Source organism: Lingula anatina, chromosome 3 (genome assembly GCF_051362555.1).
Source record: "Lingula anatina isolate TDL-2025a chromosome 3, LinAna3.0, whole genome shotgun sequence".
Classification (NCBI taxonomy): domain Eukaryota; kingdom Metazoa; phylum Brachiopoda; class Lingulata; order Lingulida; family Lingulidae; genus Lingula; species Lingula anatina.
In genome coordinates this window covers 15,745,045-15,887,228 of record NC_141769.1, presented here as the reverse complement: position 1 = coordinate 15,887,228, position 142,184 = coordinate 15,745,045, and the positions used below count along the sequence as shown (strand labels likewise).

General features: G+C 35.7%; 13 protein-coding genes and 2 non-coding genes across 26 annotated transcripts; 10 read left to right on the top strand and 5 right to left on the bottom strand.

The window, feature by feature from the left end:
- The first annotated feature begins 10,100 nt into the window (after positions 1-10,100).
- On the top strand, positions 10,101-20,179 carry LOC106151477 (major facilitator superfamily domain-containing protein 6). Of its 4 annotated transcripts, none has more exons than XM_087007906.1 (5): positions 10,101-10,948; positions 11,561-11,642; positions 16,112-17,581; positions 17,922-18,128; positions 18,582-20,179. In XM_087007906.1, exons 2-5 carry the CDS (start codon positions 11,570-11,572, stop codon positions 18,659-18,661), a joined length of 1,830 nt encoding a protein of 609 aa, XP_086864032.1. In that variant the 5' UTR covers positions 10,101-10,948; positions 11,561-11,569; the 3' UTR covers positions 18,662-20,179. The 4 variants fall into 4 exon arrangements, with proteins under 4 accessions (XP_086864032.1, XP_086864031.1, XP_013380200.2 ...); XM_087007905.1 differs by having other exon boundaries at positions 11,541-11,642; XM_013524746.2 differs by lacking the exon at positions 10,101-10,948 and adding an exon at positions 10,964-11,332.
- A 135-nt stretch (positions 20,180-20,314) lies between these two features.
- Positions 20,315-28,364, bottom strand: LOC106151418 (asparaginyl-tRNA synthetase). Its single transcript, XM_013524672.2, has 13 exons — positions 28,173-28,364; positions 27,278-27,387; positions 26,614-26,731; positions 26,264-26,404; positions 25,624-25,704; positions 24,882-25,015; positions 24,453-24,585; positions 24,061-24,162; positions 23,616-23,653; positions 23,255-23,321; positions 22,102-22,233; positions 21,544-21,668; positions 20,315-21,281 (listed from the first exon to the last, which is right to left on the bottom strand). Exons 1-13 carry the CDS (start codon positions 28,317-28,319, stop codon positions 21,137-21,139), a joined length of 1,473 nt encoding a protein of 490 aa, XP_013380126.1. The 5' UTR covers positions 28,320-28,364; the 3' UTR covers positions 20,315-21,136.
- A 125-nt stretch (positions 28,365-28,489) lies between these two features.
- LOC106151500 (ragulator complex protein LAMTOR1-like) lies at positions 28,490-36,666 on the top strand. 4 transcript variants are annotated; one of them, XM_013524794.2, is made up of 7 exons: positions 28,490-28,647; positions 29,870-29,946; positions 31,198-31,227; positions 33,540-33,626; positions 34,115-34,192; positions 34,560-34,686; positions 35,022-36,666. In XM_013524794.2, the coding sequence occupies exons 1-7, from the start codon at positions 28,606-28,608 to the stop codon at positions 35,112-35,114; spliced, it is 534 nt and encodes a 177-aa protein (XP_013380248.2). In that variant the 5' UTR covers positions 28,490-28,605; the 3' UTR covers positions 35,115-36,666. The 4 variants fall into 4 exon arrangements, with proteins under 4 accessions (XP_013380248.2, XP_013380249.2, XP_013380250.1 ...); XM_013524795.2 differs by lacking the exon at positions 29,870-29,946 and adding an exon at positions 29,519-29,592 and having other exon boundaries at positions 28,491-28,647; XM_013524796.2 differs by lacking the exon at positions 31,198-31,227 and having other exon boundaries at positions 28,491-28,647.
- A 569-nt stretch (positions 36,667-37,235) lies between these two features.
- On the bottom strand, positions 37,236-40,382 carry LOC106151417 (protein Dr1). The gene is made up of 4 exons (XM_013524671.3): positions 40,200-40,382; positions 39,281-39,683; positions 38,760-38,923; positions 37,236-38,286 (listed from the first exon to the last, which is right to left on the bottom strand). Exons 2-4 carry the CDS (start codon positions 39,522-39,524, stop codon positions 38,122-38,124), a joined length of 573 nt encoding a protein of 190 aa, XP_013380125.2. The 5' UTR covers positions 39,525-39,683; positions 40,200-40,382; the 3' UTR covers positions 37,236-38,121.
- A 113-nt stretch (positions 40,383-40,495) lies between these two features.
- Positions 40,496-50,504, top strand: LOC106151497 (uncharacterized). 2 transcript variants are annotated; one of them, XM_013524791.2, is made up of 5 exons: positions 40,496-40,675; positions 41,145-42,069; positions 42,273-42,921; positions 44,039-44,293; positions 46,947-50,504. In XM_013524791.2, exons 2-5 carry the CDS (start codon positions 41,152-41,154, stop codon positions 48,248-48,250), a joined length of 3,126 nt encoding a protein of 1,041 aa, XP_013380245.2. In that variant the 5' UTR covers positions 40,496-40,675; positions 41,145-41,151; the 3' UTR covers positions 48,251-50,504. The 2 variants fall into 2 exon arrangements, with proteins under 2 accessions (XP_013380245.2, XP_013380244.2); XM_013524790.2 differs by having other exon boundaries at positions 40,497-40,675; positions 46,944-50,504.
- Positions 50,505-52,330: 1,826 nt separating this feature from the next.
- On the top strand, positions 52,331-55,241 carry LOC106151421 (uncharacterized). The gene is made up of 2 exons (XM_013524674.2): positions 52,331-52,823; positions 53,842-55,241. The coding sequence occupies exons 1-2, from the start codon at positions 52,710-52,712 to the stop codon at positions 55,087-55,089; spliced, it is 1,362 nt and encodes a 453-aa protein (XP_013380128.2). The 5' UTR covers positions 52,331-52,709; the 3' UTR covers positions 55,090-55,241.
- A 13,340-nt stretch (positions 55,242-68,581) lies between these two features.
- Positions 68,582-80,371, bottom strand: LOC106151480 (uncharacterized). Of its 3 annotated transcripts, none has more exons than XM_013524749.2 (2): positions 79,703-80,371; positions 68,582-70,783 (listed from the first exon to the last, which is right to left on the bottom strand). In XM_013524749.2, the coding sequence occupies exons 1-2, from the start codon at positions 79,713-79,715 to the stop codon at positions 69,270-69,272; spliced, it is 1,527 nt and encodes a 508-aa protein (XP_013380203.2). In that variant the 5' UTR covers positions 79,716-80,371; the 3' UTR covers positions 68,582-69,269. The 3 variants fall into 3 exon arrangements, with proteins under 3 accessions (XP_013380203.2, XP_013380205.2, XP_013380204.2); XM_013524751.2 differs by lacking the exon at positions 79,703-80,371 and adding an exon at positions 73,116-73,425; XM_013524750.2 differs by lacking the exon at positions 79,703-80,371 and adding an exon at positions 72,974-73,062.
- Positions 80,372-87,971: 7,600 nt separating this feature from the next.
- On the top strand, positions 87,972-92,853 carry LOC106151478 (uncharacterized). The gene is made up of 9 exons (XM_013524747.2): positions 87,972-88,085; positions 88,447-88,528; positions 89,102-89,183; positions 89,341-89,451; positions 89,934-90,028; positions 90,194-90,284; positions 90,640-90,769; positions 91,295-91,446; positions 92,234-92,853. Exons 1-9 carry the CDS (start codon positions 88,076-88,078, stop codon positions 92,366-92,368), a joined length of 888 nt encoding a protein of 295 aa, XP_013380201.2. The 5' UTR covers positions 87,972-88,075; the 3' UTR covers positions 92,369-92,853.
- Positions 92,854-96,079: 3,226 nt separating this feature from the next.
- Positions 96,080-106,542, top strand: LOC106176073 (argininosuccinate synthase). Of its 3 annotated transcripts, XM_087007567.1 has the most exons (16): positions 96,082-96,328; positions 97,244-97,268; positions 100,073-100,211; positions 100,537-100,605; positions 101,065-101,189; positions 101,517-101,637; positions 101,996-102,070; positions 102,243-102,313; positions 102,612-102,733; positions 103,211-103,295; positions 103,987-104,051; positions 104,333-104,406; positions 104,920-104,977; positions 105,169-105,325; positions 105,650-105,715; positions 106,087-106,542. In XM_087007567.1, exons 3-16 carry the CDS (start codon positions 100,107-100,109, stop codon positions 106,160-106,162), a joined length of 1,269 nt encoding a protein of 422 aa, XP_086863693.1. In that variant the 5' UTR covers positions 96,082-96,328; positions 97,244-97,268; positions 100,073-100,106; the 3' UTR covers positions 106,163-106,542. The 3 variants fall into 3 exon arrangements, with proteins under 3 accessions (XP_086863694.1, XP_086863693.1, XP_013413746.2); XM_013558292.2 differs by lacking the exon at positions 97,244-97,268 and having other exon boundaries at positions 96,083-96,328; XM_087007568.1 differs by lacking the exons at positions 97,244-97,268; positions 106,087-106,542 and having other exon boundaries at positions 96,080-96,328; positions 105,650-105,719.
- A 668-nt stretch (positions 106,543-107,210) lies between these two features.
- Positions 107,211-108,854, bottom strand: LOC106176074 (bublin coiled-coil protein-like). The gene is made up of 3 exons (XM_013558295.3): positions 108,691-108,854; positions 108,374-108,521; positions 107,211-108,049 (listed from the first exon to the last, which is right to left on the bottom strand). Exons 2-3 carry the CDS (start codon positions 108,468-108,470, stop codon positions 107,775-107,777), a joined length of 372 nt encoding a protein of 123 aa, XP_013413749.2. The 5' UTR covers positions 108,471-108,521; positions 108,691-108,854; the 3' UTR covers positions 107,211-107,774.
- Positions 108,680-114,520, top strand: LOC106151493 (spliceosome RNA helicase DDX39B). The gene is made up of 10 exons (XM_013524784.3): positions 108,680-108,773; positions 109,216-109,447; positions 109,734-109,861; positions 110,095-110,371; positions 110,579-110,697; positions 111,972-112,103; positions 112,575-112,684; positions 112,937-113,081; positions 113,602-113,749; positions 113,969-114,520. Exons 2-10 carry the CDS (start codon positions 109,243-109,245, stop codon positions 113,980-113,982), a joined length of 1,278 nt encoding a protein of 425 aa, XP_013380238.1. The 5' UTR covers positions 108,680-108,773; positions 109,216-109,242; the 3' UTR covers positions 113,983-114,520.
- Positions 112,402-112,480, top strand: LOC112042128 (small nucleolar RNA Z195/SNORD33/SNORD32 family). The gene has a single exon (XR_002886432.1). It is a non-coding gene; the product is annotated as a small nucleolar RNA Z195/SNORD33/SNORD32 family (small nucleolar RNA).
- On the top strand, positions 113,391-113,469 carry LOC112042129 (small nucleolar RNA Z195/SNORD33/SNORD32 family). Its single transcript, XR_002886433.1, has one exon. It is a non-coding gene; the product is annotated as a small nucleolar RNA Z195/SNORD33/SNORD32 family (small nucleolar RNA).
- Positions 114,521-114,727: 207 nt separating the features above from the next.
- LOC106176066 (prostaglandin E synthase 2) lies at positions 114,728-120,782 on the bottom strand. The gene is made up of 6 exons (XM_013558282.2): positions 120,437-120,782; positions 118,081-118,314; positions 117,344-117,558; positions 116,933-117,145; positions 116,122-116,236; positions 114,728-115,479 (listed from the first exon to the last, which is right to left on the bottom strand). Exons 1-6 carry the CDS (start codon positions 120,749-120,751, stop codon positions 115,336-115,338), a joined length of 1,236 nt encoding a protein of 411 aa, XP_013413736.2. The 5' UTR covers positions 120,752-120,782; the 3' UTR covers positions 114,728-115,335.
- Positions 120,783-120,985: 203 nt separating this feature from the next.
- Positions 120,986-141,915, top strand: LOC106176079 (valine--tRNA ligase). The gene is made up of 28 exons (XM_013558300.2): positions 120,986-121,146; positions 121,997-122,151; positions 122,298-122,376; positions 122,582-122,682; positions 122,907-123,034; positions 127,966-128,130; positions 128,438-128,519; positions 128,927-129,046; positions 129,684-129,792; positions 130,557-130,736; positions 130,911-131,035; positions 131,221-131,324; positions 131,614-131,695; positions 135,633-135,709; positions 135,936-136,026; positions 136,194-136,299; positions 136,712-136,782; positions 137,120-137,245; positions 137,591-137,695; positions 137,986-138,054; positions 138,275-138,353; positions 138,668-138,795; positions 139,004-139,159; positions 139,460-139,666; positions 139,992-140,103; positions 140,500-140,672; positions 141,017-141,166; positions 141,486-141,915. The coding sequence occupies exons 2-28, from the start codon at positions 122,002-122,004 to the stop codon at positions 141,552-141,554; spliced, it is 3,144 nt and encodes a 1,047-aa protein (XP_013413754.2). The 5' UTR covers positions 120,986-121,146; positions 121,997-122,001; the 3' UTR covers positions 141,555-141,915.
- Positions 141,916-142,184: the final 269 nt, after the last annotated feature.

Sequence of the window (142,184 nt, the reverse complement as noted above, 5' to 3'; positions counted from 1 at the left end):
GAACAGTTCGATTTGTTTGTTACAAATAGATTTTAATCTGTAAAGAATAATATAATTCTCCAAAAATTGGTGTATTCATGATACCAAAATGAAAAAAAATCCATATGATATTCATTTTCATTAATCACAAATATTGCCGAAAGTTTAGCGTAATTTTGAACCTATTTGAATAAACGTGTATTTGTAACTTGAAACAATAAAAATCTGAGTTCAATATTTGATACAGTTATATGCTACGATTATGCATGAGAACGTAAAACATTAGCGAAATAGTTGTTAAAATTCTTATAAAGTCAGCCCAGGAGTATATATTCTTACTTAACATAGCAAATTTTGATAAATACTTTTATAAATTGGGGGTGATGTTATTCATTCCAATTAAAACCTTTGAGTATTAATTGGAGACTTTTCAGACACAAACCTTGAGATTTGACAGTCCAAGATAAAAGTTGGAACACTTCCATTCCTTTCCTTTCATTCCTGCAGTCCAATTTACATGTACGCACCTTGCTTGGAATGTTATGCGGAGCAGCGGTATTTATGACGTCTAAAAAGCATTGGTATTGGTTGGCTAATTCCTCCTATTGAAGTTCGAAAACAAATTTCAAGGCGTGTCTTCCTTCTGTCAATTTGTGGGTTTTTTAGTATAAATACCAGTCGTACACATGCATAAGAGTAGCTAAGAAAGTCCACAGGCATGAAAGTGAAAAAGGACCTGTTAGAGTAAACTCGAGTGGGTGAAGAATCATCTTTTTCATAGATGTTGACGATTTCATATCATATTTATTGAATAGAACACCATGCTCTGCGTTTGCCTGTTTCTGTTACTTTTACGTGGATCTTCTTCTGCGCTGAAAAAAGACTCAAACAAGTTAGATGTACAATCAATGCTGCTGTCATCGGATAAGGAAAAACTCAAAGAACTGATCACCGAGCAAGATGCTAGTCAAAATGCATCTGAGCTAGCATTGGGACCCAACTGTAAAAGACGCCTCGACATTTGGCAAGCCATGAGGTTGCAACGAACCAAAACACAGGAAGATGGAGTCAGTGAATTTTCGAACAGCCCAGCACATGTCGGGAGACATTTGTTAAATGCTGATTACACCACATCGACAGCCCGCCTTTACAACACTAATTTCACAGACATTAAAAAGGATTTCTTCGACTTAGCTGGGACGATCGCCAACATTTCGAACTTACAACTTCCCAAGCCAAACACCCCTGCTTGCCTTATGAACGAAATAATTCACCGGTTCGTCACAGTGCATTGCTCGTGTGGCAAATTATGTGAATTGTTTGAAGATTGTTGCTGGCCACAAAGTCAATGTGACTTCATTGACATGAGACCTGACGCTGATGTTAACGTGACAATGGACCAAGTGAGCTGCGTACGTCGTCCGCTGAAGCTACCAGATGAAAACACGGATCATTTCTGGTTTGTGACGTCATGTCCAAGTCACTGGCCAGATGACATAACAAGAGAAAAATGCGAAAGAGATGAGAATGTTACGGAAGATTTCACATTGCGGGCTACCCCAGTTTACGCTAAAAATGTTCAATTGACGTTCAAGAACGTCTACTGCGCAAGGTGCCACAATATTACACAATATGAAGCTTGGAAACCGGCAATAAATTGCGGAACAGACAGCTCGGACTATATCCTTAATTCATCAACAGCCGAGGAGGTGATAACAAAAGCGCTGAGGATCCCAGATTGCTACATTTATTTTTCTGCGCCAAGACTGGCAGCGTCGCATCCTTGCGGTACACACGGGCACAGATGGGCTACATGCCCAACCAGTAATCGTAGCACGTCGGTGGAATGGTGGGAAACAGGAATACCCTATGAAAATTTGCGACTATTGTGCACTGAAGGCCCGAGCAACTTAGCGGTGTCGTTAGGTGTCAAATATAAGAATTACTTTTGCCTGTCATGTAATTCGCCATTGTTTTACAATGCAGCGAACATTTGTCCCAAACAACGTAAGTAAATTTATCTGTCTTTTAGTGCATTACATAACTGCATTAATAGCATTAAAGTTTTATGGGTGAACAATTAATTTTCAAGACCTTAAAGTAAATATAATTCAACGAATGTAACTCAATGACGTGGTAATTCTTGGTACCAATTGGTACCTGCTTATACTTTCAATCTATGAGAATAACTATAAAAACGACGGGAAGTACACTTTTTTCAAGATAGATTGTGTTGATATTTTAGCAGATGTATTCAGTTTTGCCTTCGACCCATTTTCCTTTGTGTCCATTATCAATGTGGACGATGCCTTCGCCAGAGAGGAGGCTTCTTACCTCTGTCAGCAAACGGAAAACTCAAGTGAAGGTTCGAAGGTAGGTTTTATTTTTATATCCGTGTCTTAAAATCAAAAGGAAAAAAGGGAAATTCTTGGTCCAGCTCTCTTTCTTTTGCGTGGATTAGTGCAGTATTTACACGTACGTAAATCTACTATCTTGACTATTTGAAATTCCACTGAAATCTAAAAGAACAATTTGCAGTAGCATGTAATTTAAAATTAGACCTCTGTTGACCACAGATGAAACTCAGGCAATTCAGTTCTTATTTGAGAATGATTATGAACGGCAATTATATACAGTTATTGAAATACACGTGTGTGTGTAATTATACATTACAGCATTATTACATATGTATCAAACCCCTTATTGTTTTCAACTATTTAATTTTCTATTGTTAAAGTGTGTATATATATATATATATATATATATATATATATATATATATATATATATATATATATATATATATATATATTGCAGGATGGATTTTTTTTCTAAATACGATTAAGTTCTCTCATCAATTAGTGATGTCAATACTTGTGAAATGGTGCTAAGTAAGCTACCCCCTCCCCAACACACGCATTTTAGTATTTCTTGAATCGGTATAGGTGAATTAATTACTTTTTCAATAGTAAATGGGTGAGAAAAGTATCATCAAGGCGGATCCAGGGGAGACTTCGTGTCCATAAACCTGAGCCCTTGCCTCTACTCTAACTTAACAGACAAGCGTAATTTGCACCAAGAGCATAGTTCAAAGGCTTTTTTATCTTTCTGAACTGGAAATCTATTGGGTGTGACCTGAGTGACTCTTTTCTGGGACAGACATTCGAGTTTAACCATTTTATGAAACCAGTGTGACATGACAGAGAGTCCCCCATTATAGAGAGTCCGGTTCCCATTTGCACATGTAAGCCTTACCCTAGATTTTAACCCACTTACGTCAGGCTCACCCTTACCTGTGGAATTAAATAGAGGGTGTACTCTATGTTATATGTACACGTGCCCGGACCCTCTATATATAAGGAATCAAGGATACGAATAAATTAGACTTTTCTCTCCATTTTATTAAAAAAAATGCCCTACGGCCGTTTCGGCCCTGAGGCCTCGTCAGGGGCGAAAACAAAACAAAATACTATGTATTCGTATCCTTGATTTTATATACCAGCTCCCCACGGGCTGCCACCATAGGTGGAGCACTTTTTCATGGTGTATTGACTTCATTCTCCGATATATATATATATACGTTTTTTTTTTTTACAGGAAAGCTGCAATCTTCAAACATTTAACTGTCTTCGTGGTGTCGAAAGCGACAGATGTCGCTCGAGGCCAGAACTGTTCCAGAACATGATGGGCGTGCAACTATACTTGTATATCTATTTCACATTCACCGACTATCAAAGTGTAACTGGAAAGATATCAGAGCACTCGTTTTGTGTCCCAAGGGTACGTGCATTTTTCAGACTTCTTCAAACAAACGTGCACTTGCGGGGCAAGATAGTTGTTTTTAATATGAATTGCGAGCTAGCTTTTCATTTGTCCGATGTGTCAATTATGGGACTGTTGCTCAAGATGTCATTTACGCCAAAAGGAGTGCACACCACCTATGATTCCGTCATCTCTGCTGCCAGGGCATTTCGAGAGGATGTTTCTCATTATTTGCTTACACCTGAATTCCAAACCATAATCAATGGTAGCCAACTAACACCAAAGGTTATAAGTAATGCCCATGCCCTTCAAATGGTCGACTTTACGTCTGACTTGAAAAGTCTCTTTCTTTTCTTTAATTCCAATGAAGCAGTGAAACAATTGCCATGTTTGTTAGTTAAAATTCTGTTGAACAGCAGTATTTCGGTACATTTCAGAGAAAATGTATATTTGTTTCAACATGCTAGAACTATCACTAAGGTACAGGCAAGTGAAGTTACAATTTTGAAGGACGCAGCTTTCGTTTGCTCGCACTTAATTAAGGATTTTTTGTCAGATTACTCCAAAGGTGTGGTCCACGAAAGTAGGCCTGCAAAAAATCACACTCTCCTTAGCTCTTTCTCACGGGAAATGATGCGCCGATGGGCCATGCCAATATCTACCCTGTGTATGTATTTGGGCAACATTGGCATACACGGATATTTGAGATGGTACAAAAACATTGCAAGTAGAGTCATCTTACACCAGTTTGTGACTTGCTTTTTATTTCAACTTTTCCTGTTTGTACAAGAAATGATGAGCAACACAAATAGTTCGTCAGAATTAACGTACATTACAATGTCCGCTCACTTCTTTTGGCTGATAAGTTTTTGTTGGCTACCAGTTATGTCCTACCATGCTTATCACAATGTCGTGTCTCGTCTGCTGTTGACGCACAACACAAAGCGACACCTATCGATATGTACCGCGATCAGTTATGCATTTGCACTTTTGATAGTTTCACTTGGCTTTCTTTTTGAAATAAGAGAACAACCATTCATTAGTGTTTCATATAGCCAAGGCACATGCTTCTTTACAGATTTGAATGGCTATATGCTCCTTATGGCCTGCCCTGCTATTGTAGCTGTCTTTCTTAATGTAGTGATGTTTTTGCGGTTGGTGCGTGTACTGCGTGATGAGAGGTGTGCCGCGTCCGCTCACAGAAGTTATATGGATAGCTGTAGATTAGCATCTGTGAGTGCAGTCTGTTCTTTAGCTCAGGCATTTGGTGTAGCTTTGGTGGGTCTGTCAATTTACAGCCAGACTAATGACTACTGCATGCTGATGTTAGGATGCAACTGCATTCAAGGGGTCGCTTTGATCGTGGTCAGTCTTGTCTTCAGGAATGACGTTCAAGTTATTCCTAAAGGACGCAACAGCACCACTAGCGCTGAACCTGACAACGAATAGAGAAAAAAAAGGGTCATTTGAAGACATGCAACGAACGCTACTCCTTTCAATTTTATAAAAACCTGGGTATATCATTACCTTGCAACCTTTTCAACCATGCATATATAGGCTACTCGCCGAGCAACAAGTGCCACCCCTAATGCAATGCGTCAGGTGATATAGAAAATCATGTCATGAATCAATGTTCTTTTTTCAACTTTTAAATGAAATCGCTTTTGTTTGCAGATTTATCCATCAGTTATCCATTTCCGAGAATAGGCTATTCCATATATTCTTAATGAGGTTCTAATCTAGGGAATGAGCTGGCACATTGGGGAGGGGTGTCTGGATCTGGTTTTCACATAATCTGGCTATCCGTGGAGTATCTTTTTCATACTAAAACATAAATGGGTGGTTGTGGTCCCGAAAACATTCTCGACGGAATTCCTTAAGTTTCCTTTCCATTACTTGGATGCAAGGCTCTGCCTTAAGGTTCCCGTTGACCACTTCCAGCTCACCTTCACCATAGTAGCCAATGCATCAAATACATAACGACGCAGAAAATTGGAAATATACTTCTTACCAGCTGATCTCCAAACCCTTACGCGTCCATAAATTCTGGCAACGCTTAACCCGCTTTCATCTGAGAACATTATCAATGCTCATTTATTGGCTGGTGTCCATGCCAGAGTTCCAGTTGTACACCATCTACCTCGACTGGCAACGATCGCTGGTCTCCTAACAGAAACCCTTCCAAAGTAAAAAGAAAAATTGAGCATCCCTCCTCTGACAGTAAACTCAGATATATGGTGTGTCCTGTTTTTGTTAAAAGTCAAGTTCTCTAATGTCATGAAACGTTTTTCACGAGGAAGGCGTATTAACATTCTCTCCTCTCTGGCTGTGGTTTCCTTCAATCTACCTCACAAAGGCAATTTCGTCCATGTGCTCTGAAACAACCCAACCTGCTGGCAATACCGTAGGTCAAAACTGCCTCCTATGTCGACCTGCTTGGCAAAGAACGTATTCCTCTCACTTAGGAGCCGAATTTAAAGAATAATAGGTGGTGGAGCATTCCAATGGTTTCGCTAGGTAGGTCAATGTTATGCTATTTACACCCCCAATTTCCAATTTAAACGTTGATCGGTTTCCTAGCTGTTATGAAATACCAAAAAATTTAAACTATAGGTACCCTTGTAACAATGTACATAATTGCGGTAGGGTTGAAACTTTTTGCTAGGGGAGTATGTGTATATCTAAAACCGTTGAAAAAATAAATTCATTTTGAGTTTTAAGTCATTATTATTAGAACTTATCTCAACAGTTTAGGTACAATATGCCTGTCTGGTAATAGAAAAATTGATGTAATTTCCAGGAAATTTGAAGTTTGTTGTATACTGGTAGTGGTCCAGGGTGTCTTTTGATTGTGGCGTAAACTCCTTTTAGTATAAACTTTCTTTATTTAAATGATCTTATGGTTAATTTTGTGTCTCTTTTATCTTATATTACGTTTTTTATAGTTTAGTTTATTTATGATTGTAGGTCTTAGGATTTGCATAAGGTACATTTGTAAGAAGTACGTTTGTGTAACGCTTTTCAAAGAAATTAATTATTGTCATGATTAATAATATTATAATTAAACATGTGTACAGCACACTGACACCAGCGATTAAATATGTCTGATTCACTAAAACACAATATTATCCAAACGTAACTATATCATGTGTCAATTACCGAGGGGCTCTTTGTTATTAACGTGTAGTGATTGTTATGTTCAAGTCGTATTTAGTGTTAATAAGGTATACCTGTATTTTTCTTATGTCTCTTTAAGGAATATTCATATAATTGAGGGGACTGACAGGAACCCACTCTAGCTGGCATTACGATGTGCAGTCCCCGGTGCTATACCCTTGGTACTATTTTGAAAACATTTGCTTTTGAACACTGTTTGACATATGATAATAGAACGATTGATTAGATTTTGTGTTGTTTATCTTGTACAAATGACATTATTCACAAAAATGATAAGACAAATTAAATGAATTACATGATAAGAAGTCTAGATGAAAGTACTTTTAAGTTTTTGAGTTAAAAATTCATTGATGATTGAGGTGACTATGGCATTGTCATTATGTTCTTTTATTGAATAAATCATATTTCATTGTGTATACATAATGCTGATCTTTTGTCTGGGAACTTAACATTAGTTGCATTAAAAAATCCCTTGTCTGCGAACGTTGCATATACTCACATTGCAAGTGTTTGTGAACCTCTCGTGAGCATAAAACCCCCTTGAAACTACAACCTCCTTTCTGCGACCATGAAATTTGGCATCGCTGTGGTCTTAATAAGGAGGCACGAGTATTGATTTTGTATCAGAACGAATGCGCAATGATCGACCAGTTGTCGGTACGTAAAGTATTATAATTTTTAACTCTCAAATGGGGCCGTACTGCTGGACGCAGAAAGGACGCCGTCCAGTGTAAAGGGGGTATAAGGAGACCGTTATTGATCCGTTAACTGGCACTAAATTTTCAACTTTTAAAAATACATTGCTACCAGGGTGGTAGATATTATAGGCAAATTTTCCACAAGCCACAGAGAATGACCGTCTGTTTATCTAAAGACATATCTGTGAATATCTTGTGAAAAGTCAATCTGTGGCCCTGGTAGAGGGTACCCTGAACATACTCCCGCAGTATACGCAAAAAGAGAAAGGCTAGCGGTGTTGTTGCGCACAAGGCAAAAAAAGGGTGACCAACAACATGTAAACCACATCATTTTTACCGCAATTAATCGCTTTTTACATGCAATCAATCTATACCATTTGGAAAATTCAATAACATCATCTGTGCGGACTAGTCGAAAATAAATGAGCCTTCCTTCTAACTGATCTAATTAGAACCCTATTAAAGCTATCAAATGTTATCACTTCGGTTTTATTGATGGATTTGCGGCGAACCCGTTTCCATTATATGTCTATCATAAATAAATAACTATCACAAAGGTCGAATGCAACTTTCTCTTATTTATTTACTAACGGATTTATTTATTCACTTATCTATTAGTTTTCTATTTATAAGTTTGGAGTGTCATTTGTGCGAATTTTAATATGCATACATATAGGGCCACTTAGTACTCGTACTTTGTTTCCCATTAATCGTTGTTCACCATGCGTAATTTAAAATGCGACTGCTGAGCATTAGGTGAAATAAATCAACGTATTGTTAATATAAAGTTTTTTTATTTTTACTTAAAAATGAATGGACCTCTTGCAACCATTTATATTTTACCGCATTTCAAATCATTTGTTTACACTCATATATACATATATATGAAGGACAATAGATAAGTGACTTTCCTGGATATAAACGTCATTTTTGAATTCCAGCTAGTTGTCACTGCTCGATATAACCGTTCCCTTAGTGTTGTAATTATACGGACCAAGATTATACAAATTAAGGGTATGCAAGGGTATGCAAGGAATGGCGGAGTTAACCCAAGGCTGTATCTGTCACCCACCAAGAAAACCCAACAAAACGAAATATTTTATTATTTCCCAGCAAAGAAACCGGAGTTTTTTGTTCTCAGCTCAGCATCTTTCGATTAATCAATAACTAAATACTGAATAACGCTGTTTCAAAGACGGTTATTAATTATACATGTAAGAATCATCTGCATTTTGCCTTTTTTTTTCTTCAAATGGAGAAGTGCAATTTAAGGAAACGCAAATAATATGCAAAATTAAAAAAAATTAATAATATACAGGGCTGCGATGCAAAATACCGCGCTATTTTGTAGTCTTATTAAGTGAAAACTAATTTATGGAAAGGCAGATGTTTAAAAAGCTGGCCAGTCATTTAAAACTAAACTATCAGACTGAAAATGAAATGAAACGTTGTTCATTACCCGACTGCAGGAATGGCTCAAGCAATGATTCGTGGGTAGGAGAGAATTGCTGTTTTCCAAGAAAAATCATTTTAGCGGGTATAATCCGTTGCAGAATGCTTTTAAGCGGAATGAATGAATACAACATATACTACTTGTTATATTGATCAATATGTATACGAGTTCTCCAGTTAGCACTAAACAGCCCTAAATAAGTGACTGGTAGTTTGGTTTTTCTAAGAGACATGACCGGTATGCATTATTTACTGCACTCGTATCTACAAAAACTTTCACTTTTCCATGTTTGGGATCGGCTACGATGGGAGAGACCCAGGCTGTTGGGCCTGTAACTTTCTCAATGACACCCTGGTCCTCAGCCTTTTTTAATCTGCTCCTCCATGTGTTGCCTACAGGAAACATATGTAACACTGCCCGCACGAAAACGCAGTAGATGCTCCAGCGCAGTAGACTACTGCAATCATACTGCAAATATGCCTCAAATCTGCTTCGCATTGGGAGCTAATTAGCATATTTGGAACATGCTTCTATCATGCTGCTAATCTACTGCATTAATGCTCCTCCTCTGTACAACCCTATGTAATTTTTGAAGTAGAATTGCAGTAGGGTATACTGCATTTCTACTGCAAATATGCTCCACACCACTACTGCGTTAATGCTTCTTTGCTACTTCGATACTACTGCATTTTCGTGCGGGTGTGCCCCGGTGGTTAAGTTGCCGTCGATGTGACCTTTTTATCTCACCTGCTTCAAGTAACCAAGGCCGAGAAACGTATTGTTAGCGATCACCGTGCGTTCTTTGAGCGTCCAACGACGTCCTGGGCTCCGTATCTCGAAAGGTTCGCTATGTTGCGCACGTGTGTTAGTGTCTCGATTCCATAACCGATTCTATTTCGAGATACGGGGCCATGAAATCGAGACGCACGCGCGCAAGTGTCTCGATTCCATGGCCCCGTATCTCGAAATAGAATCGGTTATGGAATCGAGACACTAACGCACGTGCGCAACATAGCGATCCTTTCGAGATACGGGGCCCTGGCCAGTTTCATGGTCGCACAAAGGACGCAGAAAGGACGCCGTCCAGTGTAAATGGTGAATTTGGCATTGTCAGGTCTAATGCTCGCCGCGAGCATTCCGGGCAAAAAAGTTTGATTTCCTTACAAACACTAACTTTCATAACACAAGCCATAGTATGTCATGGAGAAAATGGGTTTGGCCATGTAAATTACATGGCCAATTAGCATACTCATTATGCTGTTAACAATGCAAAGACCCAATTGGGACGTGGGCCTGTTAGGAAGCGGACTAGATTGATACCTGGCCTGTGACATATACAAAACTTGCAGTATGATGCTAGCGTACGATCAGTGCTATGAGAAGTTGACCCGACATTAAGAGCGCACCTAGCATATGTATATGAAATTCTGGATATGTACATGTAATGACGATGTATATTATACATATAATTTTGATGATATTTATCTATGTAATTTTTTATTGTTGCTATTACTTTATTTCTGCACATTTTCACCAGCTCAGTCTGGCGTAGTCAGTATGAAGAAAGTATATGTACCGGTACTACAGAGACACCGTTTAAGAGGAGGGTAGGGGCAGGGTAGTTACATGACACCAAACGAGCCGATTGGGTGTTTTCCCACAGGGGGCTATACTTTAAGTATATGTAAAGTATAGCCCCCTGTGTATTTAGAGGCCCGTGATAACAGAGGGTATATACAACCGACGCATATGCTGTTTTCACCCTTCTTTTGTTGTAACACGACGCACGTTGCCAATCAGGTCATAGGGCAACCTAACCACAGCTACTGCAGCTACTGGTATATTCTTGTGACAAATACGTAGGCTGCTAAAAAACCAGGTAGGTGATACACGTAATACGAATGGCGTGACGATTCTTTTTTGTACATCTTTAATATATTGCTGTGCATTGTGAAGACCGGTATATATGCACAGCATGCATTTCACGTCATGTGGTAGATCTTTTCTATTTATATCACCATTTAATACTAGTACGTTGGAGACTATGGCTGCGTTCTCATTGAGAGAATATGTACAAAATTGTTGTCGGAAATAAATAGGTCGCGCATTATATTTGGTTAAAGCAGACACTATGGAGTCAACCTTAGAATATAAATGTGTTTACTATACAAGGCAAGGAGACAAGGATGATATGGCCTGGTTAACTGCTAGCTGCTGCCATTAACTTTATGACTGAGAGCCATACAATACAAATGTAAACAAGGTGACGGTTGAAAGTGACTTTCATGTATTTTTTATTTATGTTTCATCTTGTCTTATGCCTAAATGTGCCTACATGTATAGCTCCACTATCATAATTAAATTTTCTGCTATATGTAGACTGTTTATTTTATCTGTGCCTTTGTATTGTGTTTAGAGTGAGACATGCACTGCAAATTGATCCAGTAAAGAATATATATCTCCTTTTTCAGTCATTTATTTTTTACTTTAGTGATTCACAATGAAGTGTAGGCCGGTGAAAATCAACACTCCGCTCCTACCATGCAAGTTATATTACTTCTTTTTCTTGGCTGGTAAGTTAAACACATACATTCAGAGGCGGATTCAGAGATATTTTCTGACAGTCTTCCCAATTATCTTTGTTGATCCATTCTTCATTTTTGACCGTCTTCCGGCAGGAAAATTAGATACTCGTCAATGTAAACTTGACAATCTGACCGTCTTCCGCAAGACCCAGTAAACGGCCTAAATCCGCACCTTAGGGTCATTTCTCTATGGACATAACGTACTCGTTGGATTCGTCACATTTGTTGCCTCCGCCACGAATGTAATTATAACTTTTCGGCTCTGTTTGCTGTTTGTCGGTTAATGAAATTATGGATTTTGGCGGTGATTAACTTATTAAATATTGAAAAAAAGGAATAATTTAAAATAATGATATTCAGCTAATTAATTAGTGGATGACTGAATAATTAGTAATAATGAGAAATCTGAAATCCCTGAGTGCTTTCTTAGTTGTACGTGATAAGATTTTAAACATGTTTTATATCACCGTTTATATCAGACTCAAAAGCTTTTCATTTCCCATATTCAAATGAGAAAAGGATCTCACATAAATTCGACCAATTTTTTCTCTGTTATTTATCATAAACCATCTTTATTATCCTCTGAAGATATAATGTTGCATAGTCTACCAAACATGGACTTGAGACTCCAGCTGAAAAATAAGAAAAAAATACAAACTCATGCTAGGTCGATACTACTGCACATACATTGTACTTGTGAGAATGGCATTGGCTATTTTTTCTGCCAAATTTGAATCCGAAGGCTTGCACTGGGTCACTATCTCGTTAGGTCAAAACATTTCAGATAATTATTAACAAGGCAGCAAAGCTGTCAAATGTACAGACAAAAAACAGAAAATAAAGATGCAAAAAAGGTCATTTTGTCAATTTTGATGCAATAATAAATAATGCTTATAATAGCACTGTCAGTCAACAATGAATTTTAATCTTGCACAACGGGTAACATGGTCAATAACAGGAGCAGACCCAGAGATATTTTCTGACAGTATTACAAAGTATCTATGTTGATCCATCCTCCATTTTGATGGTCTTCCAACAGAAAAAAATAGATACCAGTCAATATAAACTTAATAACCTGACTGTCTTCCGGAAGACCCAGAAGATGGTCTCAATCCACCCCTTCAATAAGATTACAGTTTCAGGACCATGAGAGTTCAAATTCACATTATGAAAGTCTCAATATTTGAAAAATGATGACAGTGCATAAAATAATATTACATAATGTTTAAAGACATAAAAAACAATACAACTGCTTATGTAGAAATACAGAAAATGTGCAGAGCCCCAGGCAGATGAGAGTTAAAAGTCACAAATGCAAGTGTTTGAGAAAAAATTATAAAGGAAAACAACAAAACTAGAAAAGCACTTTGAGAGTGCAGACCTCTGCCAAGGCAGCAATTGTTGATTATTATTGATAATTGATTGATTATTGATCCGGACCACCACCAAAAATTAATCATTGTCCTCTTTGGCCCACTTCCGACATTTCCTGAAAATTTCTGCAAAATTGGTCCATAACTTTTTGTGTTATGTGGATGACAGACAAACAGGGGTGAAAATATAACCCCCTTGGCAGAGCTTGAGGTAAATACAATTCCAATGAAGATGCTATTCAAACTTTTAATCTTCCAGTTTGATATATATATATATATATATAACTTATTTGCAATATTAAACAAAATTTACCTGCATAATTATCACTGCTTCCTTATTATTAATCTAGCAGAGAGCTTTACCTTTGGGAGTTTACAGGGAAATATCAACAAGTGTGCTTTACGTAATCTCATTTAATGGCCTATTAAAGCAAATGACTTTATAACTCTGAAATTAATCTAGTGATACCCAAGGGTAATTTACAGACTGACCCACTCAAAGGTCTTCAGGCCCATAAGTCACACCTTAAGAAAAGCACAAAACCATAATGCCCAAAATAGGAGACTACCAATCCTGATGCAATAATACATTATGTTTAACTGCACAGTCAACATCAACTTATGCACAACAGGTAACACAGACGAAAGTAAAAGCATAAGGCTCCAGGCCCATCAGAGTTCAAGTTTATACTTAGAAAGTGCCAGAATGAGAAAAATGAAAATTTCACAAAAAATGCATAAATACAATAAACATGATAATCCAATAGAGCTGGTTTTCTCATGAGCTGAAGGCCAATCCTAAAAATCGTACTTGTAAGTTTAAAATTATAATAAGTAGCACAGTTTTCTTTTCATAATGTTTGCAGTAGCAGTGCAAAAAGATTGTTGTCAATTTTGATGTAACATTACATAATAAATTAGAGAATAATTATCACCAATTTTTGTTTATTGACTATAAATAGGATGGACATGTAGAAGATATGATTACCATTTGGCTTCATGTCCATGGGAGCTCTGAGTCCCACAATGAATATGCCAAAAAGATAATGAAGATTACACTAAAATGTATAACTTCCAGAAAAAGAAGCCAATTAGACTGCTTTTCTAACTCAGGCTGCATTTTAGTCCTGTGTTTCTTTTTTGAAAGTTTGACAGTCATAAGTAACACGGTTTTCCCATAATGGTCATCAAGGCAGCAGCACCAAAAATTGTGTTTTCTTCTATTTTGATGCAACATTACATAATGCTTAACAGCATACTGACCATCGATTTTTAATAATAAAATATAAGTGTCATGGATTTTCACAAAATGTGACTAGCATGGGTCTTCAAGCCCGTGGAGGTTCTAAGTCACACCTTGGAAATGCCAATATGTGAAAAATTAAATTTTCACAAAAAACTGTTTAATTGCCAGAAAAATTTACCAAACAGACTGCATTGCCTACTGAAGCTGTATTTTAGTCCCATGTTTCTTTCCTGTAAGTTTGAGAACAGTAAGTGACATGATTTTCCTTAAATGGTCATCATGGGAGCAGTGCCCAAAATAGGGGTTTCTTCAAATTTTGATGCAATATTACATAATGTTTTACAGCATAATGACCATCAATTTTTAATTATAAAATATTAGTATCATGGTTATTCAGAAAATGTAACTAGCAAAAGTCTTCAGGCCCATGGAACTTCAAAGTCACATATTGAAAATGCCAAAATGTAAACAAGACAGCACTGTTCTGAAATGGGTTTATTTCCAGTTTTAACACTTTTTTAACATAAAACAAAATAAACAGTTTACTGCCATTTTTATATGACCAATGAAGAAAATTGATGAGATGGGAAAAGTATCAATAGAACAGTGTTAAATGTCCACCTTCCTCCATTCTGAGATTCTGAACATAGTGGATGAATGCATCTGACAAACTGCAATGATATGAGTTTATTTCCATTTTTGACACTTTATTACACAATACATGATAACAAGTTTACCATCATTTTTACAAAATCAACTAACAATGTTGTAAAGATGCAGGAAATGTCAAACAAACACTTTTACGTATCTTATTAGTTCAATAATGAGACTGTTAACATGCCTAAGAATTGAATGTGAGGAAATGTGAAAAAACAGCATAACTTCTAAAATAATGGACTGATTATGCTGATTTTCAAACTCAACCTGCGTTTTAGTAAGATTGGCAACTCCTGTGAGTATAATGACAATTGGCCAATCTGTTTTTCTTATATTGTGTTATCAGTGTTGCATATATACTGAAAAAAGTGAAAAAACAGCATAAATTCCCTATAAGTGACCCGATCGTGCTGATTTTCGAACTTGACCTGCGTATTATGAATATTTATCAGTTCTGTAAGTTTCAAGCCAAAAGGTAAAATGGTTTTCCACTTATCGTGTTATCGGTGCTGCATATATGCTGAAAAAATAGAAAAAATAGCCTAAATTCACTAAAAATGACCCAATCACGCTGATTTTCAAACTTGACCTGCGTATTAAGTATATTCATCAGTTCTGTAAGTTTCAAGCCAAAAAGTAAAATGGTTTTCCACTTATCGTGTTATCGGTGCTGCATATATGCTGAAAAAAGTGAAAAAACAGCATAAATTCCCTATAAGTGACCCGATCATGCTGATTTTCGAACTCGACCTGCGTATTATGAATATTCATCAGTTCTGTAAGTTTCAAACAAAAAGAAAAAACAGTTTTTTACTTATCGTGTTATCGGTAAAAGTGCACGGCGACGGCGACGACAGCAACGACGGCGACAGCGACGACAGACGCAGATGACGGCTATATGTACAGACACATCTGTGTCTGTACATAAAAAGAGCAAATAATCATCGTTAAAACAGGAGGTTTGTATGTAGAATTATTACTCTTATCTGCAGCATTTAAAACAAAAAGAAGAATAGAACACACTGACGTAATTATTAATGGCATAATTAGGCTACTCTATATTTTACTGTGATATTTATTTCTATAAATCTGAATTTGAATTGATATTTGTAAAACCATTTCTGTGATACATCTGATTGCAGTAAAATCCCATTTAAAATAACCATACAGATTTTTTTCAGCAATGGCGTCATTGGTACCTTACCTACCGCTGTACATGCAGCACATAGGTCTTAGTGCATCGGAATCTGCCATTGTCTATGGATCGATGCCTTTCATCAGTTTCTTCATCAAACCATTGTGGTGTATGCTGGCAGACAAATTCCACAAACACAAACTTGTCCTGATATTGACCTCAGTAGTTGGTGCGGTGTTTGGCTTGATGTGTCTTTTGGTGCCACAGGTTTCAGCAGGGCAGGAACCAGTCAGGGTGTATTTATTTGCAAATAATAGTAATGTTATTGTCAGTAAATGCCAATTGTATGAATTGGATTTCAACACTCCTACTGAAGAGGATAAGTGCCCACAATCAAATAAGGACGGCAATTATCTGCACTTCATAAGCGACTGTTCGTTAACATGTACAATATCGGATAATAACACCGAAGCCGCAAAACTTTGCCTCCAAAGAACTGCGTATTGCCAAGATTATGAGAACTTTGAAAGCTTGCAGATGCAAAATGTATCATTACAACTGATTGCTGAAAATGTCACTCAAGCTCAACTTGATTTAACACCTGCAATGAAATGCCCACAGTACCTCATTGACTCATTTGAAGTGAATAGTTCACAATTTGACAGTGTTCAGGTAAAGGGTCCATTGGCTTTGAAGTGTGATCTGGCCTGCAAGGAAAGCACACCTCAGAAGAGACAAAAAGTCAATGACAAGGGTTTGACATTTGGGCTTTTCTTCCTTCTGTATCTTCTTTCTCAGATGTTTCAGGCAGTGTGCCTCCCTTTAGCAGATGCCATGTCTTTAAGCATATTAACTGAAAAGCACAGAACAAGTTGGGGCCGTACCAGAGTATTTGGTACACTTGGTTGGGCTATGTTTGCGGTAATTTCTGGCCTCTTCATGGACTCCTTTACTCAGCAAACTTCAGAGCCCAACTTCTATGCAGCCTTCATCCTATCTGGGTCTCTGTCAATGCTTGCTGCAGTGAGTGGCTACTTCATGAACATCCCGAAGGACATCCATTGTACTCAGATGATGAAGAATCTATCACTGTTGATCAAAGATGCAGAGATTTGTATTTTTCTGATAATTATGTTCATCTTTGGTATGCATGCAGGTGCTCTCCACACATTTCTCTTTTGGTACCTTGGGGAGCTGTGTAGCCCCAAGGTACTCATGGGGTTGACCTTGGTTGTCAACTGTGCAGCTGAAAGCCCAATGCTATATTTTTCTGGATGGATTATCAACAAAATTGGGCATAAGGCAATTCTGTTCATCACCATGGGAGTATATGCTATTCGGCTCGGAGCGTATTCATTTCTGACCAATCCATGGTACGTGTTTCTCATAGAGCCCACCCATGCTGTCACTTATGGTTTGTTATTTGCTGCTGCTACGGAGTATACAGATATCATTGCACCTCCAGGAATGTCTGCTACCTTGCAAGGTCTGGTGGGAGGATTGCATTGGAGTTTGGGTAAGGATTCTTTTTAGAAAATGTGGGCTGCATTAGAGATCATATCAAAACAAGAAATAAAAAATAATAATTTTTGGAACTTGTTAAATGAATGGCTGATGCAGAACTCTTTCAATGCTGAACTCTTTGTGAAAAGAAAAAACATTCCATTTTATTTGAGGGGAGGAGAAGGCTGTCCTGCTCTTCTTCACTTACTACCTGTATATTTATTTACAATGTCCTGGGTCCCCAGAGTTTACTGTACCTTAATAAGTTGATGTCTACACTACACATTTTGTTTGAGGCATATTATTAAGTGTCACAGTTTAAATTGCATAAATATACATTGTTAATCTTTCAGGTTATGGCATTGGTTCCTTGATAGCTGGACAGATCTACAACAAATATGGTGGAGTTATCATGTTCCGAAGTTTTGCAATCTCTGCGCTAGTTGCGCTCATCATTGTTTGGCCATTGGAACACTTTGTTCTACGTAAGAAGCATCACAGTGAGCCACAAAAAGACACAGGCAAGAAAGATCCAGCTGAATTGCAGCTAAGGGATAATGGTGAGAAAATCTGCAACCCCAGTGCAGTGCTTGCTCAATTTAAGTGACTGCATATGTCCTCAAAAATAAGTAAAGGAGGTTACATTAAGTCTAACACACTTAATGCAAGCTGGGGGGGATGGGGGGGGGGGAGAGGGCACAAGGATTGGCATACTTTCACAAGCTGGAACAATGTCACATTTAATGAGATCAAATCATGAATGTTTGGTTTGCACATAGTTTACCTGTGCCCCATTGTTATATTGTTCCTGGCATTTTACAGCATTAAATTGAGACCTAAAGATGTCTAAGAATAAAGAACCTGATTGCACAATCTGAATAAAAGAATAATATAATTATGTTCTTGTGCACATCTTAGGTCTTACTTTTCTTCTTTTGAACTTCCTATACTTCCTATACTTGCTCTTATAAAATATCAATGACCAAGTGAATAGATTTTTTTTGCTTCTTCAGCTAATGAGAAGATAACAGCCAACAGTGATGACCAAGAGGAACAGGCCAAGCACCATTTATTTCAAGATACACAATCTTGACAGACTTCAAGTACACAAACATTGCTTTAAAGACGTACCTTCAGCTGTAGAAACAAGTCATTTTATGCTTTTCAGAATAAGCATTCCACAGGGACTATACACAGGCTTTAAGTCCAAAATACACAATTGACCAATTTGCCTGGGGTCTCATTTTACCAATCATCATTCCATTGAGTCCCAAATTCTAATATTATATAATACATGGATAAACTCACCAAGTTGAAAACTGGTAAGCCAGTTTAATGAATGAAACACAGAGTTTAGGACCCCATTCCCATAGATTTTAGATTGAATTATCCCTGTGGGGAGTCTCACTAGATTACTGTCAGCTTAGACGGCTTAAGCGTCTGTCCCGCCTACTAAAAGCTGTAAGGGGCTAATTAACTATGGTGTGCACTGCAATTTAGCGTGAACCCCCAGGATCTAAATCTAAATCTCTGGATCGATCTAAATCTCTGGGAATGCACCCTAAGATATTGTTACTTCCATTTTCTTCTTCAGTGAAATTGCATTTTTTTAGCAAAGGGTAGAGACATAATCACTTGAAAAGTGATATCATTGTCCCTCTAGACCAAAGGATAGACTATGGTATCAGATATAAAGAAAATGTAAGACATACACAAAATTGTATACTGACCTTTTTAGTTTTCAAAAAAAAAAATGAAATTGTTATAGTCATATACCAGTGCATATATTCACCATTGCAGGCTGCTTCATATCATGGTAGATAAACAACATCCAGAGCAGACCCAAAGATATTTTCTGAGAGTCTTCCAAATTATCTTTGTTGATCCATCCTCCATTTTTTTACTGTCTTCTGACAGAAAAAAATTATACGCCCAACAGTGTAAACTTGAAAATCTGACCGTCTTCCAAAACACCAAGGAGACTGCCTTAATCCGTCCCTGAACATCTACTCTAAGACTTGCCATAATCTACAGGACTGTCTACTAACTCTGAGGGCCTTTAACTGGGTTTGCTGCAAGTCATGACAGGTTATGCCAGCCGCATCTTCACTGCTTTAATCACAGTGTCTCTGTGCTTCTTCCATATATTAACTAACTTATAACTGCTTTGTTTAATACGTATCACATTCAAACTGAAAAAATAATTAGAATCTTATTATTTTTGGAGTACATGCCTTCTTGTTCATTCAGATCCCAAGGCTTTAGCAGAACAAATACACAGTGCACTTCAGGCTAGCTAGCTTAACAGAAAATAGAGCAAATAGGGAAAATTGTGCTAACTCAGAGTTTTGCTTTTTTACACAGTAGAATGGTCATTGGTTTATTAATTAATAAAAACTTGGAATCTTCAAACATGGAGCAATAGTTTAGCACGTTACGACATTATTACTAAAATTCATGAATCTTCTTCAATTTTTTCATTCAGTCATAAATTTGTTGTGTAATTTATTTGCACTTAATTACTTAATAGTAAGTATATGACATACTTCTTGTTATTCATATGCTCTCACATCTAACCTAAGTTTAAAAACATGGCACCTATTATTTTATTATAATTGTTTTTTTAATAATTCTTGTGTTCAAAGTGTTCAGAATTGACAATGACCATTGGCATAATGTTATTTCCTCCAAAGAGACATAGTAAGAATTATTGTATTATAGTAAATATTTCAAATACACTTCAACATGTATTTTAAATATTGTACTGCTGTACAAATTTATTGGGTATTATAAAACTCTGTACACTGAAGGTTTCCCAGAAGTTCCAAGAAAAACCAACTACAATAAGTAATTTTAAGTTGATTATTGATTGATAAATGTAAGAATGATAATAAATTAAAAAGGATAAACAAAACAATTACCCTATCCAGCTTGACAACAAGTCAACAAAAAATATATTTTCATAACATACCGATTTCCTCAATCATAAGGACTACTAACAAGACATTGACTCTTAAAATGATCAAAACATTTAACTTTATGTAAGTTCAAAATTATTTTTTCAGTAAACTACTTTTTACTATTGTAGCATATTTCTCAGATTTTTATCTCCTTGTTTTGCAAGGGAAAAAGGTTTGCATTATATTATACATCTGCATATGTGAAAATAGCACTAAGTCTTTCACTAAAAATTCAGTGTAACAATTCTCCATAACACTGGTAGTTAAAAGAATCCAATGGCTTGCACAATTCTTTATACATTGATTACATTTTTTTCCAATGTCATGGTCTTTTATCCAGTACAACTGAAAGAATACTGAGAATGCAGAAAAATTCACATCGTCTCAGCATCTATTCTTAACAAAAAATAACAGGCATTTTGTCATAACTGATAAAAATGAAGTGAGAAAAATAAGAACGACAATTTCATTCCATTTCATTTCAAAATGAAACTGTTGGTTAGTCAGTGGACATTTGTTTGGGTGCCTGTCAAAAATGAAAAAAAAAAAAAAAAAAACGATGGGCGAAGGAGACAAAAAAAAAATTCAGCTGTGACAGATGTGCACTTTTAGAGTCTACATGACCTTACAGTTCTAGGGAAAGGAATAGTGTCTCTGATATTTTGAAGTCCTAATACATACTGCAGGTAGCGCTCAAAGCCCATACCAAACCCTCCATGAGGAGCAGAGCCAAACCGACGTAGATCCAAATACCTACAACAAAGGGAAAGATGTCATAAGGGCCATGTTATTATTCAAAGAGGGCATCTTCAAATTGATACATAACTACTGAATTTTTTGGATTACTAAAATATTTTTATTAAAAATGACTATATGACACAGTCAATAAAATTGTAAGTGCCTGCAGGAAAAAGAAAAACTAAAAAATTACAGAGGGTCTGTACACCAACAAATCAGTCTGTATATGATGTTAATAAAAGTTCATATAAATCACCAACCCAAATTTTATACTTACCACATCAGATCTGCCTCTAGGCCTAATTTGTTTATTTTTTCTCTCAGTATGTCATATCTTTCTTCTCTTATAGTTCCACCAAATAACTCTCCAACATCTGGAACTAATAAATCCACTGCTGCTGCCTGCAGGAATGAAGGAATAGTTTGTGAACGACTTTTGTACACCACACATTTAAAACATCATAATTATGCAAAAGTGCACACCAAAAAAAGACCATATTTTCAGTACAGTGTAAGCTACACATTGATCTTCTGGAACAATTTTCATTTAAATAGCATAAAAGAACAGTTACTGTAACTATACATCATAAAACCTAAAGGTATGGTCTACCTTCCAAAAACATCAATGAAATAAGACTTAGTTTAACAGTGCTATGCAACAGGATTCCATGTACTGCTTTGACTTCTAGCATATATATATATATATATATATATATATACACTTTTGTGTCATGAATGATCATAACAAAATCATAACAGTGCCCAACTTTCTATCAGCACTCTTTTGTTAACTTAAATAACGAAATTGTCTGCAAAAGAAAGTAGATATACTTACAGTTTTTCCATCTTCATTACTTCTTGCATAAAAAGGTTTAAGTTCTAATGGAAAGTCTGTGACAAACAAAGGAAGAGAGCCAAAGTGAGAAACCAGAAACTTTTCATGTTCTTTTTTCAAATCATCTCCCCACTGTAAATCAAAAATAATAACACATTATTCATATATTCCGAGTGTTTTGTTTTAAAAAGCATACCTCACATACTGAATATTTCTGAATAACTTACTTATCTGCACTAATGCACATTTGCTGTATTTGTTATTCAAACATCTCTCCATGCAAAAATAAATGTAAAATTGTCTGTTGAAATTAAAGATGGGAAATAAAATAATAGCTGCATAGTGTCTACCAAATCACCTTCCAAATATAATCTAACAGCCATGTCAAAAAATGAGTAATTGCATTTTGTCAAAAAAAAAAAAAAAAAAAAAAAAATCGGTCTACAAAGAAAAATGCAGTGTAGGTGAAAGTAATTTCCTTAGGTTTCAAAGCCGGGGTAACATGAAAATCTGACTCCCATGAAAATCTGACTCCCCCAGTCAGATTTTCATAATGAAAAATTAATTAATGAATGTTTTTTTGGGGGGAGTCAAAATTTCATAGGGGGAGTCACATTTTCATTATGAAAATCTGACTGGGGAGTCACATTTTCATAATGAAAATCTGACTGGGGAGTCACATTTTAGGGGAGTCAGATTTTCATGGTACACCGGGGCAGCCCATGAACATCATATGGTTAGCAGGAATCCAGGCTTAGGGGTTATTCACAATGAAACTATAATTGTCGTTCTACGAAGATCGCTCCAGCTCCATGGGGACTCTCGCCGAATGCAATCAGTTTTATAGATTAACATGCTTCCTCTAGTTTCTAACATACTCATATCATCCAATTTGCTTTTGTGCACTCTACTTTACATCAGGAGGAGGCATGTTAATCTGACTGCATTTAGCAAGAATCCCTGCAGTGTTAGAACAATCTATGTAGACAATAATTTCATTAATATTGAGAATGAGCCCTTTGGTGCCAGGGATCAGAAGCAAAATATGCATATCAACCGAGGTTTCCTGAATCTGCCAGTAAAAGTAAGTATTAAAGTGGTAATAAAGAAAACAATAATTTTTTTAAATAATTCATTACATATTAGTACATACCTGTAGTTTGAAAGTTAATTCTTCATTGTGCTTTATTAATATTTCAATTGCTTCTGTATAGGTAATGCTGCAAAAAAAAAAAATAATAATAATAATAATCTCAGACTGGTAATTATGATGACTCCTGCACTGTTAGGTTAAACAGCAAAACAATCTTTTTTTCATTTCTTTGTTACTTCTTAAAGAAAGACATTACGACACTTAGAAGGACTTTTTTTAGTATTTTTCAAAATACCTCTGAGATTTTAAGGTGAGCTTGTTTTACATTCCACTTCATCATCATTGTATTTTGCTACCATGCAAACATTTCTGGATTAAAAGCAATCAAACATTTATTTGATAACAATATGAGTTTTCTTACCTTTTAAAATCATTGGAAAGCATTTCTTTCAGATGGGTCTAAAAATACAATACCTAATAATGAAATTATCATAACAGAAAAGTTTATTTCCAAGAAGTTATTCTCAATATAAAGTTTTTGAAGTTGCAATTCTGTTCCCCCCCCCCCCCCCCCCCCTCTTCCTCACAATTCACCATAATGATTTATTCTCTAGAAGACCTTCAGCTTAATGATATAACAATACTGGCAAAGGTACATTTTCATAGTAAACCACACTTATACATAACAGTTGTTATAATAACAATTATATTTGAATAAATACAATGTTGGAAACTAATAATCTTACTACTTCTGTTGCCATCTTCTCCACTAAACTTCCCTGACTCCTTTTTAGACATTTTTTAAATAAACGTTACAGAAAATTGAAAAACTGCAGATGAACAAAAGACAATTATATCTTACTCACATGGTGTTCACTTGGAGCAACGTGTTTGAAATATGTCTTCATGTCTGACTGGCAATTGGTTAAAAGAGCTTCAGTTGTGTGTTTCACTGTTTTTTCAATGACCTGAAAGAAAAACACAGCAAAAGACTTTTTTGTTATATTGCAGTGTAACAAACAAAATGATTGCTCTTTTTAAAATTTTGACAGTTAACATTATTTACACTTAACAACTACCATTTGAGGAAAAGTAAAGCATTTAAAAAAAAATGACAACACAATGCAAAAATAAATCCGAAAGAAATTTTTTGTAAGAAGAAAATATATTAAACACAAAATGACTATTTATCTGATCAATCTATTGATTAATCAGTGAAAGTGTAAATTAGATTCCAAATGTATTTCCTAACATGTACCTCTGTTAAATCGTGTAAGGAGTGTGTATCTGTAAGCTCAGCTTCCACCATATAAAACTCTGCCAGGTGAAGCCTGTCACGACTGTTCTCAGCACGGAAAGTTGGACCAAAGGTATAGACTTTAGAAAAAGCACTGAAAAACAAATTATCTTTGTAATATTCAATAAGTACTTTAGTTATGACCTAAAAAAAAGTAACCGTATGTTATTTGTTTTACTTTCTTATAAATGGTATATAAAGTTGGATATGATTTTTTAGAATGGAAAAATCAATTTCTGAAGTGACATTGAAAACAGTTTGAATTGATGAATTTATTCCCAGAATTGTGACATACATTAATTTATCATTAATTTACACATTAAATATACAAACACCATATAATAAATTCATGTTCAAGCCACAAGGTGGCAGCATAACTTCAAGACATACCCCGTCAATACTTCTAGGTGGAGTTGTCCTGATACTGTTAAGAAGGCTGGAGCACTGAAGAAATGTGGATTACTACTGTCTCCCTCTTTTTCATCTTCTTTTTTTATGTCTTCCATGATTTCTTTTCTGTGAGGCTTTAGTGGAGAAACAAAACATTGAAATTTAGTAGGATTTCACATTTAAACTTTTGAATTCATTACAATACCAGTATTTGTGAGATTTTCCACAATCTACGGTTACCATCAAATAGAGAAAACTTTGTTGCACATTTATGACTCACCTATTCAGTTAACTTACTACAATGTAAACTGTAAATGAAACAAAAGACCAAGAATTTAATTTAAAACTGAAAATAAATATCATGTCTGTCTTATTCTTAGTATGTAGTTACCAACTAATAGGTTCATTTTTGCATAATATTATTATATATTCTATAATATAAATTATTAGATGAGCTTACTTTTATTATCATAAAAACTTATTATTTAATAAAATAAGCAGGTGATTACAACCAGAACAAAATAAGCCTGAAATTAGTCTTTAAGCTACTGATTTTAATGTATTAGTCTAATGGAATACACCCAAACATTGATTTTTATTTTCCCAAATCTGGTGAGCTGGCAACACCAATAAGACTATTATGATAATTTTTAATTGAAGCTTGTTCAGTCACGAACATGGTCCATCACAGAATGTGTAAATTGGGTCAGTTGTTAACACAAGCACAAAAACATTGTCCCACCTCTACTCGGAACACTTCTCCAGCTCCTTCACAGTCGTTGGTAGTGATGACAGGGGTGTGCACATGTAGATAACCTTCTTGCTAAAACAGCCAGAACAATAATATTCTAGACACTCTGTAGGAAATAAAAGTATGGAATTCTCTGTTGTAACAGTTGAGAGTAAAAATGATAATTATTGATGTGATTATTAAACCTATCCATAATCTAATACTGTAAATGTATGAACAGGTTGTTTCCAACGTTTACCTGTATTCATGTGTTGCATTAGGAAAGGTAAGCAAGTTATTAATGTCATGACTCTAGTCTTGTGCTTTATTAACACTTAACAACAAAAATATGTAATGTTGATATAATTTAATCTGGTAAAAATAAAAAAGATGAGATCGCGTAAAGTATGTTTGCTCTGTTATGTTTATTCAAGCCAAACAAAATTCAAATACAAAATTTGAATGATATATTCAGTAAAACTGCTTTGAATGTACAGAAAATGTGATTCAGTGGACATCTGACATTCAGGAATAAACAAAGAAAAAAATTCAATAAACATTTTTATCTAACAAAAATTTGTCTTATCTATCTTTAAATTCTATTTTTCTATTTCAATTTCCAGTACCCTTGTTTGGGCTACTGCATATTTACCTGGAAAAATGAGTGCAATGCCATAGTGGCCGCGTTCCTGATCCTCATTGCTGCACCAAAAATGTTGGTCCTGGGTCTAAGATGTGGGTACTCTCTGCCATACACTAAGGGGTGGTGTGTACGGGGTTTAAAAGGATAAACCTAAAGTAGAAAAAGAAGACATTATTATGTCAATAATATGTCATGTACAAGAAGTCAAAAGGTACAAGGGCCCTAATTATTGTTACATGTACATGTATAGGTAGTAGCAAACATATAGTAATAAATGCAACTGTTCTATTTCCATAATCTGCAGTAACACATTAAATATTTTGTACTTTAAAAAATTCCAAAATCCTCAGGTTACCCACATCTGGATCACATGATCCTATCAGTTTCAGATCTTCTGCTAAAAGTTCAAAGGTCTGTCCATCTTTTGGACTGTCTACAAGTTGCCCTTTAACTTTAACATAGCTTCCATATGTCACGCTAAAAAGAAAAAGGGAATAAAGGGAAAAAATTAATATAACAGCAGAGTGCAGTTTACCAATACAATTTATACACAATGGTTCATCATCACAGTTTACTTTTAAATAAAATAAGCATAAACCAAAGGCAAAGCAAACATGAGTCTTCATTTTTATAATTATAACTGTTATTGTCATATAATATTTACATTTTCAACACTCGAAGGATAACCATGTTTGAAACTGTGGTCACTCCTCTAGGATAACAAGTTTTGTCCATTGCAACATTCAAAGTTAGTCCCTGCTTTTTTTTCTAAAGAGTTTTTTTTAATAATATTCTCTTAAGAGATTATTACAAAGTGTGGCCATCAATGGAGGTCACATGATGTGATGACAAACACAAATTCCAAAACAATTGCATTAACCGCTGTTTTGGTGGTAAAATAGAATCTATTATATTTCTGTGAGGTGTTTACTATGTATTTATTGTAAATAATAGATATCATATGAACAATTGTTATCCCTTTAATGTTTACTACTCTCTAGGATGACCGCTGGTCATACTTACTTCTCCACCATCTCTGGTCTGGCCACCACCTGCAGATGTTCATTGCAGGATCCATCATTCATGTGCAAAAAAGCCACTTCCTTTTGATCTCTCACAGATTTCACCCAGCCCTATAAAGAAATGTCAGCATATTAGCTACAGCAGGAAGATTTGCTATGGCAGACTTATCTGCTGTTGAAATTGGACATATCTAAAGATTGTGCTTAGAACTCTTAAATCTGATTTTTGGTAACAATTGTATTTCAACTTTAGTCTTTTGCAACCATCCAGTGTCGTAACAAGCATAGATCGAGTAGCATAAAACAAGCACAATTTAGTTATATGGATAGGGAAATGACAAATAATTAAGTAAATGTGACTGTAGGGATTCCCTGGTAGCTGTCAGTATCACACTGTCTTCAACTCAAAGACAAAATTTTGTTGGTGGCTGGTGAGAATTTCTGTTGTTAGAATGCAGAATAGGTCACATATTTCTCCCTTCTGCAACAATGGATTTGAGAGGGGAACGCAAGAGCGTAATGTGCATGTATTGTAGTGCCTTTCACTGGTCTTCCTGAGTACCCACTGGTACCAGAGGTAGCCGGTTATACTGCCAGCATTATCTCATTGGAATTTAGATCCAGTACGTACTCAGTAGTATCAGCGTATAATTATTTCAAGATTTGTAGAAAAGAAAGGGAATTTCTGGTTTCAGGACGATTATAAGCATGCTCGAGAATGGCCAAATAAACTACAGACTTTGAGACCACATGGTAACATAAGAAACCTTTATTTTAAAAACCTAAAATACAACTGTAAGTTACAGTACATATACTGTACATACGGTGGTTTTCGTTAAAACGAAGTCAAATGAAGTTTCATTAGTCCATAAATAAAGGGTTCTACCTATACTTACCGTGACCGATAGCTCAGTTTTCTCTACATCTCCATTTAAGATTTTGGAAATAGATGAGCTTAGTCTAACAGGCGGACGTATGCAGTAGCTTTGGCCCCTAAAACGCTGTAATAGTGCTCGGCGACAGCAGGACATGGGCGCTGCCATCTTTTTTGGTCCAGCACCAAATGTTTCTAATAAAATATCGGAAACAAATTATCCATTAAATATGGAAATTTATATAATTTTTAACTGTTTCAAGGAAAAATATATCATACTCATAAATGTTGTTATGTTCTGTAAGTAAAACTTTCAAGGTCAAAAGTTCTTATATCCAATCAATGACACGAAGGCAATTTTGTTCTTATCATTACTAGTCACATGATCCGGCTTGGAGGCGAGACGACTTGACTGATATGCGAAACCAAGGAGGTACATGAGATTTGGCTAAACTATGGGGAATTGTTGCTGTCCATCGGATGACAAGGGCTTCCAGGTGATTACATGTCGAAGAACATCTTACGAAAGTAGAAAATTCACAACAGCATTTTGAATGTGTATTGAGGTTGAGCTGTCATTGGGAGTTTTGTGATGGCATGCACTAGTACATGTACAGCTGTAGCAGTACAGTACATGTACCTCTCTACTAGAAATTATACAATGTTCATTTATCTGTGTAGCATGTAACAATCATTGAGTTGTTGTCTTCGTTAAATTGTAATGCCAGATGCAACACAATTAACAGGTTACTTCAAATGGAGAATTCGTTGTACTGTTATTGTAAGTTTTTTAGATTATACTGTATGCACTAGTTATAATATTGTAAACATTAACAAGTTTACAGGTACTTTAAATGGTGTTTTTCTATGTACCATACCTATCGGGAACTATTTAACAGAGTCATATCTGCTTACCAAAAGTTGTGCAAATCAACAGAATGTTGTATAATTATATAGCACTTTTGCTTTCACCGAGGTAAAATTAGTCTGTCTGTCTGTGCCCCCCTTCCCCCCGTCTCACTACTTTATTAAGGCTTTGTGGTGAATTGTGTGCTTAAGAAGTGTCACAAACTGAAAATCCTTGTAATTATCATCTTTAATGATACATGGTTTGGCATTTTGATTCAAATTGTGCCAAAAGTAAGCCGGTGTCTGATAGAAAGATATATCATGAAAATGAGATTGTTTATTTATATTATAATTTGTCATCTTGAACGAGCAGCATAATATTTTCAGTATTTTTAATATTGAAACCTGTCTTACTTTATAAAATGAACTTTGAATATCTATTAGAGTTGCCTGCATACCAAAATAGCAATCATGAAGTGCTTGCCAGAATTTTTTTCGAGCAGTGTAATTGTCTTACAGATCAATGATCCTGATGAAAGAACTCGACTTTTAGGCAACCCTGTCAGCAATAATGTCTCAAGACCTGTCACTAGGTGGGTAAGATGGTATAGCCATATCCAGCCAATCTTCACTGACAATCTGTATGAAACTGTGTCAGCATTGCAGATACTGAAAGATTATTTGATACTATGCATGTATTACAGACAGATTAAGTGTCTGTTTATCCACAAATCTTGCTGATGACAAAAAATTAATCATTGTCTCATTCTTTTGCATTGCTGATACAGTTGCCAGTTAGGTTGTCAGGCAAGAAGAGAGCATTTGTTGTTGTTGTTGTTTATTTTTCTTTGTTTGCTTTTATTTCCATAGGAGCAGGAGCCTGATGAACGTTCAAGTCTTATAGGCAACCATCCTGGTAGTAGCAATTCACCGAGACTTGTGCCTAGGTAGAGAACATTATGCATATTAATCCATCACCCATAATAGTTCCTCCAAATTTTATTTTCCTTTAGAGTCGTGACTTTCCTAGGTTTCACAATTTATCATTTTTAGGGGGGGAGTTATTCCTTTTTTTTCTTTTAATTTTACTTAGTTCTCAAGCTTCTTGATTTTGTTGCATCTTGGGGCCTTTAAAATTCTATATTGAAAAGTCACAAGTTGCAGATTCTATCTGTAAGTTGCTGGGAGCATTTGCAGATGTCATTTCAGTGAAAGAACAAGAAATGTATGAGATGAAAAGAGAAACAAATCTTTTTCTTGAAACATTGCATATCTTTAAAAAAATGTTTGTATGGAAAATGTGAAAATTAATGGCCATTCCCTGAGCTTGAGACAAAGTACTTGTATTTAAAAAGGTAAGGAATCAACCACTCATTAATTAAGATAAAGATGGAATTACGATTGAATCTCGTCCAGTATGGGATCTTTAAATTGCAAATATATTATTAATATTACAATTTCATCTCTATCTTACTAGAGCAAAAAAACAACCTTCATCAAATTTCATTTTTGAATCACTACTTCACATTCAATCAGCTTGTAAAAATTGTGAGGAAAATGCCCTTTCAGCATGAAGAGATTGGGCATTATTGTTGGTCAGGATTCATTAACATTGCATGTCTTCTCTGCCATGTTGAGTTTCTAGTGGTACTAACAGGAAGGTACCAGCAACTGAAAACTACCCAATTCTGCATAATAAAAAATAGTATCCAGATTCAGAAGCATTCCTTTTTCTAATTTGGATCAGCAGATTTGTTGGAAAAGTCCCCAAGGTGATTTCCTATGATTTCTCTCTACCTTCATACCCTATCTGCTACAAAACAGTGAAAATATTATTTTGTTGCATTTGTTATGTATTTTTGTGAAATGTATAATTATTTTACCTGTTTGTCGATTTTAACATGAAAATATTGATGCATTAGTACTATGCACAAGCACCTGTTAAGTTATCATAATTATGTATCATAATTGATTTTAATTGCAATGCATATTATATCTGCACAATACATCAAAGTATCAGTTTCACAAGTAATTCATTATTTTGAAAAATTCAAATGGTGGCATGCTCTATACAATGTGCAACTGGTGTTAACGTACATGTGTATGGGCTGGTTTCTAAAACTAGTCTTACAAAACATGAACTGAGATAAGTAGCCTATAACACTGACTAAGTCCAGCTGTCCACCATAATTCCACAGGTCAGAACGAACCTCAGGGGCCAGTCGCAGGTAAGGGGCAGGTGTGTCGCTTATTTATGACCAGTTTGAGCAAGAACTTTTATGATTCCCATAGACTGAGACAGCTTTAATGAAATAAAATGAATGTGCTTTTGATGGCAATGAATTTGTCAAGCAGTACCCTTCAATTTTCCTATTCATGTATTTCTTAAGGTTGAACTTGAAATTTTCCACTCTCTGGCCCACCATTATGAAGTAATTTCTACTGAGTATGTTAAAATGAATATTTAATGCCTTTGTAAACAAGTACTGACTATACCCATCACCTTCCCCACTATTGCTTCCAAATCTCCATGACTTTGTCTGGATGAGTATTTTTTTCTTTAAGGCAATGTATTTATCAGTATTATTCTTGAATTTTCTTGATTAATCAGTTATGCATTGAATCCATTAATTCTGAAAAGAAGTGAAATTCAACTTTTTACATGTATCAAAAGTTTGGATATGAAAATTGTTCCCCCTTTCATTTTGCTCCACATTTTCTTACCTGGTCGTTTTACCTCTGATTCCACCATCGTACTAGTACGTATTTTGTGTTATTATTATAGTTGAAAAGTTTGAATCATACAATGTAATTTCGTGATGACAAATCAAGAATGTAGAAACATGGTAGCTTAATAGCTTAAGCATAGATAAGCATGGTTATAATAAACAAAATGCTAGCATGTGCTAGAAAACAAAACTTCAAAACTTGTTTTATAGTTTGTAGTTTGCATTTGCAATGCTGTGTCTAGCTATGGAGAATTTGATTTTTTCTGAAATGTGAAATTTTGCATTGAGGAAAATTGTACTGAGTAAGGGATTTGTCATTATTTAATGCAGGTGATTTGAATTTGCAAATTAAATATTCCTTTTCCAGAATTTGAAAGAAGTAAATGTAATAGTGAAGATTTATGACTTTATATCTTGTCAATTTAAAAAACCGAATGTACAGCATTAGTGAATTTCAAAATCAAAAATGAATGATTGAAGGCACTGTGCATTGCCAAATGAGATTGCATTGAGCCTTATTTCTGTGTATTACTAAACTGTATTTGAAACGGATAAGATTACCTTACATCAGTTATGCCATTTCTTTTTCCTAATGATTCAACATGTAATGTTGCAATATATATTTGTCCAGAAAAGGATAATTGTGCATACTTAGTCTAGTATGATTTAAAACAAATTTTTGATATTATTTTGAAACTGACTTAAGAAATGAACTATTAATGATGTGAATGCCTTTGCACTTTTTGCTTTTTATCTCTGCCATGTTTTCAGGCGGTGCCTCTTACTCATTTTGTCAAGTTCTCAAGATAGAGGGCAAATATGAAATGGGTGCAAAGGATCTGCTAATATTATGAACCAAATTTTCAACAACTAACACTGCATGGGTTTGAAGTCATTGTTACAGAAATTACTCACTTTATTTCAAACAAAAAAGATATTTTCCAAAAACAGTGTTTTGTTTGTGATTCCAGATAGATATGTTTTCAGAGTGATTAAAGCGAATAAAGTTCATGGCACAATATGCATTTTTACAAGTAGAACTAGTAATGTTGAAAAAATAATTTGCATGTGTTTGAAAACTGTGAGTAAATACAGTATACTGCTAATTACTAACCATTAAATATAATGTGGCTGATAGGCTTTCCATATTAAGCTTGATTTGGATTCATATCAATTGAGAATCTGGATTCAGCATGATTGTTTTAATGATATTGCACCAAATGAGCAAGTTTTTAATTGAAACAGTTCATGGTTATCTATTTTATTCTGTAATTCTTAAACTAACAATATACATTGATCTTGATTGTAATCAGTCTTTAATAACCTAGTAAGTACAATTATATCAAAAGGAACTAAGTATTTGTAACATTATTGCCTCCTCAATTCTCTGTAACACCACCTGTTATTGACATTTAACTCAAAAACTGACACCAAATTTGTAACCAGCCATAGTGAACAAACCATTACACCTTCCAAGCAGAGTTGAGCCTTGGCTTCCCAGTTGAGTGGTCATTCAGGACCTGTTTTCCAAATAGAACTTTAGACCAAAATTTGAGTCTCCTTTCAATTGAGATAAATATAAAAATCAGTTAATGGTCTAATTGATTCATTGATGAATAAAATATTTTGTGTGTTTTATAACAAGAATGAGATACTTGTGTGAATTTTGATTTTATTAAAATAGTTACTTTTTAGTGAATTTCTTAAGATTTATCTTAAACTGAAATAAAATTTTGGTCTAAAGTTTAAGGTCATCTTCTGGTATAGAACAGCTCTTTAAGACACGGACCCTTGCTTTTTTGTACTTCCAGTGATTCATTCCCAAGTCCACAAAACCATGCCTCACAGAGAGGAGATGAACAGTCAGCACTGAATAGAATACTACACCAAACAGCCAGGTGAGAATATGCTTTGTGATTGATAGCTAAATAGCTAAATGTAATCAAATGTACCACTGCCATGGTGATAAGGTACACAAAACAGAATACCTAGAAAAAATACAATTAATACAGTGGAGGTTAACATACACATACCAGGTATGATGTGTGCCTGCATACATGCATGTTTACCTATTTTTAAGAGAAAACTTGTTTTCTGGATTTATTATGGGAGCAGTAAACTATATAAATGAGAAAGCATGGTTGCGAATATATATTTTTTTATTTGATCACGTTTAAAACTTTTTGCCTCAATGATATTTGGCATTCACAGAATATTGTGAAAATGATATTTTTTTCTCATGTGTAATTTTATATAAAGAATGTAATAAATTGATGCTTATGATTAAGTTGTAGTTCTAGTTATTTCCCAGGATAACCTCTAAGCTTGCATTTATTTTTCTTCAACATTTATCACTGTAACATTACTTCACTGCCTTTTTCTTCAGCAATGTTATAGATGTTGCGGCAATAGATGCTCGTTCTATGGAACAGCATGAATACCTGGATAAGGCAAGACAGTATAGGTGAATATTGGGCCCAACATGAAATATGACAGTGCATCTAGTACCGTTTTCTTTGGATAACAATGTAGCATAAATATATACTGTTTCTGTTTATTGAACTGGCACTCAGTGCTTCGATCTTCCTTTGCGAGTTGTTGATTTGTCAGACAATCTCTATCCAGTGATCCAGTTAATATATATTTTTTCTAATAATTCTATTTGAAATCTGCTGGTAAATACAGAACATAGGGAGAGAGCTCATCAAAAATTATATTAAAACTATATAACGAGCATCCTTACATACTTAACTAGTTGCCTTAGAATTGGTCAGTTTTATCATAATTATTTATCCATGTGCGGATGATAAATAATGCTGTCCTTTTTTCAGTTCTAAGTTGACAATGTTGTGCAATAAGACACCTATCCCAAGCAGGCCTCATTCCCTGCCCTCTGGTGTAGGAAATCCTCATGCCATACTGTCAGCACCACCATTGTCACAAGCAGACATACAATTTGTAAGTAAATTCCAGTTATAAATAAGATATTGTCAGTGCATTAGCTTAATATAGTAATGGTCATCATTTGAGCCAATCATTATAGGGTGTGGAACTGTTAGATTTCAGCCATTTTTTTAGTTTCATGTTGATGCATGTAAACAGTTGTAGAAAATAAAACATGAATTGAACATCTAAAAGTGATGAAGAAAATTAATATTGAATATTCCTTTTGGTTTTGTTTGTTTTTCTGTTTTGGGTATACATATTTTTCCAAAATTGTTTAACATCTGTTGGACAGCGTTTATTTTTCTGTACCAACATTTCACCCTACTTGCTTTTTTATTTTTTTCTAGATTACACAAGTAGCTGATAGGACAGCACAGACATTGAAAGAAATCAAAGTGAAACACAAAGAAGACCTGGTTGTTCCTTTTGGAGTACCTTGATATACAGACATAAAAATACAACAACAATAAACAATATACAAACTGACTATAATTCTTAAAGTTTCTATATTCATCAGCATAAGTATGCTTCAGACAGCAGGTTCAAGCTGTTGCAAATAAATAATCTCAAAAAAAGAAAAAAATTAGTGTTATTGCGGTAGACTTAAAAAAAGAATTATTCTTATTTTTAACTCTACATGCTGAATATATTAAATGCATACAATGCATTGCTCAGATATTAAAAGATTATTGTTGAACAAAATGTAATAAATCACTCCTAGTAGAGCATATATCATTACTTAAACTATTTCTCCTATAAAAATTTTAAAAATCTTCAGGTACTGTGAATTTTTTTTTTTTTTAATCAATACAGCAGTCATTATAGTGATAAATATTATTGAAAAAAAAGCTTTAGATGTGTGGCACATTTTTGGGTTTCTTTAACTGCTCAATAGAAAGAACTAGTTCCAAACTGCAGTTTTGTAAATAATAGTCACTGTTATTGAGTGACAAATGAGAGAAACAGATTAAGCTCTACATTTTGCTGTATTAATTTTACAGCTACTGCAAGGACAATAATGTAGCATATTCCATATTGTTAGCTCAAGTGTTTATCTCTTGCAACAACAGTTTCTGTCCCCAAAGTATGGCAGTTCATTGTAGGTTTTAAGAAGGATGCTGCATCTTAATTCTTTATCACACATGGTGCCTGTAAGTAATTATACAGATAACTGGTTCATTTTAGGAGGCATTGGTACCAGGTATTGTAGAGGTATTTGATAGTTCACTTCATACACCCAGATCTACTAGTAGCTCAAAATAAAGACAGGTCCAAGAGGAACTCATGTCTAACTGTACCAAGACATTAATGGAATACCACTTTTGTGCCACTGACAATACATCAAAAATCTTTTTATGGGGCTTCTCCCATGATATCAGAGCCCTTCACCTAGTAGATTGGAAGGGGCTTCAGGGGGCACAAGATTAAAATTTTTATATATTTATTTGAATAGCAAAAAATCTGAGCTATAAAATTTTTTATGGAGTTTCGTTATTTCCTTTAGTAGACCCTTGCCTTGGAAAGGTCACAGTGAAGGTCATGCCACTGATATCACAGTGCTTGGGAATATGTAATATAATATTTTGCCTGGTGCAATCTGAATGATTCCTGTGAATGGGGGATTTCCTGGAAACTTTTATCTTCCATAGCTTGTTCTCTCAGAATAAGTTTTCTGTTATTGCACCTAGTAGTGGTTTTATGTTTTATTTTCTCCATTTAGAAAATATGAGTGTATTAAGGAATAACTGGGTAAAAGAGTTGAAAAACAGCTCGTTTTTCCAGTTTGTGTGCTTAAATATGCTACCTGGAATATGAACTTATTGCTTACTGTGATACAAAGGACAAAAATTTGGTTTGAAACATTAATAGTCTCCAGGTTTGTTTTCAGGTCATGTATTATTTCTTCACAAACATGATAAAAACATATCTTATGGCTTATTTAGACTTGGATGAAAGTATGGACATATGTAAATAAAGAACATGTAATGTTGAGCTGTTAGCTTCTGTGTAGTCACTGTTAACATGTGCATATAGTCATCACATGCATCTGGCCATTGTAGCCTATGTGCTTTACTGAACAAATGCCACGCCCATCATAACGTATGAGAACTTCCCTTGCTATGTCATGCCCAACCCCAACTGGCTGACAGTTTTATGCAAAGTTTAAAAGCCCTTGCTGCTCACCCTAGAATTTTACATGTTCAAGCTTTTTGTGCACATCACCTTCGCTTTAACTGTCTTTTACAAAGTAAATATAAAAGCTGGTATTTTTGAGAGAAAAGTAAAATACCTCTGGTGGGAATATGAACAGGGGTCAAAATTTGGATGTGAAAAGGCATGGGTGTCAAAGTACTAATACCATCTGAAGTTGGGTACACAAACTTTATTTGTAAGACAGTGTGGGCATGTTTTGATACCAGGAAAATTAATGATGTTATCAAAATGTGTTGAAATAAATGCAATAAATGTGTTGAAATAAATGCAATGTTGCACATTAGGCCACTGTTAGAAAAAAAGTGTTATTATGTGATAGCATTTTCATAAGACAACAAACAAACAACCAAGTGTTAGAGAAATTTTATGTGATGACTGTTACAGTACAAAACACCAGCTCTGCCTTGATAAAAGCTTCAAAATATAATACAACCAATGACAAGTCTGTTCAAAACAGTCAACCTTCTCCCTATGAAACCAGGCTGATACTATATATCAAAGCATACTTCTTCACAGACTGGAGTCTTCTCTGTGAAAATCCATGCACTTCTTGCTTATAATTCCTGTTGAATGCAAGAAAGTAACATCCATAGGGCAGTGACAGCAATAAGATTTCTAAGAAAGTGTTAATAAAATGATATCTAATTAAATAAACCATGCACAATCTCCTGTGTGCCTCAAAGTACAAGTCTTGTGACTTTGCCTTGAAAGTCAAACTCTTTAAAGATGTCAAAAAAGAAGGGACTTCTAGATTAGTATTGGTTTTCCTCTTAAAACCACGGTTGGTGGTGTGCATTGTCTAAAAATTTGCAGAAACGATATGAACTCTCAAATAAAGATGGTCCCTTGCAGGCCTCCCTTAACTATGGAAGATATGATTCTATATTACTTCTGGACGCTTTCTACAATATAAAATAGCACATACACCTTTGCTGAACTAGTTGAAGCACAGTCAGCTTACAACTTTTTTTTAATTACCCAGGAAGGATATAGGACTAAATTCAATTTGGTCCTACAATGGGCTTATAATCACGTGTCTCATAAACAAGAGTTGCTTCAAACATAGGATGGTCTCAATGTGTGTAAACCAACTGTCTATTAAAATGGAATCCCTCCTCCAAACAAAAGGAATTGGTCATTGAAAATATTAAGAACATGCATAAATGCACAGTGATATTCCTGACCAAAATCCGTTGTTCATTTAAGAACACTGGTTGTTATGGGTGAATTAAACTAACTGTAATCATCCTCGTCATTATTACTGTCATTTAATTGTGGTACAGATTGTTGTGGCTGTTGCTGCTGCTGTTGTTGCTGTTGTTGTTGTGCTGCTGCTTGTGCTGCCTGTTGCATGGCCAACCATTCCTGCTGCTCCAAGAGAGCCTGTTCTTGACGTGCCTGGGAACACAAATTTAAAGTTAAAATATCAGTAATATGTTTTCTAGACTTAGTACTATACCTTAGTACTATACCAATTCCTCTCCTCTCTTTCTCCCTGTCTCACTAATTAATTATTCACAATGTCAATCAAATGACTACAAGTTACAAGTACATGAGTGGCAAGGTTTTTTCCAGACAGCAGTCCAGCTATCATTTGGGGGGCTACTGGCCTCAAAAGACGGCCTATACGTTCAAAGACAGCTGGACAGCTTGTGAAATTTTTGAGGAATGACAGTATATTTGTAGTTGGACTGCTTTTAAATTGGTGACCAAATCACAGAGCATGCTATGTACCCCAAATCTTGGGGGAACCCCCAGTGAGTCGTGAACAGAATATGCACAATTCAACATCAACATGCCCTCCTCTTCAAAGCTTGTTTTATACATCACCCTCTGAAAAGGAACCATATGTTTCACCACATCCTTCATACCTTGGCAAATAATTCTTGCTGCTGCCTAAGCAATTCTTCTTCAGGAATCCCTAAATTTTCTAATCTTGTGCTCTGTCTTCGTTTTTTGGCTGCAACAGCTTTTGCTTCCTGTAATACTGCATATGCCTCTTCTTTGTATGCCCCAAAACCTAAACTTTCCAGTGCTACAAAAGAAAATAACTTTTTACAGTTACAATAAACATTTTTTCCCTTTCATTTTCTTACAATTTTAAAAGGAAAACAGTCCCATTTCTAAAAACATTAAGTCTTTAACTTTAGGTGTTGGAGTGATTAAACAGTTTTTTTTTATTCTTTTACATATAGTAATCAGTCTATAGTCACAATTATCACAAAAACAAAAATGCCAATGCAATAGTGCTTAAGGTTATGAATCTGTAGTTAATCATTTCATCAACAATGGAATAAAATTAAAAAATAATTAACAATGCTTATATTCAAAATTTTATCAAATGAGCATGAGATTATAGAATTGTCACTTTAAGCTCTTCAACAAAACCTACCCCCTAACACGTGCTCTGGAGAAATAGTCTTTTTCTGCTGCTTATTACAAATGTCATTTGCCTCAGATGAGACTAAGTGTATAAACTCTGTGCAGCAGCTGAGAACAAGTTCTCTTGCATCATTTGACACACGAACATTGGGAACTAATTCCTTGATCATCTTATTGAGTGCTGCTCGGGGAATGCTCAGTTCATCATCTTCTTTCTCACGAGCATCTTTATCCCTGCTGTGTTCTGCCGCCATAATAGCTGAATGATTGTAGGAAGACGTGACCCCCTGAGAACTGTCCAAATGTACTACAAATGCCTTGGTATGTGAATGCTCAAAATTACTTCAGTTCACTCGACCCTTAATGTTTGACCATGTTGTCTGCATCTTTGTATGTGTTTCAGCATGGGAAACCTAATAAGCATACAAAAATACATAGTTTATTTTTATAAATTAAAGTGCATGGAATAAGTGAACTGAAAACCTTGGGGTAACGTATGTAAAATCAAGCATCTCAGTCAATTTAGCAAGGACTTATAAAATTTGACAATTTACTAGTAAATAATTCAATGAAATAGAGACTTATCTGAAGTACAGAGTAACAGTTAAAAATTAGTGTAGTGTCTAACATTCAAGGTTGTTAAACAAGTAAAAATGTGATAACTGTAGATTTAAAACACTATGTAACATAGACAGGTACATGACATGAACAAAATAACGAAACTGTTGCTGGCTTCAAGCTCCAGTGGGGTATTTATTGTCAAAGCAGCACGTGCGTTATCATAGTTTACAGTTGGGGAAATATACAGATCAACAACATGGTACATTGTAAATGCTGGTGTTTGGGAACCATTGTTCACTTGTCAAACATAACAAACTTGTCGTGTTTTTTTTTTTTCGGCATTAAATTGACATTTGGTCACTACTTACACATCAAAGTAACAATCCAAACACCACTAAATGTTGGTAAGTGTGATGTTATCTCATTAAATGAAAACACAGGCCACTGTCAACCATTCAACAGCAACCACGAAAATTACCGGAAATAATGTAACAACTAATGCGCATGCGTTGCGGTATCCCTTATACCAAAATAATGATAAAATTTTAATTGAAATTAAAATTAAATTGTCTACCAAAGAGAAAGACATGAAACAATTGAAATTGTGTGATAAAGCTACAGTCTGTAGACATAGTTACCTTATTAATTTGTTTTGAAGGCATATTTTACAACGATTTAAGCGATCAGACAATGCAGGAAGTTTCTTAGAGGTCGGGTCAGGTAGATGAATGACTGATAATGAGTGATGGTGTGACTCAGACAAACAGAGGAGAGATGAAAACGGCGGAGTAAGAGCAACGGAACTTAACTGATAAGACTGCGCCAATGAAGTTGGGCATACAACGTAAGTAATGCAAGAACATTTAGATCTAAAACTTGTCTGTGGTGCCCCCGCAAAGTTCAGTACGAAAGTTACTTTGTAAGTTTTGAACTTTTGCATTTGTGAAACTTTTGAAAAGTAATATTGACAGGTAACGAAAGGGTACTCTCTACCAGGGCGACAAATTGATTTTTCACAAGATATTCACAGATATGCCTTTAGATAGATAGATAGAAGGTATTATGATTACTATACATGTAGTTAGCTTACTTCTTTTTGCATGGAGAAGAGACTTCATAATCTGTACGTGCAAACGAAAATCGTTGTTTCTTTATTGTCTAAATGATATATTATTGACTTATTTTTTCATCTATTTAATGAAGTGGCCATTGAATAAAAAAGATACATGAAAATGATTTGAAAAGAACATATAATATGTGCACTTGACTTAATTTAATCAGGTCCCTTATTCCTTCACTTACCTCTTTTCCAGAGTAATCATGTATGTGTATTTGGTGAATGTAAAGGATGGTGAGCATACCCGCGTAGTACCTGATGTCACCCTTCGCCACGGCTGCATCCCAGTGATAGGCAACACCTCTCCATTAGATTCCCTGGACCATGAAACTGAGAGTGTTATGATAGAGCCAGCTGTTTGGTTTAAAGTACTGATCCTGGATTCCGTTACTATTGACTGTAATCGTCGTTGTATTCAGTGGAGCACTGAACCCATTTGGAACATTAACAGAAAACAAAAGTCCTTCACTAAAAGGTGTGTAGGGACATATGGGGTAAAGGAGGAGTTGGTAGATAGCCTACAGTCTAATAGTACTACCACACGTCTGAGTAGGACTCTGTTTAGTCAAGGAGAATGCTATGACTTTAACTCTGACCTGGATGAGTTGTTTGACTATGCACTGGAGATGTTAGAGAAGTACAAAGTAAAAAGCATCACTGACGCTCAGTTTCATGGCATGCTGCTCAGACTTTTACACTGCTATATATTCCCAGCTATCAAGCTCACCAGAGATGATTTGGGTTTGTTGGAAGTTGCCTACAAAGAACAGGAGGAAAAAATTGCAAAGATGGATGAAAAAATAAATGTTAGAAATGAAGATATTGCGAGAATAAGGAAAACAAAAAAGAATCAACGTTCACAGATCTTACAAGTATGGCAAGAGGGGAATAGTGGTACACCATCTGATGTAGTTTTGAAAACGCTGCTCAGTGATTTAGACAGAGATATTAGAGAGGCTGAAACTGACTTGGATTTTACACAAAATCTGGTTGAAGAGGCAAAATCTGGAAGTGCCTCTCCAGAAGAACTGGAAAGGCGGCGATGTGAGAGAAATGAAGCACACAATATCAAAGAGTCACTTTTAAAGACAAGGGAAAACATAAGGCAAGGCGAAAAACAGGTAACCTTTTTTAATGACCTCATTTATATTCTGAGATAAATACTAGTACCTTTAAAAGTATATGATAATAACAGTTCACTGTTGATAGAATGACTATTTAACTGCACTGAAAATATACATTAAATGAATTAAGATGGGAGGTTTGTGATAAGATACTATAACATTTAAAAGCAGAAGATATCAATTTCAATTTTAAATTCTAGCTGACCAAGCAAAAATCCTGGATAGAATCGCTACGCAGTCGGCGTTCCAAAGGGTCTAAAGCTAAGTCTAAAACCCTCATCCCCCTTTGTGACATCTTCCTGGCGCTGGACAGACGGGCCAATGACCAAAGGAAGAAGTGTGAAAAGCTAATGGAAAGAAAAGTCCTAGCACTCAGTGTTAAAGAGGCAATAAGAATGGCCATTGAAGACTTAAAAAATAATGCAGAATCAACAGGGTTGGAAGTGTTAAGAGGGAGCACTCGTAGGGCCACGGATGTGTTACAAAATGCCCATATTCCCAGTGAATGGATGACCCTGAGTGAGAAGGTGGATAACATGGTCAACAACCCCAACCATAAATTAGGGCAAAGGCACGCTGAATTCTGCTCCAGTATAGTCGGCCAATGTGTTGAGCTCAGAAATAAGGAATGGTCAGTCTTTCAGCATTCTCCGGCCATCACAACTGACCGAGCATCCCTGAGGAATTCATTTGCGTTGTGCGAGACTATAGAGGACCAACTTGCCACCCTAACTAACACAGAGAGTTATGTGATCATAGACTGTGCAGAGAGTGAACAAAAAACACCCAAGCAGGCAGTTGAGCACATCAGAGATAACATAAAGCAGCATTTTGAAATGATGACCGCAGGTAAAAAATGTCATAGTTTCTTAATATGTATGCTAGCTGTAGTGTGGGGTTTAATTGCCTGGTAGCTAATGGCTTGAAATCTGTGGTTTTGGAGGTCAAGATATGTCAAGTTTTTAATCATTTAAGACTGGAAAAGTAACTACCAAGTTTTGCATTTTTTCTTTGAAATTTTTAAAGCTAATACAAGTACCAATATAAATGTTCATTTTGTCCTTGGAATGACTGATGTGACACTTGTGGATGATGCTCATTTTTATCAGAGATGAAACACTTTTATCTCTGATAAAAGTGAGCTTCATCCAAAAGTTACACGTTTTTATATGATAATTTTACATTATCAAATGGCAAATATGAGGGTAAATATTGTGCACTTTGATTATGTAAAAGATTCATATATATCAAGAGATTTTTAGATGTAAAATTAATTTCACTTCATGATATTATGAAACATGGACTTATAAAGTAGTCATGTAGTTCTAAATTATAATATAAACATTTTTTTATACATTTTTGTGACATCTTTTTAATGACAGTGTAAAATGTAAATTGTACAAACCATTGGGGCAGGTTTTAGTTTATTTATTTCCTTGTTTTTTCTTGTTTATCCTTATATTGTTGAAAATACTTGTTATATCTAAAGACTTTGGCCTATTTATCTAATTGAGTGATATGCTTTATTGAACCCAAAGATAACCTAGACTAATATGGCTGTGACCCGTTAGTTTGTCACGTAGACATGCACATATACACATGTCATGTGCCAGACATTAAGAGAGAACAAGAAGCTTGGCAACTTCTTTTTTCTAATATTTCACACTTTAGATTCTCAAAAGCTGCTATTATCTTCCTCTTGTAAAATCTATGTACATTTTTTTTTCTAATTTTTCATAGCTTCTTTTTAAAGTTAAATAATTTTATATGAAAGGTCGACAAATTTAGAGAAAATGGTGTGTTGGTTGGTTTTTCTAAACACTTTTGTTTCAGCTTTTGAACTCATGAGATAGAGATACTTAAGTCACTTTTCTTCAGAGAGTTCCACCAGTTCTCTTTGACGTACCAAGCACTGTTGACTCTTTTCCTTACTTCATAATATTTTTGGTATGTTATATTTATCCAGACTTGCAAGATGCCTTGGGATACTGCAGTGAGAGCATCTACAACAAGCTGTGGCTGTGCTATGAGACCCACTTCTATGAATTTGTTCTCCCTACACTGGTGGACTTGTACCAGTTCTGCTACAGGGACACCTGCACCATGCTAGAACTTAACCTAGGAAGCCTGACATATGGTGAACTGGAGGTCCAAGAACCCTGGCTGCTAGATTTGCTGCAGAATCAACATAGGAAGGAGAGTGGATTCTTGGAGGAGGAAGGTTTGTATCAAAAACCCCTTTCCCATACCTGGATCGATCTAGCGGGAACGACCCATCTCTGAGGGGTTTCTCATTAAATTGCATTTAACTTAAGTGGCTTAGGTGTCTGGGATATCTACTGAAGCTGCTTAAGTATTGCTTATTACCCCTAACAGCTGCAGTAGGTGTCCTAGACATCAGAGCCGCTGAAGCTGAATGCAATTTAGCAAGAAACCCCTCAGAGATGGGCCAATCCTGATAGATCAATCTTGGTATGGGAATGGAGTCGAAGAGAACAACTCAAGTGCACATGTATGTACAAGTGATCTGCAACATCTCTTCCAGAGATTAAAAACATTTTGTACACATCATTAATTAGTCTTATATTTTTAACAGATACGTAAGACATGAAAAAATGTTAAGAAATGGGAAGGATCCTTCTCAGATAGCTCTGATTAATTTTATTTAAATTTTTTTCTAATTTTGAGATTTAAAAGTTGGTGTCTCTGGGGTGAGAAGAAACTATTTTTAAATTATGTACTCATGAAGTCTTGTTTAAATTCAAATCAGCTAGATTAAAATTTTAAAGATTTATACGCACATATCTGGTCAGATAAATTTGAACATATATCAGTTTAGCAAAAAGTGTGTCACTTAGTTATAATTAAATCATGACATGACAGTATTTTGGAGAAAAGATGTTGAGAAGCTTGAGAAAAGGTCCACTTATGCCTCTTCCAGGCAACATACCTCTCAAATTAAACAAAGTAGTTATCTGTCTCTTTTATTTCCTTGTTCCTTGATGTTATGTAACATGCATGACTTAATGAAACTTTATCAGCATTTTGTCTGATGAATACAGAGCTGATATATCATGCTGTGTACATACAGGTTTTGTCTGATAGGGTTGTTTAATGGGATTATCACATCTTGGCTTAACTCTGCTCACAGTGGAAGTTTGCCCCCACCTACAGTACTTTGATTCATGATTATTTGCAAAAGTTCGGTTTATTACATACTTGACATAAACAAGTATTGCAGTTTCTGTGTAGTTCACTACTTCATGTTATTTTATGTAGTTAATTTATTTTGCATATATTTTTTGTTTTCATCTCCAAAATCCACCATTAATGAAAATAATGGTAACCCCTGCATACTTTAGGTTTCAATAAGTTATTGTTTCACTTTCAGTTCCATTTCAAAATTGAAGGAAGTAAATTCCATTTTTGATATATCTTGGAATTAAGCACCAGCATTCGAAAATGTTAGCCACCAGTTCTGCATAAAATCTTATCACTTTGTACCAAAATATGTTCTCTCTAGGATGGTTTAAATATCAAAACCATTCACATCATTATCTCCAATGTAGATAACCAACCCATAGGACCACCATTTGGATTTTATTAGGGATGCGGTGGGTGGGTGGGTGGGGGGGTGGGTGGGTGGGTGGGTGGGGGGTGTGCATGAGGACTTGCAGGAAGTAGCCATCTTTCATAGTAGTATCAGTCAAAAAAAAAAGGAAATTAACCCCTTCTCCATTTTTCAGCTTTGATGAATCTTTGTAATAAGTTGAACATGTTTATTATGAGGGGAATTTTGATAAAAAGTTTTCCCATAGATGATAAGCATAAGATAATGAAATGCCAGACAGCACTGGTAAATAGTGATGCAGATACCTTATTTGGCCTAATGATTTTTATATATAAAGGGAAAGAGTTTTGTGGCCTATTTTTAATGTGCTTTGACATTAAATGCTACCATTAAGACTGAAAAAATACTAGGTAGTGCATATTCTGTCCTGAGCCTTAAAAAAATTACAGTAAATTATATGACTGTAGTTATTTCCTTCCTATGCGCCACACCAGGAAACTGTTTTCAAGAGGCAGAAATAAAAGGGACTCTGTGATAACTACTTATCTTGTTTTCACTAGATCTTGAAGTTTGGTGTCAGTTTGAGCCCCAACAATGCTGAAATAAAGTCTGACATTCTTTGTCATTGAGTACCACTAAGTAAGAGAGGGTGGAGGTAATTTTTTATTGACCCATGAAATTAGAGATCTTGAAAGGAAACTTAAACTACACATCATAACACTAGCTCTTGAATTTGTGGAAGTGTGACTTGACTCAGCTCTGTAACTATATTATAAGTGTGCCATGTATACTATTAGGTTTTAATTTACTTGTTTGGCAGGTAAAATGTACTTAATCTAGGTAATGATATTCCAACAAACAATTGAGTTACAGTGTTGGGCAGCATTGGCTTATGAAATCTTACATTAGATATTAAGCTTTAGAATTCCAAAATGTAAAATATATTACCATGTTAACCTTCAAATGTTTGCGAAACATACGTATAACATGTGCAACTGCAATTAACTTTGGAAAGCACTTTTATGACTCATGACTTAGAATTAGAATGTACTTTTTAAACTCCTCAAAGGATTTTTAAAATTTCAAAATTTTTAGGATTCTGGATTTGAAAATGAATTTTATATGAATTTAAATCAATCAATAGCAGGTAATTTGATATGGCTCTTCTCTTCAATTTGTTTTCTCTGTGGGGGGGGGGATAGATCAATTAATATTCAGGAGGTAATGGGTCCTTTTAATTGTGCTGTTATTCATGGAGGCATATAGAATAACCAAAGAAAGCTTACTTTTGTTTTTACAGAAGATGAAGAAAATGCCAGCCCTGATATGGTTGAAGCACCCATTGGCAACACTGAGGGTACTGACCAGGATGTGCCAACAACTGACCACTGTGACCAAAGTGAAACTGACCAGCCAGTGACTGACCATGCTGATCAGGAAATGAAAGACACTGACCAGGCTCATTTTACTCTCCAGCAGCAGGACTCGGGTCTGGAGACAGACACTGCTGTCAACATCAAAGTTCATTCTGTGAAAGAACAGGAAATATCCCAACAAGCAGTTTCTGAAAAGTTCCCCTCAGATTCAACAAAGGACACACCCTCAGCTGAGCCAGAGCATGTCATACCATATAGAAGGGACAGCCATACAAAGACAATGAGACGAAGCAAAGGGCAGGTGTATGTGTTTGATGACAGACAACCAGTAAGACTGCCAGAGCAAGGGTTTGATCTGGAAGATATTATGATAAAGTTGATCAGTAGTACCGAAGAAGATGACCAACGTTTACATGGAGAATTGGGAGAAAATGGTGTTAGTGATGAGAATGTGGGGGGCTCTGTTCAGCTGCGCAACTCAGAACCCAAGCTGTGTGCTGGACATGCTACCTTGGATCTTGGAGGAGATCCAGCATCAATGACCAGAAGATCATCTCCAGCCATTCTTTCTAATGATCCTCATCAGAAAGCTGTGCTGTCTCCATCAAATTCAAAGCCAGAGGATGAAAACCTTGACACTTACAGTGTTGACAGTGGCAGTGTCACATCCGATGAAGAAACATGGAGAAATACCATTTTAAGTACCCTGAATAGTTTCGGTTTAGAGACATCATCTAGCTGTGATATTAGTCAACACCGTGACGGTGATTTTGACTGTGCTGTCAAATTAAGATGCCAGGTCAAAGATGAGGCACCAGCAGACAAAACTTTCTGTCAGGTCTTTCAGCCAGTTATTGAAAGCATTGGGAAGGTTCTGGATGAAAAAACCCCGCTTGCAAAACTGCAGCAGCTGACATGTTGCCTGCGCCTGATAAATTCACAGGTGTCCCGAATCAGGGCAAGGAGGAACGAAGGTAATGTCAGCATGTGTGCGGATGACATGGTGACAGTGCTTACTCTTGCACTCCTCTACTGTGATCCTGCCACAGTCAGCGCCCTCTATCCTACTGTTGTGCTGTTGTCTGAAATCATACCTCCATTTCTAGAGAATGGTGCACATGGATACTCACTGGTCCAGTTCCATGTGGCATTTCAGATTATATTTGGAGAATTGATGAAAAAGAAGAATCAGGCTGGCAACCAAGTATTTGCATTTCAGACAAGAATGTAGCAAAAACAGGCAGTATTATACAGGCAGTATAACCCTTTCTTTCTTTAAAATCAAAACTTGTAAGTGAATAAGGAACGTTACTTACTTACAATGAATTTTTTCTGATGGGGGCATCCATTTAGATATACTGTGAAGAGTTATGAAAGCAATAATTTAATGCATGTTCTAAATTAAATGTTGTACTCAGAAAACTATGGTTAATGCAATAATTTTGTGATTTTGTCATTTTTGAATTCTGTTGATAGCTGTCCTTTTTTTCAGTGATTGATAATTGATTTTCATGTTATTTGATTGTTTCATTGTGAATATATTTTTGTATTTGGTGAGCAACATCCTTCAATTTCTTCACACTTGTGAAGAGTTTGTACACTGTTATTTTAAAGTGTTTCTGTGTGCCGTGTTTATAATAAACAAACCTACACTGTGATCTCAAGTATACCTAGGCCACAATCAAACAATAAGGAGAAATTTACTGTTAGTAATTACTATTGGTGTAATAGGGCATAATAAAGTTTTATAATTGTATTACAGCAGGATCTGATTTAGATGACACCCAGATTGAAGTTGATGCAAAATGCAATGTAAAGACAGCTGATATGCAATTTATATGCCTTGTAACTCTTATTATTATTATTATTATTATTATTATTATTATTATTTTAATTTGATTCAAAAATACTATTGACAAACCGAGCTGTTAGGTTTTTTGTTTCACTGGCACAGGTATATGCAAAGGGAAGCACTGACCACAATAGTTTCATTCTCCATCTTGTTGAGCATAATTATTACAATGGTTGCTTTTAGCCCACTTGAGGATGTTTTTCTCATGGAAAATTACCAGTGAAATAGAAGTTTGCTGTGATATACAAACCAGCCATATATTAGGCTGCATGTTGCTTTATGACTACGCTAAGATGAAAAACAGATTTTAATGTATTATATTTGTGTGTACTTGTACTTTTCCTATCTAAGAGCTTTTTGTGCATTGTCTAAAGAAATAGTGTCTGAATTTTTTTTCTTTGAATGGAATTTTAAGTTTAACTTAAAACGTTTTGTTCAGCCTATGCTACAGATGTTTCATATTCAGGCAAATGGAATTTGTGAATATTTTGATATCCTATTTTAACGTCATTTATGAAGAACATTTGTGAATGGAGTGAAGTTTATCACTTTAGTAAATAAGATCAAAGTGGATCATTTTTCAGCAATACAAATTATGTTATTTATGCAAATGTAATGCAATTAAACTTTTGCTTATATGTTTACTATCTATTGATGAAAATATCCCATATCTTCAAAGTTTTTAAAGGGGGAGGAAGCCTTGATCAAGTAAGTTTTCCAGTGAACAAAGTCACTACAGGCTTATTGTTATTTAATTAATTATTTATCTATTTCTATTTATTAATTTATTTTTTGATTTTTGTAAATTATGTCCAGGAAAGTTATTTTTAATATACATATAAAAATATAATATTTAATAAATATTAAATTTATAATAATTGTAAAACTAGTTACTCTTGATTCTGGACCTTCTGGTTGATTAAGTTGTATATGTGTTTGTACTAATACATACTAATACATGGTCCTACTGTTGATAAAGGGATATGGTGCTGCAGATCTTAAAGAGGTTTTGGTGCAAATATAAATTTTGGGTAAGACCTGTTATCATTAGTAAATGTACATCATCTTTCACAATACACATCTCTGCATTAATTTTTTTCCATCTGTTTACATTATCTTAGTTCTCCAGAATGCTGGGTATGTAAAGCGACAAATGGTTACCTGATGAATATGATGCCTTTACTGGTTAGGGTTTTTCGTATTGCTTTTGACATCGATTGTAAGTTTTTTTTTTTTTTCTAGCAAAGTGATATTTAAAAGGAAATGGAACATAATCCTGCCATTCTTTCTTACGCATGGTTCAACATTTTCAGTGGTATATTTTTATTGTTTTGTTAATCCCATCTTTTCAGGGAAAAGTTTACTGCTGAAAAATCAAAGCTAAGAAGCTGGGTATGCCTTAGGGTGTGGCCTTTTTTATGTCATTAATGGCCTAGATCACTGATCAAATCAACTGGAGAAAATTACTGTGATTGTACTTTGGTTTATATTGGCTAAAGAGTAAACTACAAAGAGTCCAAACATATGAATTGTATAACTATACACTTATTACATTACCAAGTTCATGCTTTGTTGATTTTATATAGATTCTTTGAATTTGATTAAAAAAATAAATAAAATTGATATAAAAATGTATTATCTTCATTGTTACCATGTGATACAAATAATTCTTCAGTAAGAAGTGTATTGATAAAACCTAAAGGGATAGTAACTCTTCGTTTCGGCCAAAAAATGAATTTTCCTGGAGTAAACAACAATTTTCCCATACTTACCAATGGTTAATGAATACATTTTTACATTCAAAGTTAGTCCCTGATTTTTTTCTAAAAAGTTTGGTTTTTTGTTAAAATCTCTTAAGAGATTTTAACAGAGTATAGCCATCAATGGAGGTCACGTGGTCTAAAGACGAGCTCAGATATCAGAATAATAGGTATAACTGCCGCTTTTGTGGTAAAACAGAATATATTATATTTTTATGAGTTATTCGCAATGTTTTTTATTGAGAAATATAGATCTCATACGAAGAGTTATTATACAACTGAAGCCACACCAAATCCTGTTTGCCTATATATGTTTATTTTTAATATTGTTTTATCTTAAAAGATGGGATGGGTGGTTTGGTGACAACAACAGTCTGGCTTTTAACAGGAAAAGCAGACCTTAATTACTTGGTTCACATAAAATTTTTTGTTTTCATCAGAGGTTGGAGGGGTGAAATTAATGTTTATAAGGATGACTTTTTGTCAGTTGTTTTACTTTGTGAGATGATGGCATAGGCGTCAATGTAATACAATTAAGGTGTTAAGCCAAACTTGAACCAAATTCAAGAGTCAAATCATTGTTTATTATGTCCACAAAACTGTTTTATTAATTATTATTTTTAATTACATGATGACATGCAACGATCTTCAGTTTGACAATTTCTCTTTCTCCTCTTGACTTGAAGTGCCTTGAGTGGCATACACAATTTAGTCATTTATCCTTTTTAAAATTTATTTTATACAATTTAAGGTCAAGAACATAAGAAACAAGTTAAAAAACTACCCAAAATAAACCATCATTTTTTATCCTGACATACAGAAAGTGAAACAAAAAAAAAACGTGTTAACAATATTCCACAGAAGAAAATGCGTCGAATTCGAATCACAAAAGAAAATTTTAACCTGTCTATCACAAAATAAACAGCATATTTGTTGCAGCACTGTTACATCCTCATATCAGCTGTAAAACGTAATGTAACAAGAAAGGAGAAAAAAGTAACTGAAAGGTTTCCAAACGTTTACCTTATAACACAGTAGCCTTTCTTTTTTATACAATGTAATGACGTAAGGTTTCACCTAGGGTCAAAATATTGTCTTTCAAATCGCGACAAGTTTTCTTTGTATTACATATGTAATCCATTGAACCGGATGATAGGTCGGATAAATCTCAACTAAAGAAACCTTTATTCGTGTGAAACACTGAATACACAATCGTTATGGTACAAAAGGCAGCAAAGGGCAGCAACATAAAGGTTTGTTTATCTTTCCTGCTGTAGAATGTAAAATATTGTGGTTGGGCGAGGAAACAGGTCTCGGCGACTAATGTCTAAATTATAGTAAGAAAATGATAGTTATATCAATTATTTTACAAAAACATGTTTGATTAAAAAGAACTTTGGTTTATTTCCATTTTCCATTTGAAAGCCACAAACACTGCGTATGTAACGGCAACTTGCCAGACAGGTAATTACAGGTGGGAAAAATCAATAGTTTACAATGAATTAATTATTGAACGATACATGGTTTAGTCCCTAAGTAATAACGCAAATGAATGCAGTAGCCAGTGCAGTATTCTGACTTTTGATTAGCTCCAGAAAGTTTAATATCCGACCCTGAGAATAAATTCACGGAAATTCCCCCATGGATACTATCAGACTTATTGATCGTTTGAGATCTGTCACCGTTGCTGGGGAGCCCTAACATGAGAGCGCATCAACAAAGGGGGAAATTAGTACAACGAGGCGACGTGCTTCACGCACTGAAAGGCAGCAGGGCAACTAAGCAATAGTGTTACCAACCATCTAAAAAGTGGCGGACTGGGATTTGGGCCAATATTTTGGCATCAATTTCTAGAGATTTGCTGTCCCGTCCCTTCTTGGTTCCTATGCGCTTCGAAGTTGAGGCGTACGTGTGACTGTGACGTTTTATCTTTACTACCGAAACGGTTGCCGACGTGGTAGTAATATTTACTGCATAGACATCGAGTGTGTTGATGTCTGTGTAGCTAGGTCGCCTATGCCAGAGCTCAACCCGAGGGTAGTCTATGAGAGAATTCCGTTAATGCTGTGATATCAAATATGGTGAGCAAACTAGCTAAACAGCTGGTCGGGGTGTTGAAGGAGACAGACGATGAAGGGGAAGCTGTCAAAGAGTTCTTGGAGGAGATCAAGGAGGAAGGGGAGAAGCCAAAGGTAAGAGAGGAGTAGCCCTGAAATAATTACGCAGCGGTATGGATGGTGGTTTAGACTTTTTGCCAAATGCCCAAGCCTGCATCTAGCACTTTTAAGAGATGTTCTTTTTTCTGAAAAAGTGGATATTTCTACTCCAAAAAATAATTGAAACAAACGGGAAATGGCATAGGATCTTTAATATCAAGTTATGATGCAAAACAGTTCATTAACATCCCCACCACCCCAAATCCACCTCCTTTGCCTACAGAACCAACTTGTGATTGATCCATGATCTTTAATAGGAACACTATTTGAAAATCTGACCCAACAAAATCAATTAAATGTTATATTCGTGAATGTGTTGCCATGGATCCGTCATATAGCCCTATGGCGTGTATGCTGCCCGTTATAAACTGGTGTATATGTCTTCATTCCTATTGTAGCTGCCTTTCTAGTCAAAATATTTCACCTCACTTTAACTGAATGATAAGAAAAATTCAGACAATTAATGGTGGGTATTTATTTTATTTAGATAAAAACTTTTCTTTAGTCTGCCAAAAATGTTTCTTAAATTTTATTTATTTATTTATTTATTTATTTATTTATTTATTTATTTATTTATTTTTGCCGTCTTCAAAAACAGGCCCCTTTATCATAGGGCCTATGTTTCTATGCATTGATTACGATGTATCTGTTGCGTATGTTTGTGACGTTAGCTACTATCTCTATACATGTAATTGTGACGTATAAACCGTAAACCGTGCAGGTTGACCTGACTGTTGCATAGCAATGGCTAGGTGTATAAAATACCTTTTCCAAAAAAAAAAAAAAGACATTGAGAGAAAAAACATTCTCTCTCTGTGAAGTGATTTTGTTCGATTTTGGAACGTTGACTTATCAACCGACTAATGTACGTAGTAACGTAAAAATGATTGTTTGTCAACGTCAAATAAAATTGAAGTAAAGCTTCTTAATCCCACGTTAAAAGTAAATATTTCTATAGTAAATAGGCCTACAGAGTTTACTTTAATCATTCCAGATCGTCATAAGCGTCCAGATAAGCGGCAGCAATGGGATCACTCCCCTCCATGCCGCTGCGTATCTGTTTGACAATCCGGTCGTCTTGGAGATGCTGATAGCGACCGGGATTGACGTTAACGAGACTATGGTAAGGGACGGTAGGATTTACAATCTGGATGGGAAAATGTGCCAGGTCCGAGAATTCTCCACCCCTCTTCTACTCGCTGCAAAGAAAGGTCACAAGGGGAATGTTACCGCTCTGCTAAAACACGGAGCTAACCCGAATAGTTTAGATGCTGACAATAACGCATCGCTGCTGTTTGCCGTTAGAGGACACCATGTCGATATGGCTAAAAGTTTGATTGAAAAGGGTGCTGATGTCGATGTGAAGAACAATAAGCAGGTGTCTGCTCTGCACATCGCCTGCAGGCGCCACGGTCAGCAAGTGTCTATGCTGAAACTTTTACTAGAAAGCAAAGCCTGTCCGGACTTTCCGGATGAAGAGGGAAACACTCCTTTACATATTGCGGTGTCTCGCGGAAAAATCGAAAGCGTGAAACTTTTGTTGCGTTACTGTGACGTCAACCGTACAAACAATGAAGGGATGACGGCAATGCACATTGCGTGTATGAAAGATCTTCGCGAAACTGCCAAAATTCTACTGAGAAGTAAGGCCGATCTTATGATTCGCGATGAAGAGGAGAAGAAAGCTTTAGATTATGCCACACCCCACATGCGACAGGTGCTGCTAGAATATTCCTACCTTCCAGAAGGGACGGATTATTTATTGGAAAAAGCAGACGAGATGACGGAGATAGGAGAGAACGATGAGAGATCCTTAAAGGACGTCGAAGAAGCTAACACACCGGTGCCAGCAGATGTGCAGGAGCTTCGCGCGCGCTCCATGACGCTTCACCAAGAACACCAAGAGCTAAAAATTCGTCATGATGAGTTAAACAGCGATCATACTCGTTTAAAGAAAGATAACGAACAACTTTTAACACGCATAAGCGACCTTGAAGCTCGACAAGAGCGGTTAGAACTCGCTATTGGAAATCTTATGGAAACGTACGACTCGGCTCTTTCCAAGACTGTCCATATGGAATCTAAGACGGGTGAGCTGGAGGATAAACTTGAACGTGTGTCGTCCGCGCGAAGGAGGCCGGGAAGCTCGAGACCGAGACACAGTGGGGGCGATTCAGAAGAGGAAGAAGAAGAAGAAGAAAACGATGACGAAGAAGATGAAGATGAAGAGGAAGATGACTAACTTACAAGACATTTAATGATATTATTAAGCTTATGTGTTCAATATATTTAAGCTTATGCCATTTACGTTGAAATGTATTTATGTATTATTTTGCTCTAATTTTTATTCATTTCAGTTAGGTATTTATTTTCTCATTTTTATCAGCGGGTTTTTTTTTTTTAATCTTCAACGTAAGCACGATATTTTAACGTTTCATCTACTAACTAAGATTCTGAAACTAAAATAATCCTGCATTCTCTGCGTTTTGTTTGTATAGTTTTTCTTATAAAAGAACGCTTAATTAAATATGTATCTATAGATCCTTTGCATCGATATGTTCTTCAGTGCTGTTATTGTGTTCTAAAAGCACACCACAATAGGATTTGTCCATTGAAGCCAATCTCTTTTGCGGTTGTACAATAATGTCAGCCAGCAACTATTGTAATATCTAGTCAATACCACTTAAAGTCTTGTCAAAAATTGCTGATGAGAATATCTCGATACGTTTTTTTTTTTTTTTTTTTTTTTGACAGCATAACATATGGATTGTTAATATTGTTATTTGTTTATCCTTTTCTTATAAGTGATTCGTCTTTAAAAAGTTACAACTATTTGCTGTATAATTTAGCTATGTTGCAGCAATTTTTTTACTACATCATAAACCATCAAGCTAATCGCTTTTGATACGATCCACAGTGGTGTCAATTTATTGTTATGCAATAAATGATGTGAAATATACCCTTTGCTTTCTGCTTGAACTAAAAAGAACGCATTTTTAACTTGAAGATCAGAGTAATTTCATAACTAGTAGACTATGTAATAATAATAGTAATCAACAAGATCTTCAAAACCGCACTCCATGCACGTACGTCTCAGCGATGTGAATAATAATAAAACGTTACATCTGGATTTATTAGTCATTGTGGAAAATACAGCATAGTCCTTCCTAATGAACATAAAAACTGAATCCTTTATCATTATATAAGCTTTTCAGCCTTTGCTAAAAAAAAAGAAATCCTTTACAATTACAATGAAAAGCAAAAGTCTTTAAACTGATCATAATATTGCTTAGAAATGTAAGTTTTAAGATTTGTTTTAAAGGTGTCAACATTCATTTAACGTTCCATAGAATAGTGACCGCAATAGAGTAATCGATGGTATTTCCCTTTTTATTTCCGAAATTGAAAATCTTGTTTTCCTTTTTTTTTTCACTAATCCATGTTGCTCCCTTCTCTGATTTCGGTCATCCACGAGTCGTGATTTGACGATTGTGGTTGGATTAATTACATGTAATTGCGACAACGACACTCTTAGCTCAACTGATGCATTTAAACGATCTAGGCACCTTGGTACAGCAGATTCTAAACTGTCTTGGTAAAAATTCCTCTAGCAATAATCATGAACACCATGTTTTTCTGTAAATAAGGGGAGGGATATATATTTTGTCGCGAAATTACACACGCAATTAAAACATTTTTAATTAATATTTTGGTTAATATCCGAGCACGTGCTATTATTTGAAAGACAATAGAATAAGCAGCTGCCATATGAAATGTCACCTTCTTGGAAGGTGGAACAAAGTGTTTTTTGACTTTTTCACTTCAATATATTTCAAATACGCTCAAACATTAATCATCCCTGGCTTTACTTTCTGAAACAGTGATTAATTGTCAGTGAGTACAAACAATGGCTGAAGACAACCGGGAATTTGTTAATTGATTTTCCATATTGATGGTCAATCTGATGAATTGTCACTTCGATGTTGATAAAACAAAGGACGCGAAAAATTATAATGACACTGTAAATTAACAATTTCTGGGTTTTTTTTCTTCTGGTATTAAAGTACATTTGCTCTTTAGTGTGAATGGAGAAATGAGGTTCTCCTGGTTAGTTGAACATATTAGAAGCAAACCTAATTAATGACAGAATGATGAGATACTACCTAATATCCAGGGTCCAGTTTTATAAAGGGCGATAGTAACTAACCAGTGTTATTGCTAAATGCCCTTTCTAAAGATGGATCCAGGTGTTTTGATATAACTAAGCGTTGAAGATTTTCCCGCTTCCTTCACAAAGGGCTAATGGACACATTAATAAGGTGCAAAAGCTACCCCCACCCCCTAACCATTACAAGGCACAAAATAAGATTCTTATAAGTACAGAAATATACCGGAATAGTTTTGCTGATAAATACTGTTGTCCGTATCTATGTGAGGGGGAATCACCATAATACAGATATTTTCCAAGAAATGTTATCACACTTTCGCTATTATTCTAAATGGATAATATTGTTGCATAAATCAAAACATCAATAGGATTATGCACCAAAAGATTAATAAGGGCTTTTCCTGGTGTCTTCCCATACCTCAAATTAGAATGGCAAAAATCATAGTCATTTCCAAGTAATATGATTTCGGATCTTGTCTGCTTATCTCTGAGGGATCGTCCCGTGTTACTTGTTCCGGGAAACACAATTAAGTTGATGAAGAGGTGCTGTATAATAGAAGGTTACGTCTGGAACATGATAGCTCGGAGATTATTAATCGAAATATGTAACGAGTGGAGACGCCGGCGTCTGTAAGCCGCTTTTTTTACTGAGTATCATTTCCCCAGTTTATCCACATTTATAGTTGAAGTTAGACCCCAATATTTTCTGTAAAATGGACATTTGGCGTAATATACGCCCCCATGGGATATAAGGGGTTTAGAGATCTTGATATATGTCGATAAGGTCGATTGAACTAACGTGTTCGCCAAGGCCTACACGGGATGATCTGCTACTTTGAAATAAATCGCCACAAAATGGTCGACTCCTCAACATTTTCAAACTATTTACGTCAGATTGCAGTACGATTGGCCAATAATTCGAGAATATAACAGTTAGAATGCGTATTTTGAATGTAAAAAAAAACTTTAAGAAAATAAGGATGGAAGGTTTTCCGGCCGTAAATTAGGTTACACTTTTCAAAGCCAATCACGTATGATCAGCAATGGAGCTGATGAGAATGCTTAACAATTTGACTGTTTTCTCTTTATCTAGCTGACGGGATAGGGACATTAAACTAATGTTGTTTAAATAATTCTAGATATCGAAATAAGCGTATAAAATGAAAAGCACATAGAAAACGAAACGAGAATCTGAACGATGAGTTCGCTTGGGTGACGCCTGAAAGTTCTTTGTATGGGTTATGCTTGGGTGCATAAGTTTCTCTCCAAAAAGTAGGCTACTCAGTTCGTTACATCCAGATGTACAAGATGAACAATGTGGAAAATATCAGAAATATTATTGTAAGCATTTATTGCAATTTCAGTATATCACCAAGTGTCAGTTTTCAGAACTAGAACGATATTCAAAAGTAAACCATTACTGGTAAAAGAGTAATTTCCTTGATCGTAAGCACGGCGGACACTGACACTTGTGCGGAAGGCGTCGTTTCCTGTAATTAAATCAGTGTACTCTTAAGGATTTGGTGTACACCTATGACGATTTGTGGTTTCTAAATCTATATAGTATGACGGGAGTATCGAAGAAAACAAATATTGCAATCCCTACATCAAAGCCAGTATATTTTAAGTGGAGCAATTAACCCATTGAGAAAAAAGCGCATGGACGTGGGCTGGGGGGGGGGGGGTAGTGAAAGGAATTTTCCTTAGCCCTCTATTTCCTGGCAACTCAAATACGTACATGGTTGAAAAAAGTAGGGAGGGGGTAACCTATCTAAAGACAGCTTTATCAATATAATGCTATGGGTTTATATTTTTCTCAAATGTAACTGTGTACCAGTTTGCTAAATGCTCGAGGAAATTGCGTGCTCTCGAGACTGGCCAAATGATGCCTTCGCCTTTTCCTAAATGTAAGCGGGGAGAAAATCCACTGAAATCACTCCAGCCTCAAGTCAACGCACAAGCGGCCGATACTAAGGATTTGACCAAAGATCGCTGCGATTGCTCAGCTTCCCGTTAGTTCCGTGTGCGCCTGTCTGAACTACAGTGGGCGCTTTAACATTCTCATAGTCGGTTGATAACATTTTGCAACATGATCATTCTGAATTAATGAACACACTCTCGTACAAAAAACCTTTTACGTAACCCTTAAGAGTGTATATTAAACAGCCAAGTTCGGACTGGGTAGAACCAATTTGTAACTCCGGTAATTGTAATTGAAACACTAGAAGCAACTGGCATTTTGAGCGGAATTTAATTATATTAAGTTTCATTTACTTTGGGAAAATGGTGTTTAGCAACATTTTCACCGACAGAAGAGAGCTTTTAAGAGACAAGCGCGATAAATAACTGAATATTACTAGAATTTGATAACTTCGAGCATTTGAGATTGTCCGCATTATTATCGTTCAGAATGGTATTATCCAATATATCTTACAGAGCATTATAAACTTTAAAAAGAGATAACCTTCTTGAATTACCCAGTAGAATTCATTGGTACAGTTGGTCAACTTGGATTCAGAGATACAACCAGACTAAATATGAATTAGTAAGGAGATAGAACACTGAAAATTCAAATCAATAATTTGAAGAGGGTCGGCCTGACCCCATTGCTCTTTTAAATGTATCAAGGTAATTCATGTTGCAAGGAATATATTGTAAATATTAGCATAAAGATATTTGGTCTTTTGATCTTCTGTTCGATTTTTAATTGTCGTTATAACATAGAAACGAAACGTGTTGATGCTTAATAAGCACGGGGAGGTCGGGGGTAAAAGATTGAAGAGTTAGCTAGGTATATAAAATTTCCTTGTTTTTTTTTTTTTTTTTTTTTTTTTTTTTTTTTTTTTTTTTTTTTTTTTTGTAAACCCCAATGAAAATAAGTTTTTAAAACATGCTCGTTCTCCAGCTATAAACTATAGCCCAAACTACTGGTATGCCATCTCTTTGGCACCGTTTACAACAGCTATAAATCAAATTCAGATTTACAATCTCTTTTTTTCACTTTTAATTCATGCTAATGGTATACATGTGGCAGTGTAATGCTTTTGTGCGACATTATTTGGATCTCTGTCATCATTTGAGTCAAACACTGCCCAAAAGATTTATAATGTGTACATGTATTCGAGTTTTAAAATCATAGGATTCTTCGTTTTAAACTTATCATGTCACATTCCAAATACCATGATGCATCACTCATTTTCTCTGTTTTTTTTCCACAACTTTTCACAAGTTATTCGTCAATCTATTAAGCCAATCTATTTACAATCTGTTAATAGAGTCTATCGATCAACATTCCCTTATTTCGTAATAGAGTGTGATGTTTTGCGCTCTTACGTTATATCTATTATTTTTCATTTTTCCATAACTCTCCGTTATAAGCTATCAATCAAAGTATTTTATTTGTCTGATTAGGTACTGGTGTGATAGATGACCTTACGTTAAAGGTGTGATAAATGACTATACGTTGAGATAGGAAGGAGAGCAAACACCCTTTGGTGCCCAAAAGATTTATTCGTATATTCTCGTTTTACAATCATCGGGCACTCTGATTAAACTTATTATATCACATTCCAATACCATGATGCATCACGCAGTTTCTCTGGACTTTTCAACAAATTTCTACTTAAAGCTTTTCGTCAATCTATTCACATTCCCTTATTTGGTTATGGCTTGATGTTTTGTGCTCTTACGCAATATCTATTATTATTCATTTCCGTAGCTCTGTATAAGTAACCTAATTAGGTAATGGTGTGTGAAAACTGACATAAGTTCACAACTTCTATTCACACAGGTTTTCCATCACCTCACCATAAAAGAATGATCACTAATCTTTCTTGTTGTTGTCTGTCACTTTCTATTAGTTGTATTGTTTGGCTCTTTTAATTTCCCTCTTTTGCTCATTTTGACTCATTGACATGTGAGTTTCAAATCCATTGGCTGTAACATTAATTTCATTGAATTAACAAAATAATATTAGCATCCATATCTAATTTCCATTCCATTTTGTTCACTTTTACGCTTGGTTTGCTTTACAAGATATACAGATTGTTACAAGATATGGCATATTAACAGTGACAATAAGAGTGCATGTATATTTTTGGCGGGCGGGCGTTTTCCAAATGTCCCAGTAATTTTTAGTAAAGGACCATAGTTTTATTCTTCGCAAAAGACCTAGCAACTTTTAGCTATTCACATCTATCCTGTGAATAAACTGAACTCTCCATAAAAATGCGTCGAATGGAGCGTAAGATGTATACGACATATTGCAATATTATTCATAAGTGAATACTACAATGATAGTCGACTTCTCTCAAATTTGGTTGGTGTACGAAGTTGACTAGAAACAAATGTGAAAACAATTACCTTGTGCAATTACAGGTTTTAATTTATTGACGTATAATGTTTTTATACTTTCTATAATAACATGGCTACATGATATGAACTATCAAACACGCTTACACTTCATCAGTTTGAAACTTTTATTTATTAGCACCTAAAAGTTCTTGACGGGTTTATATTGTGGTGTGTTGCATTAATGGATCACCCGAGTCCGTTATAAGTCTTAACACTTGCAATTATGCATTGTTATCCGTAATGAAGAACCGCAATGGTATTTCCGTTTTACCTGTTCGATTTCATGATTTAGTTAGACTTGATGGGCTTGTCTGTCTACGTGGTTTGATCTATCTTTTACTGACTAAACAGGCCGTATTAATCCATGGTTGTCTTACAATACCACCTTCTCTCTCTCTCTCTCTCTCTCTCTCTCTCTCTCTCTCTCTGTGTGTGTGTGTGTGTGTGTGTGTGTGTGTGTGTTTCTGTGTGAGAGAGAGAGAGAATGTGTGTGTGTTGCATAAGATCATCCTTAAATTAATCCCAGATATTTTTGTTTTGTTTTTGTTTTTTGCTTTGCGGGCTATTTCGAGCAAACAGTTGTTCCATTTATTCATGCTTTCCGTTTCCCCATGACTTGCAGAACATCGGTTTTCATTAGTAGTAATAAAACACCGCTTATACAGAAAGTGATATTATGCCCGTCATGTTTGCCTTTGTTTTATTAGGTGATGGTTATGCTTCTGTTTTATTACATGTAGTTGATGTTCAAGCTTTTATTCTGTTTTTGGTTAGGTTGGGACAGCTAAGGCATGCGTGCGTTTTTCTACTGCAAAAACGACCTCAAGCGCCCTACCATATAAACATTTTCATTACTTTTTAAACCGTCTTATCATGAGATAACAAACAATTGGCACACGATGCTAAAGCATCTGGAATCCGCGTGATTGCTAGCAAAAAGCGATAAGATAATTCTGATGTTTAATGGATATGAACTAAACTTCACAATTTTCCTCAGTAGAAAAATAAGACAGATTTTCCCCCCACCCTTACTGCATCCGTTCCGCCTCACCGCACACACACACTCACACACACACACACTCACACACACACACACTTCCCACTTCCAGGGTCACAGGTTCACTTAAATTTTCACTTGATATTCACAATACAGCTTTTCATCTGGCTAATTCTGTGCACTTTTCTATATTGTCCAGCAAGAATTTTTACACGTAATTGACGCCAACACTCAGCTGGCCTCTGGTTAGACCGAACACACACATATCTACATTCAAAGAAGGGTAAAAGTAAGAAAAGTTCATGTTACAGACAGGTTAATAAACAAACATATTTTCACTAATAGTTAAGATAGTGTTGCAGAAGTATTAGCATAAGTAATGAGAGATTTATGTCATCGCTGTTTCATTTGGAGTAATTTTTTATCGATATGAAAACTACGGACAAAAACAACAAGGCAGGCTGAAACAAAGATCCCTTTATATCATTTTATTTCAACGCATCAATTGTGAATCATATAGTATTAAGTCCACTCGAATAACTCATTTTTCAGGACCAGGAAAAGTGACGGAGAAAAACTGTGCCATAGTGGAAGTGGGAGGGGCAGACGTACGAGAACAGAACTAAAGGAATGGTGGACAAGGCAATGGCTCGCACGTCAGATGTAATAATACAGTTGCTTTCAAGCATCGGCATTTTATTAATCACATTATATAGCGCTACTATCTGAAAATAATTAACCCAAAGTGCCACTGTAAAATACACATAGATCTACATGTAGGCACATATATCTAAAGCTTGCTGGTTGTGAGCAGCTGAGCTGTGCTTGTGTGTCATACAAAAGACATGTGTAGGATAGATAACAGCAGCCTTACTCATCAAGAAACAATTAACAAAAGCAATTAATTACAAATGTCATTCCTGTCTTCTGATATCACGGTCTCTGTGGAAAATTACCCACGAACTTAACCAAGGGTAATGTAATCACACGCGCTTTACTTGCCAACTTTTCAATTATCACCGCTGTTATAATGGTCAGTAATTAATAAAATATTTCGATATTTCTGACAGCTAAATATCTAAGAAGTTTTGAACTCACTCATAACCCAAACGTGAGTTAAATGTTTCGGATAGATTGAGATGCTTTGCTAATATTTCACCGAGCGCACTCTGTCCGATATATCGGCCGTAGCTAGCCACCGGAAGGGAGAAGATAAGAGACGCGAAGCGATAAGCTTTAAACTGCTTAAGATTAATTGCTTGGCTGCTAGATTGAGATGAGTATTCGGTATAAGGCAATCAGTGGTTGGCAAATCGTCACAAGTATCATTATACGACCAAGAAAGTGTGATGAAATAGTCGGACCGGAGATGAATGGCCGCCTATTGTTTTTGCATGTCATACTTCAAAAAACATATTACAATGCATAAGTACACCGGCTTTGCTGCACTCGTCCGTTGCATTTTTGTGTATAAATTTACTTATGCCCAACTCTGCCGTTATTTGAGACCTATAGAGCAAAGATCTACGTGTCATAGACCAAATTATGCTGCATGACCCTGGATAAAATACAGGCCTACCCAACTACCAGACTCGGCACCTAAGGATCCTGAATTAACCGGTATATCGGACCATACTACCCGTTTTCAAGGTGTGTGTCAGATCGCATTTCGGAGTATCAGCCAGAACACCGACAGGATGAGCCCTGGCATGCTCGGCTGTCACTTTGATTGGATAGTAAACGATTGTCGTAAAACCGCTATATGATTTTAAAACCGGGCGCATAAATTTGAAAGCCACCTAGATGAACCTAAGACTGCCACTGCCACATTAATCTAATACAATGCAAAAAAGCCCTATCAAAAGTGGTTAAAACATTCAAACCGAATGTCGTAAAGTCCCCATATACCCCCATAGAGACAATAAAATAGAGTACTCTAAAGTAAGAGTACAGTTTCAGGTTGTTCAGCCGAGCGTGGATGAGCCCGCAGTCGTGCTACAAAATTTATTCTGGGGTATGATACTGCGAAATGCGATCTGACACACACCTTGAAAACGGGTAGCGTGGTCCGATATACCGGTTAATTCAGGATCCTTAGGTGCCGAGTCTGGTAGTTGGGTAGGCCTGAAATAACTCTGAACCACTATGAACCATCCTAAAAAGTAGCGGGCATTAGCTAAACGCAGGCGAGGGTGTTTAATATGTATATATAAGTTTTTAACCATATGGTATAATTTCAGGACAAACCAAAAACAGTTATCTAACAGTGAACACACTTTGAAAATAGTCAAATAGCAGCCCAGTTGTCAAATATTTATAGGTGCATGCATTTTATCTGTTTGCTCTTATATCTAATGAAATTCCAGACAACAAAATGAAAACCCCGAACAGCATCATAAAAGTCATGTACAAAGGGTGCAATCATCAATTTTCTAATTCCCTCACCGAAAGTTATTCAAGAACATTGTACTTTCAGCACAATTTCGACTATATCCTCTAAAAGCGCGGTTACTTTTACTTCAGTTTATTGCAATGATTCCGTCGGGGACGATTGTACCAAGCAAAGACAAAGTGAAAATGATAACACCTAAGTGCCCATACTTTATACGTCCCAATCAAGTTGATGGCAATGACAGCTGTCATTCATTCTAATGTTGCAGCGTATTACTGTTTAATTCGGCCACACAGTGCAGTAACGTAAGATAATCACAGCAATCACGGTGAGGTGTGGGTTTGTCAGCCATACCAATGAAACGGAGGCGGGATATATATATATATATATATATATATATATATATATATATATATATAACAGAAGGAGACGTCAGGTTTACCAACAGACAAAGACGTCCAATCTCCCTCCATTCGTGTATTTAAAGAACGTAATGTAAGACTGGCTGGGCCAAAATAACATTTATTGTCTAATACATGATTCAATTTGATGCTGATTGTCAAATTTATGTATACCTTAATTTTTTAGTTGAAGACAATGTTTCTGGAAATCGAATCATATCAAAACGTTATAAAAGGTGATTTATTTTCACTGCTCTGTATAAAAAAAAGGTGAAGCTAGAGACTGCGCGAGTTGTGCAATGTAATATTTTTCCCAGTGTCATTCCCGGTAAGTAAGAACACTACTTCATCTAAATTACACCGTTGCTGTTGTGGTGTGAAAAACACACGAGGCCCGAGCTCGCAAAAATCATGAGAAAAACAGACTTCATTGCCCACAGGCTCTTGAGGCACAGACTAGGAAACTGTTTCCATTTTACCTATTACCTCGCAATTGCAAGCAATGGCGAACCGTTCGGTAAACAATTATCATACTTGGCCGAGATTAACGCTTTTCTTCCGAGTATGTGTGATAAATGCGAATGCCAGTGTACTGAACCAGAAAATGATTATCCGAAACGGCGAGGCGTGCTAATAAATGTGTGTGCCGAGATGATTCCTCGTGAAGTATACTGCTTACGTTTCTGTGAAACACGAAACCCAAACAAGACGACAGATAATGCCCAGCAGAGTAGTGGCTAAGCTCACATGAAGCCCTCCGAACTCCCCTTGGTAAGAAAATGATTCTATTGTTATTTTGACATTCAAATGTATCCTTTATCCTCTTGCCAACTCAAATACGCCAGCGTGGAATTTGGATACCCTCGAGAGACACACAGAGATTTTTTTCACTTGATATTTACAGATATTTTAATCTTACTATTCGCTAGCTGTATGCATTTTTACACCGTGAAGAAATTTTGCACAATATTGGCGTCATCTTATCTGCTGGCATCTGATAGGGAGTAAAAAATGTAGTGTCTGCAATTACATTCTTGTTTCGCCGGGTTTGGAAACTGATCACAAATCTGAGGTTTGTCGAACAGTAAAACTGTCAAATGGGAATGTCTTATATAATCCCCTTCAGGTTTTTTTTTACATCTTTGTGTTTATCTGATGAAGCGTGTCTTCTGAGTACCTCGTGCGACGAATGTCATTTACATTTTAACTACGCTAAGTATTCCCAACACGAGGAATTGGCTACATAACGAAATTTAATTCTGTGAGTTTGAGAGAAATTGCAATAACATCCGATTTGATAATGGTTCTGCGTGGGCTTTTGCGGGCGATGAATATCACAGAAAAGGTTTCTTAATAACTGAAGTGCGTAGTATGTAGATTAATGAAAAATAACTCAAAGTGCAATCATCTGTGTCCCATAAGCAGCAGTGAAGTTCAATAACCGTGGCCATCTCTAAAAGTTTTTGGGGGTACTTTTTCTGCTGGGCTGGTAACAGGGAAGTGGGCTGGACCCTCTTAGCATGGGATGGCTTGTCCTGTTTATTGCCTGCCTTTGGGTGCAGGTCTGAACTCAAATGTATCACTTTATATTCTTGGGCTGCGTAACAAGCGGTTTCCTGCATGTCTGTGGGTAACGTCAAGGAGTTTCTCCCGATTTCTGTATTTTAAAGAAGAGACAAAAGACGTATTCTCTACGGTTAAATTGACTAAATATTTTAATGTGAAATTTGGCTGATCCAAATTATCGGGGTTCTTACGACCCCATTTGCGTTAATGCAACAATAAACTTTAAACTAGACTTTCTAATGCTATACGTATACGGACTCGTAAGAATACTTGCTATTCCCTAGCGTGTGTGCTGTTACGTATACATTCAAAACACGTCAAAGTTGAAAATTTCATTCCTTTTGTTAGAGGTAACACGTTACTGAAACACTGCAACCTAATAAACACTTTGCCAGTCTATTGTACGTGTAAATGATGGATTGAAAACGACTCGGTGACTGTTTTGTCCATTTCCTGATTTTTTCCGTTTCTTTGATTATTTGGACATAAATGTCCAAGACATTACAGGAGCCCATGGTTTATTGACTGTGAATCTCATACCAGACAAAAAGAGTGCATCGTGTATTTTCAGTCTTGGTGTCTGTCTTTCATTTCATGTATTCTTAATGACAATATCCAGTGAGGGGTATTTTGATAACATAACATTTCATTTTCAAGTACTGACTCCTATCAGCTATTTATATGCGTATTTTATTTTTGGTAATTAAACTAAATTATTCAATGGCAAAAATCAAAAAGCGTAATGTACTTTGTGATGTTTGTAGGGAAAGTCTTTTTACTTAGCCGTGTGTTGAAAGGGGAGACCGGGGGCTATTTGGGCTCCCTGACGTCAGGTGTAGTTTTTGTCAAATTGCAAGCCATCTGGCATTATAATTGCTAATAATGACGCTGATATGAAGCTTAAGTCCTTGGCACTTGTTCTAAAATCTGTTTTGTTGCTCGAACTCATTCTCAGTTGGTTCTACAAGTCCAGTGTCTAACTTAGCCAACTAGCCCCTACAGGGATATCGCGATTTTTTTCTTTTAAGGGAATCAGTATTTAAAGTTTGTGGTTGATTTTCGTCAGTTTTGATCTGATGTCCTAAAACTGCTTTGTAACTTTATTAAAATCCAACGTAAGTTTAAGTCTTGTGCAAACATACATGCGTCAAATACATCGACGTATCCATCAATGTTTGAAACCATGTTTCAATCAGACCACCATACTGAATAACAAGAGATACGAAATCGGACCAAAAATAGGGAAGAATGGGGAATAAAGAATGTTCCAAAGTCTTTTTATGTCTAAATATGGTGCGAAGCTGCCGAACATTACCAATTTAGTCCTTAAAACGTGACAGAGTTTCAGATGTCGATTTTTCCTTCTAAAATGTTAGGAAGACATGTCGGTCTAAATGAAATTTGAATCACTTAGAACATACGGTTGACCAAAAAGACAATTGAATCCAAGTGTAGGACAGGTAGAGCAATGATTCGTGATGAAGAGAATTTTTTTCTCGAGCGAAATCCTAGTTTAGAATATTTTAAAGAGTATATTGTCCTCGTATTTTTAAATAGATGATGCAAGGTTCTATGCAGATGTAATTATGGTTAAAGAAAATCAGATAAGGAAGTTAAAACAGTTATAATATGACGATATCTGTAGCCATTCCCCTTGCTGCGACACGTGAATTAGAAATGAAATACGCAAACATGCATCTTGTCACAGAGGAGTCTAATTCTAGTCAATTTTTGCCAAAAGCTACACCATGAATTCTTTACCTGGTTTAATCTCATTTGTAAAAATTGCAGTTTTTGGATGAATGTATTTAGCTCCTGCATCGGATCAGATAAGAACAATAACAACAACAGTTTGTTCATGTTATTTTTTATTACTATTTTGCTTTTTTTCACAGTCTAGAACCACTGAAAGGTTGGGATCGCGGTATTTCACTTGCGCAGCTTTTGCGACATAGTAGTAAATGTTATCATACATAAATATTTAACGGTTGTAAAACTACAATTTTTCAAGTCGAATCTACAATTTTCTTACATTTTTACAATTCTCAATTTCCAATATAAGGCTCTGACTCTGTTCATAATGTTCATAGCAAAGTGTCTGATAGCCAGATGTCAGCACGTAGCCATGTGGACAGTACAACTGAGTCAGTCTTTCTGACACATTTAACGAACTGATAATGCAATATAATGTTTCACATCCTAGAGAATAAAAATCCACCCGAAGTTAGAGGGATTCTTTACTATACAGAAGACAGTTTGTGCTGATGATGTGTTACAAGGACTGCTTTAGCATACTGTACATGATATTTGAACCCATATGACACAATTAAACGGCACAATGCGTTTTGCCTGGTTTTCATTCCTCGATACCAGTGTTCGTCTAATATAGACCACGGCAAATGCACGCCAGCAAATTAAAATTACTGTAAATAATAATACTGCCCTTGTGTGCAAACAAATAAGTGCTTTATATTCTCTATTGCTGACTTGTTCGCAAGAGGATGAAATATCAAGATCCAGAGGCTCTAGTGTCTACCCCGAAATATCATTTCCGGTACGTGAGACTGCCGTGTAGTGAACATATACTAGTACAGTCCACTTTATTTTTTAACCAAAAGACAGCAGAAGAGGTAGCCTTACAAACATCAAGACATCCTTTAATGGTGGACAAGGCAATGTTGGGTTTTGGCAAAGTGACCTTGTTCATCCTGCCTACACCTCGGTGATGGAGTACCAACTGAGAGATTGGAAAACCACGCTTTAACGTGCTCAGTGGTTCGCTGTCATCATAAGACATATTCTGTGTAGGTGCAGCGTTTTTCGTTGACTGGTCCGTATCGACCATTTCGATTTCTCTTGATTCGTTTGATAAGAACTGTTTTTGGTCCTTGTTCTCCTCGTTGAGTGACCGCCTATGGAGAAATACGGGGAATCCACGCTTTATCTTCTGAAATATCGGGAATCCTCGTTTGTCCAGTTCCACACCATCTTCGTTCAAAAAGAGTGGAAAGCTGCGTTTTCCAGCTGCTGAAAATATTGGAAATCCTCGTTTGTCCAATTCCATACCTTTTTCGTTTACAAAGGGTGTGAAGCTGCGTTTTCCAGCTGCTGAAAACATGGGAAATCCTCGCTTTCCGCCAAAAATAGGGAATCCTCGTTTACCGCTAAATACGGGAAACCCTCTTTTCCCACTAAACATAGGGAATCCCCTTTTACCACTAAACATGGGGAATCCTCGTTTACCGCTAAATACGGGAAAGCCTCGTTTACCACTAAACACAGGGAATCCTCTCTTGCCACTAAACATGGGGAATCCACGCTTACCGTTAAACATAGGGAATCCTCGTTTACCGCTAAATACGGGAAATCCTCGTTTTCCACTAAACACAGGAAACCCGCGCTTACCACTAAACACGGGGAATCCACGTTTACCACTAAATACGGGGAATCCTCGCTTTTTGTCGCTTCTGTCTAAAGGTTTTTGTTCATTTTTATCATCCATCATATCGTTCTCATCACTCTGTAAAAGGGCTTCCTGTATTTCGTTAAATATTTCCTGGTGAGCCAAGCACAAATAGAGACATCCAATGCGACCATCTGTTGCTGAGCAATTGTTCCAGCAATGAGCAATGTCGGGTGCAGGTGCTCCGCTGTTTTCATACACAGAATGTTTGTCGGGGAGTTTAAAGGTGTCGGTGTCCTGGCAAGATGGGTCGCACTGTATACCAGGTAAGGTAGAAGGACAGGGGATACAGCGTTTCCATTTCATGGCCTCCATATACCTCATACATTTCCAAGCGTCACTACAGGGCGGGGTTTGCCTTAAGCACCATGAACAATAACGTTTGATTTTGAAAAAGAACGTATCGGCTCCATCTTTAGGCTTGAGGAGTGCAGGATTCATATTGGAGTCATCTAAACTCTCAAAAATGTCATACGTGGAACCATCAGGGTCCTCTTTCAAAGGACCGTTGTCGATCGAGGATGATTGCTCGTATGAGTCTGTGACGCTTGATACGACCAAGAGCAGAAATAACTGCAAGCACACCATTTTCTTGCCTGCAAACAGACAAATGAGTTAAGTTAGAAGGCAGCGCATCAATAGACAAAGCATGAGAAGGGAATCTCTACTTGCGTGTATGTGTTAATATTTCATTGGCAAATCATTTCATTCATGCGCACAATTACATTTTATCCTTTTTAAAAGACCGGGAAGTTCAAATTAACGAGCTGCAGTTTAGATGCACTTATTTTAAAGTGTCCTTTTTTATCATTCTCACGCAGAACAGACAAAACCACAATAGTTTCGTAATGGTAAGTCATTTTACAGTGAAGCAAATACATAGGTTTGGTTGTTTGACACGATTTGTTATGCCTTAACTAGTGTACCGTTGATATTATTTCAAACCTGCTGACAAAATGTACTTACTTTGTGGATGGTGTTGGCAATAAATAACACGAGTTATAGGCGTATAACGTAATTGTAGTCCCATAGTAATAGAATTATTTATGCGCTTGCTCTTCTTAAAGCCAAAACCACATATTACAAGATTGCTGGACGGACATCACATAAAGCAAGTGGTTCGGAGATATAGTTCATACAGTACCAACCATAGAAATAATAAGTAGGAAACAATGAATTATATAAATTCTTTCACTTTGCCGATTTTTTTATATCGGGCGGTTGGTGGGAAGGAAAAACAATCATGCTTTTGGCTTAGTAGGTCCGAGCTATCATTAGTTTTGTTTTGCTAAAACTAACGTGTCAAAGTAAGGACACAAAAACACTCATTTTCACAAAAATAGAACGATCATATTTGAAATAAGTGAAATAGTTGAAGTATCCTCTGTACAACTTTAAGTGACTTTGACGTGAAGTAATCGAAGATCCGCCTGTCTCACTCTTAATTAGAAACCCATTTGTATCAGTAAAGAGAGATAGACATGTAGACAACCAATAAACGTTTGTAAAAAGAACCCCCAAATGTGAAAAAAAATTATCCATCAACCCACAGATGAACATGAAATAAACATCGAGTATTAGGATATGGCATCTATAAAATGAACAGCATTTAACATTCAGATACATAACAGACAGGAAAGGAAACAAGTAGATCTTTTTCTCTCACTTATTATCAGAGGGTTTCTTTTGATGATGTTAACATTGATCAATCTCGCCAGTAATAAGTGCCAATCTATCTTGAGACGTAACTGTAAGATCCAGATTTAAATAAAGTTCGCGCAAGTAAAAAGCGTGTCTTCTTATCTTTCTTTACACAAGCTTGTCGTTAATTTTATGATTTTGTACTTAGCTTTTTATGTTAGTTTGATTTTTCACTGCATGAGTAATAAAAATAAAAGTATTAACTCGTAAAATACTCATCACGATGCCGTTTAATTTGCAGTATGTGTGGAAATGTGCAATGTCGTTGATGATATATGAATACAACTGCTGAAAATCAATAAACGTAATGGTTGGAGAAAGTTTTTGTACATACTAATATGTAGCTTTTAAAGTAGCAAGTAAATGCCGGTAAAAAGTTTTAAAAATCATTTTCATATATTGGATGCAATGCAGACTTTCCACGGTTTTGTTTTTCTGTATACAACAGATGTTAATTGCAAAACCCTAAACACGTCCACACTAAAACACAGGCTTCTACCTTGATTTTAATTGAGTTGGAATCTGGTTTTAGACAGGGTCTTCTCAGGTCTTATTCTTATCTTAAACTAAATGATTTTGTTTAATGGGTTTATGTAGGTTTTTTACCTAATTGAGTGTCAAACGGCAAAACCGAAGCGACGCCTGCTCTTCTCTCAAACAAATCAGATACCAGTCTGTGAAAACATTTCTGTCCAAGAAAACATTTCTGCCCAAGAAATGTTTCCATATTTCGGGATTAACTGAGCACTGCTTACCAAACACTGCCAATAAGTAACGTGTTTACAAAAAGTAACAAGAATGACAAACCAAGGTGAATGAACCTTTCTTAAAGTTATCAATTTAAGTTATCCAAAGTAAAATAAAAGTTATGTGCAAAACCAAAAGCAAGGCATACTGCTTATATCTGTTTGATGAATTAAGCCAAAATGTTCTAGTATCATCAGTTAAGGGTTCACTTAACATCAAGCAAAGACGGCGGAAGGTATCATTAGTTGAATATACAGATGAAAATACGTTAAAAGCAACATCACTGATAAAATACATTTACCTATCCGTGTACAAAAACCATTCATAAAAGAACTCACCGCTGCACATAATTTTTCGAACCTCGTAATATTTCTTACACAGTCTCAATTAGAGTCGTGGCGGCCGTTCAACTTCTGATTCCGTTTGCTGTGTCTCAACCTAAATACTATCCTTTAACATGAAGAATGGGCGTTAACTCACCTTTTTTAGAATTATGATTACTCCTGGGACAAACTTTCAACTAATTCGCCGAATGAATGAATAAATATATCTCATACTAGAGGATAGTCAATACATGAGTTACACGCTGCCAAACCGTCCTTTATATAGGTTGGAGAAACTCGTGGCTACGCGTGGTCGTTGGAATCAAACGCCAATTAATAGAAATGTCCATTTATCTCTGTCTTATGTTATGCCAACGACTAATTTCCTGATACAAACAAAGCAACACCTTAGAATAACAAATGAAGAAGACTTTGTTGTGTTAATCATCACAAGGGAGATAAGCACTGAATGTCAATGGTGGAGAACCACGTGGAAAAGCATACGAGTTCCAGAAGGTTGGTAATTCAATTCAAAGTTCAATCGTCTCACAACAACACAATTGCTATGATGTATCAATTACTTGTTTATATAGGAATCGTATTAAAATATCTTTTTCGTTTTTTTGTCTGACCTGCAAGAGTTTTAGACTCCGCCAAGTCTAAAAATTACTCAGCTTGAAGGACAGTTATAAATGTTACGTCATCATACGTTACGCAGGACCGGAACAGCCTGTCACTCCTGTCTCTGTGCCCAATGGAAACTCCCAATTTTTCAATTTTGTGTTGGCGGGAACTCCAAATGGCAACTTGGACCTGGCCGTTGGTGAAACAAATGCCAATGACGTGCTCCTCCAAAAGATGACGATTTGACATTTAAGATGACAAATCGAGATGCTACATTCGTTTATAGATATTTGGAACGTTTGGTTAGCCGGGAATGACACTCCTAGACTTAAACATATCACAATCTTGGTCCCTGGGTGATACTACAACCATGGAATTCAAGACAGCCGTTAGATAAAGCTGTCGTTTATTTCGCTGTAGTACTCAGGGGGAGTGTAAAAATGGCAGTCGCTCTATATGCCTGAAAGCGTACGATCAACTTTGGATAGGCGGCCTGAGCTCTTAAAATATTGTTCATTTCAGAATGCAGCTTTGAGAAGTGCATTACTGAAGCTGCGAGTCATATATTAGTAAATGCAATAAATAATATTCGCAAAAAATTCTGTTGTAATGGCATATTGCACAGATGCCAAATAATCAAATGGTCCCGAGACGATCTCGCCTGTTATTAGCAACTTCATATTTCCTGGAGCCTAGAAAGTTAAATTATATCTAGAAAAGCCAAATCAATTAGTAGCTCCGTATGGGAAATCTGTCTTAATTGTCTTTATTTGCAATAACGCCTTCCACAAACAAATCACTTAATTGGATCCGCTTAATGTACGTCATTATACAAAAAAGAGCATCTCACTTATTTCGGGAGAGCAATAAAGCCATGAGTGGTGGATTATGCCTTCTGTGTGATAGAATACAAAACGAATGCGTTACAACTATTGACTATTTTAACAAGATATGAATGAATGGCATTGTCCGTCAAACTGAAATGGTCTTTTGACAAATTGAATTGCAGCAGTTCATTACAGAATGCACTTGACGGATTATAACTAGCTCATAATGTTCTCTGTGTTGACTCTGACTTTGACCTCTGTAATCACGCAAGCGTGCCTAGAGACTATAAATTGTATTTGGAGGCGAAATAGGTTTACATCGTAGTCCGGTACATTAATCTTGATATGTACTTAGACACAGAGAGAAAATTTCAAGTTCTTTATTTTTAGAAATGTGTAAATAGGAATATAATCAAAAAGCGAAGGCGCGTCTTTAATCTTTATAAGTATTTTGGGTGATTAACTATTGTCTAGAGTGGGTGATGACACTCTGTCGACATCAAAACGGGGGCTGGGAATTACGTCTTTATGCACACACCTGCGGGCACATACTCACATATAAAGTAAAATAAGCACAAACATATGCATACAGGTAACATACGCACAGTCTCATGCTCTTACATACACTCATGAAAGCATGTACAAAACAGATATAGCTAACAACTTTTGTTGTTATTTATATGTTGGTGTTGGAATATCTTTTAAAGGTGAGTGTAATATTCCTCGTGTCCAAAATGCGGTAAGTTTACATATATTCTACATGCAAATAGATTCTTTGGACAATTTCTCGAATACCAAGATATGGCATAAACAGAAAGTTTAGAATCAAGAACAACCAAAGCATTAACCACTGTTGAAAGAATCTCACTACACATCAAATGTAACAGAAAAAAAACAGGAAATTGTGTGTTGTCACAAGGTTATATATGCATAAACAAGAGAAAAGTTGACATAACGTCCATCAGTAGAACCGCATACTCTCTGCATGTTCTGTTGAAGAAATGCACTCACAAACCAAGTTTACAGTCCCAACTGCACAAGTGAAAGTATAGCTACAACAAAATTGAATTCATTTATTTGACCCGTGTCGCATTTGAACTACTTTTGTGTGTAACGTAAAAGTGTTCATATAATATCACTCTAACATATCATGGGATATGTGATGACGTGGCGTCAGCTTTCGTAATGCCTTATTTGACCGGTGCTTCTGTCATTTCCTTACTTTTGACGCAACTTCAAACGTATGGGTACTTAATGGAATTATCGTTACATCGGCCTAAAACAAGCACTTAACAACCATACTGAAGAGATGAAAGAAACTAATCACGGTCTGAACAAGTTCTTAGACTTGAATTGTCTTCAGTTATACAAGATACGTATTTGAACAGTCGTTTGAGAGCTCAACTTAACGGAATTCAAATAGTCAAACTTACGTTTACAACCCGGTCTTATCGGTGTAATTGTTTGGTGACTTTGCAACGAAAAGGTGAGTCCTGGAAATCGATTTTAATAAATCCCTTTTCATGATTAAACTGAAAACACTGTCAGATTAGTAGGATGGTATCATTTGTTACGCATTTGATACCAGATGCACCAGCAAACATTAGGTGCCAAAATACGAACAATGTTTTTCATTAAATCTTGAGTTTTAAAATATTTTTCAAAGCTACATAAATATTTTAATTTCAGTGTTTTTTTATTATTTCAGCATGAACCAAAAGAGAATATCATTTTGCTTTTACTACCTTAATGTACAAGAGTTTAACAAATCATTCAGTTGCATTATTAACTTGAGACCCTCCGTCACAACTGTTCGAGTTTCAACACAAATACAACTTTCACTGAACTTGCAATTCAAAAGTTTTGACATCTGCTTTCAGAATCTTTATTTTATCATTTTTCGTATAGTTTACATTAGTTTATCTTACATTATTTGACAAATTCCTTTCTCAGAAACGTAAAAAAATAATATTCCACTAACTATGGGGAATTCACGATTCCGTAAAGTATTATTAAATCTCGTTATGTGCCCATGTTACCAATATCTTAAGGAGTTGTTATGTCTGTTCAGAGCACATACTTCCTCAAAGCAGTTAATCATTCCGCGAAACCTGCACTTAAACTCAATATGAAATGAATGAAAGGAAGACCCGGGCATCGCAGTGTTTTTATCCACATAGGGGAATAAGTTTTCATTTCAAACTGCGCTTCAGTTGTAATTATGAGTTCCAGTTCAGTAAGAACACGTTAATATCGTTTTATCTACGAAATTGGTAGTATCCATAATTGATTAATTAACAAACTTTAAGGTAGGATTCCAACAGAACCTGTGGCCAAAATGGCCTCGTTTTGCAAAAGGTCACCAAAAGGTCACAAGGAAAATATCCATAAGCCTGCTTGGTTATGCCGCAGGTATAAACCAAATGGTCCAAGGAATCACTGAAGGACAAGGACAATCCCAAAAAATTCACTCTGTCAGTTTTCTCGTGTTTGGAACTGTTAATAGCATGATATCCTTGTGAGGAGTCAGTGGCCATTACTGCACAACAGCAATTATAATGGGATCTGAGTAACATGAATGATATGATGTGTGATTACCTGTCAGTTTGCAAGTGTATTTTTAGATAATTCTTTTAGATAGAACTGATAAATATGGAATATGTTATTAGCACTTTATACGCTGATTAGATTTTGCCGCATCATAGGCGTACTTCATTTAGACGACTTTTGAACCCCAGTGCCACCCTGCACTCATTATAAACGTGATTTTAAATCACGTTACAAAAACATTCTCGGGTTTCATTTGGTCCAATCAATATTCAGTGCTATAATTTGCCATCATGATCCTCCATCACTGATCTCCAATTTGATTTTTCATACAACTTATGTATTTTTATTGTTACAGATTTAGCATATTTACATTATATTATATGAATCAATCACAAAATCACCTCCTTAGCAGCCCTCTGCTGTTAATTTACAAGTAGATTTCCCAACCTAATACAGCACTTAGCGTGGATTACGAGGCGGTCATAGCCTATATTTTTTCACTTAAGAAAAAACACAAAAAACACAGTAAAGTAAAGTTACATATTACAATAAGTAACTTAAGCAAGATGGTGCCTCACTATCACATTAGTAATAACAGCTAGGTATATTTTTTTTTAACAGCTTTGGATTCTATATTGTTTTTAGGTTTCAATCCTTTATCTTGTCACAGATGAATGGCAAGAAAAGGCCAGAAACAGTTTAAAGACATAAATTCTGTTTACCAATTAAATTAGTCATCCATCTCCATAAAAAACAATCCTTGTCGCCGATGGGTGTCCGGATAATGTATATAATAATCTTTCAAACCAGCTTTTCTCATCATCCAAGTTACGTTTTGCACCTGTGGCACTTTCACGCATTCACAATTCGTCCATAAAATGTGCAAAAATACAGCATATATCGAAAAGATAACAGTGAACAATACGAAAGATAACCCCGGGGCATGAATTATATGGTTGACCGGGCGTATTTATTATATGGCCTATTAGGCTGTATAGTGACACATATACAAGAATGGATTGAAAGAACGATCGTATTGTTTGTATACAGTTAGAAGCTATCGACTTGTAGAGGTTTTCAAATTATGGCCTTTATTTTATAAATTATAATAATTTGGGTTATATAATACTTGATAAATAACTCAGCGTTTGTTCCATGATTGTTTAAAGGGATAATAACTCTTCGTATGAAATCTACATTTCACAATAAAAACATTGTGAATAACTCATAGAAATATAATATATTCTGTTTTACCACAAAAAAGGCAGTTATAGCTATTATTCTGATATCTGAGCTTGTCTTTAGACCACGTGACCTCCATTTATGGCTATTCTCTGTTAAAATCTCTTAAGAGATTTTAACAAAAAACCAAACTTTCTAGAAAAAAAACAGGGACTAACTTTGAATGTGAAAATGGATTTATTAACCATTGGTAAGTATGGGAAAATTGTTGTTTACTCCAGGAAAATTCATTTTTTGGCCGAAACGAAGAGTTATTATCCCTTTAACCATGTTTGCATGTAGGTACAGTTATATAGTGAACGAATGCCCTGAAGTTTACAAAATGGAGATAGAGAGAGAGATCAAACAACACGGCAAGTATTATGATAAAGAGTGAGATATAAAATATCTTATTTAGAGCTTTATGACGCTTATTGCTAGACACTTAGCAAAAACAAAAAAAAATATATATATACAGTGCAGTTTACTCTGATACATGTATTCAACGTCTCCCAGCGTTGCTCCCCAGCTGTGTCATTAATTGCGGACACGCATATATAAATCTTGTTGCACTAAAAGCCATCCTGTTCGCCAAACTGTCTTCCGTTGTCTATACTTTTAGTTGCATTAAATGACACATAAAATGCTCCCCAGTGTCTCTGAAGAGCTACTGATTCTTTTCAGGTTTTTGGGACTTAGGCACACACTTGGCTAATTGCTTTCACAAAAAAAAAAAAAAAAAAAAAAAAAAAAAAAAAAAAAAAAAAAAAAAAAAACTTCACTTAATAATAGGCTATTCCAAAAGGAGACTATGTCACATCAGAGTCCATTATAGCGTTATCTTTTCCGTGTTATCAGAATGCCTCATTCCCGATTCCCTTTGGAATGGGGTAATTGAATGTATGAGCAATTAAATTACGCGTTGTAAGCAGAAAATACAATTCAAATTAAAAGACATTTCAGGAAAATGTCATGAATGGGAAAGTATAGAAAAAATATTCATATGAATAGAAAAGAACATTTGCCGTAGCCTAGGCCTACTTAAATTCTTTTATTTAAAAATTTCTACATGTATTTCAATCACTATTTGTAAGAAAAAAATGAAAAAGAAAAAAAATGTCATGAATGGTATCGTAATCTTAAATAGTGTTTTGGATATATCAATACGTGTAAATAACATACCAAATCAATACAGCAGTACATGTATATATATCACAACTAGAGAATGGTCTTCTGATAGACAAAGTTTTTGACCTTGTATGCTTGCGTATGGATTACTAGAGACCGAAAGACGTTCAAGTTAAAGCAGATGGTCATTTCTTTATTTGTTTCCAAATAGATAAGCAATTAAAAACAAATTTCTATGGACCAATAGACGTACAAGCTTAATCAGTTGGTCATATCTTAAAATGTTTTTTCAAATGGATAATTTCTATTGAATATACAGTTCTCAATTGTATTGTCATTGAATCGCTAAAACCGGATTTTTAAAGTTATGAGAATAAGTTGTTTAATGAAATACCTTTAATACGCATCCGTATCTTCTTGGATTTCTTCACAGTTCAACTAAACAGTAACCATTTCAGAACACAAAGTCGGTGGCTCTGCAGCAGCCAAAAGCAATGTCTTTGAGTGCCACTGTAAGTACCAACTCTCAAACGGCGCACTTTAACGGAATTGCCTCGGGGATAGTGGCAGCCTTACACCACGTCAACTGAAGTGGTTATGGTTTTAACAATCAAGACGCCTTAAGATATAGCACATGTGTAGGCCAAACGCCAACTGATGACCTCAGTATGACTGTTATGCAAATTTCGATTGTTTTCCTGGTTTAGTGCCGATCTTACACGTCACAACGGTGTCTAATGAACGCTTGATGAATGCATATCGGCGTTGATTCAAGCGCTATGGATAGTCGATTTACACAAAAATAATAATAATAATAACACAGGACTAATCTTCACTTGAACCGCGGCCTAACACAGCTCAACTTGCAAAAAGAACACAGTAACTTCGATGAAAGCCTTGCCAACCGATGTACAAAAATGTCTCACTTTCTCGGAATATCATTCCCTACATCTCTCGTTTTCCGTGCTAATTGCGACAGTTCCTCTCCACACCTTCTAATAAGTGCACAGAGATTAGCAGACCCTGGAAAACTATCTGGCGTTAACGTTAAGCGCCAATAAGCTTGCCTCTGTATTTAATGCAATCGCAGTGAAGCTCTATCAGCCAACTTTTACGCAAGGTCACGTGACACGTGTTTACTTCCGATATAAAAAGGAACATTGGAGCAATTTTTGATAGAAAACATACTCTTAGTTTATATCATTAGCTACGTCATTGTATTAATGCATAAACGGATAGAAAGTTCTGTGACTATCTTTGGGCGGCCGATATTTACCACCTAGTGACAGAATGTTGCTGCATTATAAAACTTTTACGTCAAAATTGTTTTGACCCTGTATGTAACTTCTCACCGATCGAATAATTAATATCTTAATAATTGATACTTAAGACCAATTTGCCTAACCTTGAAAACATGTCCATAATTAAGTTGTCGTCACAAACCAATTAAACAATTGATGATACTGATTTTCCCATGACCATACGCTAGACCCTAGGATAATGGAATACACAAGATTTCAATTACCTCCACGCAATTTTAATTCCAACGCAACCAACCACCACTTGAGTCATTTTAAAACAATTTTTCACATCCAAGCCACAGACAGAAGCGTATCTTCCCTGTGGGAAATTTACTTGATCCGATTTTACAACATTTGACAGCTTAAAACGTATTTGTTCCGTCCAGTCGGTATCAAAATGGATCGTAGATCTAATGTAGCACAGTATGTTGAACATCATAGTAACGTTTTTCAATGAACATACACAAATTACACATACATAATCATACGTTTATATGCTACAAATAACAATGCTTACTTCGTCCTTTTTCTGACTTAAATATTTAGAGTAAAGATGTAATGTTGGATAATAACAACTTGACAGTTTCGCTCAATCTATTCAATTCCGCATATCAGCCAATGGGAATCTTTCTACGAGGCTGTACGAACTGACGTGACATCACACTAGAGTTTAAAAAATGCTCGAAAATTCGTAAGAAGACCTCGTGACTGTGTATGCGACACGATATTGCGATTCTTTATTCCGTATGACAGTGCGTAACAATGTTTTGCATAGTCCATACATGTAACAAGCATTCCAATCCCTGATTCTGTCATAGTTGCACAATTCGAGTGCTTTCGAGTTATGGTGAAGACCGTCCATGGGGAATCTCCATCTCTTTGAAATCTACATTACCGTTATCGTTTATGGACGGTTTCATTCAGATTGAGATTTCCCATTGTTGATTTACGCCTAATTAATCCTTTCTATTGTTTATCTTCTTAACCTTGATGTCTTTTTTTATCCAAACATTAAAGCAAGAGAAGGCGTTTTTTTTTTCTTTTTTTTTTTTTACATCTTATCTTTTAATCTATTCTAATTTTATCCTATTTTAATATTTCATATCATTCTTGTTTATTTTTGTGGCGTGTTTGTGTGTATGTTTGTATCTGTATTTCTTCGTTCCATTTGGCAATTGCCCTGTTTCGACCTTTCAGATTGGAGGTGAAATGCCATCTTGTTTCTCGCCAATACTCATTAACTTACAGTCCAACGGTATTTGACCTTTAAAAGAATTAACCATTTACCTACAAAGAAGTATAAATTCGTCCGTTTTAAGTCTTTAGCTCATAAGCGAGTGCGCACCTCACAGATTTACGACTGTAGAAAGTAGATTGACAAATAGTGCTAAATCACAAAATATGTGCCATAACTTTGTTGGCGCTGTTTGACCGGGCATGGAAAGACACATGCAGCAGTAACCAAATGTGTATGGATGATGCGTATAATATGATGAAGTACCGGCGCAAATATATTTGGCAACAGTTGTTCGCAGTCATTATCTCAACCATACTTGGCAAAACATTCCAATTCGTCTGGGAGAGGGATAGAGTCGTTTTCGTTAGATAAAGCTGTGATTGTGCAATTCATTAATTCTTGTTTTGATACAATGTGTAATTGTGCCCAGCGTTAATTAGGCATCGAGACAACGCTCGCTGACAATTGACTTTTATGATAATGGACGCAGATCAGGAAAAACCTGTATGTCTTGATAAATTCCTGAGACAGAAAGTTGGCAACAACGTAATACTCATTTATATCAGCTTATATCAAAACGGTATTTGAGATGGTATGTATTTCGAAATATTTTTACGAATATATGCATTTGCTGAGCATTGACTGAGGACAGGATCTAATGTCTGGTCATACCTTATTGCTTTTCATAAATGTAGTTGTATCTTGGTAAACGTGTGTGTGTGTGTGTGTGTGCGTGTGTGTGTGCGTGTGCCCGTAATAAGCCAGTCACTGGTGACGTATGGTTTGGATAATAATGCGCGTCCACAGAATAAACGATTTAACCATTTTAATTCAGATTATAGATTTGATTATTCAGGATCAATGTCACATACCATGCTGAAATAACTTCCGGCTAAAGAACAATTAACAATTGACAATCCTACCTGAGAGAAATTAAAATTCTTTAATGAATGGTCCTCACCAACAGATCTAGATTTTTTCATGGAAAGCGCTAGTGGGGAGAGGGGATGTCCCACAGAAAGAAATTGTCTTAGTTTCTACATTTCTCTTTGTAGCAATAGTTTATAGAAAAGTTTAGGCATGCCCACTTTGTCCACCGGTACCGGTAGAAACGCCGAGAGGAAGGGCAGTAGCAGCAACTAGGTATTCATGAATTTCTTATGTTGGCGTGTTTGTGGGAGGCTGATCACATGAATGTGAATCTTATAATCGGTGCAGCAGTGATATTTACTTAAAGACATTAACTTACAGAACACTAAACAATTTATACGGACAGCTTGGTTAAAATTATCGGAAGCGTCACTTAAGTTTCATAAAACTTTTACTCATTGACATCTTAAAATGAAATCAGCAGAGGTAAAAAAAACAATCCCATGAAATTGGAACTTGACTTCAAGAAATAACCACATGCCAACAAAAGGCCAAGTGCCATTGGTCTTTACTGCCAAATTCCTTTGGCTTTCAATACAGCATTTAAACAGCAAACAGTGCAGAGATAACATGAAATCTTCCGCAACGAAAAGAGGCGTTAGACAAGGTTTGGAACGTTTGAACGTTGTTGCTCAATTAGGGAAATTGGTCACGGTATGTAGGCCAAGGCAAACGGTGATAAAAAACATAAATAATAAAGGCGGTTTGCCAGCTCTCTTTCCTGTTAGTGTGATAAATGTCTCCCAAGGGAGAGCTATGCGGAAATCATCAAAGTCCAGTGGTTGACTTCTGAACTGTGTGGTTCGAATGCATTAAGAACCATTCCACGTTGTTTGTGTGGTTTCAGATGGAAAATGTGCACTATACCGAAAATGGCAGAGGTGTCTGGTATTTAAGGTGACCACAAAAGGATGCGTTCATATTTTTTTCATTTTGTCTAGATTGCTCAAAATGTACCACTTTGATCATCATGCCATTTAGTCGCCTCTGAAAAGTTACATGAAAGTGCAGACACAATGCTTTTGTGGCAATGGGAGTGATGTTAAGATAAAATCATCGTTATTATGGGTGGGGCGCGACAATCATATCAATAACACTATATCACTACTATATTCTTTTAATTTTTGTATTGCCCCTGTATCACCTTCAATCGACTGATTCCCTAACATGGTCTAGCACTTTAGGAAAGTCCCAACTGAGCTGAACTAGAAAGAAAATTAAACGGAATATTTAATAAACACAATGAATTTCCTGAAAAGGGATATGCACATATTTCAAGGACATTTAATCTATAAAGGAAATAATTTTTTAAATACTTGGCTAGACTATTAGATATAAAACGGTGCAGAAGCAAGAAAACGGTTTTATGTTATTTCACAGAGCAAATTATAATCTGTAGGATGTAGGCTACATTAATAGTTTATTACAAAAACACTTAACCCAGCAATGCATTAAATGTCCTAGGTTTTTTCTCTTTAATATTTATTTGATCTCTTAATGATAACACTAAAGAATTGAGTAGTCCAGGCACTAACTTCAATATATGGAAACACCATACATTTGCACGGTGCAGTAGCCTGGACTATAGTTTATAAAAGAGAACAAAAAGACTTCTTTTGCAATACAGCATACCACGGATACCATATGGTGCACGTGAAAAGGCAACATGCAAATAGTATAATACAACGACTTTAATAACGAGCGCATAATTCGCTTATAGACCTATATAATAGGCGGGCTAGGTAGGGGCCATGTGCAGTGTCTGCCAACCGTCTTTTCCATTAGCCTAAATGTCTTGAGAACACCAAGCCTTACACACATTTTGCCTCCCAAAGACCGCCAGTAAAATCCCAGGATCAGTCTGTCCACTGCCAATCACATTTTTAAATTAAAATGTGTCCTGACACCTTATTTGTCTTGTCTTCCCCATTGCCGCATTTCAATCCACTCTACTTACAAAAGTCGCATACAGATTGGTGACGTCACTTCCTGATAACACCCCAGTGACATGGTATTTCTAAGATTTCGATAATTCCGAGGAGGAGATATTCACAGGTTTTGGATTTTCTATCCCTCCCTCCTCTCCTCTCCCCCATTATGCTAGATCATAGCTTTTTGTTAATGCCTTTGACAGGTGCCAAACTACGACATCAAATCTGACCTACGTCCAAATCAATAACATATCTTTCCCCAGAAATTATCCTCGACTGAGGTCTCCTAGAAAAAACACTTACTTTTATCTAACCCTGCGTGTTGTAATAAGGATTGGAGAATCAGATAAGGTAGTCACGGGCTTTAGGTTAAATATTCGAATTCCTATAGATATTATCATCCACAAGCTGAAATGTCTAATATGATCTTGGGGGGAATTGAATCTACAATTGTCAGGCAATTTGATTGCACAACTAGCACTGTCAATTAATTTTATCTCTTAGTTTGGAATTAGTGAATCATTAATGAAATCCAAACCTAAACCACCATCATTTTCATTTGGTATATGAAAAATAAAATGACAGGTACAGTAGCGCCCAATAATTCTCCTACTGTGTGGATTTTTTTAAAGAATACGGGCAAAATTTTGTTTGATAGTTCAATTCCACCTATCCTTGGAGTCAATTGGTTAAAATTGAACTCAAAAGCCTGGAGCTGAACAAGAACACCACCCCTCCCCCCATTTCCATGAAATTGAGGATTCAAATACTCACCTTGTCCAGCAGACGAAAAAATCAGTTTTTGAGTCCCACAGAGGTATGTTTGATACATGCGGTACTACAAAATACGCCACATCGTGCATGTGTTTGTGAAAAATGTCTTTAAGTTTGTATCGGGATATCCCACTACTTAACCCCTGTCCTCGCCAGCCATTAAAATTATGAATCTGGAAACTGGGTAAAGAGAAAAAGGGAGAGTCTCTCACTGCCATCTATTGGTTATTGTAAATTTTATTAGACATCTTAAAAGCCCTGAGATAAAACGAAACGATGCAACTGGTGTTGCATTGAATTTAACGATCTCAAGAAATCTTTCCATCATTATATCAAAATTTAAGAGAGCATTTTACGTATGTCGGTCGTAGATCGTCGACTATTGATAGGATAAGATAATATTTTATTAAACCAATAAAATATAAATGTATAAAATAGGGAACCTTTTGCCCGGTAATAGCGCCATTGTTGAATTAAACTATTTAAATGTACTAAAATGAAATTACATATTAGTTTTAAAAGGATTTACTGCTGAAGGCTAAAAGCTAGATCAAAATCGCTTACTACCCTTACAAACTAAAAGCCTCGATTTACTGGATAATTTTAATAGGTATGAGTTGGATGAGTAGTAGCAGTTATGATGGAAGCTGTTTTATTTTTAACTCTATAAATGGAATGAATGGGAGTAAGATCCATTCCAATTACATTGCCTGCCGTTTCGAAAATATTTTCTAGTTGGTTCTTATCCTGTACAGTTGATGTAACCTAGTGTTATGAGCGAACAATGTATGAAGCGGAGATTGACCCCAAAAGTACGCTAGAATACTTTTGTGAACCCTTGGACATCAATTACCTATGGCAATGCGAAATGCAGACTCTAACTATGAAGAGCTGACAACATACCCACAAAGCAATCAGACTTAGTGATGTGCAGCAATAGAAAAAACAGACAATATGATAGGCAAAAAATTGTTTAAATTACTTTCAAGAACTATGTCACGCAAAAAGTGTGTCTACCAGCCACTTTCTATTTCAGTGCAGATTATTTCGAGTTCAAAGTAAATTTAAGATAATAGCCAAATATAATTGAACAGCCCATGCAGACCTTTGGCAACCCGATTGACCACTTCAGACAGATTCACTTCGATGCTGATTATTTCACCTTCTTATAAAAGATCTTCAATCAAAGAAATAATTTTAAATATTCGGAAAAAATATAGCCTTCCTTCTATATATATGACATGTTTAAAACCTCAGTGTCGTAGGGTCTATCGTTTCATAATTTTTACTGGGTTTTTCATTTTCAATGCCTCCCCATATTTGAATCCATGATATCAGAAAGCAAGCCAAATAGAAGAAGAGCCATTACCAGACACATTGGCCGGGTATAATTAGATCATATAACCTTAATGCACAATGTATGTTTACTCACGCTCGACATATAGAATCAGCAATTTTCCCATTACAGCCATGGAAAATATTATCCAACAATACAGGTCGATTAACAGTTTAAAAGGGGTTATAGAGCGAATTAAGTTATCCTGCAAGAAGTCGACCTAATTGTTTGAAAACATGTGCAATCAGCACCAGAATTGATGTGCTTATGTACATGTTTTATTGATAACAACTACCAAATCTAAACTAGCATTAAGATCACCATTTGCAATGCAAAAAGTATCGTTTGAGACTGTACATTATTTGCAGAATGCACTCTGTATGTACTTCCCACTCAACCCGTTTTCTTCATACCCATAAAAAAAAGACGAAAATCTGGGGAGACGCGGCAGTTCCTGAATGATGCAGTTCAGGAAACAAAATTAGAGGATAAGAGTGGCAATACCGTCTCCTGGATATGTGCCATCAGCTGGATTAGTCACATAAAAAGGATATGATGACATGTATACGTAAATAGCTGAAAAAAAAACTATAGATGTAGCTTTTATTTTTACCAAATTATGTCTATCACAGTTTCGAAAATGTATACAATACATATGAACCATGCAGTTATGAAGTCAGGCAGCACATGGAAAACACCAATGAAATTCGAAGTTTATGAAATGCAATCCCTTAACTTATCATTTGCGAAAAAGGTAATTCCCTCCTTCCCCCCACAAACCCCCACCCCGCCAGTGATGTGCTTGTTTTTTTCTTTTAGTTTCTGTAATAACTATAACGTTTTTACTTTGATGTGTGATACATCACACATTTTTATATTTGAGTCTATAAGTATGCTGCCCACATATCATCTGGCTCATTTTACATAATACCACTTGTTAACCGTTGAAATACTCAGGATATCAGACACAAGTAGCATCACAAACTAAAAACGATCAGTGTCAGAGAAATAATGCTTTGAAGTATATATATATATATATATATATATATATATATATATATATATATATATATATATATAATGTAATAACACTGGTAAACAGTGGTTTACTATCTTTAACTATGCATCGTGACCTAGTTTTCAGACATCAACCCCTTTGGTCCCTTATATCATTCCACTCGTGGTACTGAGACTGTGCACACGTCGGATCTAGCTGTTTCCCTGTGATGAACTACATTCAAACTGCTGCAAGATCAAGATGGATGGAGGTAAGAAAAGGCCAAAATTAAGACTGCATGTAGAATGTAGAGCACTAACGATGCAGAAGTTAGGCCTGTAATGACATAACAAGACAAAATACAGTCAGATCTGCCTGATGCTCTCCTGTACAATGGTTAGGAATATGCAAGGAGATGAAATAATCAAGGCCATGGGTTTAGTGCTCTCTACAAGCCTGCACTGTTGACCTACAAATATAGCTAAAACATCTTATGAGGTCGAATGATGTATTAAGTCTATTCAAGTACAAACTGCATGTACACTCCAGTATACAACTGAGTCCTAATCTAACCAAGGAATTACAGTCCTATAATTTCTTGTTCTAACAAACATTGGCCATCTTTCTTGCAGAGTACAGATATGACCCAGATACGTTTGAAGTCACTGATAAAATGCTGGAGGATTACAACCGCCTCGGTTATATAATAGTCAGGTGAGATCAGCCAAGGTCGGCTGCCCTGACCTCGGTTGACCAGGGGAGAGGGGGCAAAGGGGGCAGTTGTTTCCCTCTCCCTAGTTTTTTATGAAAATTACTTTTTCATCTTTTTAAGTCTTAGATTTAATTTCTCGTACTCCACCAAACTTACTTCTCCGTCAGTCAGCGTCTACTAATAACCTGCGGTACAAATAACCTGAATCCAGGTACATGCATATGTACATACATTTCTAAATAAAGAATTTCTAAAAATATCAATGCATCTATCAAAAAGACTACAAATATCTGAAAGACCTGATATTACGTTATCAGTCATTCATATGAGTTCGTATACTCGTCTTCTCGTTTTGATGACGTCATGAGACACCCTTGCGTGACTGATGACATCATTTATCGTCCTTGTGATATCTATGACGACAACAGTCTCCTTAGCCAACCATTTCTAAATTAATTACTCCATCAGTTTCCCCTGTGATTGAATAATTTGTGATTCTCAATGATTAACATGTTTTGCTTTATAATATTATGTTACATGATCTGCACCGTGTTCTTTGTGTGCTCCAAGTTTAGGGGCTTACTGGATTCGGAAGAGATGGCACTTTTGAAAAGGACTCTGGAGGGATCGGACGCTATCATGAAAAATGCCTATCAGGTACGGTTGGTTTTAAGCCATATATAGGTGTCATTTGAAATGTCGCGATTTAGTTTTTTTCCGTGCTTTTGATAGGATACATATAATGAACATTAGGTTTGTACATTTTTTTATGGAGTGAGAGAGAGAGAATATTTTTCATATATTTCCTTTCCAGCTAGATGACGGCCTGAATAAAGCAGTGGGCTTATGTATTTGGAGCCATCCTGGGCACGACGTTACGGGAATGATAATCCGCTCAGAAAAACTGGTGCGAACATCGGAAAAGGTAGGCCTATTCATTCTACTGAGACTATGGGCGCATTCCCATAGATTTTAGATCGATCTATCCCCGTGGGGAGTCTCACTAGATTACTGTCAGATAATCCGGCTTAAATGTCCGTCCCGCCTGCTACAAGCTGTAAGGGGGTAATTAACTTTCGTGCCCGCTAGGCTGACAGCTATTTTGTGTGAACCCCCAGGGAGTTAGGTCGATCTAGTTGGATCGATCTAATCTCTGTGAATGGGGTCTATGTTAACATATTTTTAAAAAGAATTGTTTTAGACAATAAAGAAGAACTTGTTTTTTACCAAACTAAACAAACAACAAATCAGGGAGTTGAATATGAATGGAATTTTTTATTGTACATTTTATGTTTCTTCATATCAACCCTTGCCGTCGGGCCTTTCCAACTAACTTCACAGTCTTACCCCAATCATCAAAGAGTGACAGAAAACTTGATTCATAAATGTTGTTTATTTGATTATCAGCTGATAGGTCGAGGTGAAGTGTACCACTACCACACAAAGATAACTATCAAAGAACCCAAAACAGGGGGAAGTTTCCGCTGGCATCAGGATTACGGGTATGATAAAGGATTTCAGGTGTTCTACGCGTTATGTGTTCCTCAAGTCCAAGAACTATTCAAAATCTCTCTCTCTCTCTCTCTCTCTCTCTCTCTCTCTCTCTCTCTCTCGCTGTATCTTTTTTTGCATATATGAAAATTTTTGTTTTCCTTTGAATACTATAGGTACTGGTATCAGAACGGGAACTTGTTTCCAGACCTGAATACTGTCTACATTGCCTATGATAAAAATGACCGTGAAAATGGCTGTATGCAGGTAATTTATGTATAGTGTGTGTGTGTGTGTGTGTGTGTGCGTGAGTGTGTGTTTGTGTGCGTGCGCGCGCGCGTGTGTATGAGAGAGAGAAAAGAGAGATGTGTGTCACGTGATGGTGTTTTTTTTATTTTTTATTACTTGCCCATCAATATATATAAAATAAATGCACTGTAAAGGAGAGAAACGGACCTCTGCTTTACCTAACTACATGTACGTAGATAATTTAGATTAAATGCAATTATCTATGATTCACTGAAGTAAATTTGTGCAAGCACGTGCTCAAACGTGACCACCCTGTACGCTGATATACTTGTAGTCCGAGTGTAGTGCATGTATTTGGATTTCTCTCCGGTAGATCCTGAAGGGTTCTCACAAGGCCGGTCGTCAAGATCACCATCGGGTGGGAGGCCAAAACGGTATTGATGAAGAACGTGTACAACATCTGGCCAAAATGTGTCCACTGAAGTATATGGAGCTGGAACCAGGTAAAGGGGATCATGAGAAGTCGGTCTCTGACTGTTTCCTTTAAAAAATAATATATGTACATTTTCTCTGAATTACTTAGATACATAAAATACCGCTACTGGACTTAAGGTTGAAAAAAATTGCTTGGGTGGGGCGGCTGCTGTTGAAGGCCAGTTATTCATACAAGCAGGTCATAAGTACCGCCTGTGGTACTTAGCTAGATGTTGATTGAAAGAAAAATAAAATACTTTTGAAGTACTTTGAGAAAGACAAAAGACTAAGACTTCAAAACAGATTCCCCTTCCAAATATGTCTTTTTGAAAACTCCCCAGGGAACTGCCCCTCACCAGCTAGCAGCCTACGACCCTGTGTTTCATGCGTTTTGGTTGTGTGGTTGCACTGTGGCCGGCAGTCATTATTTTAATGTTTTTAAAGATACATAGATATAAAATATAAACAAACTATAGCTGTGTCCGTTCGTTCCAACTATGAAATGAACATATGCAACTGTATCTTTTTTTCGTACAACATTTTGTCTTCAACAGGAGATGCATTGATATTTTGTGCCAACCTCATTCATAAGAGTGATGCTAACAACAGTGACAGACGCCGGTGGTCGTTCCTTGTTTCCTATAACGCCAAGTCAAACAACCCAGTATACGAGCACCACCATCCCCAGTACACGCCCCTCGATGTGGTAAGCCACCTTGTATAGTTTTGTTGACCAAGTAATTACACTGGGCAGACTCGAATTTTGAAATGCTAAGCCTGCTGTTGTGACCCTAGAGTGATGTTCTGCATTTGTTCACACTCGTGTTTTTTTCTTTTTCCGAGGGAAAAGGGCTTTAGGGGTCTATAACAAGTCAAACTAACAGTTAATGAGCAGTTTGTGTTGTGTTGTGAAAAGCAATTTTTTATGTTTCACCCAAAAGCCTGGTGGGTTGGTTTAGGCATTTGAAGCACTTCTGACTACTGGTAGCTTTATTGGTTTTTGATATGATTTAAGTTGATTAATTGCTTTTTACCTTCGTTTGTCTTTTGTGGTATTTGAGAATTTCATTCAAGACACGGGAAGCAAGCGGGGCCTCATCTTATCTGGTTTAGAGTATCCCTGGAGCACTTTGATAATAAATCTGCCAATGTGCGTAAACTGGGTGTGCTAATCCAGTTTACGCGTGCTTCAAATAACGAAACGTTTGCATATTTAATACCATTTAGAATCTCCATTGTGCCTTTTGATGTATAATTGTGTTTACTGTGCAGATTGCGAGTTGAAAATGTGCCGACAGCGAACCAACTTGTTTTGAGCATAATTTATCTAAATACGGTGAACTGTATATGTCAAAGCTTTTAGCAATGTGATAACTCTCAAAGTCGAAGAATAACTCAGAAGTTTTTTGTAAAATTAAAATTAGATTTCAACTCCCTCCCCCCTCCCCACCAGCATTTTAGAGCATAGTTTCTTATTCAATTTTCTTTCTCAGGTGCCAAATTCTGCTATCAAATCCTGCACCAACTTCACCGACATGACGGGCAAAGGTTTCCTCGATCCCTCCATTGACAAGACCGTCATTGCTGACAAGACGAACCCTGTCCACTTGCAGGAAACGAGCAAATAGAAAAGTTGGTTGGAGCTCAAAATATTTGCCTTCTGTTAATGAGTTGATATAGGTTTAAGGGTTTATAATTGCCGTATTGACCTCATTTATGTTGCCAAATAATGTAGTCAAGTTTTCCGGAGGTTTTCGCTCCAGGCTTCATTTTGCCATATCAAGACTTATTGCTCCATCAGCGGTACAACTGTGCCTTTAAGCACTAAATCAATGGGTCATTTCGGAAAGTAATGGTTAAGTATGCAACCTGGTTTAGGTTGAAGTGAAATGCTCAGGCCACTGATTTAATACTGTGCGAATTATTTTATTGTTAAATATTATTAAATCCTATTCCCTCCAAGTATGGTTCTAATTACTTTTGTCTGAACTCCGACATTCCCCATTCATTCACCATATATTTATCAACAATCAAAGCTGAATCTTTAGAAAAGGCAAAGGCCGCTTTTAATTTGTAACAATTTCTCCTCAAATAAAGTCAAATTATAATTATACTACTTTATATCATTATTAAACTCCATTACTTTAATGCAAATACTCCTTAAAAAGGGAATCACGTACTATAGAACGATAAGAAAAATTAATTACGTCGTAAACTGTCTGTCTATCACAACGTTACGTTACGTTACTGTGTGTGTGTGTGTGTGTGTGTGTGTGTGGATATATGACATTTATATTCTTGCGTAGTTTCTACTTCGCATTGCATTTAGTGATGTATATGGCAAAAATACTAATTGCGTCGTGGTACAACAAACACACTCCGCACTGCAATGTATGTGGAGCATCGATGCGGCATTGAGTTGCATATCTGATGCACAGACCTGGAAATTGATTACATTACGGTCCTAGCTTTTCTTGGAGTTCATGACGCGGAACGTGGACTGAAAAGAAACTCTGGCCTTTGGCCATTTTTCAAGACACAATCAATATTAACATATCTACCAGTATTCCTCACGCTCTATATGCTTTATACAAAACATGATTACAAAATTAATAAATCTTCATTAATGAATCAATAGAAAATAGATAATAAGTAAGAAAAACGTTTTAACAAGCAATCACTTTCTTGAGACTTATTGTTTTCGTCTGTTTATTTCTGAATATAATGGAGTATTACCCATAGCATATAAATAAATAAAACATAAGAAGTATTACCCATAGCATATAAATAAAAAATGAACAAGTGAACAATCAAAAGTAAACAGTTTCAAAAGAGCCAAGTAATAATGAGGCATGATATTTTGTTCTTCTAAAACTCTTTAAAAGACTTCCTTTTCTAACATCATTATACAAGACACAGTGAAACCCTATTTCATCGAGAAGAAAGAACACATTTCAGCAGGATCATGCTGCTGACGACCAATCGTTGACGTTGATGTTGTCCCGTTAGAAGTTTCCTACCCTCTACCAGGGCCGCATATTTTATTATGTGGACTTTTTATCTGTCGCAGTGTAGAGAATAACCGTTAATTTTACCAGAGACATATCTGTGAATATCTTGTGAAAAATCAATCTGTGGCCCTGGCAGAGGGTAGGAGCTTCTGCTTTTCCAGGGGCGGATCCAAGATTATTTGAAGGGGTGGGGGTGGGGGGGGATCCGGAACGCCAGGCCGCGAATGCGAAGCCTACCATCGTCCCCTTGGTGTGGGATTCGGGGCCTGCTCAAGGGCCCCGAAAAACTTTTATCCGCCACTGCTTTTCGTGTCGACAAGCAACTTTCCGGCCCTCTATGCCCCATCTGCATCGACTCTCTCTCTCTCTCTCTCTCTCTCTCTCACCAGCTCTGAGTTTATGTATCTGAAAAACAAAATGTCAGTCATTTTGATGTTGCAGCTGGGCACGTAAAACGCCGCACTTAACTCGGGTGTCACCTTGACACTGAAAAGTACACGAAACAACTTTGTGGTAGGCCCCGGTACAGATATATTATGGCTCAGACCTGTAACATGTAGGACTATACATATAGCGATTTTTATTAAATTTGTTTGGAAATATGAAGCCGTTTTAACGCATAATGCTACCATATGTTTTAGTGTGGTAGGCCTACACCTTTAACATTGGTGTTTTAATTTATAATCGATTGACCTAGATCAAGGTAACAGCCGAGCGTACCTGAACAGAGTCTTCACTACAGGCTTTAAGGTCTTTTCCCAATTCAAGATTATGTTGAGTTGATAGATCAGCCCGGACATTTGTCTCTTTTATCGAGCGTTTCGATGTGTTTTAATGCACACTAAAAATACTCTCTACCAGGGCGACGGATTGATTTTTCACGGATACTCACAGATATGTTTGTACATAAACAGACAGTCATTTTGGGGTGGATTTTTCCGTTTTTCCCTATATAATCTGCCACCCTGGTAGGGGGTACACTAAAATCGGGGCATTCAAAGGCTTAGCATCTGGGCCTTAATGAGGGTGTACTCACCCAAACCCAATAAAGAGGTGCACTCTCCTGGAACCATGAAGAATAATAAAAAAAAAAAAAAATTCGTCTAGCCTCCAAAAAGGAACATATGTTACTGTTACAAATGCAAAACGTCCAGCTGTGAAACGTTTTACTCACTTTGAAAATTCAATCATCACTGGCTTTGTTCTTTGATTTATCTCCTACGAGTATAAGTTGTAAAAAAATTATGATAATCACCTGTATAGAGCAGTCAATTGTTTTTGAGCGACGTTAGTTTCCTTGTCACTGAATATTTTTAAAAAACGGGAAACACCCTACCGACAGTAAAATAAGCATTAAATAAACCATTTTCCATTTGTGGTCTAAATACTATATCAGAAATGTCAAACTATTATGGAATCACAATATATTTTTCGGTCTGCAGCAGAAAACACTATTTTCTATTGCACAACGAACTTGGACAAAATGAAACTTTTTGACATTTTTTTCTGGGGAACATACGTTACGTAGTGTTAGCTACTACGCAAAGCCCCTTATTTGAGTTACAGCTTTTAAATATTTATAAAAACATCCTTACGTCATGTATAATTTACCGTGACTGAATCACTGCAAAGTATGTTGGAACGCGGTATAAATAAAAATAAAAAATAAATGACCCCGAACGCTACGTTACCGGAACATACGTTATCATTTAGGACTCTAAATACATAATGTAAATACATGGTAAAAATCAAAAATTAAAATAAAATTGAAACGGTCGCGAGTTTTTGTTTTAAAAATTGAGTACAACTTTCAATTCATTCAATTTAATTTTTTGAACACTTCAGCATATGAAATGCACCTCTATATTGGGTTTGGGGGTACTATGCCCAAATTAGGAAAAATTCCATTAAACATGTTGTTCCCCGATCAGTGCACTTAGCATTTTGAGTGCACAACTAAGGCATTTCTTATCTTTACAAAAGAGACAAAATGGTAGGACTTGCCTGCCTGTTCAACGTACTTTCATTTTCGAAGTTCAACCCCACTAGCTGTTGAAAACCTACATCCCATGCATTCAAAAAGGTTACTTACACGGCATGTAGTGCTAAGAAATTATAGGTTGACTGAGGGGAAAGAAAACAACTTCTTATGAAAAAAAAAAAAAAAAGGACAACACATAAGGCCTACATTAATCCTCAAAAGGGTACGTGACACCTTACAAGTACGTGAAGAAGTGTATACATACGTGGTAGGCCTATATTATATTATTTGCGGAAAAACAAACACAGACGACCTCAGATTTCTGACGCAATTCAGCTGATGCAATCGATGGGATATTAAACTGGTTGGATATCGGATACAGTAATAGGCCTACAGTCGAATTAGTTTTTTTTCCGTAAGGATACAGTGGGAGAACTAAACGTCGGCGATGCTGTATGCGGCCTAAGATTTCTGACGCAATACTGGGATATCTGATGCAATCAGCCGGCTAGAGGACACATTTCCTTGAAGAAGCTCGAAGCGTGCGGCTGTACGTTTTAAGGTGGTCTAGCGCTTGTATAGTTGTACACTTTAAGGTTAGTCGTACATATATTGATTAACATATTTTGCTTGATCTCACTTATGTGCTACTTTCTACACTGTTCATTCATCTCTGTGGAATGTCAGTGTGTTATATCCCTGCACGTGTTATTATTCACATCAGCCTAGTTCATAATGGCGTAATAATTAATATTTTAAAACGGATGCTGATGCTAGAGAAGAAGAATACTGGGTTATTGTTTGAGTGACCCTGTACGTTTGGTTACTGCGTTTTGTGTAGACAGCTAGCTAGCACTGAAACGTATTTATTTATTTATGCAGCCCCTTGCTTCAGATACTTTAAAACAGCGTTGCATTTGTCAATAAAACATACGTCTAACTGCTTACAAGGGTAATTGGTATGCATGTCTTGCCAAAATAGGTATGTCTGGCGATTTACAAACAGCAGATTTTGACTTTGATCTTTCAAGTGTTATTTCAAAACAACGAAGTTAGAAATATCCATACTGAGGTAATACTGGTGGCCTAATTTGTTTAGAATTGAAAAAAAAATTGCCATAAAAATTATACCTAGGTCTATAGTACCTAGTACCCTGGTCTTCATATTTTTCAAATTTGTTTTTAACTTCAAATAAAATTTTGAAAATAATTTTGAATATATTGATCAGTTTCATTTTTTTTTTCAGTAGAATACATATATACATTTGTTGTGTACAATTTGGCTCAGCACATGCACTAGAAACCAACATTTTTTTTAAGTTGCAGTCTGTGAAGTTAACCACTGGCCCAAATGTCAATACCTGTAAAAATTGGACTAGGCTGGTGAAATTTCTAAAAAAGTCATCCACTGGCCTAATTTTTTGAAAACCCCATGTTTTTGTTCTTACTTATAAAAGGAAGCCTGTTTAATCTCATTGTGACAATTTAATTTTTTTTTTTAATTTGACTAGGTCCAGTGAATTTTGGTTTGGGCCAGTGAGAAAATTCTGAGACCCTAGTGGCCCGGATGCCCTGCTTATTTAATAGTATTTGGCACAGACTAAAGTTGACCTGGTGCACTTTAATATCAGCTCACACTACACTGGATTAATGCCTAGTAAATGCCTTTTATTTCTATAATATTCATTCATTGAAACTTCACTGAATAATTAGGCCATCCTGTATATAAAGCAAGCTACAGTACAGGCTGGTAAGTATACTGAAGAAGGGGTGACAATAGGATCAGTCATTGATAAAGATTCTGTCCCTCCAAGCCCTTTCCATGTTTTGTTGTTTTTGATTAATATTATTGGTGTAGAAAGCAAACCTTTCGTGTGACCTGGATAGGGAGAATATTGTTTCTATGTACACTTATACAATCTTTTACATGTGTACCTGTTCAGGTGAGAGCAGGCCCACATCAAGAGGGTTGAAATACCAAGATGAGAGTATTTTGAAAATCATTGATGTCCCTGACATATTAGCTCGATCTTTTTCGCACATAGAAAATATGTGAACGGGGTAATTATCATACCTTGGCTTTTTTGTCCCAAATGTGCTCAAGAAGTAAAGCACAGTTGCTGAACTTACTTAATTATGCTCCAGTTTGGTGAGCCTTTTGATACACACATACTGGCCAACTTAAACTTTGTTAAAAGCATGTATAATAATAGGACCATATAACATACTGTTACATATTCATGTTTACCTATGCGTAATCAAGATGTTTTGGTCATGAAAATCAATGAATTTCTAGATTTATTGGCTTAACACTCACTCTTAAATAGGTCATATTGCTGCCTGAGTTTTTTTTTTTTTTTTATTAATTTTATTTTTGTAGTTTCAAATCAAGCAACTGAAAAGAAAATAGAGGAAAATAAATTACCAAAAACAATTTCTGTATTCTCTGTATTTAATTTGTCAAACTGGTTGACTTTGACAGGATCTACCTGTAGTCATTTATAAATTATATGTGTATAGGTATTGTTCCTCCTTCGATCCCCTGTTAGTGCTATGCATGAAGAGATTCCAATGTCTGCGATCAGACAGTGAGACCGTAAGGTCCTCTTTGTCTGAAGTTCAACCAAGGTTATCTAGCAGGTCATCTAGTGCTCATGTGGTGATACCATATTCCATTTGTATTTTGACTTCATGCTGTTTATCATAACTGGTAAAGAACAAGCAAACAAACAAAAAAGATGTTGTGTTCATTATGAGTGTTGATATTATCTTGCTTTTGAATGAATCTTTGATAACAGGGAAATGATCCTGTATTGTGTTAATTAAGTAAAATGGTTGTTCTTTCATTGCCTGTTGGACAGGTATTAAGAACAGCATTACATTTAGCTGGAAAGATGACATATTGTTTTTTTACATGATTGGTCTTAACCATGACAAAATGGGCCCGGTTCAATATATATATATAAAGGTATGCCTCCAAGTATCAAGATTATAAAGTTATCAAGAAGTGTGTATTCTGGGTGAAAATTAATAAAGTTTGGCAACTGAATACAGTGAATTACATGTAGGTTAAATTGGAATTTTGATAATATTGATCAAAAGTGAAGATAATAACTATAAGGCCACACTTTTTTATTTTTATGGATGACATCCTGCGCGCGCACCGATTTTCGCCCGTTCTCCAAAAAAAAAAAAAAAAAAACCCCCCCCCCAGCCCCCAACGAAGTCGGTTGTTGCCAGGAAATGAGCTTTCTGCGCATGCGTATTATCGCCACATGGCAATGCGGCCGCTTTGCCGTCAAATTCATCTCTAGGATTACTTTCAAATTACACAACAATAAAAGTCATAAAGAGAACGGGCTCCATCGTTTTGGATTGGTATGCCATTGATATTGGGCATGGAGATATCACCTTTTTACAATTGTGAGAAAGGCTGGCGGCGGCCAGCAATTATCGCCCGAAAAATTTCTGTGACATTCTGTACAAAGCAGCACATTAATACCAGGTTTTCTGTAGCGAAAAAAAGGGTCGACAAGGGCGTCGAGGTATTTGGTGGGCTGAAGGTCGGACAGGCCACCTGACAGTTTGGCTGCTTCGTGTGAGTTGAAGTAGACAAAATGGCATCGTCCGAAATGACCTTTAATAGATTTGGTAGTATTAAGCATATCTTTGCATCATTTTTTAAACATTTCTGTGAAGTGTTCAAAATGCTTTAATATTCTGAGAATACAAATAAAGACACGCTGTTTGATTGATATTTGTTTTATTGATTGCTATACCAACTAAATGCATGAAATAACCTTAGGGCCTAAATAGATTTGGTAATATGAAGTATATCTATTCATGACTTTACATTTCTATGAAGCATTCACAATGCTTTAATATTTTGAGAGCATGGATAAAGACACATTGTTAGTTTGATACGTGTTTCTGTGGTAAAATTTGTGTTTCCAGCTGTGTACTGACAGCATATTCCTTTACTTAAGCAGTATTTTTTTTTTTGGACTTTTTTTTTTTTTTTTTGCCCTCTCGCACCGATTTTGGGGTACCCAGAGGATGTCATCCATAAAAATAAAAAAGTGTGGCCTAATGTGAAATGTAGGTTCAATATTTCTCCCCGTTTTTCTTAACAGTCTATCATTGAATTGGCAAAAATTAAATGGCTGATATGAAATATGGTCATGTAAGCATTACGCCTGCATGATAGGTCTTTTTGTACACTGTCAAATATCAACGAAAATCACCAATTTATTGAACTGAAGGGACTTTACTTTGTTTGCAATAATAGACAAAAAGTAAAAGTTTGTCAGTTCATGCCTTTTTTCCCCTTTTTCTTTCAGATCAATCACTTTTCTAAGGACAATTTCTTCAGAGATGTCAGAGAACAAGATTGTGGTGCTAGCCTACAGTGGTGGATTGGATACATCCTGTATATTAGTATGGCTGAAACAAAGAGGATTTGAAGTGGTTACCTATATGGTTAGTTCATTTATAATTACATATCATAGTTGTCACGGTGGCCATACATGTGTCACCTTCAACAGAGGATACTGAACTCCCATGTGGGCATATGGGCACTTAATTGTCTGTATATATGTAACACCACACTTCTACAGCAGCTGTCTTTTACACAATAATTGAGTTCAGTTGATTTAAATGATATTTCTAACATATGACAAAAAAAGCAGGTCTGTCAAATAACATATAGGAAGTATAGCCATGGAGTGCTCTTCCTGTGCAAGTAGAATAAATACAAAATGTTAAGATGCAAATACAGTGAGGTCTTTGCATTGGTGTATTACAGGCTAATGTTGGACAGGATGAAGATTTTGAGGCAGCTGAGAAGAAAGCAATGATGCTTGGGGCCAAAAAGGTGAGGGCTCTTTTTGTTTCAAGCAAGGCCTTTCATAGAGATCTGTCCAGCCATTATTTTGCAGCCTTTAACCCTCAAAAGACAATTACCTGTACTTTCAAATTAAGACAATTTTGGGGAAATGTTGGTTTTTTTGGTTGGGCTTGTTTTGGTTAGACTCCTTGTAAATTGATGACCAAATTACAGATTCACATTTTGGATTCCCTGTACCCCAAGTTCTGGGAAAAACCCTGCTACTGAGAAGACATCATTATTTTTGTTTGTTTGTCTGTTTGTTTGTTTGTTAGACATATATATGTTCCAATTAAAACGGGTCAAAAATCGTGTACAGGTATATGGATTTATGTAAACATTTTTACATTGCTTTAGCTGACAGAGTAATGAATAAATTTGTGAAGTAAATTGCAGTTGTCAAAGTGTTTTCTCTAATACACGTACAATACATGTTTTATATTCCAGTTTGTTTGCTTGGATGTCCGTAGGGAGTTTGTGGAGGAGTTTATCTGGCCAGGAGTTCAGGCAAACGCTGTGTATGAAGATCGTTACCTTATGGGCACAAGCTTTGCCAGACCTTGTATTGCCAGGTAGAAACTATAACATATTTTTCTTAAAATTCATATTTTTAGATGATTATGATGGCAAAGTAATGATTCATAATTTTTAGCTTTGTCATGTTTTCTTGTTATTCATTTGTTTTAACAAATCTGTAATATCCAAAAACTAATATACAAAATAAAGTAAACTAAATAAAATGATAATTTCAGTACTAAGCATAGTTTGTGAATGAGATTTTACTTTCAATTTGAACAAGGCTTTTCCATTTCACACAAATATTGAAATTGAGCTTGTATGTAGTAATCAAAATGCTTTGCGATTATTTAATATACGTCTCTATGTTGTTATAATACCAGAGGTATGGTGAAGGTGTGTAAGGAGGAAGGGGCTGGGTACATAGCCCATGGTGCAACTGGCAAAGGCAATGACCAGATACGCTTTGAACTTTCCTGCTATGCTCTCTACCCACAGGTTAAGGTATGTTAAGAAAACATTAATTATTACATATAGACATTAATTTTACTTAATAAATATTGTCATATGTAACCATTCAGATATGTGCTTCATGAACATGTGTAAACAATTTAAAGTCAATCTTATCAAACAATGATAAGTAGGAAATCAGTATATGACTATAAACAAGTATAGCCTAAGTTACAGAGCACTATGCTCTGTCGTACTGCCCGTTTAAGTGATCATTCAGTTATATGTAACTAAAACTTACTAACAGTCTTACTGGTACATGCCAGTCTTTCAAGACTGAAAAACAGGCCCCAAGAGATGATAACAAATTACTGGTACTAATAAAATAATTTTGTTAAAATTTCTATTCCAGGTAATTGCTCCTTGGAGAATGCCAGAGTTCTATGAGAAATTCAGAGGGCGCCAGGACCTGTTTGAGTTTGCCAAGGTATTTATTTTAGGAACTACTAATATTTTTTTCAAAGTTTTGAATGTAGTCCAGTCTTAAAATTTAATTTCATTTTATTTCATTGTTGATTACTACATTTACCACCAAGTGATAATATGTAGTCTGCATAGTGAATCTATGAGTGATCATCTCTAAGCACATCTTTCTTCAGGAAAACAATATCCCTCTCCCTGTCACTCCCAAATCTCCTTGGAGTATGGATGCTAATCTCATGCACATCAGGCAAGTCAGTCAGGGATTAATACAATGTAGAAATAAAAAGCTTATTGCCAGAAGATTCATTTTTCAGTTTGGTAGGAGAAATCTGAAAGTTTCATTAATTTATTGAAAAAGTATTTTTAAGTAAAAAAAAATAGACACAACGAAATATTTTTAAGTTTGCAGACCTGATGACTTCATTAATCTGACTTAATATTTACTTCAACTGAATATTCTACCAAAAAATAATAGTCAGTATATTTAGTAAACTAATAAAAAGTGAATATAGACAGCTTATCATGTCATTAACCTCTCATTTTAGTTTTGAGTCGGGAATTTTAGAGGATCCAAAAGCTGAAGCTCCAAAAGACCTGTATCTCATGACAACGGACCCTAAAGATGCTCCTGAACAGCCATTGAGACTTGAAATTGATTTCAAACATGGTAAAATTTCAAAGCACAAAAGGTTGCATTCCTAATTATTGTTAAATTGAAAGATACACATCTAGGAATCAAAAGTGAGAAATATATTGCATCTTTTTCCTAATATCTCATTATTTTCACAAAATTATGTGTAAACTTTTGATCCCTTATAATTATATATATTTTTTTATTGTTAGGTTGTAAAATATGGCCAAATGCATCTATTGAAAATAATTTGATTTTTCTTAATCACAACACAATTTTCTTTTATTTAAAATCAAAGCATGCAAGACATCATTAACAAATCTAACCTTCTCTAAAGTTGATTAATTTGAATATAATGTGCACACGGTTATTCTAAAGTAATATGTAAATACTTCTGAAGAGATTTATATTCACAAACACTTCTAAGTTTTCAGACTGCACAAATTACTAAATAGTTGCCTTACTTCCTCTTTGTTTATTTATTGATATTGACAAAAATTTTCTCCATTACAGGTGTGCCTGTGAAAGTGAAGAACTTGGAGGATGGAACAGTGGTTACATCTGCCTTGGAATTATATCTTTATCTCAACAAAGTAGGGTATGTAAAACTTAATCATGTAGTAGATAAACACTGATGGATATCAGTTATTTTACTTCATTGAATTCTAGTCATGTTATTGTCATTAGGGCATATAATACATGTTTGTACTTAAGAGTGATCTCCTGAGTGTATTTAACTAAACTACTTTGACAGAGAATTGATTGTCAGTATTAAAATAACTTTATGCTGCTCAGTTAAGTCTGGAAAGAGTGATAGACTATGGCAGTCAGTGCATACACTAAATATACTTTTTCTGTTTGTACAAACTGTATGTCACTTGTCTCTTTTTTTAGTTTTCTTAACCTTTATGATTGCATGGGTTTCCTTGGTGAAGGAGCAACTGAAATATAGTCAACTGTGATAGAATATTGTCATGAACACTTATATAAATATTTTCTGTTAAAAAGTATCTAGGTCAATTTTGTGGATAATAAAAACATTTCCTTAACCTTTTTGACTGGTTTTCTATAGAGAAGAATAAACTACTGATTGGACTTTCAAAAAACTCTTCACATAAAAATCCGATACTTGGTCTTCTTCCAAATTACTGACAGGCACTATTAAGGAGCTTATTTGAAATGATATATTTCAGTTCCCATGGAAAATATTGCCCATAGGTCTGACAGTGTTTTTTGTTAAATTGTTTAAGGCTTTTTGGAGTTCTATAAGCACGTTTTTGTGTTTTCAGTGGAAGTCATGGCATAGGAAGAATCGATATTGTAGAGAACAGATTCATAGGAATGAAATCTCGAGGTATGTTAGTGGTACATTTTCAGCAACTGCGGTTAATGCTTTTAATTTTTATACTTAATATGAGTATTAGCAAAAAATGAAATAATAAAAATCAGTCAGACAAAATTATTGCTGACCTGTTATCTTTTAGGTGTGCTTGTATCACCAAGTCTTCTCTTTTTCTTTCTAATTTTGTACTTCAGAACTGTAAATGCACTTTTTTCTTTGTGCATATATACAGTCTAGTGCACGGCTTGTTTATTGATTACCAGTCTTATAAAAATATTATTGATTTTCTCTAGGGATATATGAGACCCCAGGTGGGACCATCCTGTTCCAAGCCCATATGGACATTGAGGTGTTCACAATGGACAGGGTAGGCAAATTTCTCTAAAATATTCAGTTGTAAACATGGGGGGATACCAAATTATTTATCATTTATTTATTTTTAGAGTCAGTAGATCATGGCTCCTGTGCCAAATATTGAGGAGATGTTGACACTCACTGACCGCTAGGTGGTATAGCGGCCAGGACCCTCTTATAATGTCATTCCACCCCCTGTGTCTCTATTCATGGGTGACTGGTGACGGCTGATGTTGATAGTCTCTCGTATCCTGTGCAGGATGTCGGATGACTCGGATTCAAAAATCTTGGTTGAATTCTGATGATTTTCATAATGTTTGGTGCTTTAATTGTGGCATTTGTGCTGACCATGCAGTTCATTCGGGGAATAAAGGTTGAGCATTATTAGCTGTTGAACAAGGCCCACTTTATCCCACAAATAATGAATTTTGTGAATAATTTATGTTATACCTATTTATCTACAAAATAATTGTTACTGTGTGGACTATAATCAGAAGATGATGTACTTTGATTTTTGTATTTTCAGGAATTGCGAAAAATCAAACAGAGTCTAAGCAGCAAATTTTCAGATATGGTGTATAGAGGTAAGGTTCAAAGTATTGTATAGCATTATTTTCTTTTTGAATTTGATTAATGGATTTGGCCAAGTAGTTCATATTGTTCAGATTGAATCCAGCTATAAGTGTACCTTTAGTTTTTACAATCATATTGCAACAATGTAACTATCCATCATTGTGAATAGTATACGTTAAGTGTGAGGTGTATATTTTTGCAGGCTTCTGGGACAGCCCTGAGTGTGAATTTGTCCGCCACTGTATAGACAAGAGTCAGGAGTGTGTGGAGGGGACAGTAACACTGGCATTGTACAAAGGGGGCATTTATATTCTAGGACGCGAATCTCCACTTTCCCTCTATAATGAGGAATTAGTAAGGTACAGAGGCTACTGTTGACATACAGTGTTTATTTATAAGTTTTTACATCTTGGTAGTATTTTTCATGGCAATTGAATAAGGTGCTTCTGCTTAAATTTGGTGCCCCTAAATGAGGAGATTCATAGTCGTAAAGTTCATTTTTTACACATCTATCTAAAATTTCATTAATAAACCAAATGATATCCACTGGCTAACTAAAGTATTATATATAAAGCTGATGACAGAGAACCCTGAGTCACTATTTAAAATTATCAGCATTGGTTGAAGTTTACCAAATATCATGTAAAATACATATTTATATAAGTGTTTCTGTCATATTTTAGCATGGATGTCCAGGGCAACTATGACCCTATAGATGCTGGAGGCTTCATCAAAGTTAATGCTCTTAGGTAACAACAAGAGTGAAATAACAGCTGCTGCATTAATTTCATTCACTGGCAGCCACTGGGCCAGCTCTCTAGTTCTCTTTCTGGATTTTTTTAAATTTTAGGCATTATTTTAATGATAAGTTATATGGAAAGAGAATGTTCATGTATGCATTTTGAAGAAAAATATTCTTGTATCCAAATGATTTTGACCATTTTGCTGAAACTCTATACATCTGTGTAATTTGATAAATTAATTGTTACGACAAGCTGAGTGGTCATTAACTTCATGTCTAATTTGTTCTAGCAAAGAAAAAAAATAATAATGGATTGATTTTAAAACATATAAAATTTATCAAACTATTCACTGACCATTAGATCATGTACTGTTACAGGCTACAAGAGTATCATCGCCTGCGAAAGAAGATGGGGGCTGAGCAGAACGGAAAATTAGGCACTGGTGACCAATAAGTAAAACCAGCAGCTGCAAGTTGGAGAATTGGACAGAAACCCAGGAAAGGCTTCATTTGTACAAGTACAACATGTAGTGACACTTGCAAGAGATTCAGTTCACAAGACTTCTGATGTGAAGAAAATATGAAAACTGGATTCAAAATTTTAACTGGATTTTGCTTTTATGGTAATAGTGGATATAAGCCAAGGGTATTTACTAGTACTTCAAAATACTTGCCTCTTTGTTAACTAATTGGATGCTGCAGTGATTTTGTTGTTGTTGTTGAAATCTTGTAGTAAAAAAAATAATGAATTACATTATTTATATTTGCTGTACATCTCTGAAATGACATTTTACATGATTTAAAACATACTTTCAGTTATGATCAGCTTAAAAAGAGCTCCATGTGACAGTACTTTGAATTTATTTTATTTTGGCATGCAATGCCAGTTATTCATTTTACTGCTATAGCTTTGTATTGTGTTGGGGCCATGCCTTGAGGAATATTCTCATTTTAACTGCAATCAGTGGATGAAAGAATATTTGACATTCCATTTGATCTGATGTCTGCTTAAAAACATTGTGGAAGAACTTGTACGTGGAATGCAGAAATGTTGTTGACATTGTACTGTGACAAGGGAAGTTTTATACAAGGTGTACTGTACATGAAGGTTATGTCATGAGGGTCTAATTTGCAAAGCCAGAAGCCAATACATTCTTTATCCACAAAGATCTCGTGCTATTTTTTGAGCCGTTTTTGTTTTTCTCTAGATGACAGTTCATAGATTTAAATTATGATTTCAAAAAAACATGGTTAAGTTGTTTCATACATTAGTATGTATGTTGATGTTGGAGCTCAATAAATTTAAAACAAGATTTAAGTTTAGAAATTGGCCTTCTTTTTACTGTATTTTGAAGTACTGGTATGACTGGCTTAGCCGTAAAATTTTGGGGGCCTCTGTAGGGCTGGAAAAAGGAAAATACTGACCAAATCTCATGTATATAACTTTCACAAGTGGCAAAAATATACCAAGTATCCCCTTCACAACAACAAACAAAAGGAAATGGACTTGCCAAACTTCACACTGATTTAATTTTGTTATATATTAGTGCTAAAGGAAATCCATCGGCACTTCCATTTTTAAGTTCTGCATGTCACTAAATTGATCTCAGCAAGTAATTTTCTCAATACTGCACTGGTCCCAAAATTGTCATTCTCAGCAAGTAGTTACAGCAAACAATCACATGCCTCTATGGCATCAATTTACTTTCGAAAGGTTTTTTGTAAAGTACATGTGTAACTAAGCACTTGACAACAAAATCAAAGCTATGACACATACACTGAAGTATTAAATTTGGCTTCAAGAACTAGTCTTTATAACCAGTTATAAGTGTTTTATAGTAAATATCCAGTATTGCACTCTTCCCCTAAATTTCTATGCTATATGCAGTACTGGTAGATTACTGCATGGTGATAAACATTTGTTTCAATTGACCAACAGCCTTGGACATCACCGCATGTTTTGAGTAAACTCCATTCACTGAATTGAATATCAGCATTCATGTCAAAATCCGTCACTGAGGAATGTTCAGTTCTGGGCGAGCTTGCAATAAATACACATACTTTATTCATGTTTCTTCAGTTTTTTCTGAACTGTCCACTTGTTTGTTAGCATCCCCAGCATTTTGGTCTATTGCTACAGAGCAGTCTTGCTCAGTGGAATCTGCTTCCATGTCTGTCTCTGTTTGCTGTTTTGCCACAATCTCAGTCTGCAATTCTTGTCTTAATTGCCTATTGGACTGTAGCAGTTCTAGCATTTTAACATTAAGTTGGTCATTCTGCTGCTCGATACTGTCCAGACAAGAGTCTAACTGGTCAAGGGTGTTGTTTATATTCTGATATTCTGTAAGAAAATATGAATTTAGTCTAGATGTTAACCCAGATGTTCAAAAGCAGTGCATTTATTTTTGAGCGAAATGTATCTGCATTTACCATTCATCTCTTTGGTACAAGCACAAAAATGCACCACAGTTGGTTTATGATACAATATGAATATTGAACCCCAGAGTTGGTGAAACTTTGGTTTCAAAATAATGTTTTGTAGCAATAATATAAGTCAAGTTTACAGTTTTCATAATGACACACTTCATCACCACTAATAAACAGAAAACCTAGCTATACAATAATCATTATTTGCAATACAATGCAGATATCCAACATCATATACCATGAGCATATTCTTCAATGGCTTGCTCCAGTGTCAAGTCGGGTTCCGCCTCGTTTTGCCCATTCAAATCAATGCCGTTTGTCTCCCTTCTGCTCATCTCGTGTTGTTTCTTTTCTTTTACTGGGGGATCCTCACATGATAAATTGACCTAGTTAAGAAAAGGAAGTGACGTAGCTTTGCATTTATTGAAACCTTCAAAAAAATATTTGTTGCAATATTTTGACAAAGAATCATATTAAAATTAATTAAATTATCACGGGACTGTCTAAAATTCTTAATGACAATGCATTTTCAATTTTTTTCCAGTGCGGGCTTACCTCTTTTCATGACGTCAGCATTTACCGGTGCCCTAATATTACCGCCATCTTGCTGTGAGCTAACTGAGAAGAAACCCAGGCAAGTAAGTATATCCTCAATCATCGTGTTTTTCAAAAGACAAAAGTTTCTTTGTCGTATTGCATTACGTAAATTATGCTTAGGGAGACTTAGTGAAGTTAAAACGGGACCTTAAATTTTGCAGATAATGGTTCTTTTTTGGGTAAATGTCTCTGGTCCTTTGGACTTTGTGGATCTAAAAAGTTTTGCCTTTGTCAGCAGTTTCTTATTTTGTGGTGTGTAACGATTGCTGGATAGTTTGACCTGCTATAACAGTTTTACTGTTTTCAAGTAAGAAGTTCTAGTAGTAAAATTCTTCAATGATCTTTTGTGACTTGTCCCTTGTCTTTGTTTTATTTTGTTCGAACAAAGAAATGTGCTTTGTCAATCTAACGAAATCATAACTAATAACTATAATAAAAATATTCGGTTTTTGATTATTTACGTCGTGAACTGTTTGATTTCAGAAAAATTTCTAAAAAAAATCACTGAAAATGGCAGAAGAGGCGGAAAATGAATTGTTGGACTACGAAGAAGAGGAGGCCGACGCCACCACGGAGGCAGCCGGTGATGCCCCTGTGAAGAAAGACGTGAAGGGCACCTACGTGTCCATCCACAGCTCTGGGTTCAGAGATTTCTTACTGAAACCAGAACTGTTGAGAGCTATTGTAGACTGTGGTTTTGAACATCCTTCTGCAGGTAGATTGTGGCTATATCTGTTTCAGATATTTTTGTAACAAATTACATTAAATTGCTTTTATGTATGCTCCTGTATATTTTGATTAAAGTTCTATACAGACAATTGATTAAGACGCGAAGAAAAATAAAACTGTTCATACAAGTTATCCTTTCGGTTGTTAAAGTTGCAATTTTTCTAGTCCTCATTTTACTTATTTTATGGTATCGTCAGGTTTTCTTAAAATTTATGACAAATTCTACTGTCAGGTGATAAAAGAATTTACACTGTTCCATTATATCTCTCCAGTCCAGCACGAGTGCATTCCTCAAGCTATCCTGTCTATGGACATCCTGTGCCAGGCCAAGTCTGGTATGGGAAAGACAGCCGTGTTTGTGCTGGCTACACTTCAGCAGCTGGAACCAGTGGACGGACAGGTGAGGAGGGTGATTAGTACTTTGCTGTGGGGTGAATCTGCCAACATTTTACCCAATTACCAAGATTTGTGAACAAAAACATTTTGTATTTTCTTTAACCTTCTCAATTTTTCTGTAATATTTGTGGAAGGTGAGTCAAAGAGTTTTTTTTTCTCATTGTTGACTGCTTGATGTGTATTAAGGATGATAAATAGTTAAGATTTGTTAACATAATTTTAAACTTGTCCTTTCAGGTCTCGGTACTTGTAGGCTGTCATACAAGAGAGCTAGCCTTCCAGATTAGCAAGGAGTATGAGAGATTCAGCAAGTACATGAGCAACATCCGGGTCGCTGTGTTCTTTGGCGGCATGCCCATCAAGAAGGATGAAGAGGTTCTGAAAAAGAACTGCCCCCACATCGTGGTTGGAACCCCAGGACGTATTTTGGCCCTGATTCGCAGCAAGGCACTGAATCTGAAGCACATCAAGCATTTTATTCTGGATGAGTGTGATAAGATGTTGGAGCAGCTTGGTAAGTGGGTTTGTTATATGATAAAGGAATGCCTGGTGGGGTTAACTTCATTGAACAAATTTGTTTTTTGGCAATCATTGGTGATGTGTCTGTTTAAGACTACTGGGTTATGCAAATGCTTCAGTTCTACTGCGTTTTATGTTAAATTATGTAAAAATTTATTTATTTTGATATGTTCACTTTATTGAAAATTCCTTGACATTTCAGACATGCGCCGTGATGTGCAAGATATCTTCAGAAACACACCACATGAGAAGCAAGTGATGATGTTCAGTGCCACTCTCAGCAAGGAAGTCCGTCCCATCTGCAAGAAGTTTATGCAAGATGTAAATATGTCCACCAAATCTCCATCTACCTGTCTCCATGGTTTGGCAACTGCCGGCTGAGGAACACCCCCGCTTCTGCATTTACAGCAGAGGAATGTCCTTTCTCGCTCCTTATAAGTCCTTTGAGCTGTAAAAGATGTGGAGATGCCAGGTCTCCGGCTGTCAAGCTAAATGGCAGAGGAATACCTCTCTATCCCGTGCTAGTTTTTTGTCATTGAAAGCCTACAAAAGTGCCACACTCAGGCGTTGTTCCACTTCATATGAAATCTTCGCAAGGCTCTCTGCTGCTGAATTTTCTGAAATAATGTTTGGTGCTATTTTGTGTCAGAATTTTACAAAATCTAAGCCGATCATGAATCATGCATACAGATGCTTCTGTATGTTAGGAGGACTGTTTTTAATCTGTGAGAGGAGTCCTTGTGCTTAGAGACAATTGAAACCCAAGGATCACACTCCAATGCAGTGAAATATTCTCATTGCCAAAGCCAAAGATGCTGACGGAGTCGCATTGCCCTTAGTGTAGGGAATTTTTGCTGGGCGCACGATACCCTGAGCTCTCAAAGCGATGGGCTATCAGCACCCATTAGTATAGGTTTCCACCGTGGAAAGTTCCCTCCAGCTTAATTTGCACATCAAAATTTTCTTTTGAGCTTTTCATGCTCAAGATAATTTCATTTGAATACGAAAATCTCAAAATTTACAGCAGAGAGCCAGCAACCGTGTTCTTGATATGCAGCAAAATGTGGACATTGTTCTTATGGTAATTTGGAGAGAGAGCTACTTCGTCGGTGTCATAGCAAGTGCGTAATCTTCAGCCTCTCGTTCAATACCTTTAGTGGCGCGCACCAAATAAGGATCACCAGAAGCTCTTGTGTTCCCACCCAGAAGAACCGCAGCACTGGCATAGGTCGGAGCTTGCCATAAAATGTTCCTCTGGTTACTTAGCTACCGTTCAATAATGTGATGGCCAAGCCAGACCAAACAAGGTGACTGTATGTATCCGCCATCTGATGAGGAGTTGCCACTGCCACCAACCACTTTGAAGAAGACCTTTTTCTTAACTTATTTAGTAGAATATTGTTATTAACTAGATGAAGTAGTGTTACACATTTTCATTACTTCTGGCTTCAAAGTAATTACCAAGATGATAAGTTTATATTTTTCTGATTTAGTTCATGCTGTACATGTATTTTGGTTTTTCATGCGATTTCCCCACCCTTGGTTTTATGGGTGGGGCAGCATGCTGACATGCCTTGTTTTACCTCTCCTTTCAGCCTATGGAAGTGTATGTTGATGACGACTCCAAATTGACATTGCACGGACTGCAGCAACACTACGTCAAGCTGAAGGAAAGTGAGAAGAACAGGAAACTCTTTGAACTCTTGGATCTGTTGGAGTTCAACCAGGTGAAGATTTTTCCATCCTTCATTAGGCCTATTAAAAAGGACCCAATTTCTAGGTTTTCAGGGGCTCATGTGCAAGGAGTTTAACATCTTCACAGCAACCTTGACCCATTTTTATTGAATTTTTAAAGTAAAAAAAAGTACTTTTTTTCTCGATAATTTGTAATGGGTGGTCAACTTTATTAACACAGTTGAAATAGTCAAATGAATAAAAATGAAATAGTAGGGATTCATTGAGGTATGTGAAATGAAATTTCTTGTTTGTAGCATTGTTAACTGTGCTTTCACAGATTGCTCTTCAAGTGTCAGTGATGATTTTTTTCACCATCTTTCGTTTGAAGAATTATGTAACCAAAACATGCACTACCAACTGAGACACTGAAATATTTAATATGAGAATGTACTTTGGTCCAAATATGTCTCGTGATATAATTATTTGTGGAATGTTTCTAATGCTATCCCGGTTGATTCCAGGTGATCATATTTGTGAAGTCTGTCCAGAGGTGCATGGCCCTGGCAGCTCTCCTAGTGGAGCAGAACTTCCCAGCTATTGCTATCCACAGGGCTATGACACAGGAAGAGAGGTAAGCTAGACAGTTGTGCAAGGCCCTTATTGACTTTCAGCAAAAATTAACTCTATACGGACTTAATTTGTTGATCAGTAGTGGAACAACTTAGTTTCTCTTTCCTTAATTGAACCTATTGAGTTTTTTTTATTTATTTTTATTTATTATTTTTTTAAGAATAGCTGAGTAATTTATGATATGGTCATACAATTTCTAGGCAATAACAACCCCAAAATATTTATTGAAGTTTGCCTTTGCTTATTTTTTCAGACTGTCACGGTATCAACAGTTCAAAGATTTTCAGAAGAGAATCCTGGTGGCCACCAACCTGTTTGGCAGAGGGATGGACATTGAGAGAGTCAATATTGTGTTCAACTATGACATGCCTGAAGACTCAGACACATACCTTCACAGGGTAAGCTTTCACTGTCATTCAAAACTGGATGTTTCATCACAGACTGATTGTACATGAATGTCATTTCACAATGTTTGAAGTGGGATTTGGATATAAGAGGGATGCATTTGACTAAGCAGCTTTCAGGGATGGCCGTTTGTTATTTTCAATCCGCTTTGGATCGGTTGTTCACATGCCCCTTCTGCCAGTTATTTCTTTTATGTTATCCTTGTACGGTAGTATGAATTGTGTTTGTCACTTCTGGTCAGTTTTATCGTTTATCTTGTATTGAATTTTATTTACCTAACAAAACAAAAAAAATGATTTACCAGTGTCAATGATGATTCATTCCACCATCTTTCGTTTGATCTCATATGAAACCAAAACATGCACTACCAACTGAGACACTACGAAGTTCTAGCATGCTGAGGCATTTGGGGGACATCATTTGCATTTGTATTATTATAACCCACTTCTGTTGAAAATGTTTATGCATACTTTTTTCGCCTGTATGATGCATGGTTTCTGATTTTTTTTTCAGGTGGCCAGAGCTGGTCGTTTTGGTACCAAAGGTTTGGCTATCACACTTGTCTCAGATGAAAGTGATGCCAAGATTCTAAATGATGTCCAAGACAGATTTGAGGTCAACATTACAGAACTTCCTGATGAAATTGACCTTTCCTCATACAGTAAGTGTGGAGATGTCTTTTTTGTTCTGCTAGATTTCTACAACAAAATTAGATAATGAATATTGAGTTATTGCCAAAATGCAGTTTAGAAATCTATTTGACATGGCAATATTGTCTTTTATTTTTCAAGGCATGACAATTTAAGCTATATTTAATGAAGCTCTAAATATTGTCAATTGGGTCGATTCTTTTACAGTAATTGTTGCATTTGTTTTTTAGTCGAAGGACGTTAAGGAGCCAGGATGATTTTAAATTGTTTAATAAAAAAGAGACATTGTACAGCACAGAATTTTCCCACTGGATGTTGCAATGCAGACCTTTACTTCATTCTGATGATATCTCTGCAAAGAGCGATTGTTTGAAACCAGGTGTGCTTCACTTGATAACAGTTGAGCCTGGAGTTCCAGAAGGGAAAGATATCAAAAGTAGTTTTAAACAAACCCGTTTTTAATACACTGTCAGCATCCATTATATATTGTACATAAGAGTTATTTGGATTAAACTCAGGCAGAAAGTTTGATTTCTTCCATTGTCTGGCTTTGTCCATTAGGGAAAGTCTTATTGTATTGTGAGTAATAAGTAGTTTATGAAGTTTGAGTCAGCTCATTTTAAATCAATGAATATAAAATGCTGAAATAACGTTGAAAACAATTGAATGTAAATATTAAGTTCATTTTTTGCATTTTAATTGACTGGATGTTTTATGTAGTCGATGATCTCAAGAAATGAGGTCTAGTTTTATTGTGAAGAAATAAAAGAAAATCAGTCTTAGCTGTGATTGGAAATTTTGCTTTCAAAAAGATCAATTCAACAAAATGCAGAGCATGACCACGGTTTATTCATTTTGAAAATTTTGCCAACCAAATCCAGAAAATGAGCATTGGACTTTGCTATAAACCATGGAATTGTGCTGATAATGGTATAAAGCTTGGGTTTCCAGTAGATTATAGATCTTTGTGAAAGATAAGAACCAACCTGTGACACGACGTGGAAAAGTATTTATTTTATGATATAATGTTCATTACAAAATTGCTGTTTACTGATGAATTGGGTTGATTCAGAACTTTACAAATTTGGAGTAAACATTCCTCGGAAACGAAGATGCATATAAATAGTACATGTACTACCCACCAATGGCAAGCCAGCAAAATTTTGTTAGAAGGAAATGTTAATAAGTCTGATGCTTTTCACCAAATTACCTTGCTGCCAATGGTATTAAATATACATTTAATACACAAAATTGACCACAAACATTTCTCAGCACTTGATACAAATGAACTGACAGGTGGAACCATTGTGGGCAAATAAATAAAGTGGAATAAGATTAATTGTCTACATACACATCAAATTCTGTTTTTACAATTCTATTTTTAAAGAATACATGAAGTTCTTATTTAAAGTCACATTATAGAAGGGTGATGCATTTCACATAAAATGCTTTCCAGTTTAAATGATGTCTCTATATATTTTCACATGGTTGTTGTTTCCCATGCTCCAAGAACAAACTTTGTACAGAGTCATTCTCACAACAACAGGGAATCCCTGTCACAAGGGCTTTAATTTAAATGATACAGTATCTGCATAGATCACCGCATGGAGTTCTGGGATTTTCCTGCATGGCTATCCACTGCTGCCTTCGTTGCCTCATACCAGGGCCCAATTTTTGTATTTGTACACATGTCCTTGAAAGCATCCAATCCCTCCATGGACCGCAGTACCCCATACACTGCCTACAAAAACCAATGGAAGTTGTTAAGTTTTTTACCCAATTGAATGATCATCATATAAGTAATTATGAAATTTTAACATACATAAGTTCTGGATTACCTGTTTGAGAAAACATTAATATTTCACATTGCAACTTGAAACACAGTCATATTTAAAAGATGTTTTAAATTATTATTTTTTTTTTCTGTTTGACATGTTATTGATATTTGGAATGATTATATCTTAGAAGTACTTATTAAATATAATTACTTGGTCACAATAAAAAGATTTATGCAGGATGAGATTATCAATGTTAGACAAGCTTCCAAGGGAGCTTGGCTCTTATCAAGCAAGCTCCAAATGTTTCTTCCCTAATTTCAGTCAGGATGTCCCCTCTTTGTTTTTAACTTGCACATCATTTGGTTTTAACTTGATTTCTCTTTTTCACCAAAATAAATTTTAAAAATGTGTAATCTTTATCCAGAGTCTGAAGTATATCTTCTATTTAGCATGATGACAAACATTCCTGAAAATGGGCACATTCCACGAATAATCACAAGCACAATGGGCTTTGGTCAAAGAGAATCTGAAACGGAAAATTCTTACATCAGACCTCTTCACCAGTACTTTAAATATATATGTTACCATGGGTGAGGATAACGTACCAAGTCGGACAAGTTTGGTCTGTCACCTCCCATGAACTGCTTCCCATCTAGACCACTTGTCCACTCATTTGCTGCATCATACAAGGACTCCCGTACATCTTCCTTCAATTTGTACCTAGGTACAAGGAATATTTGTTATTAAGTGGCTCAATTCTTCATATTGCTTTAGTACGTGATCCAAAGGATGTGGACCTGAAAATGTACTCTGTCTCAGCTCTGGCCTCATGAAAATGTCTTTTTTAGGCCAGATTATAGCGAATGATAAGTTGATTAACAAGCATCAACTCTCTGTAAACAAGACTGGTTTCGTTGTTTTTGTTTTTTTTTAAACAAATGACATTTTTTTTAAACAAATGACATCTGACAAGCAACGTTTAAGCAGCTGAATTTTAGGGTTACGTATTTCACGTTTTCTTTTTCCAACTGCAATTTTGTAACATTCACAGTTTGGGTGATTTTAGAGAATAATGCAACATTGTTAAGTTTTTTCCTGGTATCATTTGCAAATTTGTCCCAAATACCAATTGGGGCAACAACTTTTGATTTCCTCAAAATTAGGGTCAGTCCTTCTCTTTAACTAACTACTTGCTCAATTTTGAGCTTGCCATCTACTGCTGAAATTTGACAAATTAATTTCAAAGATATTCCTCAGTCCAATTTGTACATAATATTCCCAAAATAAACAGACTTGACAACCATATTTATCTCGTTTTCAACTGGATTGAGTCCATTTACTTTGGAAACTTTAGATGTAACATGCATCATTGTGCTACAACTGCTTAATTCTGCAAATCATCAAGTCAACACTCACTTCTTTCTGAGTCTTTGTCCTATTACATACATGGCTGAAGCGCCCACGTAGATAATCACATATTTAGCCCAAGTTCCAAATGCACTGTCATAATTCCCCCATTCTGCAAACTGGTAAAAGGCCTGCACTGCCTCTGGCATGGTTCTGTACACATTGGGGGAGATCATGTGAACCATCACATCATCAGCCCACTGTCTCCATTTCCTCTCCTCACTGAAAGTAAAACAAAATGTATCTAGTATCAAAATGGGCTCAAGATAGTTGGTTTAATTCACCCTCCTCTGGATTTACAATTTTTATCTTGGCAGATGAAAATTATGCATTTAGAATTTATTTTCATGAATGACTTGGAGAAAACTTAGTCATTTTACATACATGTTCTTTGTAGTCATTTTTCTGACCTATGCTTACCTTCGTCCAGCTTCTGTTCCATCTGCTTTGTTCTCCCCATACATAATAAAATACCTGTTAGGTATTTCCTGCTTTATCTTTTTCCTAAGCCAACCTTGTTCCTCAGATTCAAACACTGGATAGTTCCTAATGACTTTTCTCAGATCAGCATAACCACCCTTCTCATGCATTACTGTTGCTAGCATGCTTATGATGGTGCTAGAATCCCTCATCTCCTACAGAATATACAAATAAAGAAAATGAGAAAAATTATTCATAGCAATAATATTTAGAAATATCTGATTCATTACATCAAAGTTATTTCACATGGGTAACATTCTTTGTTGGGTGATCTGAAATATTCTTTTACAGGGGTATTTTTACAAGTATGCAACCGTGTAAAATGTTAAGTACTGAAAGTTATTATTTTTATCAATAATTGACAATTTATAGTCTGTCTCTACTCAGTAGTGATTAACAATATTGAACAAAATGGCTAAATTATACTTCTACTCCTAAATTTAAATTTTGTCATGAGAAAGTTACTAGTAATAAAAAAGTTTGGGAGGTTGTTTAAAAGAAAATAATAATTTAGGGGGAAAACGTATTTTGAAAGAAGAATGAAACATATCACTGAGAATTTAGTTTTTCCTTTCACCATGAGTAACTAAATACTTTTCACTTGGCTAAAAAGAGAAGATTTATGAAATACATGAAATTTGACACTTCATTTTATACACAACTTCCTATTTCCTTACCAAAGGATTTTTACTTTTTGCGATCGCCTCATCAGAAAATTCATGAGCCAAGATAAGAGGGACTTTCTTGTTTTTCTTGCACCACCTCAATTCGCCCTTGGTGACAGGGTTGACCTCATACACTTGGTATGGGACTCCATAGTAATCCAAAAAAGCCCGTACTTTGCAACAGAATGGACAACTTTGGTATTGAAACAGCTGGAAAAGGATTTCAGAGGTACCTACCTCTCCTTCCTGAAAATATGAATTTCAAAGTGATTACAGGGCTTGACATAACTAAGTTGTGCAAGCAAGTCTAATAATCTACTTTCCCCACTCCAAAACCAATGCCTCTATGCCTAGCAAATATGAATACTAGTAGAGGGAAAACACTGATATTTTGCTTTTTGACATGCAAGACTACTAGATTATACTTAGTCTAGTAGTTACTGCAACAGTGCATGTACATGTAAACAGGTGTGCCTATTTAATAATGAATGGTTATGAGACTGACATCCACCTTCCTAAAATGTGAGAAAAAGTGAAAATTGTCATTATGTATATATATCTCTAGATGAATGATATTACTTTTCTCGCATCAGAGAAAAAAGCACATAATTATCTACGACCCTGAAAACCATTTGACATGACTTTTATATACTACTAGATAATTTTTTGGCAGGAAACAAGGTGAATAAGTCTCGAAGTATGGTAACATTGGGGTGTCATGTTGCTGCATCTATTTTTGTTTCCAAAGTAGCATAGAGGAGGAGTATGCCTACGGCAAACATTAAATGAATTAAGAAGTGGTAAGGTCATTGAAATATGCCTGAAGAAATTATATAAATGCATTTTTATTGTTGATTCTGGTAATCTGAAACTTGACTCCAGTGGATTCTGGTAAATAACTTTTATTCTGCTTTACAGAAAATGTAGTACAGTGCAAAAAAAAAAAAAACAAAAAAGAAATCCAGTCGCAAGTAAACACAAGAAACAAACATACACAAGAAAACGGGGTACTAATATAAGAGCAATATATATTACTAGGTAAATTATAACATTGATCCAACTTTACAAATCGGTACAATTGTTTATGTTGGGGCATGGCCTTATTGCCAAGAAGAGCCACTCGACAGGATGCGCTACTTTAATATATGCCAAAGAAGTGGCTGACCATCAATACCAGATACTATTTGTGGCCTTGACTGGCAATTAGGGCCTGGCCTTTGTGGCACACATGAACAGTAGTCAATCCACCACACCTGAGTCTTTTGTTTTTGTCAACCATTCAGTCACTGGGGTTTTTGTTATGTGTGGCTTCTTTAGATAGGTATATCACAATCCGTTAGGGGCGCTACAGTAGAACCTATCCAACCGTAGTGCTGGGGAAAGCTGTTACCGGCCTGCTCACAGGTGGCAGATGACATTCCATTCAAAAATCTTTTAGCACTGTATAAATAAACCAATACAATCCATTTACTAAATAAGCTGGCAGCCAAAGGCTAAATTCCGGTTACCTTACCTTCCCATGTTGCTATCTTTGAGAACATTGATTTGCCGATGTTTTGAAGTTTTGCCTCGACGAAATGTTTAAAATTTCAGATAAGTACTGCAGGTAAGTTTTTGTAATTTATGCCTTGTAAAGTTCATGAAATTTGCAATATTATGGCGAAAAATCATGAAAAATGAACCATGCGAAACAAATTTTATTTGATGCGCAATATTTACATGTATAGTACATGATCTGCACGGAAGCCATTCTAGCCATGTGCTTGTGCAGTCGCCATTTTGGTTTTGTTTCTGGGTCATTAGATTTACATAGAGCCCTAATTGTCTTAATTGGTCACAAACAATTTGAGCCAAAGGCCCATTCACAGGCTGCTCTGCTGCAGTTGAGTGATCACTGCTGGTCAGTGGTCACAGGTTTTTAGCTGAAAACTGTGGACACTTTTGGTGAAATTTAGCAGTTAAAACACTTCAATATCTTTGTTGCTTGTAGGAATATTTTAAATATTCCAAAAGAATTCATCTGTTTTTTGTTTTTTTTTTTTTTTGCATTACCTTTCAGAAGATATTAGTATTATAATTTTCTGATCAGTTTGAAATTTTTTCTGATATACCTACTTTACATAAGTTCCTACAATTCACAGTTTAATGTGTGTACATACCCTGAAAATGGTTAGGGCTTTCAAGGTTAGGGCTAAAGAGAACAAATGCTATTACTCGCCCTCTCTTGGATTACCCCTGCCACATGCCGATTTGTTAATTTGTTTCAACTATTATTAATTAGTTAGTATGACCGGGGGGGGGGGGGGGGGGGGGAATCATGCAAAAATATTATATATTTTGCCTAACTACCATCACTCATACATCTTACCACTCTGCTAGCATTCAGCACAAGCCTGCTATTTTTATATCCAAGGTAAAATCCAAGAAAGAAACCTCCAATAATAAAGTGCAATTGATATCCCTTTCTATCATCTGAAAATTCTGGTCTTTGGCGAGGTAAAATGGGTGGCATATGTGCTGGTGTCTTCGCGCGTTGTATCTGTCCCTGATATTTTCTAACAGGAGGTACTCCATTATGACTCCTCGGAACTGTGACTAGTAAAGGTCGTCTGATTCCTAAAGAGTATAAACTTTTAATGCGACATGACAGTCCTAGGAGCGGTGCAGAACTGCAGGCAGACATGTTTTTACGTAAATCATTGGCTTGTCTTGCGGGGACTCTCTTGATATGTTCCCCAAATACTTTTTATCCGATAACGTTGAAAGAAATATGAGGATATTTTTTTTTATTAAAGATTAATGAAATAAATATCTAAATTTTTTTATAAAAATTACCGTTTGCAGTACAGTTAGATCTGATGTAAAATCAATACTTTATATATATTGAATTGTTTTTAATCGGAGTTGCAATGTTAGAACAAATCAGCCTTATGTAGTCTAAAAACGAGGCTCTATCTCATGCAACACATGGAAAGCTGTAGAAAGATATTTAAGACCGGTTAAAAGGCACCTCTACACACATCTTGACTGATACCTGACGAAACTTTAGCAGCAGTTCATCCAGGGAGTTTATACTGGGTATGTAGATCAGCATTTGGGTTTTCGATAAAGTTAATGTCCCATTCAACCGGTAAATAAGGCGGATTTTATTTTACTAGCAGCAGACGCCTTCAACTTCAAGCCTCAAGGTGCGTGGCAGTAACTGCCAACAGAGTAATATAAGGTCTCCAAAAATTGTTGCCTGTTTGGCTTCTGTAGCCTTATTGTTAATCGAATGCATCGATCAAGAATAAAGTTGAGTATGTGATGTAATTATCATTCTGAAAAATTATGAGTGGCTGTGCCCTGCCAAAATGTGTACCATCTTGGAGGGTGTCACTAAATACTTAAATATCCCCAACTTCCACAAAATACATGAAATACTATCTTAATAAGATAATTTTAACATCAAAGTAACTTTCCATTTTTTTTTCCACTTTAAGTTCCATTTGAGTTGAACTCAACACAATGTTTCGACCTCTGTCGATCAAGATCTTGATTCTGGTTGATTCAGATAATTAGTATGACTGGTGTGGCATGAATCGTTTGGGGCGTGAACCATCCTTTCAGCTCATGCGCATCAAGCAGAGGCAAATCTGAGAGACCTCCGGGGTGTGCAGTCCGTCTCTATCGATTCATCAATACATTATGCTTGATATATATTAGATTTATATTAGATTTGATAAGTAGAATTGTTTAACAGATGATAAGAAACATTTTAATTGAAATGATATATAATCTTTCATTTTCTGAAAACGGGTAAATGTTCAGTTTGAGATTGAAATAGTATCAGATTGGATCCTGTTTTTATATATTTTAGACAACAATTTTGAACATGAGATATATTAAATGGAAATCATTTCCTTATCAATAGCATCTTATTTTGCAGTGACTATGGCTGACACAGCAGCAAATGGTGATGGCGAACCTGTGCAGAAGACACCAGCACAGCTGCTAAAAGAAGCTAAAAAGAAGGAAAAAATGGAGAAATTTCTGGCAAAACAGGCCAAGCAGCAGCAGAAGAACACTGAAGGAGCTGGAGAGGTGTGTTTTCATTGAAAGAAATAAGGTCCTGATCAAATTTTCTTTGTAAGTTCTAACTGTAATTTAAGAGTAAAAGTAAATACTTCTTGTGTATACTGTACTAAGTATTTTGAAGAAACAATATATGTAGTTATTTTTATTTTAAGAAAAAGAAGCCTGCCAAAGAAAAGAAAGAAAAAGTCATCATTACATATGACAAGAACACTCCTGAAGGAGAAAAGAAAGGTAACAAGTGCAAGAAAACAAACACTTATTATTATTATTATTATTATTATTATTATTATTATTATTATTATTATTATTATTATTATTATAAACTTCTTTATTTTTGGGTCAGTGTTATCTTTTTTGGAAACACCAAATTGACTTAAATATCTATTTATAAATTATTGATATTATTAGAAAATACCATATGCTTTTTTTTATTCAGATGTGAGTGGTGCCATGCCCGAAGCCTACAGCCCGCAGTATGTAGAGGCAGCCTGGTATAGTTGGTGGGAGAAAAGTGGCTTCTTCAAACCAGAGTATGGGGTGTGTATAAATTGCATACAGTATGAGAATATAAGTTACACGTGCTCTTCTGTATACTGTATCACCAGATGGCAGCAGGGTTATCAGGCTGGCACATGGAAACGAGTTGTTCTTTAAAAGGTGGAAACAACTTCTTTGATCATTCCAATTGATTTACATTAATAATTTTGTAATTAGAATTGTGACAGAATTGATGTTTTTTTCTTGAAATTCCACTGATTCAGAGATCCTCGGCCTATGAAGACAATCCTAAAGGGCAGTTTACAATAGTAATTCCCCCTCCCAATGTGACAGGTAACCTACATCTAGGGCATGGTTTGACTAATGCTGTGGAGGACTGCATCACGAGATGGTAAGTTGGAGACTTTTCACTGCTATGTTGTAATAAACTAAATGCTCTCATGATTGTTATCAGTGGAGAAAGATAATGTTCATTTTTATGTACAGACACAGATGTGTCTGTACATATAGCCATCATCTGCGTCTGTCGTCGCCGTCGCCGTCGTCGCCGTCGTTGCCGTCGTCGCCGTGCACTTTTACCGATAACACGATAAGTGGAAAACTGTTTTTTCTTTTGGCTTGAAACTTACAGAACTGATAAATATTCATAATACGCAGGTCAAGTTCGAAAATCAGCATGATCGGGTCACTTATAGGGAATTTATGCTGTTTTTTCACTTTTTTCTGCATATATGCAGCATCGATAACACGATAAGTGAAAAACCATTTTACCTTTTGGCTTGAAAGTTACAGAACTGATGAATATTCATAATACGCAGGTCAAGTTCGAAAATCAGCATGATCGGGTCATTTTTAGGGAATTTATGCTGTTTTTTCACTTTTTTCAGCATATATGCAACCCCGATAACACGATAAGTGGAAAACCATTCTACCTTTTGGCTTGAAACTTACAAAACTGATAAATATTCATAATACACAGGTCAAGTTCGAAAATCAGCATGATTGGGTCATTTTTTGGGAATTTATGCTGTTTTTTCACTTTTTTTCAGCATATATGCAGCACCGATAACACCATAAGTGGAAAACCAATTTACCTTTTGGCTTGAAACTTGCAGAACTGATAAATATTCATAATACGCAGGTCAAGTTCGAAAATCAGCATGATTCGATTATTGTTAGGGAATTTATGCTGTTTTTTCACTTTTTTCAGCATATATGCAGCACTGATAACACAATAAGTGGAAAACTGTTTTTTCATTTGGCTTGAAACTTACAGAACTAATGGATTTTCATAATACGCAGGTCAAGTTTGAAAATCAGCAAGATCGGGCAATTTTTATGGAAGTTATCCTGTTTTTTTTTTTTTTTTGTTTTTTTTTTTCAATTTTTTCAGCACTTTTATAACACCGATAACATGATAAGTGTAAAAATGTTTTTCCTTTCCTGGGATTGAAATTTACAGAACTGGTGAATATTTATAATACGCAGGTCAAGTTTGAAAATTGGCATGATTGGACTATTTTTACAAAAGTAATGCTGTTTTTTTCCCTTTATTCAGCATACATGCAACACTGATAACGCATTTTAAGGAAAACCAATCAGCCTTTTGTCTTGCAACTCACAGGAGTGATCAATCTGACCAGTATACAGATCAAGTTTGAAAATAAGCTTGATCAGTTAAGTTTTGATGAAGTTATTAGCCTTTTTGTATATAAGTGGTTTTTCTTCAGATTTAATTCTTAAGCATGTTAACAGTCTCATAACGGTACTAATTGGATATGTTAAAGTGTTGTTTTAACATTTTCTGCTTCTTAACAATATTGTTAGTTGATTATATAAAAATGACGGTAAACCTATTATCCTGCATTGTGTAATAAAGTATCAAAAATGGAAAGGAACTCATCATTGCAGTTCGTCAGATTCAATCATTCACTATGTTCAGAATCTCCAAATGGAGCTAATTGGACATTATAAATTGTTCTATTGATATTTTTCCTATGTCAACAATTTTCCTAGTTGATCATTTAAAAATGACAGTTAATTGATGATGGTTTTATGTAAAAAAGGTGTTGAAAATGGAAAGAAAATCATTTCAGTACAGTTATCTCTTGTTAACATTTTGGCATTTTGAAAGTGTGACCCTAACTTCCATGTCCTTGGAGACCTTTCCATATCACATTTTCTGAATATCCATGATACTTTTATTTTTTTATAAAAAATTTGATGGTCATTATGCTGTTAAGTATTATGTTATATTGCATGAAAGTTAAAGAAAACCCTATTTTGGACACTGCTGCCAGGATAGCGATTAAGGGAAAACCATGTTACTTATGATAATCAACCTTACTGAAAAGACTGAAGTGCAGCTTGTGTTGGAAAACTATCGTAATTGTTTTCTGTTTTGAAAGCAATGCAGTACAGTGCTATTTGGTGCAATAAATGTATATGGATAGTAGGCAGTTAATTCAGGGTTATAAAATAATTTGCTTAATTGATTTTCAAGTTATTTCAGGGTTATAAAATAATTTGCTTAATTAATTTTCAAGTGGGCATTAAATGAGATTACATAAACACACATCGAGATTTCATTGTAAAGTCCCATCGGTTTAGCTTTCTTAACTGTGTCACATAATTAGGAATCGATGATTATTATGCAGGTAAATGTTATTTAATATGGAAAATAAGTTTACAAAAAAAATTTTGTGTAACGCTTACATTAATGCTAAAGATGAATAACAGTGCCTTATTATTCTCAAACTCAATAGGGTTATTCATATCATGTTAGTAATTGTACAGCTAGATTAAAAGTTTGAATAGCAGCTTTATTGGTATTTTTTGTTATGTTTTATTTTACATTTTCTTTTAATTTTTTTATGCTGTTTTTTCACTTTTTTCAACATATATGCAACATAAATAACACAATATAAGAAAAACATCTTAGCCAATTGTCATTATACTCACAGGAGTGGTCAATCTTACAAAAATGCAGGTTGAGTTCGAAAATCAGCGTTATCGGCCATTATTTTAGAAGTTGTACTGTTTTTTCAAATTTCCTCAGATTCAATTCTTAGGCATGTTAACAGTATCATTATTGAACTAATAAGATACGTAAAAGTGTTTGTTTGATATTTCCTGCATCTTTACAACATTGTTAGTTGATTATGTAAAAATGATGGTAAACTTGTTATCATGTATTGTGTAATCAAGTGTCCAAAACGGAAATAAACTCATATCATTGCAGTTTGTCAGATTCGATCATCCACATCTGCCATGATGACCATGATGGGAAAACCGTGTTACTTATGATTGTCAAACTTTCAAAAAAGAAACACAGGACTAAAATGCAGCCCAAGTTGGAAAAGCAGTCTAATGGGCTTCTTTTTCTGGAAGTTATACATTTTAGTGAAATATTCATTATCTTTTTGGCATATTCATTGTGGGACTCGGAGCTCCCATGGACATGAAGCCGGATGTTAATCAAATTTTCTACATGTTCATGCTATTTATAGTCAATAATCAAAAATTGGTGATAATTATTCTATAATTTATTATATAATGTTACATCAAAATTGACAATAATCTTTTTGCACTGCTACTGCAAACATTATGAAAAGAAAACTGTGTTATTTATTATTATATTTAACTTAAGAGTATGATTTTTAGGATTGGCATGCAAATCAAATTAGAAAGCCAGGTCAATTGGGTTATCATTTATTATTGAATTTAATGCAATTTTGTGTGAAATTTCATTTTTCTCATTCTGGCACTTTCTAAGTATAAACTTGAACTCTGATGGGCCTGAAGCCTTATGCTTTTACTTTCGTCGGTGTTACCTGTTGTGCTAAATTAAAATTTGATGTTGACTGTGCAGTTAAACATAATGTATTATTGCATCAGAAGTGGTAGTCTCCTATTTTGTGCATTATTGTTTTGTGCTCTTCTTAAGTTGTGACTTATGGGCCTGAAAGACCTTTGACAGGGTCAGTCTATAAATTTCCCTTGGGTATCACATTCGCTAATTTCAGTTATAAAGTAATTTGCCTAATTGATACATAAAGCACACTTGTTGATATTTCCCTGTAAACTCCCATAGGTTAAGCTCTCTGCTAGATTAATAATAAGGAAGCAGTGATAATTATGCAGGTAAATTTTGTTTAATATTGCAAATAAGTTATATATATATATATATATATATATATATATATATATATATATATATATATATATCAAACTGAAAGATTAAAAGTTTGAATAGCAGCTTCATTGGAATTATATTTACCTCTGCCAAGGAGGTTATATTTTCACCCCTGTTTGTCATCAACATAACTCAAAAAGTTATGGACCGATTTTGCTGAAATTTTCAGGAACTGTCAGAAGTGGGCCAAAGAGGACAAAGATCAATAATAATCAACAATTGCTACCTTGGCAGAGGTCTGCACTCTCGGAGTGCTTTTCTAGTTTTGTTATGTTTTCCTTTATAATTTTTTCTCAAACACTTGCATTTGTGACTTTTAACTCTCATCCGCCTGAGACTCTGACATTTCTGTATTTCCACATAAGCAGTTGTATTGTTTTTTATGTCTTTAAACATTATGTTACTTATGTAATATTATTTTATGCACTGTCATCATTTTTCAAATATTGAGACTTACATCATGTGAATTTGAACTCTCATGGTCCTGAAACTGTAATCTTATTGAAAGGGTAGATTGAGACCATCTTCTGGGACTTCCGGAAGACAGTCAGGTTATTAAGTTTATATTGCCTGGTATCTATTTTTTCTTCTGTTGGAAGACCATCAAAATGGAGGATGGATCAAAATAGATACTTTGGAATACTGTCAGAGAATATCTCTGGGTCCGCTCATGTTATTGACCATTTTACCTGTTGTGCATGATTATAAAATTCAGTGTTGACTGATAGTGCTATTATAAGCATTATTTATTATTGCATCAAAATTGACAAAATGACCTTTTTTGCATCTTTATTTTCTGTTTTTTGTCTGTACATTTGACAGCTTTGCTGCCTTGTTTTATTTTAAGTTTAACTTTTTAGTTAAAATTATTAATATTTGGGCTAAAAACTTAATGCATGGGGTTTTCCTTCATACTCAGCATTTGAAGTGAAACCACCCTGCACGTAGGGCATGGCATTGCAGTTGTTTCAGCTTATGTTTGACTTTAGGCACTGAATGAGGTGAAAACCAGGGTAGGATTAAGCTCTAATTGTGGAATATATGTCATATGAATTGTAAAAACATACTTGTACCGAAATAAATAATAATTTATAATAATAATTTGACTGTATGATATTTGACTTAAGGCACAGGATGAGAGGTGAAACTACCCTGTGGAACCCAGGGTGCGACCATGCTGGTATTGCCACACAGGTGGTGGTGGAGAAAAAACTGATGAGAGAGAAGGGACAGAGCAGGCATGATCTGGGAAGAGAAAAGTTTGTGGATGAAGTGTGGAAATGGAAGAACGAGTGAGTTCTCGATTAAAATATTGGAAGACTCAAATGATATATTTGTTAAATATTATGTTATATAAATGTAAACAAGGTGGTAGGTTGTTATGTCTTATTAGATAATTTTAGGATATGGAAATAATGAAGTCAGATCACTGGGTTTTGAACAGATGAGAGCAAGTCCTGACAATAATTTAGATATTTGCATAAATACAGGATAACCATTTTCAATGCGTGTTGGATTAGCAGTTTTTTTGTTCTGCTGTGTATATATTTTAATGTCATGCATGTTTTAAATCATTGTGCATCTTGTCCGTGATTTTAGGAAAGGAGATAATATCTATCATCAGCTCAGGAAGATGGGCAGTTCATTTGACTGGGAAAGGGCTTGTTTTACCATGGACCCTGTGAGTACTCGCTGGACATCACTGATCACATGCTGGTTTGAATTCTTTTCATTGATTGATAAAAGTGATAATGATTGATCAGTTAAGTAGATAAATAAAAAATATCGTAATTATGATTTTCTTGTTGTCTTCAGTTCAGCATTTATTTGGTTCAAATATTTGATGTTGTAGGTAATTTTCAAACTGATATATTTGGAGAAAAATGAGAGTACTAGAAGAAAACCAGTAATGCAACATCAGATAATTGTGACCCTTGATATGGATATTCATTTCTTATAGAAATCCCAACTGATTTTCCCAAAGGCCCAAGTTATTAAGACTTTAACACACAGATCCTCATATTATTTTCCTGTATTTTGTTTATTTTATTTGAATAATGCATCACATTGTATTTTCTATCAATTCAGAAACTCTGCATTGCTGTAAAAGAAGCTTTTGTGAGGCTCCATGAGGAAGGAATTATATACAGAAGCACAAGACTTGTAAACTGGTCCTGTACCTTGAACTCTGCCATCTCAGATATAGAAGTAAGTATTATATGTATATTATGTACAGGGACATGGGTTCATCTCATTTTCATGTCTGCTATTTCAAATAAACAGGGCTATGGTTTATACATTTCAAACAAATGTTATTAAAATGTGTTTAAAATGTTATTACAATGTTTCAAGAAAAATGCTTTTCAACTTCGTGATAATGTTTCTAGAAAACATAATGTTTTTATTTTTTCCTTTTTTCCAAATTATAACCATATTGTTTCCATGTAATTAAGTAGGGTGTTTAATTGTTTAGATATTGATTTGGTATGGTTTCAAAAATGTTTTAACGTTTTTGAGAAACATTTTTAAAAATGTTTGAAAAGATAATGCTTATTACATTGTTTCAAGAGAAACATTTTTAAATGTTATAATGTTTATGAGAAAACATTTAAGGAAACGTTATCTTAATGTTTTTTTTTCTTTTTTTTTTTTTCATTGTAATTAATTAGGGTGTTCAAATGTTGAGACATTCAAAGTAAGACCTTTTTTTGTAATAATCTCTTAAGGATATACTTCTTAATTACATCAAAACAGAGTAATCTTTTTTTCTCAACATCAGTCACTTAAAACATATGCATTGTGCAATACTGAAAATCTCACATTGTTCTCCTGGTTTAATTATCAGGTTGACAAGAAGGAGATCACGGGCAGGACCCCCCTTCCAGTGCCAGGGTATAAGGACAAGGTGGAGTTTGGGGTGTTGGTGTCCTTTGCTTACAAGGTGGTAGATTCTGGTGGGTATATTTTTTTATTGTTTTATGTAAAACAATTAGTTTGTATTTTATAATTTTTAACTCTCAAATTTGGGGTTATAGCATCTTGCCTTGTGGAAGAGAAAGTTTTGAAAGTTGCCTGATTTATTATAAAAATTTGTTGGAACATTTATGAAAAGAGGAATTTTAGTGGAAGTTATATATTATTCAAGTGGCTGGGTTTTTTTCCTGAAAGAGAATTTGTTGAAGTTTATCAGTCTTGTTTATGTGAATCTCTTCAATGATTTGAAGACAACTTGGAATTTTAAGAACTGGACTTATTTTATTGGATGATTACAAATAAACAAGAAAATCATTGTCTGTAGTGTGTTCTGACTGCATCACTTGACACACTACATGGCAATGCCTGAATTCTCTTATTCTCTTCACTCCTTTCTTTCCTATTCCTCAGTTGTCTATCTTATCTATCATTAGATGCCAAGTCTGTCTTTCCTCTGCTATTTTGTTGAGCTGAATGGATAGTATTTTGCTCAAACCAGCATTTTTTTTATGCTTGGTGTGTGTGCTCGCTCTGAGCTACTTTCAGTACTAGGTAGTAAATTTGGGAATGGATCTTTTAGAATTTTTGGTGGATATTTCAACATGTGTATGTGTTCATGCATATCAGAAGGTTTCATCTGTTTCTTTTTATGTTAAAGTTCTTAATACAAACTCTCCCCCCCCCCTACCACCCTGTTAGTAACTACTTCAATGTTGAAAAAAAGAGATAAATCTGTTTATTTCAGATGAAGAAGTAGTTGTGGCCACCACTCGTATTGAGACCATGCTGGGAGACTCAGCCGTAGCTGTACACCCTAGTGACGAGAGATACAAGCACCTGCATGGGAAGTATGTGCAACACCCATTCTGTGACAGAAAGATGCCAATTGTGTGTGATGAGTTTGTGGACATGAACTTTGGTACAGGTAGGTATACAAGGCCCACAGGATGTGCCTATTCCATGAAGCATTTATAGTTCAGACTTAAGAGTGAACCAAAAACAGGTTTTGTAGATATTCCTTATGTAATAGTGAAAAAGTAAAGTAAAACCCATGTTTTTTTTCACTGTAACCACATTGATTTCTTAATTGTACTTACAGGTGCTGTGAAGATCACCCCAGCCCATGATCACAATGATTATGATGTAGGCAAGAGGCACAACCTAGACTTCATCACCATCATAGATGACAGTGGGAACATTTGTGGAGACTGTGGGATATTTACTGTAAGGAAAATGTCATTGAGAGATCTTTATTTAGGATGGTTGTAACTGAGAGAGCTTTCTGATTGCTGTGCCAGAGAAAGGTTTTTCCATCTTGGTTTAATATGTTATTGATAAAGATATTTGCTGTAAAGTTTGGAATCGATGATGAATTTTCTCCTGTCTCATGATTCTTTTTAAATCTCTAGGGCATGAAGAGGTTTGATGCCAGGAAGGCTGTACTGAAGGAACTGAAGGAGTTGCAGCTATTCCGTGATATACAAGATAATCCTATGGTGGTGCCAGTCTGCAGGTAACTAAAATTATAAAAGTTCTGTTACTGAGTAGTATGATGTACTGCTGATGTTTTTATTTATATGACGCATTTTGTTTGTGAAATATTCCTTCTTACATCCGTAAACTATGTGCTGAAAAATATATTAAGAGGTGTGTTTTGAACAAAAGCAGAGAAAAGTGTACAATTCATTATTGTTTTTATGTTATTCTTAAATTATTAAAGTGAGCTATAGATTATTAAATTATCAGAGTTTTATCATTGATGAATGTCATAATAACTATTCACGTGTTGATGTGATTTTCAGTCGCTCCAAAGATATCATAGAGCCACTGCTGAAGCCCCAGTGGTATGTGGACTGCTCTGATATGGCCAGCAAGGCAGTGGAGGTGAGAGGGGAGAATGGCTTTATCTAGAGAGTCTGGCAATAAAAGGTTTAAGACAAAGACAAAGTTTTAATATTGGAAAAAATAACAGATCTGAATGTTTTTTTTTTTACTGTTGTGTATCAGCAAATTGACATTAAGTTTGTTGACTAGCCCTTCTATTTTTTAGAGGAACTTACAATTTTCTCTTTTGTCCATGAAATTGTATGATATTTTTTAAAATATAAATTTCATTTAAGGAAGACAAACTATTGTTTTGTTGATTTATTGTACCACCAGCGTTAGCGCTGGCGGTACACATGGTTTCGGTCCCGTCCGGATCGTTCCGCCGGCTCCGTTGGCTCCGCCGGCTCCGCCGGCTCCGCCGGACGGCTACCGTTACCGCTTCTCCTCCTAGACGGTAAGGGCCCCCGTACCCATCTCATGGATTTAGGTCACCTATAATCTCAACTCGTTCCACGTAAAATTTGGGCTTTGTCGTTATTGGGGTCTGGGTGTGGCACTCATTGCAATGCACCCTTGTCTAAAAATGGCAAAATTAAATGCTAATTATCTACCCTACGGAAAGAGTTATGGGAAAAATTTCTATAGACGGCTTTCCAAAAGTCATATGTGTAGATTTCAAATATACCCTTGGATTTGACCTTTGACCTCTACTTCAAGGTCAAATGGGCCAAAATTTAAAAAAAAATGAAATTTTTTACGAAAAAAATTTTTTTTGCCCTGTTATTCAGACACCACACAGACTTAACCAATAATATTATTGGAAAGTGTTACCCTTCAGGTCATCTTTCATCTCCATGAATTTGGGGTCAATCGGTGCATTTTCACGGGAGTAGCAGCCATAAGATACCGAAACTGAAAACTGTCTCTAATTCGGGAACCGTTAATGCTAGAGACCCATTCTTTTTTGCATTTTGTAGAGCATGTAAAGCCCAACACTGGAGGTGGTCTCCGTTTTTTTGTATTCCATACGGTTTTCGAGTTACGCTCTATCAAAAAGTACATATTGGTGGTAAAAGCAAAATGTGCAGTACGGTAATGGATAATAAATTTTGAACTCTGGAAAAATAAAACATAAGGCTTGGCAAAGCAGACAACTTGTGTTCAAAAATGACATTATTTCATCAAATTTGAACTTCTGAAACTTCAGAGCACCTCCTATTTCAAGAATTTTGACCAAAATGACATTTTCTTTATTTTAATTAACTTTTTCTGTACGAAATTTAAGGCACATTATGGTAACTCCAAAATTATAACATCTAGTCCCTTATATCTCCAAAACTGGCAGAGATAGGTCCATAGTTACTATTGAAGTTGAATAGGAAGTCATATACTGGCAATCTTACTATGACCTTGAAATTGACCTTTGACCTACTTTTCACCATGAACTGAACTTTGCAAATTTTTCTTCCCTTTTATCTCCAAAACTGGCAGAGATAGGTCCGTAGTTACTATTGAACTTGAATAGGAAGTCATATACTGGCAATCTAAATGTGACCTTAAAATTGACCTTTGACCTACTTTTCACCATGAACTGAACTTTGCAAATTTTTCTTCCCTTTTATCTCCAAAACTGGCAGAGATAGGTCCATAGTTATTATTGAAGTTGAATAGGAAGTCATATACTGGCAATCTAAATGTGACCTTAAAATTGACCTTTGACCTACTTTACACCATGAACTGAATTTTGCAAATTTTGCTTTCCTTTTATCTCCAAAACTGGCAGAGATAGGTCCGTAGTTACTATTGAACTTGAATAGGAAGTCATATACTGGCAATCTATATGTGACATTAAAATTGACCTTTGACCTACTTTTCACCATGAACTGAATTTTGCAAATTTTGCTTTCCTTTTATCTCCAAAACTGGCAGAGATAGGTCCGTAGTTACTATTGAACTTGAATAAGAAGTCATATACTGGCAATCTAAATGTGACCTTAAAATTGACCTTTGACCTACTTTTCACCATAAACTGAACTTTGCAAATTTTTCTTCCCTTTTATCTCCAAAACTGGCAGAGATAGGTCCATAGTTACTATTGAACTTGAAAAGGAAGTCATATACTGGCAATCTAAATGTGACCTTAAAATTGACCTTTGACCTACTTTACACCATGAACTGAATTTTGCAAATTTTGCTTTCCTTTTATCTCCAAAACTGGCAGAGATAGGTCCGTAGTTACTATTGAACTTGAATAGGAAGTCATATACTGGCAATCTAAATGTGACCTTAAAATTGACCTTTGACCTACTTTTCACCATAAACTGAACTTTGCAAAATTTGCTTCCCTTTTATCTCCAAAACTGGCAGAGATAGGTCCATAGTTACTATTGAACTTGAATAGGAAGTCATATACTGGCAATCTAAATGTGACCTTAAAATTGACCTTTGACCTACTTTTCACCATGAACTGAACTTTGCAAATTTTTCCTCCCTTTTATCTCCAAAACTGGCAGAGATAGGTCCATAGTTACTATTGAAGTTGAATAGGAAGTCATATATTGGCAATCTAAATGTGACCTTAAAATTGACCTTTGACCTACTTTACACCATGAACTGAATTTTGCAAATTTTGCTTTCCTTTTATCTCCAAAACTGGCTGAGATAGGTCCGTAGTTACTATTGAACTTGAATAGGAAGTCATATACTGGCAATCTAAATGTGACCTTAAAATTGACCTTTGACCTACTTTTCACCATGAACTGAACTTTGCAAACTTTTCTTCCCTTTAATCTCCAATACTGGCAGAGATAGGTCCATAGTTACTATTGAACTTGAAAAGGAAGTCATATACTGGCAATCTAAATGTGACCTTAAAATTGACCTTTGACCTACTTTACACCATGAACTGAATTTTGCAAATTTTGCTTCCCTTTTATCTCCAAAACTGGATGAGATAGGTCCATAGTTACTATTGAACTTGAATAGGAAGTCATATACTGGCAATCTAAATGTGACCTTAAAATTGACCTTTGACCTACTTTACACCATGAACTGAATTTTGCAAATTTTGCTTTCCTTTTATCTCCAAAACTGGCTGAGATAGGTCCGTAGTTGCTATTGAACTTGAATAGGAAGTCATATACTGGCAATATAAATGTGACATTAAAATTGACCTTTGTCCTACTTTTCACCATAAACTGAACTTTGCAAATTTTGCTTCCCTTTTATCTCCAACACTGGCAGAGATAGGTCCATAGTTACTATTGAACTTGAATAGAAAGTCATATACTGGCAATCTAAATGTGACCTTGAAATTGACCTTTGACCTACTTTTCACCATGAACTGAATTTTGCAAATTTTGCTTCCCTTTTATCTCCAAAACTGGCTGAGATAGGTCCATAGTTACTATTGAAGTTGAATAGGAAGTCCTATACTGGCAATCTAAGTGTGACCTTGAAAATGACCTTTGACCTACTTATTATCATGAACTGAACTCTGCTAATTTCTTTCTCTTTTAACTTCAAACTTGACAGAGATAGGTCCATAGTTACTCTTGAACTTGAATAGGAAGTCATATACGGGCAATTTACTGTGACCTTGAAATTGACCCTTGACCTACCTTACGAAGAACTTAAATTTGATTGTACCATATATATTTTTTGCAATAGTTTAAAAATTCTTGTTGATTGCATTTTTACAGCTTGTCAAGCACAAAACTAGTGGCTGTGTCCCTTATTTTGTGTATGTGGGGGTCTATACGAATGCGCTTGCTCCAGCTGGTGGTACAATATTTGGAGGCGGTATCGCCTCTCTGATCCTCTAGTTCTTGATGATTTCAGTTTCAGGGTTTCAGTTCAGTGTTGATGTTGGATTTTAAAAATTATATGAATAAAGAATTAATGAGATAGACAACAAAAAAGAAACTAAATCGCAAAATGAATAATATCAACTCTGATAAGACCACATTATAATTGACCACCTTGTTTGTCTCAGGCTGTGAGAAGTGGAGAACTGAAAATCATTCCTGACATCCATCTGAAGACGTGGTTCAACTGGATGGAAAACTGCAGGTCACTATGTCATGAATTAAGTTATTTCTTTCCTTGATATATTTGGTCATGCCCGTAATAATGTTTTAATTGTAGTTGTTGTACTTTGTGTATGAAATTATGCACCCCTTATCCTTGTGTAAGTGCCTTTCTCAATATTGTGATTGAAACATTCCAGCATACTTTCTTGATTCCCCAGTTTTTCCCCTATTTACAAGTGTTTATAACGATCTTTTATTTTGTACAGAGATTGGTGCATATCTCGTCAGTTGTGGTGGGGCCACCGTATCCCAGCATACTTTGCTGAAGTCAATGATCCGAATGTTCCAAAGGGAGAGGTACAGAAAAGTTTTGAATTTATGTCAATATTTTAAAAATTATGAATCTGTTTTAGTGCAACATTGTTTTTTATACTTTGATTGTGTTAGCCTGGTGTGCATTATAATATGTTAACGGACTATCATCTCTTCTGTGAAATCAATAATTTTGTCTTAACTATTGGTAGGAATCAGATGGCAGTTACTGGTTCAGTGGTAGAACTGAAGAAGAGGCCAAAGAAAAGGCAGCTGCAAAATTCAAGGTCACTCCAGATAAAATTATACTTAAGCAAGGTAGGGATTTTGGTGAGAAGTGCTGATAGTAAGACAACTAGAGGAGAAAAATACTTTTAACTTAAATTAATATATTAAGTTTTACATGATGTCATGTCTAGGGACATTAAACAGATTTTCAAAGGAATAGTTTTAGACTTTCCTTGTCAAATTGCAGAAGAATATTTTAATTATTTAAAATCTCTGGATCTTAACATATGTTAGATCACTTGGTTTTAAAGGGGATTATGTTATTAAGGTCACAATATTGAGATTATCAATTCTGTTATCATGGTTGAATTGCATTGAAAATACATAATGTTGGTAGCTTTGCCAATTATGGGGTATAAGGATTCATGACATACATACCTCAAACTGATTTACCAGTTTAAGCACTTAAGATTTATTTATTTTAATAAATTATTAATTGTAGATGGGGATGTGCTGGACACATGGTTCTCTTCAGGTCTCTTCCCTTTCTCTATCTTTGGATGGCCTGAACAGGTAATTGGAAGTTTTTAAAAAGTAGCAAGATATGGCCTTGTAAACATCTTTGAGATTATGTTGTTAGATTGAAATCTGCTAGGAGCAGTCCTAAGAGGCCTTTAGTATGCATCTGAATGTACTGTTGAAAGATAAATCTAGACTAAGTTGGCGAAAATTAAGTCATTAAATTTAAAGTAACTTAAGGAGATAAAATTTTGGTTTAAATAAGTTTTATCTGATGTAGAAAAATATATAAAACACATATTAGAATTCTCTTATTAAGCAGTTTTTTATATGAAACAGGTGTGTATATGAACAACATTTTAACAGTCTAGGTGTTTTTTCTTCTTTAAAGACTCAGGAATTGGATTTCTTCTACCCTGGAACTCTATTGGAGACTGGTCATGACATCTTGTTCTTCTGGGTGGCCAGGATGGTGATGCTGGGGACCAAGTTGGTGGGAAAACTGCCTTTCAAAGAGGTACATGTGATAAAAAACTTATAAAACAATATGAGCAAAATGTTATATGCATAGACTGTGAGAAACATGTTATAAATTATGTTAAAGTAACAAAGTGAATTTTAAAAGCTTGTTTTCAGAATTTTTCAGTAAGGTGTTTATAGTTTTATAGATTTATAGTTTTCATGGACAGTTATTATTGTATCAAAATAGTTAAACAGGAAATTAAAATACGATGCATGCAATACAAAATTGCAGCAATCTCAATTTAGTTGGCCATTAAATTTTCATATTTGGTGTATTTTAAGATGCAGATCTTTTTCTTACAACATGTGATTTTGATCTCTGAGTGTTATATTCTTTAAGGTCTACCTCCATGCCTTGGTTAGAGATGCTCATGGCAGGAAGATGAGCAAGTCCCTGGGTAACACTATAGACCCAGTGGATGTGATCAATGGCATTTCACTTGAGGTAAATATATCCTAATTTATTTTATTAGAATGATTCAGATCCTGTGGAAAAACAGAATGATGCACCTAATGATAGAGAGTTAACTGAGAAGATTTTAGATATTTGTATCTTAAATAGTTTCCGTATATTCCTTCATGTGGCAAATGAAAGAATTTACTATTGATTCACTACCTATATTTTGTAGCACGTGAAGACTCCTAACCAATAAACTGTGTTCCAGTATTTGGATCTTTATGTATTTGTTATACCTTTGTTCTTTTTGAAGTAGAAGTGTATTGTTTTCTTTGTAGGATTTGCACAAGCAACTGTACAACAGCAATTTAGATCCTAAGGAAATTGAGAGGGCCAAGAAAGGACAGGTAAGCAAAAGTTATAAATTACTTAGGTTATATTTGGTCAAGTGATTTATTTTAAAGGCTTTATTTGCCCCAGCTGATAAGAATTCACTGCAGTTCCCCAGTTGTAGAACTAAAATGTATATAGTGTTTGCATATAGAATTTATTCACCTTTTCGTGAAAAAGAAAAATGAAGTTCACTTTATTTTAAGAGATCTGAATATTATCTAATACCCCTTTCAGAAAGAAGATTTCCCTAATGGTATTCCTGAATGTGGAACTGATGCTTTACGTTTTGCCCTCTGCTCATATACCTCACAAGGTAAGGTAGGATTTCTGTAATATACCTCACAAGGTAAGATAGGATTTCTGTGATAAAACAACATTGAGTTATGACCTGTGTGGAAATTCAGTCTGCAAAAGTTATCTTCCTCCACTTCCCCCGGTCTCCATGACTCAACCATGCAGTGATTAATAAAGTAATGGTATTTTCTTTGGTTTGAACTGGGAAAGTCGGTTTTCACAAAGCATCTGTAATTGGCATATTTTAGTTTAAACACTGACAAGGCCATGCTGTGTCAATGGAGGTCAGTTTTGCTGAAGTAAACCGTATAATTTTTTAATACTGTATTATAGGACGTGACATTAACCTGGACGTGCTGCGTGTCCAGGGGTACAGGTTCTTCTGTAACAAGCTCTGGAATGCCACCAGATTTGCTCTCAGTGGCCTCGGGGAGGACTTCAAACCAGAGGCAACATTGAAGGTATGGATGACTGTATGTGTTATCCATTTGATAGGTTAATGACACCAGGTTCTTTGAGTTGGCACCACATATTTTCTGTGATTTGAAAATGAAAATAGAAAAATATTAATCCTAAAGGAGAAGTCTGAGTTAATTAATAGTTTTATATTTCGGTTCAATTTCTCAGTGTTTTTGAATTAATTGGTTATTCATGAATTTGAATTTCCAGCTGAGTGGCAGAGAAAAATTGATGGACAAATGGATTCTGAGTCGCCTGAGTTATGCTGTGGATATGTGCAATAAAGGTTTCAAGGAGTACGACTTCCCCACCACCACAACTGCCATCTACAATTTCTGGCTGTATGAGCTCTGTGACTGGTACCTGGTAAGTCTTGGGAAGACATGTAACTTATTTTTTAAAACTGCTATTTGATTGAAATATTCACAGTCATTGAATATGTCTTTACACATTGAAACTTATATGGAGATTTAATTATAGCCTTTTTTTTTTTTTTTTTTTGTCAAAATAATTTAATGTGTTTGATTTCGTTTGGAATCGTTTCGTGAAAATCCAAAATGTGAGGACTTAGCTTTTGAAAGATTTTTATAACATTTCGATTAGATTTTTAAAAAATCCTTTTTTAACATCAGAATGTTTTTAAATGTAACAAACTTTGTTTTCTAGGAATACTTGAAACCCATTCTGTATGGAGAAGATAAGGATGCTATAGCAGTTTCTAGAAATGCCCTGTTCACTTGTCTTAATGTGGGACTGAGGCTAATCAGTCCATTCATGCCTTTCCTGTCAGAAGAGCTCTTCCAGAGATTGCCAAGACGAACTGACAATGAACCACCGAGCATCTGTGTGACATCGTATCCTGAGGTTGAAGAGGTAAATGATTTAAATTAGCACATGTGTCTGATTCAGCTTCAACTTCAAAGAGGTGGTTTTGATGGTTTGCTGTAAAAGCCTTGTCAGTTCTTATTATTAAAAACCTAACAAGCAGGTTTATGCAAGTCATACAATGGAAATATTTGGTCATGAACTTTCAGGTACTGGAATACTGAGTACTGAGTTCTTTGGCTCAGAAATGTTGTGCTTTCCTTTTGGAGACCCAGTGCAAAGCCTGAGGTTATTTTCCCCCGAATATCCCAGCCACTATGAAAATTTTGTAGCTATTTTATTTATGAAAATACCATATTTTGCATTCTGTCAGTTTCCATGGAGAGACACTGAGCTGGAATCTGGAGTGGATTTTGCCCAGAATGTGGTGAAGACTGTGAGGTCAATGAGGGCAGATTATAACCTGACCAAGACTAAAGCTGACTGTAAGTGGTCTATATCTTTTTCCTACATTCTTTTTGTCATGACTTGCACTGTTTGAATTATGATGATTGTTGGTCACTGGTTGTGCTCAGAAAAATTTACTTGCATGATTATTTTTGGTAAAATTTTGTCAGTAATCTGTTGCGGATTTCAGATGAACTTTTATTCTGTAGCAGGGACTTGACTCTCTGGACAATATAGTGTGCATCATCTAGGAATAATTGATAGACGGATAAGTTTTTGTAGATGGAATTGTAAGTAATAATCCAGTATGACCACTGGATGTTTAGATTTTTTATTGGAATTTTTGTGCAAATGGAGGGGATTGGGCTGCATCTTGATATGAAGGCAAAAATTGTTTACTAAATTTTAGAATTACAGTTATCTTTCTTCTGTAGTGTACTTACGTCTGCATGATGAACCCACGGCAGCCATGTTGCAGAAATATTCAGACGTGATCCAGACCCTGTCCAGTTCGTCAGCTGTGACCATCCAGGTGGAGGGAGAGGTCCCCCAGGGCTGTGCTGTCAACACTGTCAATGCCCAGTGTGAGGCACATATGATGTTGAAGGTAAGATGTGATATATAGCCAGATGTGATATTCAGCATATCCATGAGAGCTTTGCCTTACGTATCCAGGTTTTTTAAAGTATTTTAAATGATGTTTTGAGGTTAAATCTCCTCAGACCAGAATTTTTATGTGCAGAAACCGTTGGGTGTCTGTCTCTGTCATACCATTACTGTTAAATTTTGAATTCCATTACTTTTGTGCAATATTAGGTTAAGAGTTGAGAGTTACTTGTGTGAACATTCAAACAGGATCTGATTTTTGATCAGTTCAGCTTGTTATCTCATTAGAGGATATTCTTTTATGGGCTGGTGGTAATGGCACTGTACTTTGTCATCATATTCCAGGGTTTGATAGATGTTGACAAAGAAATAGATAAGCTGAACAGCAAGAAGAGTAGTCTACTATCCCAGCAGTCAAAGATAGAGGAGAAAATGAAGAAGGCAGACTATGCACAGAAAGTCCCTGAAAAGATTCAGCAGCAGGATGCAGACAAGGTGAGAGGAGGAATGGAAATCTGAGATGGCCTGAAAAGAGACCTTAACGAATGTTCATCACAGTGTTTGAAAAAAATCATGGAGAAGAGAAGCGGTCACAGCGTGAAAAATACTTAGGAAATGCAAGTGTGTAGTGAATTTTGATTCCAAACATTTGATGACAAATGGGGAATTGACTTGTTTTGTACCATTCTGTGGAAGCCCCTGAGACAAATTTTCGCCGGGGATATCACCTTTTTTGGTCTTGTCATTTGTAACATTTATATTTCAGTTAAGGCTCACTTACAACTTCTAATTCTCGGTTTTATTTTATTTTCAGATGGCAGAAATTTCTCTGGAGATCCAGAAGCTGACCTCTGCCATGGACCAGCTGAAACTTATGAAATAATGGCCCTGTGACACTAACATAGAACTCGTCATGAATGTGGACTGTACTCACATTGCCAAATCACCATTTGGGTTTCGTAATTTAATGCCAAGAGTCCTAACAAGAATGACAATTTTCTGAATATCCAAAAAATGAATTTTTTCCATTTCTTTAGCCACATATCTCATTTGTGTCAATCTGTGTGGGCATATTGTTTCAAAAATACCTTTCTCATCACAATGGACAAAATAATCATCGTCAAAGAATAGAAGCAATGGCAAGCACAACGGGCACCATTAAAATTAAACTTATTTATTGATGTCTTTGAATGGTTACAATTGATGCTGATTGATTTCAGATGAAGAAATAACGTAAAATATTACTCCTTATTGTTAATTGTTGATGTTTTTCATTGTAAATTATTTTGCAAATTTATTTTCTTCTTTGGGATCTTCCAGTTATTGAAATAATACAGCATATTAATGTTTTCGTTTTCGGGCATATGATTTAAAAAAAAATGCTGTGCAAATTTGTATGTAATCACTCAAACTAGTTTTGACAAAATGTTATGACGTTTCAGCTCAGTTCTTGAAAAGATAATCGACAAAAACGTGTTAGCTGTTTGATCCAAATTTTTTCAGCAGCTCCTTT

Excerpts from the sequence above, each read along its gene's own strand:
- LOC106151500 (XM_013524794.2), top strand. The coding sequence starts at position 28,606 with ATGGGGAATTGTTGCTGTCCATCGGATGACAAGGGCTTCCAG. Across the intron at positions 31,228-33,539 it reads ACCTCAGGGGCCAGTCGCAG|TGATTCATTCCCAAGTCCAC; the intron begins GTAAGGGGCAGG and ends TTGTACTTCCAG. Across the intron at positions 33,627-34,114 it reads ATACTACACCAAACAGCCAG|CAATGTTATAGATGTTGCGG; the intron begins GTGAGAATATGC and ends CTTTTTCTTCAG.
- LOC106176073 (XM_087007567.1), top strand. The coding sequence starts at position 100,107 with ATGTCAGAGAACAAGATTGTGGTGCTAGCCTACAGTGGTGGATTGGAT. Across the intron at positions 101,190-101,516 it reads GCCAGACCTTGTATTGCCAG|AGGTATGGTGAAGGTGTGTA; the intron begins GTAGAAACTATA and ends TTATAATACCAG. Across the intron at positions 105,326-105,649 it reads TATAATGAGGAATTAGTAAG|CATGGATGTCCAGGGCAACT; the intron begins GTACAGAGGCTA and ends GTCATATTTTAG.
- LOC106151417 (XM_013524671.3), bottom strand. The coding sequence starts at position 39,524 with ATGGCGGCAGAACACAGCAGGGATAAAGATGCTCGTGAGAAAGAAGAT. Across the intron at positions 38,924-39,280 it reads TCCAGAGCACGTGTTAGGGG|CACTGGAAAGTTTAGGTTTT; the intron begins GTAGGTTTTGTT and ends TTTCTTTTGTAG. Across the intron at positions 38,287-38,759 it reads AGCAAGAATTATTTGCCAAG|GCACGTCAAGAACAGGCTCT; the intron begins GTATGAAGGATG and ends TTGTGTTCCCAG.
- LOC106176066 (XM_013558282.2), bottom strand. The coding sequence starts at position 120,751 with ATGTCTGCCTGCAGTTCTGCACCGCTCCTAGGACTGTCATGTCGCATT. Across the intron at positions 117,559-118,080 it reads CAAAAAGTAAAAATCCTTTG|GAGATGAGGGATTCTAGCAC; the intron begins GTAAGGAAATAG and ends TATATTCTGTAG. Across the intron at positions 117,146-117,343 it reads GGAACAGAAGCTGGACGAAG|TGAGGAGAGGAAATGGAGAC; the intron begins GTAAGCATAGGT and ends TTTTACTTTCAG.
- LOC106176079 (XM_013558300.2), top strand. The coding sequence starts at position 122,002 with ATGGCTGACACAGCAGCAAATGGTGATGGCGAACCTGTGCAGAAGACA. Across the intron at positions 136,300-136,711 it reads TAAAATTATACTTAAGCAAG|ATGGGGATGTGCTGGACACA; the intron begins GTAGGGATTTTG and ends TATTAATTGTAG. Across the intron at positions 138,055-138,274 it reads AGAGGGCCAAGAAAGGACAG|AAAGAAGATTTCCCTAATGG; the intron begins GTAAGCAAAAGT and ends TACCCCTTTCAG.
- LOC106151421 (XM_013524674.2), top strand. The coding sequence starts at position 52,710 with ATGGTGAGCAAACTAGCTAAACAGCTGGTCGGGGTGTTGAAGGAGACA. Across the intron at positions 52,824-53,841 it reads AGGAAGGGGAGAAGCCAAAG|ATCGTCATAAGCGTCCAGAT; the intron begins GTAAGAGAGGAG and ends TAATCATTCCAG.
- LOC106151493 (XM_013524784.3), top strand. The coding sequence starts at position 109,243 with ATGGCAGAAGAGGCGGAAAATGAATTGTTGGACTACGAAGAAGAGGAG. Across the intron at positions 110,372-110,578 it reads TAAGATGTTGGAGCAGCTTG|ACATGCGCCGTGATGTGCAA; the intron begins GTAAGTGGGTTT and ends TTGACATTTCAG. Across the intron at positions 110,698-111,971 it reads GCAAGAAGTTTATGCAAGAT|CCTATGGAAGTGTATGTTGA; the intron begins GTAAATATGTCC and ends CTCTCCTTTCAG.
- LOC106151418 (XM_013524672.2), bottom strand. The coding sequence starts at position 28,319 with ATGGCAGCGCCCATGTCCTGCTGTCGCCGAGCACTATTACAGCGTTTT. Across the intron at positions 27,388-28,172 it reads AAACTGAGCTATCGGTCACG|GGCTGGGTGAAATCTGTGAG; the intron begins GTAAGTATAGGT and ends ATTTCTTTATAG. Across the intron at positions 22,234-23,254 it reads AATTAACTTTCAAACTACAG|TGGGGAGATGATTTGAAAAA; the intron begins GTATGTACTAAT and ends TTTGATTTACAG.
- LOC106176074 (XM_013558295.3), bottom strand. The coding sequence starts at position 108,470 with ATGAGCAGAAGGGAGACAAACGGCATTGATTTGAATGGGCAAAACGAG. Across the intron at positions 108,050-108,373 it reads CATTGAAGAATATGCTCATG|AATATCAGAATATAAACAAC; the intron begins GTATATGATGTT and ends ATTTTCTTACAG.
- LOC106151497 (XM_013524790.2), top strand. The coding sequence starts at position 41,152 with ATGTATGTGTATTTGGTGAATGTAAAGGATGGTGAGCATACCCGCGTA. Across the intron at positions 42,070-42,272 it reads TAAGGCAAGGCGAAAAACAG|CTGACCAAGCAAAAATCCTG; the intron begins GTAACCTTTTTT and ends TTTAAATTCTAG. Across the intron at positions 44,294-46,943 it reads TGGATTCTTGGAGGAGGAAG|AAGATGAAGAAAATGCCAGC; the intron begins GTTTGTATCAAA and ends TTGTTTTTACAG.
- LOC106151477 (XM_087007906.1), top strand. The coding sequence starts at position 11,570 with ATGAAGTGTAGGCCGGTGAAAATCAACACTCCGCTCCTACCATGCAAG. Across the intron at positions 11,643-16,111 it reads TTACTTCTTTTTCTTGGCTG|CAATGGCGTCATTGGTACCT; the intron begins GTAAGTTAAACA and ends GATTTTTTTCAG. Across the intron at positions 18,129-18,581 it reads ATTGCAGCTAAGGGATAATG|CTAATGAGAAGATAACAGCC; the intron begins GTGAGAAAATCT and ends TTGCTTCTTCAG.
- LOC106151478 (XM_013524747.2), top strand. Across the intron at positions 89,184-89,340 it reads TCATGAAAAATGCCTATCAG|CTAGATGACGGCCTGAATAA; the intron begins GTACGGTTGGTT and ends TTTCCTTTCCAG. Across the intron at positions 90,029-90,193 it reads CGCTGGCATCAGGATTACGG|GTACTGGTATCAGAACGGGA; the intron begins GTATGATAAAGG and ends TGAATACTATAG.